Below are 114597 nucleotides of genomic sequence, written 5' to 3'. Positions count from 1 at the left end.
TTGCTATCAAACGACTGAGACATAAGTCATGATAAGGTGCCCCGAGAGTTCAAGACAAAAATCGACCTGCTCTCCCAACTCCGCCACGCCATTTGGTTTCACTCATTGGTTACTTCCGATAATGGCGAGATGATCTTGGTTTACTATTACATGGCACGCCGCATTCTCAGTGACCATCTGTATCGCACCGGTAACCCTAAACCTCTTCCTTGGGAACAACGACTTGAAATTTGCATTGGTGCAGCGCAAGGGTTGCACTACCTTCACAGCGCTGCCAAGAGCTCCATTATTCATCGCGATGTAAGGAGCACAAACATTTTATTGGATGATAAAATGATGGCAAAGGTATGGGATTTCAGGTTGTCAAAAATGGGCACGACCAACACGTCCAAAATGTACATCAACACGATGGTGAAAGGTAGTTTCAGGTATCTAGACCCGGAGTACTACATACGTCAATAGCTGACTGAGAAGTCTGACGTGTACTTATTTGGGGTGGTTTTGTGAGAAGTATTGTGTGCGAGGCCAACTCTGATGCATATAGTGGAGGCTAGGTAAATCAGCCTCACTGAGTGGACCAAGAGTTGTCATCGAGATGGGACACTAGGTCAAATCATTGACCCAAATGTGAAGGGTAAGATTGAAGTCTGAGTGCTTGAACAAGTTCATTGTGATTGCTATAAGTTGCATAAATGACAAAGGAATCGAACGACCATTGATGAATGATGTTGTGAGGAGGGAGGGGGGGTTGAGTTGGTATTGCAGCTTCATCAAAAGAGCATTGGAAGTGAGGGTGACAATGGGGTTGCCTTTATCAATGACACAAGCGACAATGAATATTCCAAACAATGTATATCTGTGACAATCTTCTCTGAGATCAACAATACGGATGGAAGATGATGAGCAACGTTTTACAATGATGTCTCAATAGGATATCATGTATATGTATATGCTTTTCAGTGACACTCAGATGCGACATCAACAACAATGGCACTGAGGAGATCCTCGAAACATATGAGCCGAAAGCTGCAACCACAAGCCAGCAAAGAAAGAAAGTATGAAACTGTAATGTCCATTGATTTTTGAAATGCATACATGAAATATTCCAAAATTTGATGTTTTGAATCACATTTCGAAGACTACAACAGAAAACTTAAACCACCGTATCATACTACAAGAATGAAATACAAAATATTCAGAACAAAGAAAACAAGAGTAAATAAAGCTTGTAATTTTTTAAACTATACATTTTGTTAATAATATTGTGCATTTGATGCTTATTATGCCGGATTAAACCTTTCCCGATCTCCTCCTTCGACGATTGTTCTAGTTGTAATATGAAATGTATAAACAGTGGTCAATTAACCCTCCTCTCCTCTGGCAGTGATTGGCAAATTTGGGAAGCTTGCATACGAAAAGCTCTCCAAGTGAAGCCCTTGTGTCCTGCAAGAAAACTAATAATTCAGAATTTAAAACTAATAATTCAGATTTTAAGTCTAACGTCTGCTTATACGATGATCTGCAAAGTATTTGAACAATATGCAAGCTATGTTTCTTATATTTATTTATTTTTCTTTGTATTTATGTTTGTGCAAATATGAAAGTTAATTTGATGCAAAATATACCTGACTTCGGTTTGAGAGTTGAGAGTGAAATGTCAGAAAACAAAAGTATTTCCGAACAATAGAGCGCTCATATGATCAGGTCGCAGCCTATCCATATCCAAGGAATGCGAGATATCTTGGCTCAATCTTCTCCCATACGTCTTTCTTTTCACAACTTTTCTCCAGGGCAGAACATCGGTGGATTTCAGGAAAGAAACAGATGGCGGTAAACCCTCTTCTGGAAGGCATTGGAGGCCATCAAACCCCCAAATATACAGCTTTTGAAGAGAAGCGCGGTGTTGAAGTAGTCCCTCTCCTGGCAGAAATTCCATAATTGGGCAGCTTTCAATTCGCAGCTCTTGAAGATAAATGAGGTGTCAAAGTCCTTTTCAATTCGTAGCTCTTCTATGTAGCTTGGACAGATCACAAGTGCTTAAATCGTTTCAGGGCTCTTCCTATGTCCTCGCCTGCATAACCGGATGCTCCATTTTATGACCGACTTATGTTGTTGGAATTTGGATAAGTGGAGGATGTGGAAGCAGTACTGCGTTGTAAAAATGTCTGGTCTATGCAGATATGCTACTTCTAGTCACCTTTAGGCAAGCCTTTCTACCCTGTGGTGGACGAAAAGATCACAGTGTCTATTAGTTTTACGGACTTTTAAAAAGAACAAAATGCAGAACATTCAACCATATGAAGTTTGATTCTCACAACTTTTCATTTTTTTCCTTGTTCGCTACCCCTCCCCACCCACCCTCTCTCGTTATATTGATGATGAAGAAAAATAACGAAAGGAAGAGAAACGTCAAAAAGCACACCTCCACATCTTCTGCTAAAAGATCTACTTATGTGCAGCTTTCCATTGTTGCTGTGAATTTATGGCCAGATCTACAAGAGCATATAACGTATCTACGCAAGCTTTAAGATGGTCCTGGGATAAAGAAAATGAGACAACCTGCCAACGCGGAAGGAGGGAAGTACAGATGCGAGTTTGTGCCACCCATGTTAGGCTTCTGTAGTTCAAAATAAGCAATACAGTAACAATAAACTGCAGTTCCAACTGGAAAAATCAACATTTAGAGTCCTCCAGAAATTAGAGGCAGGGGAAAAGGATACAAAGAGGTTTACCACCATCTGTTTTCTCCCACTCCTACTACATATGAAATTTTGAAATGCCTGCTTCTTGTGATAGCTATTCAACATGAATGTCATCTCGGATGCTTTTGATTTACTTACGTATCAGCTCAACAAACTCCTAAATACAGAGATGAAAGTAAGATTCCATGGACAGATTGATGATAAAGAATGAACAAAACTAACTATCACGGTTTTAAATAGATCCGATTATTGTTGCTTCGTAAATTAATTCTCTCTAAGAAGTACAAGATTCGTAAATTATTTTAACATGAATTTTTTTTTTTAAATGATGCAAACTACATAAAACAGGATATTGTGAGGGACAAAACTGAAACATATATTCAGTTAACATTTGTTAAAACGAAGCATCATATCCTCTGCATAAGAAGTTCCATGGTAAGAGAGAATGTAAATTAAAGCTCATCTGCAGTATCCAACTAAAGATCTATTACCGGTTCACATTCGTAAAGAAAAGCATAGATACACCAACTTGAAGCTAAAATGAGATAGCAGGCCACTGTATTCAAACCACGCCAGTATGACAAAGAAATATATCATCCGGGGGTTCCATCCTCTTCCTTTAGAGGTGCATCATCTTCATGTCAAAAATGCTTAGGAAATTGATGTGAGCTAACATCTGTTGCCTCAGACAATTGCCTCCTAAGTTTCACAATAAGGACTCTGCAGCAATGACGCCACCATATTCAAACCAAATAAGTCAGTGCAGCACGTATATAAGTGAATTACACATTTGTGTTTGTAAAGAAACTCATCCGCACCAACATAAAAGCCACCATATTCAAACGAAATCAAAATGATAAAAAAAAAAACATCGTCCACGTGTTACCTACATGATATATCTCTTGCACCAGCGTGAAGATCACTAGGACATCGGAAGAAAACTAGAAAAGCATGCCACAGCTGTTTACTCTTGCCAGACAGGCCCAGTAATTGATGCAAGCCAGCATCTGTTCCCTTGGGTAATTCTACTTTACAGTTCCACACCACAATTAGCTCGCTGCTGCATCCACAAGGGCCATAAATGAGTCTGTCCTGGCACATTGTATTAACATATACTTAGGATTAATTTTACCCAAGTCTTGATAACCAATGCTCATTCACGCAACCAAGAAATGGTAAAAAGAATACAGAACAGTTGAATAATGCATCAATAATACACATGAGCTACTTGGTCTGCAACTTTGATTCTCATAACTTTTAAAAACATTTCTTCTTTTTCTCTGCCCCTCCCTCCCCACTCACTTTCTCTCTCTCATCAACAAGTTTATGTTGGAGATAAATAAAAAGAATGGAACGAAAAGAAACATCAGAAAACACACCTCAAAAGCTTTAACTGCACACATCTTTCCATTTGTCAGCTACGATTATATGATCAGAACCACAAGAGCATAAAGTATCTACGCAAGCATCAAGCTGGTATCTGAATAAAGAAAACGAGACAGCCTGCCAATGAAGAAGGAGGAAAGTGTGGATGTAAGTTGGTGCCCCCATGTCGTAAGTAGGCTTCTGCAGACCAAAATGAGCAGTATTGATGGTTTTTATAATTTTTTTTTATGTAAGAAACATGCATGCTTTCACTAAGAAATGAATGAAATCCGAAACCGGAAAGCGGATGCAGAGACATTAACATATAACATATTCCAAAAGTTCTTGGTAAAAAAATTGTGGGTTTTCCAGGTACCTTTACTTTAGTCTAAAGTAGGAGGGGAAATTGCACTATTCATATAAACAGTGTTTTGGACCACTTTTCATGCTTCTAGCTTTTTACGAAGATGCCATCGGTTCGAATGACGGGAATCCCTGTCTAGGGTTAACATCGCACGGTTGGGGGTAAAAGTTGGGTGGGCATTGTTGTCAGTTAGGGTTGCATTCGGTGGGATCGATGGCTCAGTGTGGGATTTGGTGGGAAGGCATGCTGCTTGCAGAGAGGAGGAGAGGGAAGGAGGGAGGGGGAGGGAGAGAGAGAGGGGTTTGGTGAGGGGAAGGCATGCGACTTGCAGAGATGAGAGAAGCTTAAAAGCAACTGCAGCAAGTTCAATGGACAGGGTAGCAGCAATGGAGACACCTCGCTCTAAACCATTTCCCCTCTCCTCAGGCGAATGCTGAACAAAGTTTTGAAGGAACCCACGACCACCAGGTTCACTTTTAATAGAATCCGATTCGCAAGGAAAAGAAGAAAGCCAGCTTTTCAACGAAAAAGCTAAAATCAATCCCTTCGACCTCCTCATCGGCGGCGGCACCCACGACCACCAGGTTCACTTTTAATTTTATTTTAATTTTTTGCTTTTTTAGTGGCTTAAAGAATATGAAACGAATTATAATTTAAAATGGTGAAATTTTGTTGATTTTTGCGTTCAGTGAGTGATCATCGAGCTGTGACGGGTTGGTGTTGGATTTGATTCGATTGAGGTGAAGGCTCTGCATGATTGTGACATGGAGAAAATGCTAGAATCTTACCTTCGATCCAAATATCTGATTTTTGTTACAATTGTTATTTTCATTGCAGGAAAATGTGGCGGAGACAATGATTCCCAAATCCTCCAGCTTTCGGATCAGACAATCGTCCCACCGAAAAAATGATTGCGATCCCTTATTTAACCGCGTCAACCACGTGCATCAGCTATGGATTGCTCTTCGTTTTCGGCCAAGTCAGAGATTTCTTCCGCAAAATCATTGACTGGTGGAGTGCTAGCAATTTGCAGGTTCCGTAATCATTGTACGTAATTTTGTTTCTATTGTTTAGTTTTTCCTGTGATTTTAAGTAAAAAAAAGCATTGCTTTGTTGCAAAAATCTGGGTTATGCTCCAATCTGTTTAGGACTTTGAAGATTTCTATATTTGCCGGCTTTATCTTCGAATTCAGGTAGTTTGTTATTGATTTGATTGTGTTATATTTCTTGAGCTGTATGAAATGGATGTAGCTGGCCCTGCAATTAAGCTTGAATTCCATGGAGTCCCATAAACATAATTATTGATAACTCTGGTTAATTTTTTAAAGTTTTGACTGGTCAGGATGTTTCAATAGGCTTATTGCAAGTGCTCCTGATGCTTGGTTTGATGTGGTTGAACGCTACTCCAATGACTACAACATAACACTCAAGCAACGATTACAAATTTCCTCCGATTTCGCAATTTCATGTATATTTTACTCCTTTTGTTATGTTTTCTTGATTTGTATTCTCATTGTGTAACTCGGCTGATGCAAGCTAACCAAAAAAACCAGTAGATGCCTTAACTTGGGATCTTACAATTACCTTGGCTTTGCTGCATTTGATGAGTACTGCACACCTCGCGCTGTTGAGATGTTGAAAAAATATTATCCCAGTACCCGTAGTAGCCGAGTTAATGGGGGTTGGTATACTAATACTACTTAGCATGAAAAATTTGTTTGAACTATTTTTCTAAATGAATTTACCATGATACGCTTCTATCACCAGGCACCACGGATTTGCATAATGAGCTGGAAGAGTGTGTTGCAAATTTTGTTGGGAAACCTGCTGCTATAGTTTTCGGAATGGGTTATGTCGCAAACTCTGCTACCCTTCCTGTTCTAATGGGGAAGGTTTGCATCTTTTCTCAAATGTATGACTTCTAATTTTGTGTTTACATTCCTTATCTGAATATGTGCCATTTGACTTTACAGGGAGGCTTGATTGTTAGTGATTCTTTGAACCACAACTCCATTGTCAATGGCGCAAGAGGATCTGGAGCTAGAGTTTGTGTTTTCCAACACAATAGTAAGTTCATTAGTTACTATATTGTATAGCGTGGATGCTGAGGATTTGTTCTTGGCATCAAATTCTACATTTCAGGTTTTAAATGATAGCGTATATTTTTATACAAAGAGAGCACACCGAGGAAGTGTTGGTTTATATTTAATTGCAAAGACTGGGGTTAGGCAGGAGTTTTGCAAGTAAATGACAGGTTTTTTGGTTATTTGCCCGTTTTTCTAATCCGTGTTATGGATTGATTTAATTACTCGAATGAAAGGGCTGTTAATTGGATACGCATTTCCAATGTGTTGCTTCGCTCTGTGAGATGTTGATGATAACATGAATAAATATAGAAACATACTGCTTATAGGATATTAAGGTTGAAGTCATTTAGTTCCAAAGATTCCATAACTAATGTATAATTGAGTGAAATGCCAGTTTACATAGATATTGTGCTTATTTGTTTAGGTGGATTACCAAAAGGAGCTCATCAAGTATTTTGCGAGCAAGATCGACCTTGATCATTTGGATATTTAAAGGAGCCATTGATAAAGGGAAGATGACGAATTGTGAACCTGTGTGCCAATTTTGCTAATTTTGCAGACAAGCAGAAACTCTGGCAGTGTGATCAAACAGGCTTTCATGTTGCGTATTTTAATTAATAGCTGTGAAACCCACTGTGTGTCGCACCACAGACGGTCTCGTTGCTATCCTCCTCGCGCCGCCGTCTCCCTTCTCTTGCCTCCATCGTCTTACTCCTCCTTTCTCTGTCTCTGGAATCCTATCGTCATCTTCCTCGCATGCAAGGGACTGGCCCTCTCAATTGAAACCAAAACGTGTTTCAGGTGCCTACCACAACCTCTCACTACTCACTAACATCAGTTGGTTTTTGTAATTTGAACTTTTCTTTCTGATAAATTTGTATGCTTTCTGGATTTTTTATGGTAGTTTTGGACCTTTTCTTTTCTGAATTTGTGCGCTTCTGTGGGTTTTTTTTATGGCAGTTCTGAGGAAGAGCAAGAAAAAGGAAGAACCAGTATTAGAAGATCTTCCCAAAGAGTACTATGATGATGTGAGTGCCTTTATCCTTTTACTTGACCAAATGGGTGCTCAAATTTCATGTTTTTCTGTGATTATATGAGTAAATTTTTGTATTTCGTTTTTGGGTTTTGCCAAATTCAATGTTGGTATTTATGGGTTTGGTATTGATTTCAGTTAACAATGACTTTGGGGCAATTGATTGAGTCTGCATTCAATGTCTTCATGCAGTTACATACTGATGAAATAGAATTCAATTTTTTCATTCCCTTCTTTTTTTTTTAATGCAGTTACATGTATATGATGATTTACAGCGTATATTCATCTTTTAGTTTCTAATTCTTCATGCAGTCTAAGCCATGAAGGATTTGATAAACCCACAATTGATAACAATGTGCGGCGGCACCAACAGTTTTGGACAAGGAACAAGTAAGTACCATTTTGCTCCATTGTTCCAAAGTATTATGTAGAGATTGCTTTAATATCTTGGCTTCTTTGCTTTATATGGGTTGTCTGAGATAGGATTTAGGAGATCTGGTTTAGGTTTTGCAGAGATAGAGATAGGGGGTGCCCGAGAGAAATGTGGGAGGATTTAGGCAAGGGATTTCAGGGATTTGTTTAGGGTTTCTTTCCTGCGATTAGCAGACAGAGAGATGGGACAAGGGTGAGAGAGAGAGAGATGCGAGGATTTTCTGTGAAGGTAAAGGGAATGGATAAGGGACGTTTGGGTATGGGTAGGGGATTGGAAAAGCATTTCATTTTCCATTTGCTTTCTCAAACCCGAGGGATTTCTGTGATTGCAGAGAGAGAGAGAGAGAGAGATGGGGGTGTCCGTTAGGTGCCCTTTAATTGTCACTTTTGTGATTTGTCCACCCTTGATTGTTGTGTGATTCATTCTCACGAACGTTCTATGCACAAGGTTTCATATTATTCCTTCCCTTTAATTTTGATATTGTTGTGCTTAATTTCTGTTTTATTTTATTGGGGAGTAGATTAACAGACCTTGGATATTTTGGTATAATAATTTCACATCATGTGTTGCCCTTTTGCATCACCTTAATTTTTCATCACATACTAACTTTAACATTTGTCCATCCTTCTGGAGTTGAGCACTATCTTTCTGACAGCATAAATGCTCTGAGAAACTGCTATGGAGACAAACAGTTGTTTACTCCGTTCTAGGTATGTTTTTCTTTAGTATTTTAGAGGGATTCTTAACTATTCCCCATTGTAATCTTTACCTTTGTATCTATCTCTCTCAAAAGATGATGACCGTAGCAACTGTTGCAAAGCAAATTCTCAGATGTATCTAAGCATATACATACATTGGACAAAAACCGAATCTTAAATTGGGGCAGTGAGTTCTGCAACATCCCGGTGCTGCATGTATTCTCACACTTTTAAAAGTTGTATTTCTCAGATTTATTGGGAATTTAATTAGTTTTATGTCATTTTCATAGGGCAATTTAGTAGAGATTTAGCACATAAAGGAAGATGCGTGAATCAATACAATTAACCTAATAGTGATTTGGTTCAGTGTAAAGACCACTGCTAGGGCACTCAAGTCATTTTCTTACTTTATGCGCATATATATTATATGTAACCAGCACATGTTTCCAAAGGATGTTAGTTAGTGTTCATGCTCTGCTGATATTTTATTCTGTTCATTTTGATTTTGTTTTTCAGTTGTGGTTATAGGATTGTTTTGTCTCTTCACTGTTTTTTTTTTTCCTTTTTTATTTTCCCTCTATACAGCTTTTCTAAAATTGAACTATTGTTCTCAATTTGGTTATTTGAACCAAGGCCAGCTAGGCTGTGCCTTTAGAAGGTCTCACTGCTTTTAAAGTTGAATGGTGCTAACTGAATATGATGCGTTCATTCTTCGATGTGTGTGAGTGTATGTGAGTGCATGCAGTGTGGTTAGGTTCATTCCTGCATGGGTTTTCGTCTTTTTTTTCGTTAAATGGTTAGGTTCATTCCCGCATGGGAGAGGTGTGTGTTTTTGCCATCAAACTGGTAGAGACGGATCTTAATCAAATATCATGCCATAGTGTTATTGTGTTTGCATCTATGGAACCATATATTTACTTCGTTGTTGTTAACGGCTTCACATGTTCTTTCCAGATAATGCCGCCTTTTTGGATTTCGTATGAGTGTCCCAGGTCAATTCTGGACCATCAGAAGAGGGATGATCGCTGTCATTCGGATTGCGGGCATCCACTTCAAAATCCCGGTAAACACGTCATTTTCTTGATTTCAGGCCATGCAAAATTCATGGTGAAAAAACTGAGCTCATGCCGTTGGTTTGTGCCTCTGTCCAATTTCTTATGTATTTATTTTATCAATCCTTTTCCTTCTTGGTTCTATTTGTTGCTGCTGGTTCCGATATTTCGTTGTCCTATCTGTGCTTGATATCAGTGCTGCAACTTTTCATATTCTTATCAATGCTTACATCTTCACCTTTTTCCTTTTGTTTCTTTTGCTTAACATGGTTTCGGCTTTTTGAGATTGTGTGTTTGATTAACATTTGATCGTATGGTGTTAGAATTTAAATTTGATTGGCTTTTTAAACCAAGATTGTGCGTCCTTTGATGTGAATAAATTCTGCCGGCGGGGATTTTGGTCTCTGGATTTTTCATGGTGTAATTTTTATGGCATGATCCCTTGGTGTCGTGTGCATTTTTATCAACAATAATAAGCTTTTTCTCAGTATTGCTAACAAGTTTTCTTATAATTAATGGGGTGTGCTATCCACACACCTCATTTTACTTCTCACACATCCTTTGATAATTTCTGTCTGTTGATCTTCTTCAATTCATCCGATCCAACGGCCAAAAATTAAAAAGGTGTGTGAGAAGTAAAATGGGGTGTGTGGATATCACCCCTTGAAATATTTGAAATCCCTGGTCTATAATCCTCTTGATTCATGGTTTACGCCTCCTGATAAAATAACTACAACGTTATCACATCTTTCATCCGATCGATTTAAACATTCTACCCATTATTGACTTTCTTTAACGAGTCTCACCCATTTGTCATAAAATTAGATGAGGGGACTTCATACCATCTCAGAGTATTGTAAGAATATAATATGATATTTGATTCTTTCTCTATTTTTCCCACGAGTCTCAATTTGTATTTGAAACAATGTCTAATAAACTTACCAGATCTTCATCATGTATCATACTATTACAGGTTTTCTTTTAAGGTTCTGATGGATTAAGCAAAAGCTCCTACCAATTTAGCGGAGTGAACCAAGAATTCAGGGCTTTTATTAATGCCAATCGCTATGCAATTTAGTTTTTACTTTTAGCATGTTCGGAGTGACCTTTGAATTTACATGTTTAGTTGTTTTTGTTTTACTATCCTGATAGGTATGTGTGTATTACTATTCTGTTTATCCCCATTCTCTGGTGGTGTTTACTGCATTGTTTCTACACAATCTCTAATGGTCCCATTGCTGAACATAAAAAAAAATTTGACTCTTTTTTTCTTTTCTATTTATCTATCTGCATGTAATTTTGGTTTGTCGAAATTTCGATTATAGTTTGTTTTGTGCTGGATGTAAAAGGTTTTTCTTCAATGATTATATATAGCTTCAGTACCTGGTGGTTAACCATGTTTTTCACGCTGGATCACTTTCGTTGATTGTAGGTTTGACAGAAAGTTGAAAAACACATATGATCACCTACTTTTTACGAGGTCCTGCTCATGCTTAGTTGTTTATTGTAGCATAGATTTTACACTCTAACTTTTAGGGTGGGTGTGTGTGCGTGTGTGTGTGTGTGTGTCGTGTGTGTTGGCACAGATGCTCAGACATTGTGTGTGTGTGTGTGTGTGTGTGTGTGTGTTTGTTGGCACAGATGCTCAGACATTATGTGTGTGTGTGTGTGTGTGAGTTGGCACAGATGCTCAGACATGCTACCCAAGCCTAAGCATTTGAAAATGTTTGTTCTCCTTGGTGATAGAATTTGGCATCTTTCAGTACACGCTGGAGGTATCCAGGTCTCTCTTTTCTCTCTTTTTCTCTTTCACCCTCCCTATATGTAGTTTAATATAATTGAACAACTCTATTTATTTAAGATTTAGTTGCGTTCGTAATTACTGAAATTTGTTGCAAGAAATTGGGGGATGAATTTGGTTTCAGGGGAATGTTATCTGTTTTTTTCTTATATTGCAAAAAAACAATGCATTGGGTGCAAGTATGTGGTTTTTATCATTTATTTCTGTAGTTTGAAAGTCAATTGTGTTTTTGTTGCATTGGACATATTTTACAAGACTTGACAAAGCAAATGGGAGAGATGAGAAACAAATTGCAAAATTTGTAATTTCCGAAACGTTGATACATTATTCAGTTACGAAAGAGTACCTATACATGTTACAATTTTGATGCTTACTATATATGCTGGATTGATCCTCATCATACCATCCGAAAATGTTGAAGATGTGGGGATAATGTGTCTTCTTTGCTGCAAATAAAAAATTGATTAATATGCTATGATTCTTATTTCTATTATGTCTTTTATTTTTCAAACTATTGAAGTTAATTAGAAGCAAGGAATGTGAAATGCCGAAAAGCACAACTTCGTATGAGAGAGACAGAGCTCATATGATGACTTCGTTGTTTATCTGTATGCAAGGAATGTGAGATATCTTGGCCCAATCTTCTCCCGTCTTATCCTCATACCTTTTCTCCAGGGTGGAACAAGAGGAGATCACCAGGTAAGAAAGAGAGGGCGGCAAACCGTTTTCTGGCAGGAATTGGAGCTTTGGACACCTACGAATTCGTAGCTTTTGAAGAGAAGTGAGGTGTAGAAGTCCCTCTGCTGGAAGGAATTCCAGACTTGGGCAAAAAGTAATAGTTAGATTTTGAAGAGAAGTGAGGTGTTGAAGTCCCTCTGCAGGCAGGAATTCCAGACTTCGGCAATTATGTATAGTTAGCCGGTGAAGAGAAGTAGGGAGCAGCTGTTCCTTGAGCAACGGTGCCGAGATCTCGCCAGCAATTGTAAATTCTTGAAGGGAGACAAGTCCTTGTAATCCCCACTCCACTGAAGGCTTCACTTTGTCGCAATCTATTGTAAAATATCGGAGGTTGGAAGGCAAACCCCCTTGGGCAAATGATACAAGATTTGGAAGATCGAATAATTCCAATCGTTCAAGGGCGGTGAGGGTGCGAATTTGTTTGGGGAACGACTTCAAATTCTTGCATCTCCAGACCTTCAATTCTCTCAAGTTGGGAGTGGGCAATCCTCCGTCCGGGAAAGACGCCAGATTTGGACAGTCGTTGATTTCTAGCTGAATGAGATGGCTTAGGTTCTGATCAACTCCTTCAATAGAAAAGGATTCCAGATTCTCACAGCCATGGATTAAAAGAGTTGAAAGTTTGGGGAAAACGCCCAACGGGAAGGACCTCACTGAATGAAAACTATCGTATATCTTCAAATCCTCAAGTGATGTCAATTCGGCCATCATCTCATGAGATAAGAACTCTAATGACCACGCGGTTGGGCAAAAGCTGAAAGTCAATCTTCGAAGATATTTCATTTTGGGCAGGCTCCAAAATTTTGCATCAAAATTAGAAATTCCAAGTGTGGACAACTTCTCTACTCTCTCTATTAATGGTAACAGACCTGGGCATCCATCAATATCTATTTCCAATGAATTCTGTAAGTAGTCCATGTTAAGACTACTACTACTACTGGCCCATTCATCATGCAGATGTAGATATCCACACCCAAACACGCTAAGTGTTTTCAAGCATGGAAGACGATTGGGCAAGTATCCTCTCAGCTTCTTACAATAACTTATTCTCAGCACCTGGAGACAAGGAAAGCCTGAACATTGACCTCCACTTGGACTCGGTAGCCAATCCTCCCACTCCGGCATCTCCTTGAACTCTAGCGTCTTCAGAGACCGAAAGGGCTGAATTACAGAAGCTCCATTAAGATCACCATAGAATTCAACACCAACCGTCCTAACAAATTTCATTCTTTCGACATGTAGCTCTTTAAGAGTGGGCAGCTGCCCAAAACTTGGCAAGGACAAACAATACTTACAATCACTGTTCCACATGAACTGTATGTTATAGAAGGAATTAGAGCTTCCTAACCAGCTTGGGAAGCTGGTTCCTCCATAGAATCTGATAGTCAGTTTCTCCAGATTTATGCAAGGTTGGAGCTTGTCAAGCACATCTCTCTCCTTTTGGGAATCGTCGGCGTCCTCCTTACCCCATTCCAACTCTAAGTCCTTTAGTTCTTTCTTATCCTTCAAATTGGCTTCCAATGCATCCACAACGTGAACTACATTGTGCAGATTTGAAATATGAAGTCTTCCTTGAAGATACTGCAACTCCCTTAATTCTCCAATGCTAGACCCGGTAGATTTCCCCACAATAAAAGCAGTTAATGTTCTCAAACTTTTTAGTCTTCCAATTTCCACTGGCATCCCTTGTATGTTTGTTTTACTGACATCGAGATATTGCAAACTACTCAATTCCCTCATATCTACAGGTAATTTAGTAAGGGAGCTGCAACCTGCCAACGTTAATGTCCATAAATTTATCAATCTTCTCGTGTCTGGTGGCAGTTCAATGAGAGCGTAACAATATGACAGCAATAACGTCTGCAAATTGTAGAGAGTACAAACTGCACCAGGTAAACTTACAATTGCCGTATGGGAGAGATCCAGGTAGCGCAGGTGAATGAGATTGCCCGCAGAATCAGGTACTTCAGCAACATTTTCATAATGGGACAATGATAAAACTCGTAAACGTTTCAGGGATGGCAACAAATCTTGTTGAAACTTTTGACTTATGTAGATCATCCCATTCCCATATGCTTCAAAAGAGGTAGGTAGGAAGGTCCGCAGACACTTAGCCCCATTCAAAGGCTCAAATTTTTTAGCAGCGTCAATTTCTCCCCTAGCATATGACAAATGACGAAGTCTTTTAACTTCTTGTGATTCCCTCTCTTCCAACCTGAGAAAAAATCCCCTAGACATGAACTGACCCAAGTCGTTAAGAAGATCATGCATTGTGAAACCATGCTCCCCTGCTTTTTGAAGTAGTGATCGTGATACCAGCTCATCGAAGTAACTTTTAGCCGTCTCTTCCATTCTTTGCCCGTTAAAATCATGTGGAATTAAACCTTCCGCCATCCAAAGGAGAACTACATCTTCATTCTTGAACAAATAGTCTTTTGGAAATAGTGAACAATAACAAAAGCATCGTTTCAACTGAGCAGGGAGATAATGATAGCTCAATCGTAGGGCTGGAAGGATATCACTTTTTTCATAAGGTAGCTCCCAAAGGCTACTATTTAATAATTTATTCCATTCCTTGAAGTCTTCCTGGCAACGTAATAGACCCCCGAGTGTCTCTGCTGCTAATGGCAAACCATTACACTTGCTTGCAATTTTCTTGCCAATTTCCTCCAAAGTTGGATGTGCATTGTGGTTTTCATTTTCAAACGCATGTTTTGCAAGTAACATCCAACAATCTTCATGTGACAAAGGTTCTAAGTGTTGAATTGGCACATTTTTCATGAGAGATGCGACATTTGCACTTCGTGTTGTCACGATGACTTTACTTCCCCTTGCTCCGGAAGTAAAAGGAGTTTGTAGGCACCTCCAATCAGAATATTTCTCACTCCAAAGGTCATCCAACACAAATAAGAATTTCTTTCCCCTCAGTTGTTCTCTAAGTTCGACTTGAAGCGAATTCAAATTTGTCATTTTAGAAGGTTTTGAAGTGACCGACTCGAGAAGAGTTTTAGTCACCTTAATAGCATCATAATCTTCTGAAACACAAGCCCAAGATCTAAGGGTAAAGTGCTCTTTCACCTTATCATCATTATAAAGCACTCGAGCAAGGGTCGTCTTGCCAACCCCGCCCATACCAACAATGGTGATGATAGATACATCATCCTCGCTTGCATCATCAGAGAACAAGACTTTTGATAAGTTTTCTTTATCTTCGTCTCTTCCATATACAAAGGGTTCATGAATCAAGGAAGTTGTTGGAGTTCTTTGTGAAACCTTCCTCCCAACAACTTCTGTAAGACCAAGGGCAACTTTTTGTTGCACAAAGTCATCCAGCCTTTGTAATAACCCTTGTATCTCAACATTCATGTTTTGATAAAAATGACTAGGAGAAGTGAAGAAGTTCCACACCTTTTTGGTTAATTTCTCGGCTTGACCTTCACCTTCCACCTTGCATCGCAAAGCTTCAGTGTCGATCTCATCAAGTAAGTCCTCCGCGTCGAAGATAGCATGCTTGAGCTCGTCCAACCAGTCTCTCACAGCAGGGTTTGAAATTTGCTTCTCTTCCGCATCGTTGAGCACCGCATAGAGGGTGAGCAACGTCGTCTTCAGTTTCACGAGGAGTGGTTCATCCAGCTTCTTGTGCCAGAACAAGTCAGCGAACTCGGTTGAAGCAATTCTGTCACACAACACCTGGATGGAAGCGGAGATAAAAGCCTCTCCAATAAAAGCGGCAGCCATTTTTTATCTTTGGTTGCTTAGTTTGCTAGTAGCTCAATGTAGAAGTAAACGCTTTTGAGATTGCAATTATTGATGCATCCCAATTCGTAATGAACTTTTGATTGGTCAGTTGACCAAAAAAGCACTTGTGATTGGTTCAAAAGTTGTCCCATGGATCCAGTCTGGATATTTTTATTGGAAGCCTGTGGACTACAATATCGTGGCCAAAAGTATGTCTTATAACAAACAAACAAACAAAAAAAAAAAAAAAAAAATTCCCATTCCCAGCAATATTCAAAGTTTGATTAAATCTGAAGTTGAGTCATGGGCTTGTGGTGTGGGTCTTTTGAATGGTAGTTGGTCAACCTCTGTCCACACAGCTGCTATCTCAATTTGAGCCCATTGTGTACATGTCTTGACAGGGTGTGGCCCATCGGTGACAAAGGTGTTTTTTTCTATGCCATATTTCCACCAACAATAATAATAACAATTTACCAAAAAAAAAAAAAAAAAAAAACTCACTCAAATGTGTCCAAATTTATGTTTTTTTTTCCGTCTTATATATTTAATTAATAGTAGTGATTTTCTATACTATGATGATTTTGTTTAATCTAATTCAATTCAAACAAATCTAATAATAGATGGTATTGTGTGAATATAAAATGGGAGTCCAAAAATCACCTTTTTAAATAAACTAGGCTTATAATTTTATTTTTAATTTTAATAAATAGTCATATTGAATTGAAATTTCTATAATAGATATTGTTTTAATAAGATAATTGAGAGAAAAAATAGAAGTTTTTTTAAAGGAAATGAAATTTCATTACCAACATGAAGGATGTGTTAAAGATACAAAATACATAATTTAAATGCTTTTTCTTTGCACCTTTTTTTCCGTAAAATTAAAGTGTTGGATATCATAATATTTCCTACAAATAGCTTTTATTGTAATGGAAGACAAACAATTAGTCACAAAACAAATTGGTTAATGATTCTAAATAACCGAATTACAATAAATAGTTTTGTTTCTCTTTTGATGGTGATTCATGCATGATTCTTGTAATAACAAAAACATACACAGAATTTAAGTGGCTCACCAAATTAGCTACGTCCACTACCTTGTGTTTGTATTAGTATTTCACTACATAAGAAGATTTACAAAATACATTGGAGATGGATTGAAAGCCTTTACATAATCTAAAAGATATGGATTGTGAAGGAGTGGTCCGAGGAGGAGGGAACTTCTTCCTCTTGCTGGTGTCTTCTTTTCTGCATGTTCTTTCCTGTAAAGGGGATGATTGGAATTGCTTGTGCTTCACGGAGGATCTATCTACGTGTAGCTTGAATGATGTCATGTTCTAGCTTTGCGAGTAAAAGCTTGAACGTAAGCATCCAGATGTTCAAATAGTAAGGCACCAACAAGTCCTATACCAGCCACCTCTATATGAAGACTTCCACCTCCTTATTTTAGAGCGGTGAGTAATCACATATGGCTTGAGGGACAGAGATCCCAGCCGGATCTCACCTCACCAAATCCTAAGGATTTGAAGATCCGGACCGTTGAAATTTAATCCAAATGTTACAAAAAGAGAGGCCCTTCTAAAATGATAATAATTGTAACTATTGGATCAAATTTCAAGAATCTGAATTTCCGGATCCTTAGGATTTGGTGGGGAAGATCTAGCTAGGCTTGAGTCCTAATGATTGCAAATGTGCCACCTATTCTTTGATAGTAAATATCAACCAACTTCAATCAAATTACTCTCATGTTCAAAATAAAAAGCATCTCAAATACTAGTTAATTGCGAGAATATATAAACTTTTGTAGTCAAAATACCTCATAAAGTAACTTACATGCCAAAAATATTAATTCTTCACACCTAGTAACACAATTATATTTGAAAGAAAAATAATAATGCATGTGAATATATACATATTCCGACAATGGGGTTGCCTTTGTCAATGACTGCGGTGATGACAAATATTCCGAACAATGTATATCTGTGACAATCTTCTCTGAGATCAACAATACGGATGAAAGATGATGAGCAACATTTTACAAAGTGCGAGTAATATTCTGGAAACGATATCTCAATAGGATATAATGTATATGTTGTATGCTCTTCGGTGACACTCCAGATTCAACATCAACAACAATGGAACTGAGAAGATCCTCAAAACATATTAACTGAATGCTGCAACCACAAGACAGCAAAGAAAGGAAGTATGAAACTATATTGTCAATTGATTTTTCCCTAAAGTCCAGGAATAAACATATTCCAAAAGTTCTTGGTCAAAAAATTGTGAGTTTTCGAACTAGTATATATTCTATAAGTGACGCCAGGGATAAGGCTAGAGATTAAATAAGAGCAAACAATACTTGGACAAAGAAAATGGGAGAGATGAGAAACAAATTGCAAAATTTTGTAATTTCTGAAATGTTAATACATTATTCGGTTATGAAAGAGCACCTATACATGTTGCACTTTTGCTGCTTACTATGCTGGATTGATCCTCTTCATACCATCCGAAAATGTTAAAGATGTAGCGATAATGTGTCTTCCTTCCTGCAAAGATATATTTGATCAATATGCTATGATTCTTATTTCTGTTATGTCTTTTATTTTTCAAACTATTCAAGTTAATTAGATGCAAAATACCTGAGAGTGAAATGCCACAACTTTGTATGAGAGAGACAGAGCTCATATGATCACTTCGTCGTTTATCCGTATGCAAGGAATGTGAGATATCTTGGCCCAATCTTCTCCTTTCTTATCCTCGTACCTTTTCTCCAGGGTGGAACAAGAGAAGATCTCCAGGTAAGAAAGAGAGGGCGGCAAACCGTTTTCTGGCAGGAATTGGAGTTTTGGACACCCATAAATTCGTAGCTTTTGAAGAGACGTGAGGTGTAGAAGTCCCTCTGCTGGAAGGAATTCCAGACTTGGGCAATAAACAATATTTAGATCTCGAAGAGAAGTGAGGTGTTGAAGTCCCTCTCGGGGCAGGAATTCCAGACTTGGGCAACCTTCAATAGATAGAAATTGAAGAGAAGCAAGGTGTCGAAGTACTTTTACGACCACCACCGATTTCAGACTTGATAGTCCACGGATGTGGAGACCGTTAAGAGTAGTAGGGAGCAGGAGCTGTGCACAGATCTCGCCAACAATTTCAAATTTTTTAAGGGAGACAAGTCCTTGTAATCCCCACTCCACTGAAGGCTTCACTTTGTCGCAACCGACAATATCCAAATATTGCAGGTTGGGAGGCAAACCCCCTTGGGCAAATGATACCAGATTTGGAAGATCGTATAAATACAATCGTTCAAGGGCGGTGAGGGTGCGAATTCGTTCGGGGAACGACTTCAAATTCTCGCATCCCCAGACTTGCAATTGTCTCAAGTTGGGAGTGGGCAATCCTCCGTCCGGGAAAGACGCCAGATTTGGACAGCCCTCGATTCGCAGGGAGTTGAGGTGGCTTAGGTTGTGATCAACTCCTTCAATAGAAAAGGATTCCAGATTCTCACAGCCATGGATATGAAGAGTTGAAAGTTTGGGGAAAACGCCCAACGGGAAGGACCTCACTGAATGAAAACTATTCCAGATCTCCAAATACTCAAGTGATGTCAATTCGGCCATCATCTCATGAGATAAGAACTCTAATGACGACACGGTTGGGCAATAGTAGAGACTCAATCTTCGAAGATATTTCATTTTGGGCAGGCACTGTATTGCATCAAAATTATAAATGTGAAGTGTGGACAAGAACTTCTTCTCTACTCTCTCTATTAATGGTAACAGACCTGGGCATCCTCCAATACCTATTTCCAATGAATTCTGTAAGTAGTCCATGTTAAGACCACTACTACTACTACTGGCCCATTCATCATGCAGACGTAGATATCCACACCCAAACACCCAAAGTGTTTTCAAGCATGGAAGACGATTGGGCAAGTATCCTCTCAGCTTCGGACAATTGCTTATGCTCAGCACCTGGAGACAAGGAAAGGGCTGAAGTACAGAAGCTCCACTTGGACTCGGTCGCCAATTCTCCCACTCTTCCCACTCTGGCATCTCCTCAAACTCCAGCGTCTTCAGAGACCGAAAGGGCTGAATTACAGAAGCTCCATTAAGATCACCATAGAATTCAACACCAACCGTCCTAACAAATTTCATTCTTTTGACACGAAGCTCTTTAAGAGTGGGCAGCTGCCCAAAACTTGGCAAGGACAAACAATACTTACAATTACTGATACACATGAACTGTATGTTCGAGAAGGAATTAGAGCTTCCTAACCAGTTTGGGAAGCTGGTTCCTCCATAGAATCTGATAGTCAGTTTCTCCAAATTTGCAGAAGGTTGGAGCTTGTCAAGCACATCTCTCTCCTTTTGGGAATCATCGGCTTCCTCATCACCCCATGCCAACTCTAAGTCATTGAGTTCTTTCTTATTCTTCAAATTGGCTTCCAAAGCATCCACAACATCAACTACATTTTGCAGATTTGAAATACGAAGTCTTCCTTGAAGATGCTGCAACTCCCTTAATTCTCCAATGCTAGATCCGGTAGATTTCCCCACAACAAAGGCAGTTAATGTTCTCAAACTCTTTAGTCTTCCAATTTCCACTGGCATCCCTTCTATCTCTGTTCCACTGACATCGAGGTAATGCAAACTACTCAATTCCCTCATATCTGCTGGTAATTTAGTAAGGCGACGGCAACCTGTCAACGTTAACGTCCGTAAATTTATCAATTTTCTCATGTCTGCTGGCAGTTCAATGAGATTATGACAATCTGACAGCAGTAACGTCTGCAAATTGTAGAGAGTGCAAACTGCACCAGGTAACTTTACAATTTCCGTCTTGGAGAGATCCAGGTAGCGCAGGTGAATGAGATTGCCCACAGAATCAGGTACTTCAGCAACATTTTTATAACGGGACAATGATAAAACCCGTAAACGTTTCATGGATGACAACAAATCATGTAGAAACTTTTTACTTATGTAGAAACGTTCAAACCAGTCATGTATTGAGATAGGTAGGAAGGTCCGCAGACACTTAGCCCCATTTAATGGCTCAAATTTTTTAGCAGCATCAAATTCTCCCCTAGCATATGACAAATGACGAAGTCTTTTAACTTCTTGTGATTCCCTCTCTTCCAACCTGAGAAAAAATCCCCTAGACATGAACTGACCCAAGTCGTTAAGAAGATCATGCATTGTAAAACCATCCTCCCCTGATTTTTGAAGTAGTGATCGTGATACTAGTTCATCAAAGTAACTTCTAGCCGTGTCTTCCATTCTTTGTCCGTTAAAACCTTGCGGAATTAAACCTTCTGCCATCCAAAGTAGAACCATATCTTCCTTCTTGAACTGATAGTCTTTTGGAAATAGTGAACAATACACAAAGCATCGTTTCAACTGAGCAGGGAGATAATGATAGCTCAACCGTAGGGCTGGAAGGATACCACTTTCATCACAAGGTAGCTCCCAAAGACTACTATTTAATAATATGTTCCATTCCTTGAAGTCTCTCTGACGTAATAGACCCCCGAGTGTTTCTGCTGCTAAAGGCAACCCATTGCACTTGCGTGCAATTTTCTTGCCAATTTCTTCCAAAGTTGGATGTGCATTGTGGTTTTTGTTTCCAAATGCATGGTTTGCAAGTAACATCCAACAATCTTCGTGCGACAAAGGCTCCAATTGTTGAATGGGAACATTATTCATGTGAGATGCCACCTTTCCGCTTCGTGTTGTCACGATGACTTTACTTCCCCTTGCCCCGGAAGTAAAAGGAGCTTGCAAGCGCTTCAATTCACAATAGTTGTCATTCCAAAGGTCATCCAACACAAATAAGAATTTCTTTCCTCTCAGTTGTTCTCTAAGTTCAACTTGAAGCAAATTCAAATCTGTCATGTTACAAGGTTTTGAAGTGACCGACTCGAGAAGAGTTTTAGTCACCCTAATAGCATCATAATCTTCTGAAACACATGCCCAAGATCTAAGGGTAAAGTGCTCGTTCACCTTATCATCGTTGTAAAGGGCTCGAGCAAGGGTCGTCTTGCCAACCCCGCCCATACCAACAATGGTGAGGATAGATACATCATCCTCGCTCGCATCATCAGAGAACAAGACTTTTGATAAATTTTCTTTATCTTCGTCTCTTCCATATACAAAAGGTTCATGAATCAAGGAAGTTGTTGGAGTTCTTTGTGAAAACTTCCTCGCAACATCTCCCGTCAGACCAAGGGCAACCTTCTGTTGCACAAAGCCATCCAGCCTTTGCAATAACTTTTGTATCTCAACATTCATGCTTTGAGTAGGAGAAGTAGAGAAGAAGTTCCACACCTTGTCGGTTAATTTCTCGGTTTGACCTTCACCTTCCACCTTGCGTCGCAGAGCTTCAGTGTCGATCTCATCCAGCAAGTCCTCCGCGTCCAAGACAGCATGCTTGAGCTCGTCAAGCCATTTTCTCACAGCACGGTTTGAAATTTGCTTCTCTTCTGCATCATTGAGGACTGCAGAAAGGGCGGGCAGCGTCACCTTCAGTTTCTCGAGTAGGGTTTCGTCCAGCTTATTCTGCCGGAACAAGTCAACAAACTCGGTTGAAGCAATTCTGTCACACAGCACCTCGATGGAAGCGGAGAGAAAAGCCTCTCCAATCAAAGCGCCAGCCATTTTTCTCTTGGTTTTCTCTTGGTTGCTAAGTCCGCTAATAGCTCAATGTACTATGAAAGGCTTTTGAGACTGTTATTATGATGCATCCCCCAGTTTGCATTGACCTTGTGATTGCTCAATTGACCAAGAATGAACTTGCCATCCAGAACTTTCTGTGTGGAGCCTGCGGCCCACAACATCCTTGTCGTTGATTCACAGCGGAAGCAAATCGTGCGGCCAATAATTTTTTTTAATTTATTTCACAAAAAAAACGAGACCCTCTCTTTTCTGGGGAAATTGCCTACGAAGCTTCCCTCTCCTCGTCGTTTACTGGAAAATGACGTGACAATCCCACCTCTTCTTTTAAAATTGCAATTATACATGCACGTAATGAACCTATGATTGGTCACTTAACAGAAAATGAAGCTTGTGATGGGCGTGTAATGAGTCCTCTGCTTTCACTGCAAAAGCTCGTTTGGGGACAAACTTTTGAAAATTTCTACGTGCTCACATGGGGACGCCGTCCAGCGACAGCGACACATAACTTGTACAGTGCACATGGACAACAACTGATTTTTATTTTATTTTGTATCAAGAGACAAATTTAGAGCATCTTAAGTAGAAATAAGCACAATATAGAATAAGAATAAATAAACACAAAGATAAAATGAATATTTAATGGATTGGAAACTGAATTCCTAAATATATAAACTGTATAAAGACAAAACCTTGAGTAGAAAACGTAAACTCGTAACCTTGAATTTGTTGCTTTTTACCTGATTGCTGCTTTTAATGTTCTGATCAACACCATTGAATTTGTCACTTATTACTAGATCTAATGGTATTTTTCTTCACTTGTAAGTAAAACGTCTTAGGTTCAATTCTCCAGGAATGCGAATTTGAACCATATTATTGCTAACCCATTGTGATGCTAAGCTAATCCCTCTCCTTAGTGTAAATAATATCGTTTGATAAAAAAAATATTGGATTTAAATTTGTTAAATAAACATTTTTTTCTACTATAATTGATAACAGTTTTTTAAATAAGTATTTTTTTTCTTTATCAAACACGTTTCATGTTTCTAATTTTAGCTTTTTATAAAAGTTGAAGTTAAAATTGTGTTTGATAAATGAAAAAATAAATTTCCAAACGACACAATGTTATGTTATTGATATAAACCTAATTAATGGAAGTTCTCAAGGTTTGAGCTTAAGACGACATAATGTTATATTATTGATCTGCTCTTGGAAAAAATGAACAGACGGAATACTTGCTATAGAAAGAAGGACCCGGCTTTCTCCCGTTTCTTATACATTCTCATTCTTTTTTATTTTATACGATGGAGATTAGGTCACGTTAATATTTTATATTAATATTTTTATAAAAGTAATAAAATAAAAAATTATAATAATATAAAATATTAATGTGATTTAATCGTGACCGTACAAATAGAAATGAATGAAAGTGTATAAAAAATGGAAGGGTAGAGAAGCCAGATCCCTGTACAAGATATGTGTCGCTGTCGCTGGACGGCATGGCCATGTGAGCACATAGAAAGTTTCAAAAGTTGTCCCCAAACGAGCTTTGAAGTGAAAGCAGAGGACTATTTACAGGCCAATCACAAGCTTCTTTTTCTGTTATGTGACCAATCACAGGTTCATTACGTGCATATATAATTACAATTTTCAAAGAAGAGGTGGGATTGTCACGTCATTTTCCAGTAAACGCAGAGGAGAGAGAAGCTTCGTATTTATCAATAGTTAATGAAATATTAATAAAAAAAAATATTGATTAGTGTTATTTGTCACGTGATACTACAGTGCCACTTTTCTATAAAATAAAGGACCACAGTACGTTTTCGTGCTAATGACAGTCTCTAAGTCTCCTAATTCTTCTTCGGACCTGTCTTTTCTGTCCTTTAACTTCTCATACACACATACTTCTTTTTAGTTGTATAGTTACCATTAAGTTATATCAATATTTTTTATTATTATTATTTTTTATTTTATTGTTTTTATAAAAAAAATCAATATAAAATATTAACGTAGTTTAATCGGAATGAAAATGTATAAAAAATGGAAGGGCAGAGAAACCGGGTTCGTTACGGTGCACATGGACAACAACTGTTTTTCATTTTATTTTGTATCAAAAGACAAATTTAGAACGTGGAGTACTTTCGTAATGAACTTGTGATTGGTCTGTTGACCAAAAGAGAACTGTGATTGGTCTGTTGACCATAAAAGAACTTGTGATTGGTCGGTAATTAGTCTTTTGGTTCAAAAGTTGTCCCATGGATCCAGATCTGGATCTTTTTATGGGTAACCTGCGGACAACAACATCGTGGCTGTTGATTCAAAATGGATGCAAATCGTGCGGCCATTAAATTTTTTAATTTACACAAACAGCGAGGCGCTGCTTAATGGTTTCCAGCTGGTGCTTCTCGTGAAAAACGAGGTGCTCTCTTTTCTGCGAGAGTGGCACTGTAGTATCACATGGCAATGGTAAATGGTGGTACTCACTAGTCAAATCAGAATATATGAAATTGTGAGATAATAAAAAGAGAAGGTAAGGGCATATTTGGTATTTCATATGAATTTTTCTTGAATTTTTTTTTTAAATTAAAAAACTTGATTGGTTTGTGATTTAAAAATTTTAAATCTTACGACTTACGACTTAAAGTAGACAAAAAAATCTAAAAATAGAGGGTCGCATGAGAGGAAGAAAGAGGAAAGAAAGCAAAAGAGGATCGGACGAGATAAAGAGAAGTGAAAAAAATAACCGAATGAATGAAGATAGCATATTGGAACAGAAACAAAAAATGTTATATAAAATAGGAGAGAGAAAGAAGAAAAAAAAGAGAGATTTGGAGTGAGTGGCGAGGAGGAAGATAAAAGAAATTAATGAGTTTAAGTTTAAAAACTCTAAAAATTCATTTTTTATGTTTTTAAATAATAGACTCTATTTTTGAGTTAGTTTTACTTCAGTTTTTTAAAATAATCCTACCAAATAAGTTTTCAAAAACTAAACTTAAAAATTCTTTTTTAATTAAACAAGTTGGATTGAAATAGAGTATTAAACAGATTCTAAATGTTTAAAAGATTCTTTAAAATTGAAACTTTCAAAGAACTTTCTATCATCTTACAATTTAATATTAATTTTGTGTTATTACAAATAATTAATGAAATTGATCCACTCTATCAAGATGATTCTTAAAATTAAAATTCATCATAAAAAACTTGTGATTGGTCTGTTGACCAAAAAAGAACTTGCGTCTGTAATTAGTCTTTTGGTTCAAAAGTTGTCCCATGGATCCAGATCCGGATCTTTCTATGGATTAGCCTGCGGAAGACAACATCGTGGCCGTTGTTTCAAAGTAGATGCAAATCGTGCGGTTAAATATTATTATAAATTTTTTTATTTAAAATAAAATATAAATAATACCTAACGAAAACTAAATACATAATATACAATAAACAAGTATAATTAAAAAATTCTTAAAATCCTCGTAAAAAGAATTCGATGCATCCCAATTCGTAATCAACTTTTTACTTGTCAGTTGACCAAAAAAGAACTTGTGATTGGTCTGTAATTAGTCTTTTGGTCCAAAAGTCATCCCATGGATCCAGATCTGGATCTTTGTATGGGTAGCCTGTACCACAACATCGTGGCCGTTGATTCAAATCATGCGGCCATTAATTTTTTTTAATTTACACAAACAGCAAGGCGCTGCTTAATGGTTTCCAGCTGGTGCTTGTCATGAAAAACATGGCGCTCTCTTTTTTGGGTGAGTGGCTGTGGCACTATAGTATCACATGACAATGCTAAATGGTGGTAGTGACACTCACTTGTTAAATCAGAACATGTGAAATTATCAGATAATAAAAAGAGAAGATAAATGTTTAGAAGATTTTTAAAATTGAAAATTTTTCATGGATTTAATATCATATTACAATTTAATGTTAATTTTCATTCTATTATAAATAATCTATGAAATTAACTAACTTCATCAAGATGATTTCTAAAATTGAAAATCAATCAATGTAAATCCTTGAAAATGGTTGTTGTGAATTAATGTGGTTATTCCGTTACAATTTCGTTAAAAATTATGTTATATACTGATGTGTCACACATAAATGGATCATATAAGTCTAATTAAATATTATTATATAATTATAATTTTATAATAAAAATAAGTTTTTAACTTCAAAATTAAAATTAAAATAAATTTTCTCCTATCGTCTTCGTCGAGCAGGCTTGGCTGCCATGGCAGCCCCTACCCTACCCACCCCACCATGGCTCGATTTTGGCACTCAACCCATTCAAACATAATCGGCGCCACCTTACAACCCAATCGAATTACCACGATAAAATACCCAGTCGAACCAAAACATCTTCTCCATTTCCGCTGAAACCCACCGTATCCTCCGATCAACTCTGCACCCGAGGCCTAGATTGACGGCCCCACACCAATATTTCCGACGAGTAGCAGAAGTTTTCGGCAAAACCCTTCACACCTATGGGATTTTTTTGCTTCTGCTTGGAGTGGGCAGGGCTGCCATGGCAGCCAAGGTTGCGGGAGGAAGACAACGGGAGAATAAAAAATTATTTTTTTATTATTTATATATTTTTAATTTATATGCTAATTTTTAATTAGTTTTGCTGACTCACTTATGTGACACATTAACACATAATAAAATTTTTAACGATATTATAACAGAAAGATGACATTAATTTGCAATAACCATTTTCAAGAACTACAATTCTCGATTTTCAGAAACCACTTAAAGAATGGGTCAATTTCAAAGACTATTGTTATAAAAACTCTTGTATTGGTACGGATGCATCCCAATTTGTAATGAACTTGTGATTGGTCAATTGACCAAAAGAAAACTTGGGATTGGTCCGTAAAAAGTGGAATCGATTCCCATATCTCATTGATCGGCAATATCCCAAACAATACCGAAATCTTTATTATCCTTTAAGGCTTTCGGTTCCCACTTTCCAGCTCAAGACTGTAATTAGTCTTTGATCAATATCTTTTAATCAACCTTTGAATATTCCTTAGCTAGTGCGTTTATTGCACCGAACTATTTCGAACTGGACCAGCTTTAGGGACTAAGTTGGACTGGTTTAGACAAGACTAAGCTAGACTAACTTAGTAAGCGTTTGGTGCAGTGTCGGACTAACAAGTAGGATAATTAATACATTCTAATATTATATTAATTTCTCTACATCTCTAATAATATTTTATTCTTAATTCTCTCATTTTTTTTATCTTTTTTTTTTCTTCCTGAAAACTCTTCCTCTTCTTCGAAACCCAATTCCACGCTTTGAGATCAAATCAAAACCAACTTCCTACAATTGCATATCAGATCAAAACCAACTCCCCGCAATTACAGATCAAATCGAAATCAACTCCCGACAATTTTAAATTCCACAATTTGAGATTAAATCAAAACCAATTCCACAATTTGGTGTCTTAGGTTGCTTACCCCATCTTTATCACCCGCGATCCCAAGCTGATGTCGTCCCAATCCAAGACCTTTGCCGTTTTTGTCGCCATCGCGGGCGCTGACGTTTTGGCCTCCAATATTCCTTCATCGTTGTCATGTTCCTCACCCACCACTAGGTTCACAACGATTCTGTGATTTGGGTTTCAACGGCCATTGTGTTCCTCACCCACCACTGGGTTCACAAAAATCCCATGATCGGGTTAGCACAGAGACCATCGGCGGCGATCTGTGCCCACGACGATCGGAGGTGGTGCAATTATATAGGTCTTGTTGGAGGAGGAAGAGACGGAAGAGAGTAGAGAAGGAAGAGGTCATAGCTAGTCCCCTCCTTTTCGAGGGCTCTCGCTAAGAACTTCTAGCGAGCCTGTTAGTCCACACAAGTCCCCTTTAGCCTCATTAAACATAATCCCAATATCTAACAAACACTGGGCTATAGTCCAATCTAATCCAGTGAGAGTTAAGGAAGCCAAACAAACTCACCCTAAAGGTTTTTGGGGACAACTTTTGAAATTTTCTTTGTGCTTACATGGGGTCCAGTGACACATAACTTGTACAATACACATGAACAACAATTGTTTTTTATTTTATTTTATTTTTTATCATGAAACCAACTTAATTAAGATACAAGCTGTGATGGTTACGAAAGAGTGACTTCGTTAAAACCTTGCTTAACGAGAATAGGGATTAAATCCCGAACGAAAAAAAAGTACCACAACTCAGTGCCAATATCGTAGTTACTCAATAATGTGTTATTGCATGTTACCAAAAAAATAATGTGTTATTGGAAATCTAGTCAAAAACAAAACAAAAAGTAACAGATATTAATGGCAGTTCTCAAGGCTTTAAGCTAAACAACACAATGTTATCATTCACAAAATGGAGAATGAGTAAGTTGCCGATAACTAATTAATTCAGCAATTAATCCCTTCTATTCGGTATCTTTCTAGTGTTTGTTTTCATATTTTTGATACCTTATATAGAGCAAACAATTACATTCAATTTGAGACATAATCAACTTTTTTGAGATTTGGAATTATCATCCAAGATGTGGTCAAGAATGTTGTATACAAGGCACTATTCTTCATACTGGAAAAAAAAATGTCACCACATAATTCCTCCGGTCATATACTAAACCAACATACTGCTATTCAAAATCGGGCATCACTTTCCACAAAATATCACGAACTAAGCAAGTATGCAAGATCCATTGCATCCAAGTAACTTGGGGAGCTCACCAGTGCTTCAACTGTTTCATGGCTCTTCCAATGCATCGTTCGAGTACTCCTCCCCAGCAACACCCGATGCTTAATTTGATAACCGGCTTCTGCTGTTAGAACATGAATATGTAGAGTATGTGGAAGCAGGGTTTCCTCGAGAATTCCGAGTTTGTGCAGCAGTGCTACTTCTTGTCACCTTAAGGCGAGCCTTTCTACCCTGTGGTCGAGGAACAAATCACAATGTCTATTAGTCTCTCGTTTAAGGACTTCACAAATAAAAGCTGGGGAAATGTCTACTATATGAAAAGATGACGGATAATTACCTTTCCCATACACTTCTCCAGATGAGGAGCAAACCTCCCAGCCACGATAGACCGACCACAATTCATGCACTCAAACACTTCGCTGGTTACAGAAGGATGATTCTACCCAAATATGTCAACCACGTACTTGCTATTTGCTTCACCACTATTACTAGGATCAGCTACCCTCACCCGTGCTTGGGCTGACAACCTTAGTTCTTCTTCCTCTTCTTCAAAATTACGATCAAGACCCTTCGCTATTCGATGACACTCAGATGCAACATCAACAATGATCGAATCGAGGAGATCCCTAAAACATGAGATGAAAGCTGCAACCACAAGCCGACAAGTTATGACAAAGCAAGATGTCTACAACTTACTAGTACAGAATCACTTACCGTTAAAGTCATTAGACCTGGTAATGTGTGATTCCAAAAGGTCAAGAACAGATAAATGTGAAATCATATCCATATGGACAAAATGCATCTCCTTGCAATTTTTTATTTTAATTTTCTATTGACAAGACATTATTCTAAACTACTTTAATTTACAAAGTGGAGGATACGAACTAGGTTGCAAAGAGGAGGCACAATGTTGTAAGTTTGTAACCAACTAGCTTAACCCACGTCTCCATCTCAATGGATCTAAACCCATAGCATCTCAAAACCCACAAAAATTTTCCAACCCATTTCTCAAACAAATTCAAACCAAAAGTTCAAAATCCTTCAACTTATTCCAGGTCCGAAACCGAGCGAAACCCAAACGCAAAAAGAAGCAAAAGGGAGTTGCCTTAAATGTGAAAGTGGAAATACCCCGAGCATCGGAAGAAGAGGACATATCATTTCTTCAATTGGAAGCGACTTGGCGGAGCTAAATTGGTTTTATGAACCTATCCAAAATACAGAAAACTTATCAAAATTCTCATCACCAACCAAAAGAAGAAACCGTATTTGCAAAACCAAATCTTGATATAAATCCATGGAATTGGGATTGATTGAACCACGTAGTAAAACGCTGTGTTTGAGAGAGAGAAAGAGAGAGAGGGACTTACTGATTGTTAAGGAGGGAGAGAGGGAAGTGATCGAAAGCTGCTCTGAGACTGAAGGTAGGGAGGAGGGAGTGATACCAAATCGATGGAATTGGGATTTTGGGAAGAACGGAGAGTGATCCACTGCGCCGTGTTTATTTCTGTTTATTGACTTCAACCTGTCATAGCATGCCGTCTGGTCCCGAAGAAATAACTTGCACCTATCGTATGTATGAATATATATTTCCGAAGTTATATTCAAATTCGAATCATCAATTATCTAAGGTATATATTCTCAATTCTTGTGCGAAGAATGATGATAAGAGAGAATGTAATATGCAGTAATCCACTAAAGATCTATTACCAGTTCGCACTCGTAAATAAAAACATAGATAGACCAACTTGAAGATGATAATGGCATTGAAAGAAGACGAGATAACATGCCACCGTATTCAAACCATGCCCGCTTGACAAAGAACTATATCATCCCGGGGTTCCATCATCTTCCTTTAGAGGATCATCATCATGCCAAATATGCTTCTGCAGACCAAAATAAGCAGTATGGATGGTTTTTATCATTTTTGATATAAGAAACATGCATGCTTTCAATAAGAAATTAATGAATCCGAAACCGGAGTACGGATGCAGAGACGTTAATATATAACAGCATCATTTTTCCCTTAAGTCCAGGAATAAAACATATTCCAAAACTTCTTGATCAAAAAATGTCAGTTGCCAAAGTAATATATGTTCTATAAGTGATGCCAGGGATAAGGCTAAAGAATAATTCAGAGCAAACAAGATTCAACAAAGAAAATGGGAGAGATGAGAAACAAATTGCAAAATTTGTTATTTCTGAAACGTTAATACATTATTCGGTTACGAAAGAGTACCTATAAATGTTGCACCTTTGATGCTTACTATGTTGGATTGATCCTCTCCATACCATCCGAAAATGTTGAAGATGTAGGGATGATGTGTCTTCCATGCTGCAACGAAACATTTGATCAATATGCTATGATTCTTATTTCTATTACGTCTTTTATTTTTAAAACTATTGAAGTTAATTAGATGCAAAATACCTGAGAGTGAAATGCTGAAAAGCACAACTTTGTATGAGAGAGCTCATATGATGACTTCGTCATTTATCTGTATGCAAGGAATGTGAGATATCTTGGCCCAATGTTCTCCGGTCCTTTTCTCATACCTTTTCTCCAGGGTGGAACAAGAGTAGATCTCCAGGAAAGAAAGAGATGGTGGCAAACTGTCTTCTGGCAGGAACTGAAGATTTGGACACCGAGAAATGGATACCTGTTGAAGAGAAGTGAGGTGTTGAAGTCCCTCTGCTGGAAGGAATTCCAGACTTGGGCACCCATAAATAGATAGCTTTTGAAGAGAAGTGAGGTGTCGAAGTCCTTTTCCGTCCAACGATTTCAGACTTGATAGTCCAGCGATGCGGACAGAGTTAAGAGTAGTAGGGAGCAGCTGTTCCTTGAGCAACATTGCCCAGATCTCGCCACCGATGCTAACTTCTCTAAGCGAGACAAGTCCTTGCAATCCCCACTCCACTGAAGGCCTCACTCTGTCGCAGTTTCTAACATACAAATATTGCAGGTTGGGAGGCAAACCCCCTTGGGCAAATGACACAAGATTTGGAAGATTGTATAAGGCCAACGTTCCAAGGGCGGTGAGGGTGCGAATTCGTTCGGGGAATGACTTCAAATTCTTGCATCCATTGACTTGCAAGTGTCTCAAGTTGGGAGTGGGCAGTCCTCCGTTGGGAAAAGACTCCAGATTTGGACAGTCGTAGATTCGCAGGTGGTTGAGATGGCTTAGGTTTTGATCAACTCCTTCAATAGAAAAGGATTCCAGATTCTCACAACCATTGATTACAAGAGTTGAAAGTTTGGGGAAAACGCCCAACGGGAACGACCTCACTGAATGAAAACTCTTTTCTATATCCAAATACTCAAGTGATGTCAATTCGGCCATCACCTCATGTGATAGGAACTCCAATGAAGACACGGTTGGGCAATTGCTGAGAGTCAAGCGTTCAAGATATTGCATTTTGGGCAAGCACTGTATTGCAACAAAATTAAAAATGCCGAGTGTGGACAAGAACTTCTTCTCTACTCTCTCTATTAACGGTAACAGACCGGGGCATCCATTAATATGTATTTCCAATGAATTCTGTAAGTAGTCCATGTTAAGACTACTGCTGCTGCTGCTGCTGGTAGTGGCCCATTCATCATGCAGCTGTAGAAATTCACACCCAGACACCCTAAGTGTTTTCAAGCAGGGAAGACGATTAGGCAAGTATCCTCTCAGCTTCGGACAATTCCTTATTCTCATCTCCTGGAGACACGGAAAGTCTGAACATTGACCTCCACTTGGACTCGGCAGCCAATCCTCCCACTCTGGCATCTCCTCAAACTTTAGCGTCTTCAGAGACTGAAAGGGCTGAATTACAGAAGCTCCATTACAATCACCATAGAACTCATAACCAATCGTCCTAACGAATTCCACCCTTATGATACATAGCTCTTTAAGAGTGGGTAGCTGCCCAAAACTTGGCAAGGACAAACAATACCTACAATCACTGATACACATGAACTGTATGTTCGAGAATGAATTAGAGTTTCCTAACCAGTTTGGGAAGCTGGTTCCTCCATAGAATCTGATAGTCAGTTTCTCCAAATTTATGCAAGGTTGGAGCTTGTCAAGCACATCTCTCGCCTTTTGGGAATCATCGGCGTCCCCATCACCCCATGCCAACTCTAAGCCCTTGAGTTCTTTCTTAACCTTCAAATTGGCTTCCAAGGCATGCATGACATCAACTACATTTTGCAGATTCAAAATTGAAAGTTTTCCCCGGAGATGCGGCAACTCCTTTAGTTCTGCAATACTTGACCCGGTAGATTTCCCCACAACGAAAGCAGTTAATGTTCTCAAACTTTTTAGTCTTCCAATTTCCACTGGCATCTCTTCTATCTTTGTCCCATTGACATCGAGGTAATGCAAACTAGTAAGTTCCCTCATGTCTACAGGTAATTTGGCAAGGGAGCAACAATCTGCCAACGTTAATGTCCGTAAATTTATCAATTTTCTCATGTCTGCCGGCAGTTCAATGAGAGCGTAACAATTTGACAATAGTAGTGTCTGCAAATTGTAGAGAGTGCAAACTGCACTAGGTAAGCTTTCAATTGCAGTATGAGAGAGATCTAGAAAGCGCAAGTGAATGAGATTACCAATAGAATCAGGTAATTCATTGACATTTCTATAACGCGACAATGATAAAACCCATAAACATTTCAGTGCTGGCAACAAATCATGTAGAAACTTTTTACTTATGTAGAACTTTTTAGACCAGCGATCTGTTTCAAAGGAGGTCGGTAGGAAGGTCCGCAGACACTTGGCCCCATTTAATGGCTCAAATTTTTTAGCAGCATCAATTTCTCCCCTAGCATATGACAAATGACGGAGTCTTTTAACTTCTTGCGATTCCATCTCTTCCAGCTTGAGAAAAAATCCCCTAGACATGAACTGACCCAAGTCGTTAAGAAGATCATGCATTGTGAAACCACGCCCTCCTGATTTTTGAAGCAGTGATCGTGATACTAGTTCATCGAAGTACTTTCTAGCCATCTCTTCCATTCTTTTCCCATTCAAACCTTGTAGAATTAAACCTTCTGCCATCCAAAGTAGAACCATATCTTCCTTCTTGAGTTGATAACCTTCTGGAAAAAATGAACAATAAACAAAGCATCGTTTCAACTGAGAAGGGAGATAATGATAGCTCAACCGCAGGGCTGGAAGGATATCACTTTTATCATAAGGTAGCTCCCAAAGACTACTATTTAATAATATATTCCATTCCTCAAAGTCTCTCTGGTAACGTAATAAACCCCCAAGTGTTTCTGCTGCTAAAGGCAAACCTTTGCACTTGCGTGCAATTTTCTTGCCAAGTTCTTCCAAAGTTGGATGTGCATTGTGGTTTTCATTTCCAAATGCATGTTTTGCAAGTAACATCCAACAATCTTCATGCGACAAAGGTTCCAAGTATTGAATGGGAACATTTTTCATGAGAGATGCGACATTTTCGCTTCGTGTTGTCACGATGACTTTACTTCCTCTTGCCCCGGAAGTAAAAGGAGTTTGCAGACACTTCCAATCAAAATATTTCTCATTCCAAAGATCATCCAACACAAATAAGAATTTCTTTCCCCTCAGTTGTTCTCTAAGTTCAACTTGAAGCAAATTCAAATCTGTCATATTACAAGGTGTTGAAGTGACTGACTCGAGAAGAGTTTTAGTCACCCTAATAGCATCATAATCTTCTGAAACACATGCCCAAGATTTAAGGGTAAAGTGCTTTTTCACCTTGTCATCATTGTAAAGGACTCTAGCAAGGGTCGTCTTGCCAACCCCACCCATACCAACAATGGTGATGATAGATACATTATCCTCGGTTGCATCATCAGAGAACAAGACTTTTGATAAATTTTCTTTATCCTTGTCTCTTCCATATACAAAAGGTTCATGAATCAAGGAAGTTGTTGGAGTTCTTTGTGAAACCTTCCTCCCAACAACTTCTGTAAGACCAAGGGCAACTTTCTGTTGCACAAAGTCATCCAGCCTTTGTAATAACCCTTGTATCTCAACATTCATGCTTTGATAAAAATGACTACGAGAAGTAGAGAAGAAGTTCCACACCTTTTTGGTGAATATCTCGGTTTGACCTTCACCTTCCACCTTGCATCGCAAAGCTTCAGTATCGATCTCATCCAGTAAGTCCTCCGCGTCAAAGACAGCGTGCTTGAGCTCGTCAAGCCATTCTCTCACAGCAGGGTTTGAAATTTGCTTCTCTTCCGCATCATTGAGGACTGCACAAAGGGTGAGCAGCGTCATCTTCAGTTTCATGAGGAGTGGTTCATCCAGCTTCTTCTGCCGGAACAAGTCACCGAAGTCGGTTGAAGCAATGCGCTCACACAGCACCTGGATGGAAGCGGAGATAAAAGCCTGTCCAATCAAAGCGGCAGCCATTTTTTTCTTGGTTGCCAAGTTTGCTAATCGCTCAATGAAGAATGAAAGGCTTTTGAGATTGTAAATATATATGCATCCCAATTTGTAATCTCTTGTAATCAACCTTCGAATAGTCATGAACAACAATAACTTTTGAAAGTTTAAAAGGTCAACGGGGGACAACTGGGGAGGACAACTTTTGAAACTTTAAAAAGTCAACTGGGGACAACTGTAACTGGGGACAACTGTTGAAACTTTCTTTGTGCTCACATGGGGATGCCATCCAGTGACACATAACTTGTACAATACACATGAACAACAATTGTTTTTTATTTTATTTTTTTACCAAGAGACAAACTTAATTAAGATACAAGCTGCAGCGGTTGAGAAAGAGTGACCTCGTTAAAATCTTTCTCGAGAAGAACACGCGGGATTAAACCCAGAACAAAGAAAAAAAAAGTACCACAGCTCAGTGCCAGTTTCATAGTTACTCAACGTGTTTTTGGAAGTTCTCGCGGCTTTGAGCTAAACGACACAATGTTATATTATTGATCTGCTCTTAAAAAATTGAACAGACTGAATACTTGCTAGAGAAGGAAATAGGAGACTATTAATGTAGAAACTGTAGTTAAAACGAAAACGTACTGTGGCTGGTCCTAATGGAAAAGCTGTGGTTGGAGACTGAGAGCTTGATGTTGTATTGCACCACGCATTCCACTCCCGAGTCTAAACATGAGTCATTAACGGAATGGAAAATCAGTAAGTTTTCGGTACCTCCTGAATTCAGCAATTAATCCCTTCAATTCAGGATTGTTCTCGTGTTTGTATACATGATTTGATAGCTTATATTGAGCAAACAATTAGATTTAATTTGAAGACAGAATTAACTTCTATGAGATTTAGAATTATCATTCAAGATGCGGTTAAGAACGTTTTATACAAGGCACTATTCTTTGTACTGGGAAAAAGAATGTCATCACATAATTCCTCCAGTCATATAGTAAACCAACAGACTGCTATTCAAAATCGGGCATCACTTTCCACAAACATCACGAACTAAGCAAGTATGCAAGATCCATTGCATCCAAGTAACTTGGGGAGCTCACCGGTGCTTAAACTGTTTCATGGCTCTTCCAATGCACCATTTGAGTACTCCTCACCAGCAACACCGGATGCTCCATTTGATAACCGGCTTGTGCTGTTGGAATTTGAATATGTGGAGTATGTGGAAGCAGAGTTTCCCCGAGAATTCCGAGTCTGCGCAGCCGTGCTACTTCTTGTCACCTTGAGGCGAGCCTTTCTACCCTGTGGTGGAGCAACAAATCCACAATATCTATTAGTCTCTCGTTCAAGGATGTCACAGATAAAAACTGGGGAAATGTCTACTATCTGAAAAGATGACGGACAATTACCTTTCCCATACACTTCTCCAGATGAGGAGCAAACCTCCCAGCCACGATAGACCGACCACAGTTCATGCACTCAAACACTTCGCTGGCTACGGAAGGATGATTCTGCCCAAATATGTCAACCACGTACTTGCTATTTGCTTCACCACTATTACTAGGATCAGCTACCCTCACCCGTGCTTGGGCTGACAACCTTAGTTCTTCTTCCTCTTCTTCAAAATTACGATCAAGACCCAACTTCGCTATTCGATGACACTCAGATGCAACATCAACAATGATCGAATCGAGGAGATCCCCAAAAACATGAGATGACAGCTGCAACCACAACCATCAAACTATGAAATTATATTGTCAACTGATTTCTATATGCGCATGTGAAATCCTTCAAACTTTAAGACCAAGAAAAAATTTAAGAATCTTTATTCTAGGCATTCCCTACACAAGAACATTCGTCAACAAAAAGAAAAGCCCTATACTGCTTTGAAGTAGAAAATTATGACAACACTAGAGGGATTGGCCTTCAAACATCCCGTATCTAAATACTTATTGAAAACGTAAAATTCACCATTTTCTTCCACTATGATAACCAAACTCATATCCTTAGTTCCATGAATTTGCTGCAATTTGACAAAGAATTTGGTAACCGGCAGAAGACAACCCTTGAATCATGGGCATTTTCTCTTTCTCAAAAAGATGTGATCACCAAACCAAAGCAAGAGATCAACAACTTACTAGTGCAGAACCAATTAGCCATTAAAATCCTTAGTCCTAGTAATGTGTGATTCTAAAAGGTCAAGAACAGATAACTGTGAAATCATCTACACATGGACAAAATGCATCGCATTGCATTTTTTTATTTTCATTTTTCTATTAACAAGACACTATTCTAAACTACTCTAATTTACGACCCCGAGGATACGAACTAGGCTGCAAAGGGGAGACACAATGCCGTAACCAACTGGCCTAACCCACGTCTCCGTCTCAATTCATCTAAACCCTTAACAACTCAAAACCCACAAAAATTTTCCAACCCATTTCTCAAACAAATTCAAGCCAAATGTTCAAAAGCCTTCAACTTCTTCCGGGTCCGAAACCGCGAAACCCAAACACAAAAAGAAGCAAAAGGGAGTTGCTTTAAATGCTAAAGGGGAAATACCTGAGCATCGGAAGAAGAGGACATATCATTTCCTTCGTTTGGAACCGACATGGCGGAGCTAAATTGGTTTTATAAGCCTACCCAAAATACAGAAAATTTATCAAAAATCATCACCAACCAAAACAATAAATCGTTTTTGCAAAAGCAAATCTTGATATAACTCCATGGAATTGGAATTGATAGAACTAAGTAGTAATACGCTGCGTTTGAGAGAGAGAGAGAGAGAGAGAGACTTACTGATTGTTAAGGAGCGAGAGAGGGAAGTGATCGGAAGCTGCTCTGACACTGAAGGGGAAGGGAGTGACTGATACCAAATTCGATGGAATTGAGTTTTGGGAAGGAGATCGGGGAGTTATCCACTGCGACGTATTTATTTCTCTTATTGACTCCATCGTATAATACCATGCCATCTGGTCCCGAAGAAATTAACTTTCACCAATCACTGCGTGCCATCTGGCCAAAAGAGAAAAAATAATACGAAAATGCAAAAAGTTCCGTTGCCGGGAATCGAACCCGGGTCTCCTGGGTGAAAGCCAGATATCCTAACCGCTGGACGACAACGGATTATTGTTTATAGCCTGACAAAATAATGCACAAATTTACGTGCCTGACCTAACTTCTAACAAAACATAACCTTTTAGGGTTCGTCTTAAAGAGTTTTTAAAATGACTAAAAGTAATTTTAGAAAAATGCATTTCTGTGATTCACTTACATTTTTGATAAGAATTAGTATCAAAAATATTTTCAGCCAATTTAAAAATATTTCCAAATTAGTCATTAGTTATTCACAATACTAGCTAACAAACTCAAGCCATGATGATTATCCACCCAACTGCCAATTAATTTCGTTTCATAAATTTCATTGTCTACCCAATTCAATTTTTTTGGATTAAGATTTTCTTGTTCAACAAGCCACATTAAGGGAGGCGAGGTATGAAAAATAAAATCTCAAATGCAAAAACTTATTTTTAACTACATCAGCTACAAACTTGACATGTTTTGTGAGTTAAACTTTATGTCAAATCAAAATCCGTCGAGAAAACAAAAAAATTAGCTAGAGTGTGAATTGATTGCCCAATCATAAAAGTAAGCTTGCATATGTCACATTGACAACTAATAAAGGCCTAGAATGTTAAAATGAGAGTAACTTGAATTTCCAAGGTTTAATTTTTTAAGTAGTAATGTGAAAAATTAGATTGGAGTGTGAATTGCTTCTATTAATAATTTTAACTAAATTCCATCCAAAAAAATCCAAAGTATAAGAATAGGAAAAGTGGTTTTTCTAATTACAATTTCCTTATATATTCAAAAACCTGCAAACAAGTATTCTGGTATTAGTTCGATTTTCATGATTTTTCTCATTCCTAACAATTAACTATTTAATTAACTCACTACTGCTATCATTCTACTGAAAAAATAGAAAACGAGTATCCAGGAGATTTAATTGGTATCATTTATTTAGATATCACAATAAAAGTGTAAATTTAAGATTCGTAACATACATTGGATACCCCTTTGCCATATACCGCAATCATAAGATTGATAACTACCAATTTCCGACATCAGGGCCTTATTTTGATATATAGTTGTATTAAGTTTTGCTCACCCGCACCGATTTTTTTTTCATAGATGAACGGTTGAGATTTAATTACATTAACTAAATCACTGGTGAAGAAAAAAGACATGACAAAGTAGATCGAGTCCGACAGAGTAAACGCCAACTAGAAGAAAGTTATTGGGCTAAGAATTGGTGGACCCACTAACCCATAAAATCCAACATAAAAAACAACTGTTGGGAATAAGAAATCCTGGCCCACCTGGGCCGAATGTCCCGGAATGGTTGTTACACTTCCTCAAGGTTTTCGTTCTAATGTGCAATCGTCAAACACTACACACTTCCAAACAAAAAACCAAGGCCGCAAGCCGCTTCAAAACTTTCTAATAAGATGTTTTCAACATTCCCCTTTGCTTATGGAGGAGCTTTATTTTTAGTTACCCTCTCTTTTATTCCGTTATTTGAAATTTAAAAGTTGTCATTTTATTTTTTTAGACTCAAAATTTGTTTCTTATTGTTTTATTTATGTTAGGATTAATCTCAGTTTACTACTCTTAAGTTTTGTGGTTTTCAACATTTGGTACATAAAATTTTTTTGGTCCTAGAGTCATACCTAAAGTGTTAATTTTGGGACAATTTTATACATCTGTTAGTCTGACTATTAAGTCTCCCGTCAATTGATGACGTTGTGCCTATGTGAACAATGACTGGACGGCACGTGTCACTAAGGGGTCCACGTAAAAATTTAAAATTCAAAAAAAATTTAAAAATAAAAGAATATTAAAAAAAAATCCCAAACCCTAATATTACAAAATTTGAAAAAAAATTCCAAACACTATTGCCTTCCTCACCACCATCGCCCAAATCCGGACCCTCCAAATCCAAGCCCCTCCCCCTCCTCACTTGGCCCCGGTCTCACCCCTCCTTCCCCAGTGCTCCTTCCTCCTCAACTCCCACCTCGACTCCGTCTACGTCGAGCCCGACAAGTGGACCTATTCCTCGACCTCTTCATCTTCTTCGTTGATCAACGGTCAGATGATTTCGCGCTCTTGCCCTCAGCCTCCTCGTTCTACAACTTGGGAGGTGGACCCGAGTCCCGATCCATGACTCCAAGTCATGGGCACTCCAATTCAATGTCGTACGGTTCGGGGGTTACAATGCTCACTCGTCGGTCATGTTCAAAATTCTTGGCACTAAGAAAAAATTAGAAAAAAAAAACAAAAAAAAAAACCTTTTTTCTCCATTTGAAGATTAAGAAAAAAAAAACCTTGTTTTTTTGTCCCTTTTGTGATTTTCTCTTTTGGTATTGAAAATCGTTGAATTTTCCATCTGGGTTTTGGAGAAAAATCATTTTTTTTCTCCATCTGTGCTTCATTGATGCTTCCTCCTTTAAGGTTCTTTTGGAGAGGGGAAAGGCCTGGGTTTTCGGGATGGGGAATAAGCTTGGTGGCGGGATGGGTATCAGGGAAGGGGGAGGTTAGGGTGGGTAAGTGGCGGGATAGATAGTCCCAAAATTTGGGCGAGATTTTTTTTTTTTTTTTTTTTGAATTTTTAATTTCCACATGGACCCCTTAATGACTTATGGCGTCCAGTTATTGTCCACGTGGACATCATGTCATCAGCTAATCGGAGACTTAACAGCCAGACTAACAGATGTATGAGACTGTCTCAAAATTAACATTTTAGTTATGCCTCTCGGACGAAAAAAACTTCATGTACCAAATGTTGAAAACCACGAAACTTAAGGATAGTAAACTGAGATTAACCCTTTATGTTATTTCCATCCAAAAGTAGTCAAATATATTGATATGAATTAAAAAATACATTTTTAGAATGCTTATTCTTAGCTACGCTCCTGAAACTGTATTTTGATCCCACTTGCTTCTTAAAACTCAAAAAGCATCACTTTACTCTCTGAAACTCAATATTCACTCCATTTTAGTTTGTTTCTGTGTATTTAGTTAAATAACCATTAAGTTTAATTATGTCGCATAATCAGAGCCACTTATGGCTGATGTGGCATAAGTATAAAGCTTACATATCCGACTAAATGTTGCCACATAGATTAAAACAAAAAATACAATAGAAAATTTAATTTTCAAACGTTATATAACATATTTATAAAAAATAAAAATAAAAATAAAAAAGGAAAAGAAAAATAGCAAACACAATTCTTGGGTTCCATCTCTTCCCGACCCCTCTTTGTCCAAACATTCATCCTTTTTCCCTCCATCTCCAGCCACCTTGTCATTAGTTCAATTGATTTCAGCGTTCTTATGTTCTTAATGATTGTGACTGGTGAAGAGAGATTGTGGGTCTTTTTTTTTCTCTTTTACTATTCATTTTTTCAGAGGGAAATTTGGCATTTTACTAATTACAAATTTTTAATGGATGAACTTGTTCTAAAAAACATAAACAAGGTAATGTGGAGCGAATTTTGGGTTTCAAAGAGTAACGTAACGACTTTTGAGTTTAAGAGGGCAAGATGAGATCAAAATCAAGTTCTAATGAGCATTGCTAGAAAATAAGCCTAAACTTAATGGTAATTTAACGGAATACACAAAAACAAGCAAAAGTACGGCGACTATTGAGTTTCAAGGAGTAAAGTGGCAACTTTTGAATTTCATGGGGCAATTGCGATCGAAATTGAGTTCCAGGGAGCATAACTAAAAATAAGCCAAAAAATAATTTACAATTGTTTTCTTAGTACTACGGTCTAATAATATTCTTTACTAAATAAAATCTTTAGATTGACTATGAATATGGTAGATTCAATAAAAAAATTATAGTTGATTTATTGTGCATCTCAGTCTATCATTTAGTGTAAATATATATCGTTGTATTCAACAAGAAGAAAATAGTTCCCACTAAATGTAACTAGAAATTTTTATGTACAAGTGCAACCATAAAATTGTCAAATAATTACCGAGAGGGATAAAATAAATAAATAGTTCACTCTAATTATGATTAGAAATTTGTTAATTATGGCCATAAATTGTCAGAGAATTCTCGAAAAATTCCAACGTGTGACTGTAATATTGTCAAATATTTTCCTTATATTATATGTGAATTGGTAACAGCATACGCATGACCGTACAGTTATGCTCCAATTTATTTCGTTACAGTCGCAATAACTTAGCAAGAGAGATTAGACATTCAGAGATGAGGACGGTGACAGAAGCAGCAGCATGGGCACCTGCCGTGGCTCCTACGGCTTCTTCTCCACAAGACCAAGACGGGATTCGCTTCTTGCTCGACAGGCACTACGCCTTGCATGGAGAGGTCATGATGGTGGTTGTGATTCTTCTGTTTGCTGCCTTCATTTTCTGCCTTCTCGTGTTTCCCTGTCTCCGGCGAGCGAAGAATCGTCATCTGCGATCTTCACCCGATGAAGACTCCGACGCCGTTGGGAAGCCGAGTGGTTGTTTTTCATCATGGTTTATGAAAAGGAGGACAGATGGAGATGGTGCAAGCTCAACAGAGTTGCCATTGAGGAGGTATATTAGCAGTGAAGTTACAAGAAACCCTAGTTCATAACATTACTGTGATTTCAACGCACCTTTTTTTTCCCTCTTGCACGTTCTTGTTTTGGATTGAATATATTGAACCACAATAAACGGATGGAAATAAACAAAAAGTTGCAGAAGGAGAAAAATGGCGTGTGACTATCATAGGGAAATTTGTACGGGAGATTGAGTGTCTGGGCTTTGTATGGCTAACATGAAATCTGGGATGTGGTTGTAATGAGAGCCTTCCATATCGGTATTACTGTCAAATGTCTTTTTCATCCCTACAGCTAGTCTAAATTAGGTTTATATTTCTGTGTATTTACATGGTTTGAATTGTCAATCACACACCTAATATGTTTCTATTTTCATTCATTATTTCCCTCGAGTTAGTAATATGATTGACATCGAAAAATTAGCTAGAGTGTAAATTGATTGCTTAATAATAAAATTAAGCCTGCATTTGTCGCATTGACAACTAATAAAGGCCTAGAATGTCAAAACAAGAATAGCTAAAATTTCCAAGGTTTAATATTTTAATTAGTGATGTGAAAAATTAAGATTGGAGTGTGAATTGCTTCTATTAATAATTTTAACCAAATTCGATCCAAAAAAACACAAGTATGGGAATAGGAATAGTGGTTTTTTAAATTACGATATCCCTACATATTCAAAAACCTGCAAACAAGCACTCTGGTATTAGTTCTATCTTCACGATTTTTCTCATTCCTAACAATTAACTATTTAATTAACTTACCATTGTTATCATTCTACTAAAATAATAAAAAATAAGTATCCAAGAAACGTAACGGATATCATTTATTTTGATATGACGATAACAAAGTGTAAATTTAAGATTTCGTAACTACATTGGATACCCTTTTGCCAAATACCGCAATCATAAGATCCATAATTAACAATTTCCGACATCACCGCCTTATTTTGATATACTCATTATTAAGTTTTCCCGCCTGAACAGTTTTTTTTTATTTTTTCCTTTCCCTTTCATGGATGAATGGTTGAGACTTTATTAAATTTTTTAAGTAAATCACTGGTGAAGAAGAAAGACATGACACAAGTCGGTTAGTCCGCAGAGTAAAAGCCAACTAAAAGGCTCAAAAAGTTATTGGGCTAAGAATGATGGACCCACTAACCCAAAAAATCAAACACAAAAAACAAGAGTTGGAATAAGAAATCCTCACCCACCCGGCCCGAATAATATCCCGGGATGTCTGTCACACTTCGTCGAAGTTTTTGTTCTTTATCTGCAATCGTCAAACGCTTCACATTTCCCAACAAAAGAATAATATTTATTTTTAGCTACGCTATCCTTTACCATGTCATTCGAAATTTAAAAATCGTCATTTTATTTTTTGGAGTACAAAATTCACGTTGCATTACTTTGCTTTGGTTATTTCCGTTAAAAAACAATCAAATATGCTAATGTGGATTAACAACTATATTTATAGAAGGCTTTTTATATACGTTTTTCGGAACTCGGTTTCAATCTCATTTTGCTCATTGAAATTTAAAAATCGTCATTTTACTCTCTAAAACTCAATATTCGTTTCACTTTGGTATGTTCATGTGTATTTGTTAAACGTAAATTTGACTTATGTGGCATAAGTAGGGCTCACTTATAATTAACGTGGCACAAATATAAAATTCAACTATTCAATCAAATGATGCCACGTAGATTGAAACAAAAACAAAACAAGTGAGAAACGTAAGCACATCTCCGACCCCTCTCCCTAATCCTTGTCTGTACATAATGCTCAAATATCCAATCAAGTGTTTATAAGTTTCACATCTCTGACCCCACCCCCCACCCCCTCTAATCGTTGTCGTACATTCATCCCCCGTCCTTCTATCTCCAGCCACCTTGTCATTAGCTTCATCTTTAATTATTTCTTATATTCTTATGTGGTGCTGGTGAAGAGGGACAATGGTTCTTTTTGTTTTTGTTTTTTTTTTTTTACTATTCATTTATTTCAGGGGGGAAATGTGGCATGTTATCAATTATAAATTTTTAATGAATGAACTTATTCTAAAAATACCATAAACAAGGCAATGTGGAGCGAAATTTGAGTTTCAATGAATAAAATGATGACTTTTAAGTTTCAGGGTGCAAAATGGGAGTCGAAATTAAGTTCTAATGAGCATAGCTAAAATATAATCCTAAACTTTACGGTTATTTAATGGAATACATAGAAACAAGACAAAGCATAGCGAATATTGAGTTTTAATGAGTAAAATGACGACTTTTGAGTTCCAAAGCACAACTAGGAACAAAACCGAGTTTTAGTGAGCATAGCTTAAATAAGCCAAAAAAACAATTCATAGTTGTTGTTCGCCTAATATTACAGTATAATAATATTCTTCTTCATTAAGTAAAAGTCTTTAGATTATATAGCAAATTCAATACAAAATATTATAGTTAATTTATTGTGTATCTTAGTCAATTAATCTAGCATTTAGTGTAAATAAATTGTTGTATTCAACAATAAGAAAATAGTTCCCACTAGTTATATCGTCAAACAATTGCCAAGAGTTAAAATTTAATAAATAGTTCACGCTAAACATGGCTGGAAATTTGTTAATTATGGCCATAAATTGTCAAAGAATTCGCTAAAAATTCCTACACATTGTCAAATATTTTCCTCACATTGTATGTAAATTAGCAATAGCGTACACATTACCCTACAGTTATGGTCCAGCTTATTTCGTTACTGTCAGGCATAAAAATTAAACCACCAGCACAACTGTCAGTCGCAATAACTTAGCAAGAGAGAAGAAGTTCAGAGATGAGGATGGTGACAGAAGCAGCAGCATGGGCACCTGCCATGGCTCCTACGGCTTCTTCCCCACAAGACCAAGACGGGATTCGCTTCTTGCTCGACAGGCACTACGCCTTGCATGGAGAAGTCATGATGGTGGTTGTGATTCTGCTGTTTGCTGCCTTCATTTTCTGCCTTCTCGTGTTTCCCTGTCTCCGGCGAGCGAAGAATCGTCACCTGCAATCTTCAAACGATGAAGACTCCGACGTCGTCGGGAAGCCGAGTAGTTGTTTTTCATCATGGTTTATGAAGAGGAGGACAGATGGAGATGGTGCAAGCTCAACAGAGTTGCCATTGAGGAGGTATATTAGCAGTGAAGTTACAAGAAACCCTAGTTCATAACATTGCGATTTCAACGCACCTTTTTTTTCCCTCTTGCACGCTCTTGTTTTGGATTGATTATAATGAACCACAATAAACGGATAGAAATAAACAAGAACTTGCAGAAGGAGAAAAATGGTGTGTGAATATCATAGGGAAATTTGCATGGGAGATTGAGTGTCTGGGCTTTGTATGGGTATGACATGTAATCTGGGATGTGGTTGTAATGAGAGCCTTCCATATCGGTATTACTGTTAAATGTCTTTTTCATCCCTACAGCTATTCTAAATTAGGCTTATATTTCTGTGTAATTACATGGTTTGAATTGTTAATCACACACCTAATACGTTTCTATTTTCATTCATTATTTTCTGCTAAATTCAGTTGCCTCCTTTGAGTTAGTAAAATGATTGACATCGATGACCTTCGCCTCGAGGAACAAGGAACAACTCTTCATATCGATGACCTTTGTTTCGGTTTTTTGTGCTCCTGTTACATGTATCTGTGATCTAAGCATTTTCTGGAACTCAAACATGCTTAAGTCATAGTGGAAGATTGTGCAGCAAACATTTTCCGCCGGTTTGTGGGGTAAATTAAGACTGTAAATAGAACAATATATAGAAAATGCATTGAATGCTTCAGATTACAGGAACAAACACAGTTTTCTTATTCATGCAGGAATGGTAAGTGATTTGCATTGCCATGAATATTCACGAAAGAGAATCGCGATTTGATCGTTTATTGATACATCATTGGTGTTACATATTGTCAAGCTAATAGACAATGCTAGAGTACACATACAAACCAATCAAGTTGGCCAACGGCAACTGATGATTGTTCCGCGAACTTGGCTTCAGCGATTTTCCTTAATTTGGCTGCTATTTCGAAGGGGTCCCCAAATCAGAAAACCAAACTGCCAATTAATGCAGAAGTAAGTGAAACTGTAAGGTTGTCATCAAGCTTGGTGCTTATGGGGAGCGATTCTACCAGTGCCGAGGCAAGAGACACAACCAAGAAACCCAAAGCCATACCCCAACTTTCCTGAACATATCCAAAGCTGGAGAAATAGTACATGTACCTGTCACAGCAGTACCAATACCAACTGTTAAGAAACATGCTAGATTCTGATATTCAATCCAGGTCTAAAAGAGCAGAAAAGTAAGCCAGCAAAAGCTACCCGATAGATGTTAAAAAACCAGCAGATGCCATTGCAACACTACCGGCTATAGATTTGTTTCTGTTGTATGGAAGTTTCAGGGTACCAAACTGCCTACCAACAATATCAGCTAAACCTGAAGCAATCACGCATTAGAAGTTTGAGAGAAGTCCTGAGAGCTCTGCTGTGAGATCTAGTGTTTTATTAGAAAAGATAAAAGTCAACCTAAATCAAGACAACTGAATGGACAAACTGATTCAATTAGATGTACCATCTCCAGCACACAAATTGCATATAAGAGCAATTGCAATAGGGGAAGTTCTCCAATAGACTAGACAAGCCAAAGTTATTGTTGTGGCATAGTACAGTGGTCCCTTAAGAAGTTCCCTGATGCACAAGGCAAAGTAAAACATCATATTAATTTAGGTAATAAAAAAAATGGAAAGAACCAGAACAACAAAGTTTGATTTTAGTCTTGCTCAAGCATAGCCAGCTGCCTGCTTGTACAAAATTGTTTCCCACAAATGATATTGGAAAAACTAATGAGAGATTTCTTTTGGGATTGTTCTGGAGAAGGGAAAATACGTCATTTGGTAAGGTGGGTTGCATCAAACCATTGCATTTGTACTCATTTTTCTATTGTAATAACAGAAATTACTTTGTTTCTCTTAAAATGTCAAGCAGCTCGGTAACTTTACTGAAACTTAGCAATGAACTCTATAGGTGAGACCAAGTCCAAGAACAGACAGTCAAATGTGGGTTTATGGCAGGCATATTCAATATCGACATCTTTGAAGTAATAGGTCTTGCAAAATAACTACCTGTGGTCTCCATATCTGCTCATTGATTTCACTGTTGCCTCATCTTTCCATATTCCTAGTCCCAATAGAAGCATTCGGAAGATATTGAGGCCTGGGGTAAGAGATGCAAAAAATGCTCCTTGAAGGCCAGAACTGCAATTGTTCTTAGTAGCTATTATCGAGCAGATGCATGAAAAAGGTATCAAAACGACTTCTTTAGTCAAGAGAGTACCTGAATAGTGGCCAGCAAAGCATGAAAACTAGGCCAATGCTCACGTGGACAAGCTTTCTATTGAGTTTCTACAAAAGAAAAGTAACAGAATTTAGATGGGCAGGCTTCTAAGACAAGTTACGTTGAGAAGGTTATGATCACCCACTTTGAATTATAGTAAAACGAACTTATAATGATTAAATTGAATCCATGTAAAGATGTTGCCCATCACAATACATATACTGAAGCAGAACCCACATTAGGATCACATTACCCTTCTCCTCTATTTGAACTGAAGAAGGCAAAAAAGCCAAGCAAAAGTTGTAAAGTAATAAATTTGCAAGAGCAAATCATAATTAGGTTCCAACATGATAATTTGAAAACATTGCAAGATATGTAGTATTATGTGCACATTTATGCTTAGAGGTCCCTAATAAAGCTGAGAAGTTGATCAATGACGTACTGCATCAGACAAAACTTAAAGCCCGATACAACTCCTGGATTGTATGACGATCTAGTACATCCCATTTCTAAACAGATCACTCCCTTGTTTGGGGTATAATGATCCATAGCAGAAAAACAATATTTCAAAACTAGTTGCAATCATGTTACCAAAAGATGGTAAAAGATAAGAAATCTGAAAGCATTTTCAGCATGGATACATACCACAGAGGTACGGAACCCCAAACGCTAACTGATCACGTTTTTACAAGGTCATTCTTTAGTCTCAACTGTTAGAATGTGAGGAACGTCCCAAAACCAATTGGCAATAGGCAGAGAGGCTCAAGATAATTTAAACTATCATCCAAGACAACAATCCCCGGCCGCGGGATCCACACTTTCAACATTAGCTATTGCTTATACTAAATACATTCTCTTTTGCTGCATGAGGCATCCTTTTGATACCTTTGTGATTGAAAGGTCACAACGCGCAACGAAAAGGTTGCTCCTTTGTGACCGAAAAGTTACGGATTCGAGTCGTGAAAACAGCATCTCTGCAAAGCAAGGATAAGGCTGCGTCTGTATACGTTCCCCAACCCTTGCAAAGTGAGGAGCCTTATTTGCCTCCACAACCTCTTTGCAAAGCAAGGGTAAGGTTGTGTAAGATAGACGTTCCTCCAACCCTCGCACAGCGGGGAGCCTTCTTGGCTTGGGTCGCTCTATTTTTGGGCATGCTGTTGATCCACACTCTTCGCATCAATGGCGGCTTTAGTGGAACAGCCAAGTACACTTCTTTGATACTCAAACAGCCTCATTTGGAAGTGATTAATCATTAGTGCACTAATTCAAAAGAGTTTTACAAATGTCAACCGTTAACCAATTTGCATAATCTCTTAGTTATAGTTCTTAATTGTCAGCAAAAAGATCAGTACTTTCCTACAAATCAATCAAAACCCACCAAAGCTAAGACCAAAAATTGCGTTCCCAAATATGAACCGTACAAACTACACATTATACGATAAAAGATGGGATTTTGACCTGGTCGAAGATCCCACGCTTGGCGGTTTCTTGCCACAACAGCAGGAAGAAAAGAGCAACGCCGCCGGCAATGAAGGCGGCGCAAGTGTCAGCAACCACCGGGTTTTCTGGAAGCATAGTGGCGGGAGTTGACGTCAGTTGGCGGCGGCGACTCCGAGGCTTGAAGATTGTTGTTGTTGTGAGTGGGAATCTGAGTGAGGGAGCGAGGAGAGATAGGGTGAAAGTGTCCGCAATTGAATTGGAAGGGAGAAGAAGAAGACCGAGTCTAGAGGTAGAAGACGATCTTGGTAGGTGGCCTAACTGGTAGAGGAAGGAACATGGTTTGCCCGTGCCTTGTATGGCTGCTGGAACAAAGGCAAGGCAAGAGTGCATTTCTGCTCCTATGAAATGCTCTGAGCTTTCCCTTCCCTCTTTGGCACTTGCTTTATTTTAAGGTTTTTTTTTTTGTCCAAATGGTTGTTGTGATTGAGTGATGTTATTCATACCATATTTTTGTATTATATTTTCATATAATTTTAAGTGGTATTTGATGTGGACAACCACATCATTTGAATTAATCATATTTTTAAATTTAGTTCATTATTTAATAAACTAATAATTAAGAAAAACTAGTTAATTAAACGATGATTATGGTATACGAGGAGTCTTTCTCCTTCATTTCTTTGGTTTTTGCAAATTTTTCAAATAATGTGGCTGTCCACATCAGATGACACCTAATATGGTATAGAAATGTGGTATAAAAACATGGTATGAATAGCGTTACTCGTTGTGATTACCATAGCGTCTCACTTGGATCATTAAGATTTAATATTAATATAAGTGGTTCCTAAATTTGTCAACCATTAATTATTTTGGTCATTCCATCAGGGAACAACCTAAATTTGTCAACCATTAATTATTTTGGTCATTCTATCAGGGAACAAAGTAAAGAGTTATGATAATCTCAAATACCATTTTGACTTAAAAACCTTCTTTTAATAATAAATTTGTCTTTTGAAACATTAGTAGTTGTAAGATTATACAATCAACTCCTACAAACTAGTTAATTGATTTGTTATATTACATGATAGGAAAGTAATCAATAAAAATACTTACCCTATAATACTAATTGATATGAATATCTTCATACAATCTTTAACTTTCTCGGTTGAAAGTTTCACACAATCTTTGACTTTCTCAACGTTGTCCCTCAAGTTGGTGAGTGAATGTTGTGAACACCCAGCTTGCCCAGCAAAGAATGAAATCCCTTCTTTCAAAGAGCCTTAGTGAACAAGTCGGCTAGTTGAGCAATAGATGGAACAAATCATGTTACAATCTTTCCTTCCATAATCTTATCATGAACAAAGTGGCAATCAATCGCAATTCTCAATGTCTTATACATTCATAAAATACTGGATTTGTTGCAATATGAAGACTGAAGAGCGACTTGATTATTGCAAAATAAGGTGGCTGGCCTTTTGTCTTGGATGTGTAGATCGTGAAAGATTTTGTAACCATGTGAGTTCACAACAAGCTTTGACAAAGGGTAAAGATACTATCTTCTGACGTTTTTCTTTTCCATGAGAAGCGAGTTTCCAAAGAAAACACAATAGTCAGTTATTGAGCGTCATGTAATAGGACAACCCACCCAATCTGAATCACATACATACCTTCAATTGTAAAGATTTTTGAGATGGAAATATAATACCTTGACCTGAAGTACCTTTCAAATACTTTAAAATATGTAAGGCTATTTCGTAGGGAGGCTTTCGAGGAGATTGCATGAATCTACTTAATAAATGAACTGAACAAGGTAATATCCGGTCGTGTAATGGTAAGATAAATTAAGGGGCCAACCAATCTTCAATACTTGGTTGGATCATCTAGTGCATCACCATCATCAGATGGTGATAGTATAAAGCCTTCCACAGTGTGCCAGAAAATTGAGTTTGATTTCATTTTTATAGGAATACAAATCTTACACATGTTCAAAAGATTTGAGTTTATGAGAGTGATTCTAATTCTTGAGTTCAAAATTTTGAATTTGTAGTTTGATTCATGTATAAATAGATGACCAATCGTTTGAGAGAGGAAAGAGACCACTCAATCATAATTTCGGGAAAAAGAAAAGGGAATTCACATCTACCAAACTCATACCGCTGTCGCAACATTGTTATAGGAATCAAGCTCAAGTTGTTTGGTTTCTATATATAATAATAAAATTCACCTAAATTATTGTGAAAGGCTTAAATACTTGTAAGTGTTTTAGCTAAATTCTAAAATTTCACCATGTGTTCGATTATATGGTAGAATAATACTTATCTACTCAATAACGAGTAGGAACCTACTCAAATTCTTTGTAACCAATTCACATAATTTTGTGTTTACGATCGGAAAATGGCATATTATAAAACACTTCGTAAAGATTATCTTTATAAAAAAATCAATTAAAACTAAAATTATTTAGTCAATCGACTGTAGCAAATAGATCAATTTCCTTTAGTTAATCTATTTTGAACCGTCTATGTATTTACTCCAATTGATTGACTAAAAAACTTTAGTTTTGATTGATTTTTTTTCGAGAATTTTTATGTAGTGATTATAACACAAATTATTTTTATGATAAGCACGAAACTTTATAATAGCTCGTTTGGAAGTATTTTAAAAATGATTGAAGATATTTTTGGTAAACATATTTTTGAAACTAATTCTTAGTAAAATACAAATGAATTCTGAAAAAGTACTTCAAATACTTTATGCGAAAGTACCATACAGTAAGCATTTTAAATGCTTTTAAACTTCAAAAATATTATCACTTAAAACGAGTTTAGTTATTTTAAAAATAAGAATTTATAATGATTGAGAAGCCAAAGCTTTAAAAAGGTACCGAGTTTTCTTAATTCACACGTGGGAGTTGCGCACCAGATTCCGCCGAGTAGACTGTCTTGGGACACGTCAGCAGGCGCAACGGTGAAAAATCAGAGGAGGTTTGGTTGTCAGTGTCACCCAGGACAGTGGTGACAAAGGTTCGGCCATTGCAGGAGCACCTCACAAATCACAATCAATCCACAAATTCCCAAATTTTTATTAGGGTTTTCAATTGGATGATACCACTTAAAGCGCATGTCTTTCATATTCTTTACATTCCTCAGGAAATCGCTCTTGGAGTTCAGCTTTTCCAGCTGAAAATCCCCAAATCCTGTTTGGCTCCCGAGAAAATTTAGGGATGAGAGAAAGAAAGGTGAGGACTTCGAATCTCTGTTCTGGGTTTTCTCGAAACTTCAATTCCAGACAAGGGTAGGTTCTACTTCGCGGATATTTGACGTGGGTTGTACTTCACAGAAATTTTCTTTTCTTTTCTTTTCCGCTTTCCTTGATTTTCTCGGCATCCAAACGGAGTGGAAACTGGGTTTTCTTAGTTGAGAAGTTTTGGGATTCGACTGAAGAAAATGGCCTCTGCCCAGGGGATTGTTTCGCTGACTCGGTTGTGTTTTGCGGCTAAACGGCAGCGTTTTATCGGTCGCCAGGGGTTCTCGGCTCAATCTTGCGCTAGGGTTTTTCCCATAATCTGCAAACATCAAAAACCCAACTTGGGCGTTGCGAAATCAAGCAAACTTCGAGACTTTAGGGTTTTCAATTCGGTTCAATTGGACCAGTTCCTGACCAGCGACGACGAGGACGAAATGGGTGAAGGTTTCTTCGAGGCAATTGAGGAATTGGAGCGAATGGCAAGAGAGCCGTCCGATGTTCTTGGGGAAATGAACGACCGGTTGTCGGCCAGAGAGTTGCAGCTTGTGTTGGTGTATTTTTCCCAGGAGGGGAGGGACTCGTGGTGTGCCCTTGAGGTGTTTGAGTGGCTCCGAAAGGAGAATCGGGTCGATAAGGAGACGATGGAGCTCATGGTTTCCATAATGTGTAGTTGGGTCAAGAAATTGATTGAGGGGGAACATGACATTGGGGATGTGGTGGACCTCCTTGTAGAATCGGACTGCGTGGGCTTGAAGCCGAGTTTTAGCATGATGGAGAAAGTCATTTCTTTGTATTGGGAGATGGGTGAGAAGGAAAAGGCGGTTTTGTTTGTGAAAGAGGTGTTGAAGCGTGGAATTATGTATTTGGAGGAAGATGATACGGATGGGCATAAGGGAGGGCCAACTGGCTATCTTGCTTGGAAGATGATGGTAAGTGTTTGTTTACTATTGTCCTCAATAATATGCTATTCAATTGCGAAATGCACCTGTGAATTTAGAAGCTTTTTCAATTTGAACTGCTCACATGCCGTTGGTAGTGATAGAATTTTTGGGTTGTGGCTTTGGCTTTGACTTGAGTTTACATTGTCATGCTGAATTATTAGGATGGTGTGGCCATTTTTGATGAATTAAGTGGGTTCTCCAGTCATATAGCTAATTCTAATACTAGAGTATACACATTTTTTAATAATTATTGTTAGACTGGTTAGGTGGCAAAACATAAATCAGTGGAAGGCAAAACTGTTAGCATTGGTTTGGGTTTGTATTCATCTGTCTTAACATATATATTAAAAAAACTTTTAAGACTTTCCGAAGTATATGATAATGAAACTATTGGATGTGTTTCTGCAGGTCGAGGGTAACTATAGGGACTCTGTGACATTTGTGATTCATCTAAGAGAATCAGGGTTGAAGCCAGAGGTCTACAGCTACCTCATTGCAATGACGGCTGTGGTTAAGGAGCTAAATGAACTTGCGAAAGCTTTACGCAAGTTGAAAGGTTTTGCAAGGGCCGGGCTGGTAGCTGAATTTGATACAGAAAATATTGGGCTTATTGAGAAGTATCAGTCGGATCTTATAGCTGATGGAGTACAACTGTCCAATTGGGTGATTGAGGAGGGAAGTTCGGCACTCCATGGGGTGGTTCACGAGAGGCTTCTGGCTATGTATATCTGCTCTGGACATGGACTTGAGGCTGAGAGGCAGTTGTGGGAAATGAAACTTGTTGGTAAAGAGGCGGATGCTGACCTTTATGACATTGTTTTAGCTATCTGTGCTTCCCAAAAGGAGGCTAATGCCATAGGACGGTTGCTTACTAGAACAGATGTTTCCAGCTCTCCGCGTAAAAAGAAAAGCCTATCGTGGTTGCTAAGAGGTTACATTAAAGGGGGACATTTTGACGATGCTGCAGAAACAGTAATAAAAATGCTTGATTTGGGTTTGCACCCGGAGTTTTTGGACAGGGCGGCTGTGCTGCAGGGACTACAGAAAAGGATCCAACAATCTGGCGGTGTAGATACTTACCTCAAACTTTGCAAGCGCCTCTCAGATAGCAATTTGATTGGGCCGTGCCTTCTATATCTGTTTATAAAGAAATATAAGCTCTGGATCATAAAAACGCTTTAAAGGTCATTGGCAACAACTTACGAGAATTCAAAATATAGTTTTGTTGGTAAATATTTTGTAGCACCGAAACCTAAATTCCGGGTGCTTTTTACGTGTTAATTTTGTATAGTTATGGGTTGGTATGAGATTTGGCCGTGATTTGGGATGGCCGAATCGCAGAGGCAGGTTAACTGTGATGTCCGAAAGTTTCTATCGGGGATCTTTCACTCGTGTATATGGTCGCTGCTGTAAACATAATTATGAAGCTACAACTCTATGTAATTAAGTAGCCGTCGTATAAATCCTACAGGTATGTTTCACCGGTTTCTCGTCTTGTTCTGCTTTTAGAATTTCAAATTTCTCATGCAGATGCATCTCTGCATCTTACTTACAGTAGCATCATGAAATTAAGTTATCGAATGTGCGTTTCACACCTGTTTTGTAATTCGGATAGATACCAGTAAATGGAAGAGAAGTGTGTTTCAGTTAGAATTATATTCCTTTTGTTGCATTTGATCATCACCAAGTCGGTAGTATTTCATATATCTGTGCATATCCTGCCAGGATGATCCTCGCCGGATCCTCCAATCACATCCGTTCATCGTATATCGTGCGGTCAGAAATCATTGTAAATTTTTTTATTTAAAATTGAATATAAACAGTACCTTATAAAAACTGATCGCACAATGTACGATGAACGGATATAATTAGAGGATCTCCGGAATCCTTACAAAAAGGATCCAGCGAGGATCCTCTCTCCATATCTTGGGCCCAAAGTTCTCACTAAGACCATTTAAACTCCCCCAACAACTACTAATGTTGTTTGTAGCTATTCTGATTTCAACTAATCCTTTTGTTTTTGTTTTCGTTTTATTTAATGAAAGATTCCAACTCCTCGAACTTTATTATGCTTTGCTATTCAATCAATTGTTGGATTAGGGGAGGCCTTTTCTTTTGTTGTGTGGTGGGGTGGGTTTGGAGGGTGGGATTCTTAAGTTACATGTAACCGAGGAAATATAATCCTATCTCTACTCACCGATCACGTGATGACTGAGATACACGTAGGAATATATATTCTTGGCTGCACCAAAGTTTTCTTCCGTTGGCTATATATATAATTCAGAGTTTTCTGTCATTGGAGCCGGCATTTTTTTAATATTATTTCCTTTTTTTTTTTTCTTGGCCTTTCTCTAATTATTGACTTTGATTATATATTAAGAAATTGCAAGAAGTCATATTAGTGAGTGGGTGCAATTTCTTCACGTGTAAATTATGTGGTGTGATGGATTATGAAATTTATAATTGTATCTGCTTTTTGTGATGGTGCTGAATGCTGATGTGGGCTTCTCTGTTCATACTGTCTGAAAGATGTCTGCTGCATTTGTCCCCTTCTTTTTTCTTTGAGCCACACATCTGCTTCTTAAGCTAATCTGAATTCATCTATAGGAGATTGGAGGAGCCATCTTGTTTGACCTTTTCTTGCATAATTTGCATTGAACCTGTGAAAAAACATGACCCCAAAAGTACTGTTGAATACAGACCACGTATCTTGTCGATTTGCACTCACAATCATATAGACAAGTCAACTATGCAATCGAAGCATACGAAGTACTAATAATATGAAAATGTTGATAGTCGATAACTTCTCATCATAGGGTGGTCGGATAAATCAATTTGATTAGGCGGCTCTCTCATGTTATACGCGTAAGCTATGAGGATTTTATAAACATTTACCTAAAAGAGTTGTGCTAAAGCGCTTTCCTTCTGATAAAGGATCCTTTTTTTGGAATTCTAGTAATTCTGTAATCGTGATCGTTCATCGTACATCATACGGTCATAAATCATTTCAAAATTTAAAATTTAATATAAATAGTATCTAATAAAAACTAACCGCACGATGTACGATGAACAGTCACGATCATGGAATCTTTAGGATCCTCAGAAAAAGAATCCAACGAGGATCCTTTTCCCAAGAAATGGTATCCATGAAACCGTTTCATATAATATGGGCAAGCATCCTTGCTTGTTTGCACACTTGAATCACTTGCAGAAGATGGTGCAAAATTAGTCTGCTCTGTAAAGAACCAGTGAGAAACAAAGGGTTTCAGAACACTCACATGGTCTTTTAGACCAACTTCACAGGCACGTGGTCCTTTTTTGGCTCTTTTGTATACACTGTTTGTGATCTGATTGGTCTATTATTATTCACTTTTTGAACTTTTTGAGGTATGCAGTAGCATGGAAGTAATGATCATGACATAACTTCTTCAGTTTGATCTTGACAATGAAAATGATACAAATAGTTTCTGAGTTTGTACATATCATTTTAATCTTACCGTGAAAATCTGTCAATATATTTATTAAGTGGAGCGGTTAATTTGATAAAAATACTCTTAAAAAGGTAATCAAGTGACAATTTAATGAAAGTAGTGGCAGATTTATCACGAAAATACCAAAATGTTTTACGGTAGACAAACTCATGGACCATTTATATTGATTTTCATTGTTAATAATTAAAGTGAGGACTTATGTCAATCTCAGACAATATTTTGACAAGAACCAATCTGAAATAATAGTAATGTTATTATTAATATGCTCTTTTGCTTTGTTATTTTTTGATCAAGATAAGCATGCAAGTTGTAGAGATGTGCTAGACAGAGATGCTCACCAACTACCAATAATTTTTTGCAATTCAATATTTAAAGGTATATAAGCTAGTGGTGGCAGGAGAAATACCACATAGATGTAACCCTAAGTTTAAATTATGATTTTTATCAAAAGCGGGAAAATGAGTTGTGACATCCCACATCGACCAGAGGGTGATCCTTAAATGTATATTCCCATCCCTACCTAGCACGAGGCCTTTTGGGAGCTCACTGGCTTCGGGTTCCATGGGAACTCCGAAGTTAAGCGAGTAGCGCGCGAGAGCATTCCAAGGATGGGTGACCCATCGGGAAGTTCTCGTGTGAGTTCCCAGAAACAAAACCGTGAGGGCGTGGTCGGGGCCCAAAGCGGACAATATCGTGCTACAGTGGTGGAGCGGGCCCGAGAAGTGGTCGCCCCGAGCTGGGATGTGACAATTTGGTATCAGAGCCTAACCCTGGTCGCGTGTGTGCCGACGAGGACGTCGGGCCCCTAAGGGGGGTGGATTGTGACATCCCACATCGCTCAGGGGGTGATCCTTAAATGTATATTCTCATCTCTACCTAGCACGAGGCCTTTTGGGAGCTCACTGGCTTCGGGTTCCATGGGAACTCCGAAGTTAAGCGAGTAGCGCGCAAGTGCATTCCCAGGATGGGTGACCCATCGGGAAGTTCTCGTGTGAGTTCCCAGAAACAAAACCGTGAGGGCGTGGTCGGGGCCCAAAGCGGACAATATCGTGCTACGGTGGTGGAGCGGGCCCGGGAAGTGATCCGTCCCGGGCCGGGATGTGACATGAGTGTTCTTAGATCTAATCTCCTAATCCCATTATTAATTTGGTCTTTGAGTTTCCTGTATTATTTATTTATTTATAATGATAGTTAATTGATAATTAGCTCCTTATTTTGATTATTCATGCATATTTTGGTACTTAAAAATGGCAATGCAAAATCTAGAGTTGAGATATTTGATTGGGTGGTGCCTAATGTATGGTCATTAAAAACCAATTGGTTGGACCATGCATGACCATGATGTACACATTTTAACCACTAATTGAAACAACCACAAGATTAAAGCTCAACTTGTACGATTTTTTTTTTCAGCATTAACTACTTCTTTGTCTAGTGTAGTTGATGTCTCGACATTAAAAGTGTAACATCCCACATCGTCTAGGGGAGTGAATCTTGTAAGCCTTATATGTATATTCCTATCTTTACCTAACACGAGGCCTTTTGGGAGCTCAATGGCTTCGGATTCCGTAGGAACTCCGAAGTTAAGTGAGTTCGCAGGAGAGCAATCCTAAGATGGGTGACCCACTGGAAAGTTTTCGTGTGAGTTCCCAGAAACAAACTGTGAGGGCGTGGTTGGGGTCCAAAGTGGACAATATCATGTAACGGTAGAGTCGAACCCCAGATGTTGTGGGGGCCCAGACGGGGATGTGACAAAACAAGGTTCAAATTTTGAATAATTCTAGCTGGCTAATTGATCAGAAGAAAAGAACGTCGGATGATAGAACGATAGTACTTAACGTAATCAAGTTTAGTAAGGTAACTAATGTTTTGGTTACATGTAAGGTGACTAATTTAGTTCACATGGTAGTGGAAAAAAGAAGTTGCCTATCCTTAAGCTGATAAGGAAAATAAAAGAGGTTGTATTCAATTGGGGCTTTGAGGGATTTTAGTGGATTTTATAAATCTATGAATTTTGATTGAGTTTAATTGGTTTGTAGAGATTTTAGGTAAGGAGGAAGGGTGTATTTAGTTGAGATCTTGAGAGATTTAAATTTCTTAATAAATTTAGGGGTGCCAAATTAGGATTTTAAGTGATTATCTGAAATTCAAAGTGTATTCAATCAAGATTTTAAGACAGTTTATTAAAATCCTTAGAAATTCAGGTTTTTCAATTATCATTTTAAATAAGTTTATAATATTTCAGGTCTATTAAGAATTGAATTTAAAGAATTTTAAAAAGTTTGAGGAATTCAAGAGAATTAGAGAAATTTCATAGTGTATTTTAAACATTTACAAATCTCAATTCTCTCTGAGATTTCGACGGAATTGAATCAAATTTTTTTACATAGAATCTCTACAAATCAATTAAACTTCATCAAATCCATGGATTTATGAAGAGAGCAAAAATGCTCCCTCCCTAAATCTTGGTGTATGCTTACTATGCATCTAATCATCTGTCATGTGTCTTTTCACTTAACCTTGATTTTTTTTTTTAAATTGAAAAGGTAACATATTTATGTGAAAGTTAATTAGAGTTAGTTGAAATGACACATGACAAATGATTATGTGTATAGTGAGTATACACTATAGTTATGGTAGTGAGTAAAAATGCTCCCTTTTATGAATCCTGTAAAATTCCTCAAAATCCCAATTGAATACACCATTTTGATTCAATTCTTTTGAAATATTAGGAAAATATGTGAGATTTGTAAATACTTAAAATGCATTATGAAATCTCTCAAATTCGCTTATAAATAACTTACAATTTTGATTGAATACATTTTAAATTTCAAAAAATAACTTACAATTCTAATTAAATACCACTAAATTTATTAAAAAAAATTAAAATATCTCAAAATGCGATTGAATACACTTCATAAATGTTGTCTATTAAAAGGATCCATTTGGTGTGATGTGACTCATCAACTTTTCTTCTCTAAGTCACATTTGTTTAACAAGCTCACTCCATGCCAAATGACCTTTACTTAGAATTCATTTTCTCCTTAATCAACATTTTATAGTTAATTAATTACTAATTAAGCTTACAATAAGCTAATGTAGAAAATTAACCAGTTGACCAACTTCATCACTTCGGAAAGGCTAATTTTCCCACTTGAAAAGCCACATGTCACTATTCTAGTGGTTGACAATGGTGGGTGCTGCTGAACTGACTCTGATGTGCAGAAAAAAACTCCTTCGCTTCGAAGTTAGCCACCTAAACAACAAAAACTTTCCGGTTAACCAAAACCCCTTCGAGAGCAGTGCGAGAAAGACAGAGTCTTTAGAGAGAGAAACAGGGGAGAGAGCACATAAAGAGCACAACCCATGAAAGAAAAGAGAAAACCCAGAAGCAGAAACCATTTTCCTCCATTTATTTTCTTGGGAAACAAACACCACCTTGGCCTATAGCCTGCTTCACCACCTCTCTCTCTCCGGAGCTAAAAACCCAAAACTCAAATATTATCCTCTGTTGGTGCAAAAGCTCAGAACTTTACAAGTCTTATTCTCTGTTTGTTTTTGTTCATATATATGCAGAAGATTTATTGCCATTTAGATATGCGAGGTCTGAAATTTTTAGACCGGTTCACAAGCACACAAGTCCATGCTGTAAATCCCATAGAACCCTCCAATGGAAAATCTTATGGCGGTGTTTCGAGAGCTAAGTTTAATTCCCATCTGATTAAGTCTTTTGGGTCGAACTCAAAGCCCAAAAAGTCGAGCTCAATCTCTGTGGCTGAAGCTCTTCTGCTTCCCTATGGAGTCCCAGCTACTGACCTCCTTGAGCCCTCCATAGACCCCCACCTTAAGCCATCTGATTTCGTCGAAAACTTGGCTGACTTGTATCGCCGGTTGGAGGGGTGTTCCTCTCATTCTGAGAGGTCATTGTTGTGTGTTCAGCAGTACTCTCTGTTGGGTGGGCTTGGTGATCCCAAGCTGCTTCGCCGGTGTCTCCGAGCTGCTCGACAGAATGCTGCTGATGTAAATGATAAGGTTGTGCTCTCGGCGTGGTTGAGGTTCGAGAGGAGGGAGGATGAGCTTGTGGGAATGGCTCCTTTGGATTGTGGTGGGCAAGTTCTTGAGTGTCCTAAGGTTGCGTTGGTAAGTGGGGTTGATCCGAATTTGGTTTCGGGTCATTGTCAATGTGGGGAAGACGCTGCAAAAGCTGTTAGCGTGCCATTTTTTGAGGGCAGTGAGTGGGTGGGTTTAGATGAGGAGGAAGGTGATGTTTCATTTTGTATAGGAGATGAAGAAATTTATTGTAGAAGGTGTAAAATTGCGTCACTTTCTAGCCCTTTTGAGGCTATGTTGTATGGATGTTTTAAAGAATCGAAAAAGGGTAGGATTGATCTTTCGGAAAATGGGATATCTGTAAAGGGAATGAGAGCTGTGGAAGTGTATAGTAGGACCAGGAGGTTAGACTTGTTCAGTCCCGAGATTGTTGTTGAGTTACTTTCGTTTGCGAATGGGTTCTGTTGTGAGGAGATGAAGTCTGCTTGTGATGCTTATTTAGCTTCACTGGTTGATAATGTCGATGATGCGTTACTTCTTCTTGAATACGGTTTGGAGGAGATGGCATATCTTCTTGTAGCTGCCTGCTTGCAGGTGCTGCTGAGAGAGCTCCCAAATTCTCTGCATAATCCAAAGGCGATGAAATTTCTTTGTAGCTCCAAGGTTAGGGAGAGATTGGCCATGGCAGGGTATGGTTTCTTATTGTATTATTTTTTAAGCCATGTGGCAATGGAGGAAAGTATGGTGTCAAACACAACTGTAATGTTATTAGAGAGGTTGGAAGAATGTGCAACACAGCGGTGGCAGAAGGCGCTTGTGTTGCATCAGTTGGGTTGTGTTCTGCTCGAAAGAAGACAGTACAAGGATGCACAGTTTCGCTTTCTGGCTGCGGCTGAGGCAGGTCATGTTTATTCTGTGGCTGGTGTTGCAAGGACGAAGTACAAACAGGGGCAACGGTATTCGGCGTACAAGTTGGTGAGCTCTATTATCAATGAGTATAAACCAGCGGGGTGGATGTACCAGGAGCGTGCCCTCTACAATATTGGGAAAGAGAAGATTTTGGATTTGAGCACTGCAACTGAATTAGATCCCACTCTTTCTTTTCCATATAAATATAGAGCCGTTGCAAATTTTGAGGAGAAGCAAATTAGAGCAGCTATTTTGGAGATTGACAAAGTTGTTAGGTTCAAGTTGTCGCCCGACTGCATTGAATTGCGGGCTTGGTTCTTCATTGCACTTGAAGATTATGAAAGTGCTCTTAGAGATATTCGTGTTTTATTAACTTTAGAACCCAATTACATGATGTTTCATGGAAAAGTTAGCGGGGATTACTTGGTGGGGCTTCTCAGCCTTCGGATTAAGCAATTGAGTGAAGCTGAGTGCTGGATGCAACTATATGATCAATGGTCGTCTGTTGATGACATTGGATCTCTGGCTATCATACATCAGATGTTGGGACATAACCCTCGAAAAAGCCTCCTGCAGTTTCGTCAATCTTTACTCCTTTTACGGTATGTTTTTCTGATCGTAGCTATGATCTTCTGTGTTATCCAGCTATAATCTTTGTGTATTATACTTCCTCTTATATTGTGCTTATAAAATGTCATCACATTCACATAGTCATGATGTTTGGATTATTTGAGGGCCGAATTTGATTGAAATGTTCGATATCTGTAGACTTAGCAATTTTTTATAAAACCTACCGCAGATTTGAATCACTTCACATCAAAATGCAGTTGGATTAATGAAATCATACATGCTGATTTATCAATATTCAATAATAAGCGAATGTGCAGGCAGTGTAGGACTTTGACTTCACCCATGAAAGCTTCCTAACTTATGAACTTTATTAGGTTAAATTGTCAGAAGGCTGCAATGCGCAGTTTGCGGTTGGCAAGAAATAATTCTGGCTCTGAGCACGAGAGGCTGGTTTATGAAGGGTGGATTTTATATGACACCGGGAATCGTGAAGAAGCTCTCGCAAAGGCTGAAAAGTCCATACACATTCAGGGATCATTTGAAGCTTTTTTCCTTAAAGCGTATGCACTGGCAGATGCTAGCTTGGACTCTGAAGCATCATCTCATGTTATTCAACTGCTGGAGGAAGCTCTCAGGTGTCGTTCAGATGGCCTTCGTAAAGGACAAGTGAGCATTGTTTCATTATGCTTGCATTGTTCATCATTCTACATTCACATTCTTGTTTGATAGTGTATTCTGATAGAATGTTAGGCTTGCATTCTTTGTTGTTGTACCGTCACATTCTTGTTTGATAAGTTATTCTGAATATTTTCAGGCCCTAAATAACTTGGGGAGTATATATGTGGATTGTGGTAAGCTGGACAAGGCTGCGGACTGCTACAAGAGTGCTCTTGACATCAAGCATACAAGAGCTCATCAGGGGTTGGCGCGTGTTTATCATCTTAAGAATCAAAGGAAAGCTGCATATGATGAGATAACCAAGCTCATAGAGAAGGCACAAAGTAATGCATCAGCATACGAGAAACGGTCAGAGTACAGTGATCCCGAGATGGCAAAGAATGATCTCAATATGGTATCACAATTGGATCCATTAAGGACATACCCGTACAGATACAGGGCAGCAGGTAACCATTCTGACCCCTTTTATTTCCCAATTTTCCACACTTTGTTGTCAAAGAAGTGGTTAAGAATCCAAATTCCAATTGTAAAACACACATCTATCACTCATCTAGCACTCACATTCCCAAGAACACAAACTTTTCATTTTGTTTTAGGCTTGCTAATGGTCCCCAACTAGTAGGAAGAGTTTTTCACTTGTGAAACTGAAAAACATTGTCTAATATATGGAATCCCATGTCAACAGTGCTGATGGATGAACAAAGAGAGACCGAAGCTATAGAAGAGCTTACAAGGGCCATATCTTTCAAGCCTGACTTGCAAATGCTTCATCTTCGAGCTGCATTTTATGAGTCCATCGGAGATTTAAGCTCCGCTCTCCGAGATTGTCAAGCAGCTCTCTGCATGAACCCCAACCACACAGACACTATCGAATTGTATAATCGAGCCAGGGACTGAGATGCTATTTAGCGTGTTTATATGCTGCTCATGACTCCAGTGTGTGGGAGACTTCATCTTTAGTGTTGAAGAGGGAAAATTACGGGGGCTTCATTGTTCGAAAAGTCTCCCAGAAACCATAATCTCGAAGCTGTTCAGCTGGAAACCGGCCCAGCCACAAGAAGGTATTGGTTCAATGGAAAAAGATCGCCAGTGTAATGCTTTGTATATATGGCATTTTCGATAGATTGCGATGAAACTTGAACTGCAAGCCGCAAGCAGCCTTCTTGACCACTCTAGTTGGAGATGGTTATGCAAGAAAGAATCACATAGGAGCACAGGTTGAAGATTAGCATTTCATTGTCCAACTTTTAATTTTATTTTTAAAATTCTCAATCATATTACCTTGAGAATTGTTTGATGTCAATCGATGAGAAAACGGATTTCCGATACAATCCCATTGTACATTAGCAAAGTTGAGGACATCTATTTATCTCAATTCTTGAAACATATTTGAGATTTTCCTTTCTTTTGTATCTGTTTAATTTCACCAGAAAAACAATGCAGAGAATCTGCCAAACGATGGTTGCCCTCGGAAGGTTTATGGGTAACTTTCAGGCTCTTGAAGATGAAACTAGAACACTAAATCCGGAGACCGCCCAACGGAGGCCTTTCTACTCAGAAAGTAGAATTTTAATGATCTCAGACGTATATTTTCGGGTATACAAGCTTAAAAATCTCACTTTCTCAGTTATATACAACACAATATCTCTAACTTAGTTAGATACAATACAACACAATCATATATATCCTATTTGCATCCTGCTGCTATAAATCAATAGCAAAATCAGGTAAAAGAATAAAACTCATACAAAATTAAATAGATTTCATGATCAACTTCCTTCTGTTGACATAATTTCAAGCTCTGCCCACCAAAGTGGTGATAGTTTCGGTGTGGCACCGTCAGGTCCCATGGCTGTGATTTCCCTTAACCTGCCCGTGATCTCTGTCATTGTCGGTCTCTGTTTAGGGTCAGGATGGACGCAATCCTTTATCACTTGAAATAATTCGCTTAGCTCTTCTTCTTGGTAAGAGTTTAGGGTAGGATCCATTATTTCTCTTAAGGATTTATCTCCTTTTAGATAGTGTGACGCCCAGTCTTCAAGAGAACCGTTTTCCACGGAGTATGGAATCCTACCTGTGATCATTTCAAACAATATTACCCCAAAGCTGTAGACATTGCTTTCTGGATCTGTGGACATGGAATCACAAAGCTTCTTGTTAGCGGGTCCCATCTTCGCTGCTGTCACTTCATTCAAGAAGGTGAAATCGGATATTTTGGCTGCGTAGTCTTCGGTCAGGTAGACAGAAGATGATTGCAAGTTCTTCTGTACTAAAGGTGGAGTCAGCTGGTGCATATACTCTAGACAATATGCCATCCCCATGGCTATTCGTAGTCTCATTCCCCAGTCCAGGTGCTCAGCTTCTTTTACTGCAAGACACAAAAAATCGGCATATCAAAACTCTGTATCCTAGCTACATAAGCATTCCTTTTGAGCTAACGTAAGTTGGTCCGTGTCAAAGCATTTTGATTACGAAAATGCTATTGAAGTACAGATTGACTACTTTTCATTACTTTCTTCACAACATGGAGAGAAAGTACTCACTGTGTAGATGCTCAAAAAGTGTTCCATTTGGAGCATACTCGAAAACCATCATTCTTGTGAATGGTTTCTCTTCTTCACAAAACCCGATAAGGTTTACAAAGTTCTTGTGGTTCACTTTGGACAATGTTTCTATCTGTAAAAGCAGGAAAAACACATGTTTATATTAAATATACATCAAAAGAAGTGGCAATTCGGGACTCTTGGACTAAATGGTGCATAAAATTTGATAGATTGTTTGCTGTTTACCTTCTTTCTAAACTGAGCCTCCAAATTTTTAGTCCAGTCTGCAGAAGATTCCATTGTGATTGATGTCACAGCTATTTCAACCCCACTTGAAAGAGTTCCCTTGTAAACCTTGCCATCTGAGAGGGATCCAATTACATTACTGAAATCTTCACAAGCTGCCTCAAGTTCTGATCGGTTCAGCTTTGGTACACCTGAAACACAGTTCATCAAGCTGAGCACTCGAACATTGTCGGAGTTTAAGCGAAGATTTGACCGCACCAAATTTAAAGGAATCAGATGTGAATATAAACATACAAATATACATGCATAAGTGTTTAAGTTTGTGTGTGCAGGCTGCAGGGGCCTGAATATTCTCACAAATCTGACCTGTTACAAATGCTTTCTGCAGCTGCCCACTTAAGCCGGTGGCCCAGGGCTTGACGGTAACAACTTTAGTGCTTCGGGCCACAATAATGCCAACAACTGAAAGGAAAATCAATAACGAACCTCCAACAATGCCTGCGCATATCATAACTACACGATGCCTTGAATTGGAGCTGCTTTGAGCCACCTGACTTGGACTTAAAGAAGGGGAAGGAATTGGTTCTGGACTGGACTCTGATGGTGGAATAGTAGTTGTTGGGGGATTTGTTGGGACTGGAGAGGCAGGAGTCGGTGCTACTGAAGGCGAAGGTGAAGGAGCAAGAAAACTACTTGGGGGAGATGCCAAAGGAGAATTTGTTGATGGTGATGGTAAAGGGGAATCTAATGATGGTGATGGTGATGGTGAAGGTGAAAATATTGAGGGTGGCAATGAGACTGAAAATGGCTGTGGAGATGGTGAAGAAGGCTGATGAAGTGGTGGTGAGGAAGGTGAAGAAGCTGATGTTGATAATGAATTGCGTTTATTTTCTTTAGCCCTTCCAAATCTGGATGGCACTTTTTCATCTTCTACCTGCTGCAGCCTACGGTAAGCTACATCTTCAGGTTTGGCAGTGCTCCTACCAAACAAACAAAAAAAAAGGTCATGATGGACTGAATGAAGGAAATTATATGTTACAACGTACAAAATTGTTTGTAAATTGTAATGCTTCCCATATTTTTTACAATGCCGAAACATAAAGAACTTTTTGAGAATGAACTGGTTTTTGGTAAATTAGGTCGAAGTTTAAATTTCTTACCAGCTGATAGATCTGCTCATACATAAAGCAGCATCTGTTAGCTGATCCTGATCTACCTGGCATTCCGAAAGCATCTCCAAATGGTGGAGTTCGGCAGGTATGGAACCAAGAAATCTGTTATTGTCAAGTAAACTGCAAGAAGAGGTACAAGATGAGTTTAGTGAAACTGTAAAATCCAAGAAGCAGTAAGACTCGTGAGTGGAAACATCTTGAAAAAGATCTACATACAGAGTAGTAAGAGATGGATTCTTGCTGAAATCAGATGGGAAAGGTCCAGGTAAAGTTGTTATATCCCAAGTCCAAAACTTCCAGCTCCATTAACTCTGCAATCTCTTTCGGTATGTTTCCAGTAAACGAATTATTGCGCAAAATACTGCAGTAAAGAAATAACAGATTCAGAGTAATGCCTTGAAGCAAAACGTTGAAAATAAATAGATTTTGAAGAAAAATCATTGGATATGGAACCAGTTATATTCGTACATGGATTTTATGTAAGCTAGCTTCCCTAATTCAGGGGCCAACGTTCCTCCAAGACAAAGATCTTTCAAATTCCTGCAAGTTGATCAATCTTATTTTATTAGGCTAACAAAAACATGAATTAATATAGGAGATGAAAGAGTCTCCTAAATATATATGATTTCAAAATATAATTGGTAGAAACTCATAGTTTCCATTGATAGATCTTTAAAGATTCGTGCTTTTCCAATCACTTTGAAGCTTCAAGCTAGAACATGGTGAAATGATTTATTCGATCATATACGAAACCCCTCTTCAAATCAAGTTATAATCAGTGCAGAAGTACTTCTTCACATTGCAGATTGAGAAGTAAATTATTACTCTAAACACTTGACAAATTCACAAAAATCATTTCCTATTTTGGCATGGTAGAACTTCAAATGATTTGAGCCGTGTTCCAGTACTCGAAAACAAAGATGTCGAAGCAAAATATGATAAACAAAATAAATATTTATCAGCAAGTGCCACTCACAAGATGATAACTTTTCCATCCGAGCATTCGACCCCGAACCACGAGCAAGGATCGTCATCTTCTCCACCATTGTTGTTCCAATTCGACAAAGCCCCAAAAGGGTCTGTTACCACCCTGTCCCTGAACCTCAACAACACCACACCTGCATCCAAGCACCACGCATTTATCAGAAACCAAAACCCATTAAGCAGCTGGTTAACAAAGCCAAATCCCATGAAGCAGCTGATTGAAAACTGTATGGAAATGCAGAAGAACAAGTACTACTAGCTCGTATACCTTCAATGTTGAGAGACCAACACGGGCTCAGATTCTGATGAAACAGTAAAAGAAATACCACCGTCGCCACCGCCATCCGCCGGTGCTCCAAAAGCCCAGAAAATCTCGACCGTTGATTCATCCCCACGTCAAACAGAATCAAATATTCCCAAGCTGTAACCTTTATACACACAGAAAGAGAAGAAATGTTTTTGAGGGAGTCTGAAGAACGGCAAGAGAAAAGTTGGACAGAGGTGGAAGAAAGCGCGTGCAATCAGAGACTTGTTAAAAATCATTTACCAGTTGGAAAGTTCCATTTTTTTAATGCTTGACCGAAAACTTACCAAAATGGGAACCCGAAAAGGGAATCGAAATATCGGGGAAAGACGACGGAAAGTTGAATGTTTCGGTTCCGCGGCAATTCAGCAACGTTTTGTTTTGCTTGCTTTGTCTTGTAGCCAGCAACCAGCGACTGGTCTCGGGGACATATTTATAGCGCCGTCCTATCGCAGCCACGTGCTGGCCACGTGATATTTTCGGTGAGGCTTCCTTTTCTTTCTTTGTACTTCTTGTAGGATTGAAGATATTTTTCAGCGTGACCGAAATAAAGGTTGGTATACCATGTATTGCGATATATGTGTTAAAAAATTAATAACATATAAAAATTTGTAATGTATCATCTGTGTTCTGATTACAATAAAAAATTTTCCTAGAGTTGCCACTTTCTGCTAGGATCAATTTGTAGTATTTTCCTAGAAATATCATGACCGCCCGTTTGATTTAATCAAAGAGTCCATTTTTCTTCCTTCTGGTATATAATATTCGAAGGGATTTGTTCTTCTTTTTTGATGGTGAGGGTAAAATAAAAGATTAGCTCATAATTTAATCACTTAATTAATATGTATAATGTTTAGTTATCATATCTCTCACCTAAATGAAATTTCATAAGCTCGTATTTATTTTGAAAATCAGTTTAACGCAAAGATATATCATATGAAGATCTAGATTAATATATGTTTTTAATTATTGTGAATGAAGATGAAATAGTTATAATCATTATCTACATCCTCGTTTGGTGTCTCTGGTTGGCTTGACTTGAAGTGATGAAGAAAATTTATCACTCTTAATCTTACCATTTTTGTAGAGACTATAAGGAATAAGTTTTCTTCATGAGTTCTCCATCTTCTAACTTCACTTCAACAATACATACATTGTACATATTTTCATTCAACATTCACAGAATATATTGAGTTGTCTAACCCAAACTAATCCTAGACAACGATGGATATTACCATGAAACTTATCTCATACATAAGCATTCTGTTACATAATAAATTAAATAAAAAACCCTTCATTTTCGAGATCATTCCTCTTGTAGTTATCTAAGTTCATACCTTTCTAGGAACCCACCCTGCATTTTACTTAATTGGATACACGTTCGTGTCCCTTTTTTATCTTTTTATTAAATCCCTTTGGAATTAATATAGTGAAAATTCTACGTAATTTCCTTTCTTTTGGTCTCTTCCATTCTGCATAGTGCGAGCCATATTTTTTTCTGTAAGACCGAGCAACCTTCATTGACTATTTACACAAGACTCATACCCCAGCTGGTACGTACGTAGGGGGCCTCAATTTTATAAATTAAAATCGATCATCTGGCATCATGCAATTGGTCACAAGGTGGAAATTACATGTTCTCTGCATTTTTTATGTTTTTGGGGCAAGGGTTTGGGGGAGAATCAGTAACCTGAACAAGTCCACATTCCAGTTTCCATCACACGTATTTCACGAACCAGCTTGAGTTCTGGCCCGCACAAGACAACCATTTAACAATTAGTAGCTCATAACGGTTGTATTATTTTGTCTCCACACAGAATGATTCAGACCAATTTGTCAAGTTTCGGAAAAAGTGGGCTCTCAATGATCACAACAATAATAATAGTAATAAAATAAAAAAAAATTAATATCTTGATTCCTACTTGGATATGCTTCATGTGGATCTACATTATATATATATATTTGAACATGAAAAAAAAATATAAAAAATAGAACTATATATCGTAGAAAATATCAGATAATTAGTGCCCTAATTATGAAAAGAGTTAAACTGTACAGCTCAAGCAGATACAGTGGTGTTTGGTCAGTAATTAACAGATTTTTTTACAGGTAGGGGAAAGAAGATAGTGAAATATAATCTTTCTGAAAAACTAAGTGGCTGATCTGTAGTGGTTTTCAAGTATCCAAGTTTTTAGTGGATTATTCTTCTTCACCCAGCAACATCTTCTGCAAGTTACAATGACCTTAATGGGGTCCGTTACGTCTTACTCTCTTTTGAGTGTGTAGCTACGCTGGAAAAGATAATCGCGGCAGTTTGATGTTTGCGTTCTCGTGAGCGACTAATTATAGCATTCTTCGTATTCAAAATACGCAAATATAATTAATTTGACATACTTTATGCATATTAATAAGAGAGTTGAGAGTTTCAGGTTGGGTTTATAGTGCACAAGCCATTTGGAGGACAATCCATAACACATACGAAAAAGTGCTACCAAGGGCCTGCCCTCTTATTTGATCAACTTAGATTAGGGTTTCCTCGATCGGGTCTTTTTCCTCTTGAACTAATTTTTATTTCGTATAACAAACTCACGGAAAAGAAAGGGAAATTAATGCAATATTTATACACATAAAATATAAAATTTTGTTGTACTGATAGAGGCTTTAGGGTTTTCGACCCCATAGCCGGACCACATTAACTTGCTGCTAAATTTTTCTAGGGTTTGTGCATGATTGAGTACTTAGTGGAATTAGACCCATCACCATATGTGGGCCTTTTCTGGTCTCCTTCCTTTAAAAATAGACAACACAACCACCTGTTTTTAATGGACAATGTTGGAGGACCTATATTTCCAATGACGTTGGATCAAAATGCAGGACTTTTAAGCCTCTTAGATGAGCTTTGGAGAAGCCAGTTGGTGCGGTCTGGACAATATATCAGTATTCAGTACCATCTTAATTTAAATTACTCTTTAAAAATCAACTTAATTTGAAATCGTTTAATCAATAAACTTGGATGCAATCATGCAAGGGAGTTGGAAGACCAATAACCCTTGGCTACTCAAGGATGAGTAGAAATTCCTTCTCAAAACTCTTCATGTTCGAATCACAAAGTTTTGTGCTTATGATTAGAACCATTCATATTATAAATCACTATGTAAATATCATCTCTGCAAGAAAGGAATTAAAACTAAGGTCATTTAGTCAATCTATTGTAGCAAATACATAAATGGTTTGTAATGCTTTTACCAATTAATTTAGTTAATCTGTTTTTATACATTTCGTGGACTAAAGGACATTCGTTTTAATTAATTTTTTTGCAGAGGCAATCTTTATAGAGTGATTTATAATATGAACAGTTCTAATCATAAACACGACAACAAATAATTTTGAGTAGAAACTCCTACTCAAGCTTTGAATTGCAAAGTATTATTCTAATTAGACGATGGATTATCTAGGAGTCTATCCTTTTGATATAGACTTATAAGAATACATAGTGGAGTTGTTGGCACTTGGTTTGCGACACTATCATCTATGACGATGGATTATATGGAAGTACAATCTTTTTGATATAGACTTAACACCGAAAACTTTTGTGGAATAAAGTAAAGATTGAGTATCATGAAACTAAATGATCTTTAAACACGTCGTCTTTACTTGAAGAACAACACCAAAACACTTATAATACTTTAAAATCATTTATAAAAAAGAAAAAAAGAGAGAAGAATAATGCTATTTTAACATGGGAATTGCACATCATCCGGCGTGTACAGCTCCACTTTGATATCAATGGCAAGCCCTTCCTTCTCAAAAGTAAGACCTTTGCCCCCATGATTGAAGTGGTATAAGGTACTATATCACATACATGTGATGTGAGGTGGACCTAAATTTATGCCTGTTTCCCGAAGCTTACGTTTGTTTGTTCAAAATGGCAACCATGTCACATGTGCATTGGTCAGCCTACCCAAACTCATGGGCATATTTGTAAACTGATAAGGTTCGTGTTGGATATTTAATATTATAATATTTAATATTAGTTTGAATGAAAAAAATAGTTTGTAAAGTGTTTCATGCAGAGAATGCAACACTTGCCGTATAGTATTCAAAACACATTAGTTGTAACCTTTTCCTAATTTACTTACGGTTATGTCATAGCTAATTGGTTGTCATGGTTAATGAAGTGGTGCAAACTGCAAAGCATCTGTATAGAGTTAGTCATGCTGTTTAGAAAAAGGCACTTGGGTTCTATATAAACCCAATAACACTAAGCCATGAGAGAAGTAGAAAATAACAGAATTAATTACTCTTGAGAAATAGGGTTTCCCCACTCTATTTCTTTCATTCTTCGTTTGTCTTCCGAGTCCTGTCTTGAGAGTACGGAATATATAAAGTTCGCCAGAGTCCGAAGATTAGGTACTTTGACTTCGGATTATAGATTGTTGAATCCTAGGAGATATGCCTACCGAACCACAAGCACAAAAGTAGGGGCGAAATTCTGTCTTTAGGACATTGCATTTATGCAAGCCTCAATCTCTAAGTTTGTTAGTATTTCTAACTTTCTCTCTAGTTGTTTATATTAATCTTATATATAATTGATGTTGTGAATTTCTTTATGATTAATATTATTGAAATTCTTGTGTTATTTTCATATTTTTTTATTATTGCTCCAACCATCTAAAGACAGAAACTTTATGGAACAATTAGAAGATATGGATGTGAGAAATCTCATAATGTAGCTAGAAAAACTGACATCATAAGATATTGAACGAGTCTAGCCATCAATTGGAAGAAAGAAACACTTCTCTAATATATTTGTAGGTCCCTAAGATCGATGTGCATATATATATATATGTATGTATGTATGCTGTGCTATAAATACATTTCGAGAAAAGGTAGTTATGATTCTATGTGGCTTCCTTTTATTGATCTGGTTTGAGACACACGGTTAGATAAACATATATGATACTCGTTGTGTCAATTTTGTCTACGTTAAAATCAAGATTAAATACTTGAGTTTCAAAATGAGTGGAAATTGTCTAGAATTAAACTCTAAAATTATAATTACGTAGTTAAAACTTTTCAAATTGAAAAGTTGGTTACTCAATGAAACTGTATGCGACTCTCCTACTATGCTTTGATCAGTTTACAGTTTGTATCTCTGGCCAGATAAGAAAACAAAATGAGAATCCATGTATGATTTGAACTAAGTTCGTACGGAAAGGCACGATCATTTCCATTGTAGGGTCATGGATTTGGTTCATTCAAACTGTAACAATTCGGTTACTAGTTATGGAGATGATAGTTCTTTCGCATACTGTAACCTTCGGTAATTGTGATGGTGCCCTTTGAATATCATCATTTTGGCTTCGTTACTTGAGTAGATGCACGTATCTTTGGGTGAAAAGCCATCATATGATGTTTGTTGCCAAAACCGAAAAGACTTCCACAAATGCTTGAAGCGGTGCTTCATGCATACAGTTGTTCTGATGTAACAGAAAGGCAAGTAGAAATATGACAATAGTCAGGATGTCTTGTCCTTGTATATAGTCATGGGAAGTTCTTGATCTTCGATATGCGAAGATAAGTACGCTTGTGGGCACTGCATGTATATATAAGTATGCATTTTCCCTTTTTGAGTTTGCCTTTAAGGCGCTCTTTTGATAGGATTTGCCTACGGATGCGAGTTTGATATTTAATTTTTGTTTACTAAACACAATTTCATGAAAAGGCATTTGGTGCTTTTGACCAATATAATCATTTTTTATTGGTGTAGTTGGTGGTTCTAGCAAGTTCATAAGCATTGTTTGGTGTGATGAAATGAATTGATTTGCATATACCAAATGTCTATTAGGCCATTTCATATGAGTGTGAATATGGGCGTTGCAACATCAAGTAATTCAACAAAAGTTTTGTCATGAATTACCACATGACATTGTATCAAGAAGCTTTCATACATGCGGCATCAGAAGTGATGTTCCATTAGTCAAGGCATAAAGCTTCATTATTTGGGATGGAGTTGCTCTCTCTCAGTAACATGACTATTAAATTGTGGGGGTCAAGACCTATGTTGAAGGAAATAAAGAGACTTCGAAGGTATTAGAATACTTTGCATAGTCACTCTGATAGGCCAAAGCCTAAACTCAAACAGGGATGACATTCCCTTTATGAGGGTTCCAAATCCGTCATCCATGGCAATTTGAAAGTAGGCTTAGGATGAAAACCAAGAAGTGATTTGCCTAGAACTGAGTGGTGAGACATATTAAGGCCTAAAATGATAGATAGAGTCTAATATAAGAAGATAGAGTCTATATCTTAATCATTTCCTACTTCTTAAACTACAAAATGTGATCAATTCAACGATAAAGTTAAGAATTAACCACAATTATGAATGAATTATGGGGGTTCACTTATTTATCTTTGAAATATGAGATTTGCATAAGAAGAATGGAAATGTAATTTGCTAATTGAGCGAGACAATCAAAATGTCATCTCTTGTACTGAGTAATTGTTTAAGGTATGACAAGGTTAGAGACCATCTTACAAATACCTTAAATGTGGGGAAAGTACTTCCTCGTATTAGCAAATTACTTACAAAAGTCCCAACATATATATACTTTTGAGGACTTAAAATTAAGAAACAACTACTCTCATATGAAATATAATTTCATAAGATAGATTGTGCACATCATTAAAGATAGTCAACCTTAGTGGTACCAATTATTAAAGGTTTGACTAGAGAGTAAGTTGATTATCGAGGGGAATGAGGCTAAAGCCAACATAACTAATGAATCAGCTGGGCAGAAACCTAACTTAATAGATTGGAGATCCCATGGTCTAAGTTCAATAGGCAAACTGGTTAGGCATGATTCAAAGAAGTTAACACACTATATACCTCATTCCTATGGTGGAAGAAGTGTGTTGTCTGCAGAAGTTTTAGTGTGTATATTTTTACTTAATGACATGATATCTTATAAGTAAAAGGAATATAGCAAACTATTCTTAATCAGTGGTCACCTACGTGAAAGTAGAAGTGGGTCGCTTATATGAGAATTAGATGGCTAAATTCACTAAAGCTTTCATGAATCCGGGATTTGTTTAGGACCAAAATGAACACAACTGTATAAACCGTAATAAATTAGGATTAGTGATGTGTGTTGCTTATTGTCTCGGTTTACTGCTGTGGTGAACAGTTCAAGATCTTCCACATCCATTGCGTCACCAAGTAAACCCAATAAGTATTCACTAGGGTAGGTTCAAGTCCAAAGAACACCTCTCCCGATGCATCTTTTGTCTGCCTGTACTCTCTAATTCTTCCCAAATTTTCATTCATGTGGGGGATTGTTGGATATTTAATATTATAATTTTCAATTAGTTTGAATGAAAAAATTAGTTTGCAAAGTGTTTCATGCAGAGAATGCAACACTTGCCATGTAGTATTTAAAACATAATAGTTGTAACTTTTCCCTAATTTACTTACGGTTATGTAATTTACTTACGGTTATGTCATAGCTAATTGGTTGTCATGGTTATAGAAGTGGTGCCAACCGCAAAGCATTTGTAGAGTTAGTCATGCTGTTTAGAAAAAGGCACTTGGGTTCTATATAAACCTAGTAACACTAAGCCATGAGAGAAGTAGAAAATAACAAAATTAATTACTCTTGAGAAATAGAGTTTTCCCACTCTGTTTCTTTCATTCTTCGTTTGTCTTTCGAGTCGTGTCTTGAGAGTACGGAATATATAAAGTTGGTCAGAGTTCGAAGATTAAAGTGCTTTGACTTCGGATTATAGATTGTTGAATCCTGGAAGACGGACGCCTACCGAACTACAAACATAAGAGTAGGGGCAAAATTCTGTATTTAGGACATTGCATTTATGCAAGCCTCAATATCTAAGTTTGTTAGTATTTCTAACTTTCTCTCTAATTGTTTATATTAATCTTATATATAATTGATGTTGTGAATTTCTTTATGATTATTATTATTGAAATTCTTGTGTTATTTTCATATTTTTTATTATTGCTCTTCAGTTTTGTTTTCGGCTAGCTCGAAACGAGGAGAAAAGAACCGAGCTTGAGCTTTGGTACGTAGGATCACAAAGTTCAATTCTTGAACATAAGGGATGCATTGGACTGAACTATACCACATACCTCATCTTCTACCTCAGTTTTCCCTAAAACTTAAGCATACGCTATCAAAATTAATGGAGGTTCATTATACAATTTGTATACATTTTTTTTCTATGTTAACTCCCTAATCACAACGTATACCGTATATGTACGTTCAAAGATTTCTAAGGTAAGAAACAAAGATGGGTATATTCCTAAAACGATTTACCCATTCTCTCATAGTCCTTTATTAAACTAGTAATATTTGACCTAATAATTTTCAAGAGAGAGAATAAGGGGTGAGCATCAAATGTGCAACTTCTCCAACATACATCTTGTACTAGTACTTGTTCCAACCTCATGTTAATACAAGCAAAATGCGCCTTGGGCTTTGTATTTTTGGGCTTTGACTTTTGATTTTAATGAAATTCCAAATGCATGATCATCTATTGTTAATTCGCAATTTCTAGTGCGGACAACACTTTGCAGACCGCACGTGCGGACGAAACGTAGTTCACTGGATGAACATTGAATAGCTGAAAACGAATTCATCATAATGAGCTTAGGATAAACCACAATTAATTGTATTTTCTTGTGAGAAATCAGATCATGTAACCAAGATTCTATTAGCGTAACTATCCAACGAGTGCATATCACTTGTCCAAGTATCCAAAGTGAGATAAAAAAAATCATTTAATATGGTGATGGGCACTATGTGGCCCTAAAAAGAGCAATAAGTCGGTAATAAGCAGATACTAGAGGCCACTATGGAACGGTGATGCCACTACGATGGTGTCTTCATCAGAAGATAGATTTAGACTCCATTTTGAGCCTTGTTCTTGAGCCAAAATCTAGGATAGTTGGCATAAGAAAAGGGCGCATGCTATGCCTGAAGTTTGGAACTGTTGTGATAGAACCCTAATACGTAAAAGGAAGAAAGTGCAGAAAAAGGAAATAAAAGCAAAGAAATTAAAATTCATTCATTTCATTCATGCCTTTCAGTGAAGGTTCATAGTCTTATATCATATTTGGTAGAAGCCTAGAAGCATCTAATTCTCAAACCAAATGTCATTAGATTCAAAGATTGTCTAACATGATATCGGAGCTCTAATTACATTCAATCTTCTCCACATCTAAAATCTAAATGTCCCTTCACGCACAAAACGAGATATGGACATAGGAAGGAGGATGTTGGCTTTGGTTTAGGGTCATTTCAATTCTACCAATCACATGCTTGAATCACGCAGCGAAGTTTTAGTCATTGATGCATTTCGTCCAACACGCGGTTTGGTTTTTTTTTTTTTTTTAAGTTTCATGGTGGTATACTTATGGAAATGGTGTACCTAATTTCCAAAGGATGGATTTACTACAAGTTCATCCAATTGTGAAATGAATTGGAGCACTTTTGAGGGGATACATACAAAGAAAAAAAATAAATTAGATACAACAAGGCTAAACAATTTAGTCTATATCCAATCCAATGCAAGGATCATGAACAAGAAAAATATAGTTTATCATCCAAGAATACTTCTCGTTATGATTATATGCTTACTGTTTTTTAAATATTGAACTTGTTGGATGGATGTACTTGGTGTATTCTTCTACTTCTATTTTTTCATTTTATCATTCTTTTATTATCTATACAAGTATGGTTTTTTTAAATGTAAATATGCACTTATTCACAAGATATATAATAAATTTACATAAATCCGCCTAAACGCCTGCCTAGACCCCGCCTAGCTGCCTAGGCCCCTTGCCTGCCATCCAACTAGCTAGCGTCTAGCGGTTTTTAGGACCTTGTCGCCAGCTAAAATGTGTGGCATATATGTCAACAAATATTAACATATGTCGAAGTATGATGATGGGTGTTATCAAGAGAATTTATCTAGTACTCTTGAAGCAACATGCCGAGTGCTACCAATATATACCTAGCATGCATTACACCAAACACTCAGTGGGCACAAAAAACTCATACCAACATTTGAAGGGTTCTCGAAAGATCTTCCCATGTATGTGCATCCACCACTACGTACATACATATACAAAAATGAAAAATATAACATCGGACTCACTTATCTGTCTAAGGTTTTTATGGTTTTGATAGGATGTTGGTTTATTATTTATGGTTTGGGTAAACATATTGAACTTGTGCATGCAAACCCTAAAAGATCATCCCTTTTAGGCAAATAATAATTCCACATTCAAAAACAACAACAATTTTTTGGCCACCGAAGATAATTTTGCGCGCCAAAAGTTCATAATCCATGCACCTCAAAATTTCTTAAAAATTAAAAGAGAGTAAATAATAAAATTCAGGAAGTAAAAAATGTACTTCAACTAAGCTCAAATATCATAATCAAAGTTAGCTGACATTAACCTTCATAATCCATAATTAGGGTGGCAACTTAGCCACACCCCCACATGCGCCGGGCCTACACATTCTTACAGGCCCAACAACATTTTTTAATAAAAAAACTACAAAAACTCCTCTCACCAACAAAAAAAAAAACGAAAATTAAATTCCAAATGGGGCTTTTTGCCCTTCTCTTTTTTTTTTCACATTTTCTCTCCGATTTTTGTTATTTCTAATTTAGATGTAAAATTACTAAATTAGAGTGGCGCACACGAACAAGAAGGGCACCTGATGAGACCGTTTTCGTTGCACGACGTACAACTCTTGAAGGCGTTCTTCCCAGAGTACAACTTGTGACTGCCGCTACACACGTCGCACAGAATAAATCTGTACCCGCCGCACGTGTCGCATAAGCCCGGTTCCTGTGCGGGCAAGCCTTCCACGAACTTCTTGAGCTCGCCGGCCTCGTGCAAATTTCTCACCTCGTCGGCCCCACCTACGTACCTCCCGCCAATGAAAACCCTCGGCAATGTCAACTTAGTTTGTTGACCGAGAATCTGCTGCAGCTCGGTTAAGAACCGGTGGTCCATCGCTAGATCTCGTTCGTCCAATGATACGCGAAGCCCTCGGAGAATCGATCGGACGGTCTTACAGTCCTCGAACGTAGGCCGCACGACACGTAGGCTCGTGAAGTAAACGACAATGCGCTTCTCCGCCCCCGGGATGGAGCTGATGGACGGCTCAGATTGTTTTGTGGAGATTCCATCGTCGGGTTGGGGTTTGGGCTGGGGCTGGGCGGGTGGGCGAGTTGACCAGGCGCGGAGGAGGGAGTTGGCGACCCGGACGCGGTGGAAAATAGCGGAGGCTTTTTTGGTGGCGGCGGCGGTTGTCGGTTGTAGAGAGTGGTCGTTGGTTTCGTCGGCGCAGAGGTTTTGGATGTCTTTGAAGGAGGAGAAGGAGAAGGGGGAGGATGGGGATTGCGTGTCGTGAATCTGAACCGTTGATTTGCTCCACGACCGCCACATTTGAGGGTTGGGATCAGAAGTTGGACTTTGGCTAGCAAAAACCCAGATGAAGAACTGATAAAAGATAGAAACTTTACGAATCGGGTTGAAAAACAGAAGAAATATGAATTGGGTTTGCTCTGTCTTTTGATTTTATGGAATTTTTTGGGGGGTTTGATGTTGGTTTCTGGGTTTTGCTTTGCTTAAAGCAAAGGCCTTGGTGATTGAAATTTGAAAGGGAGATCTGCAAAGTTGTGGAGAGCTTTCTATAGAGAGAGAGAGAGAGAGAGAGAGAGAGAGAGAGAGAGAGAGAGGAGGGAAGGGAGGGATTGGATTGCATAGATAGGTAAAATGATGGGGTTGTAGGGTTGGGGGGTTAGGCAGTTGGTTAAGTTAGTTGAGAGAGGTGGTGTGTTTTGTTTATTGCCTTAATGGGGGTTTAGGGGGGAAGGGGAGGGATGAGAGGTTGTAATTAGTGAGATGGGTAATTGGGATTTAGAGCCTAATTATAGATGAGAGGTCCTGTGTTTAGGAGATGGGTAACTTTTGCCTAATTTTCCATAGAAAAATTTTGTATGTGGACCTGGTCAAGATTGTTCCTTGTATGTTTTGTGTCACACAACTATGGCCTATATTTGGGGACCTTTATTTATCTTGGGTGGATTCAGAATGGGGTTTAGAGGGAGAAAATTGCTTGAGCAGACAAGAGTTGGTAATGACTGATGACTGATGCTAAGACATTTTTAAGCTTGAGTTGCGCTTAACATGACTGAAAACGCTTCAAAAATATTCTGAGATTTGTTTTGGAGTTTACTATTTAATCAAGCTTGTGCATTTATTCTTATTCATTTATCAAATTTGATGTTTATCGATTCATTTACTTTTACCATGGTAGACATGCGTGAATTTTACAAATTTATAGTGAATTTTACATTGAGAAGTACACAAGTTGAAGATAAATTATGGTTCGTTTGGAAGTACTTTTTAAAATGACTGAAAACGTTTTTAGAGAAGATGTTTTTAAGTTTTAAAAGCACTTAAAGTGTTTCCTGTAAAAAACATTAGTTTTTCGAGTATTTTTCTAAGATTCACTTGCACTTTTGCTTAGAATTGATATCAAAGACATTTTCACTAAAAAAGATTTCAATCATTTTAAAATACTTTCAAACCAGCATTTAGTATAGATGTGTGTGAATGTTAATGTGAGATTTAAGGTACATGCCTATGCCTTTAAAGCTACATGCCTATGCCTTTAAAGCTTTGTATCAAAAGCATGTGCTTATTTATCTAAATGACCAGCACAAGATCCTGCTAAGCAACAGCTTATTTAGATTATTCTGGAACCATATATTTAGGTAGGGTGGTGGTGGATCACGCTTACTCGTAAGCTTAAATTATTCAATCACAGGAGCGTGCTGATTTTCTTGCCAGCCCATTAATAGCAAGCAAAGCACATTTGACATTATCTGCTTGCCAAAATCTTCACCTGTTCACATTAGCACAACTAAAGCAATTGTGTTGCAGGTGGTGGATTCATTGGATTGCTGAATAGAGTTTTTTTCTTTAATTCATTGTAGTTTGGATTTAAATTCTTTTTTTTCTATTTATAATTTAAATGAATTTAGTGTAAGTTATTTATTGTTTGTCCAAAGAAAAAACTAAGAACAATTACGTTGTACACTCTTACATTTACGTTTTTGTTTCTATTTTCATTACATATCCACATACAAATATATTTTTTCTCAAAACACAACGTCTGTTATACTTTGAAGGCTTGTCGAATTGAGAAAATGTCATTTGTAGTCAATTTTTTTTTTTTTTTTTTTTCACTTTGATCCATTTTATTGCCATGTAGGGTACCCTAAAGTCTCTAAACTTTACATGGTGAGACTAACCCTAAATATCAACTGTGTCAATAAATAAGATCAATGTTGTAGAAATTTAATTATGAGTGAGATTGTCTCAGCGCATCCATCCGACATCGAGAATAATAATCTTTGTCTATATAAACGATTTGAAAGGAAATCGAATGAAGGACATCAGATACAAGGTTAAATATAGTTTGACACTAAGCTTGAAGTTATAGGAGAATAATAATAAGAGAGGAGAGGGTGAATGAGTAGCAATGATACATCCAACATGTGTAATGAGGGACCATATATGCATAATTAACTGCAGACTGTAGTGGAGACATTACATGTTTGGTAGTTCTGAAAGGCTGAATAAATCTGGTGTTTCCTAAAGCAAAAGTTAGAAAAGTAGAAAAGCCACCAACTTGGTGGATTCTGAAAAGTTCACATGGGGGTAGAAGAAGTGAGTAACAAAGCTATGGACTTCACATGCTTGATTTGATTGAACATTGAAGAAGTTATAGAACAGCCTAGAGATCCTCTTTCATGTGAAACCAAAACTCTGAGTTTTTAGGGTTTTTGTGCACCCAAATTCAGGTATGTATTTCATTTCTTCTGTCTGGGAGTCTGAGAGCTGGAAAAATTCCTTGCATGGTTTTGGTCCAAGTTCTACAGCAACAAATGACCGGATCTGGTTGACCTCAACCTGTCAAAACACTGTCATATATGGTACTTTTTTTATATTATTGTTAATACAACTGATTTAATTAATGTATTTTTATTAGTTTAGTTTCGTAAATTAAAAAAGAGGGTTACCTTTTTTTCCTAGACAATTTAGTAACGAGTTTGTTGATTGCATGTTCTTATAGTCAGTGTAATCCTTAATTTATTGTAGAAAAATGTGTTGGAATATACCCGTGTCCGTGGATGAAACAAGAATATCATCAAACGACAGAAAAACCCTCAACTGTTACTGATGGTGGGTTTTTATTGATCAAGTGAAGATTATATCCTTGGCACAATTAAACTTCATAAAAGTAAGGCTTTCTTTAGGCACACATAGTAAAGATTAGTGTTTGAAATTTTTTCGATATAGTTGATATTTTCAGCTAAAATTAACAGACTTCATCGATATTATCCAACATATCAATTAAATATCGATAAACTGTTATACGACATTCCTTAAAGTTTCATTTTAAATTTTCATATTTTTGAACAAATTTTCATCATTTCTATTTAAGACAATCGATATCGATATTAATAAGCCCATCGGTATTTTCATAAATTTGCATATCGATATTTATACTAATACCGTTATTTTAAACAATGGTAAAGACTAAACCCACATATGGTGATATAGCCAAGCTCGATTAACAGAAAACAATAAAAAACAAAAACAAAAGCAAACTTAAAACTACAAAACTCTCGTAGAAAGAATCCACAAACTCCGCAATACAATCTCAAATAGAGTGCATGCAATTTATATGAGTCGAACTACAAGTACAAAATGCATAGATTCGGTCTTATCAAAACACAACGGTCTTTCCTCTTTTGGCTCACACTAGTCAAATTTGTATTACGTGTGGAAAATCCGTAAATTACTTTTGTACCCTTCCTAAAAGGAATTAATCTCAACCTCTCTGTATAATCCAATTCGTTTACCTTATTTGCTTCACTCACTCTCATCGGTTATATAATTGTGTACTCATCGTCCTATCCATTCACCCATATTTTCTTAGTTATCTCAATTTTCTTTCATCCCAGCTCAAGTTTTTCAATCCAATCTTATCCCATCACAACTTTGCTCATCACGATGATAGCATCGATGTGATTCGACTTCGTGGCAGAAATCCAGTTCTGCCGCTAGTTTGAATCTTAACCATGTAAGTCGTGAGGGCGGTGAGTTGATGAGCTCATCCTTTTGTCATCAATGTCACTCGTCACCTCACTGCCCCTTGGTTCACACACAAGCCCTTAACCCTAGCGGCATGAGTCTTCTTCATTGTCATCATCATCACCACGGCGCCTCATGCCTAGTTCTGCTCCCGGCGGCTAGTTTAGCCCAAGCCGGAGGCTAGCGGTTTCTGCGAGGCAGTTGCATATAGGGTATGCATCCATACCATGATTTGACATTGATCCGGTCCAGTGATGCCTAACTTATCTCTTGCAGAAGCAGCAAGCCTCCTCTTCTTGGTGATCTTGGTCATGAGGTTTTGAGAACCTACATATCAAAATGTTGTAAGAACTGATTATCTTCTGAGAGGAACCACAAAAGTTGATTTTTGGGTCTTTTTTCCCGAAATTTATTTTATCATTTTTTGTTGTAGGTTTAAGTTTAACTGGATAAAAATGGCGTTGGCTCTTGGCTGGTAATTTGGAGTCACAATAATTAAAGCATTCAACGTTTGTGGTTTATTTCATTACGTGGATCACCAAAAGAGAAGGGCCTGCTGAGGCTGCTGGTGATCTGTTTGGAATAACTGGATTAATGTCAAACAGGGCGTGGATGCGGACTCTACGTGATAAGAGCCCCATCGGATTCGATAACCTCTGGCTTAGACATTAGACCAAGCTGGCTGTTTGAAGCGGAACTAGGCATGCAAGAGAGGTCACGGTGATGGTTATGGCAATGAGAGGAAGACTCTTGCTGCTAGTGCTAGGTTAACAATGTGTTGTGTGTGTTTCCTAACGGGCAGTACGGTGGGAAGGTGCAATGATGACAAAGGGTTGAGTCCATCAACCCAGTGCCCGCATCATGACTTATCTGATCGATTAAGATCCAAAGAAGAGAAGAACTGGAATTTCTCACAGGAAGTGGAGTCACATCAATGCTGTCATTGTGGTGATGGGTGGCAAAGAAACAAATTAGTGATGGGATGACTAGATTAAGAAACTTAAGAAGTTGGTTGATGAGAGAAAATTGAGCAAATTGAGGAAGTATGGGTGCATCGGGAGGAAAATGAGTACTCAATTATGTTTGGATTTTGTGATTTTAATTAAAAAGTAGTTATACTTATTGAGTATTACTATTGTGTTTGTTCTTTTTATTTATGTTTTTTTTTTTTTTTATCGCAATGGTGTTTGAATTTGATCGAATTAACTTCTCATTTTTGGTCCTTCACTTTTGAAAACGATTAATCTTATCCTTGAGTTTCAATGCCACACATCAAACTTTGGATTGCAGTAACTGTGGAGATTTACATACATTTTTAAGTGTTCTTTCGGAACTGTTGAGTTAGTACAAATGAGTTATTAATAATGTGGTATTTCGGAATCCATTCGGATTGCAATGTTGATATTTATATAATTTGTTGCCAACTAATATTTTAGAGGACCTAAGTTCTTTCAATGCTGACATCTTCTTGTTGGTCGAATTTGAAAAGGCCGTGCCGGATGAAGTGTGGGCTTCTGGAACTTCCGCAAGAGTTATTGAACTCAGCAATAATTCTATTCGAAATGTACCTGCAAAGATTGGTTGTCTAAGCTCCTTGCAGGTACATAACCCTCTGTTTCCTTCTCGTATTTCGCTCTATCGCCATCAAATTTGTGCCACAACTTTTACTTAGTTTCAATTCATTCTCAATATTTTGTCGAAATTGTTGCTCGCTGCAAATGATATAGTGGACGATTCTATTAGCTTGGAAGGACTAACCGTTCTGTCTCTGGAGCAAAACCAGTGAGTGTCTTTTGTGCTTTACAAATGTAGCTAACTAATCACGAGTGGCTTTCATTTTCTATCTCTGCACATTGTGTTGGATACTTGATGAATTGCATGATACATGCAGTTTAACGACGTTGCCATCTTCACTGGGCTTGTTGACATCACTGAGGCAACTCAATGTTGCCAAAAACAAATTATCTAGCCTTTGAAGTTCTGAAAGCCAACAACAACAGGTAATTTTGGAAGTAATATGAGCCAGGATGCCGAGGGCATGTGTCTTTCCTATTGAGTACTAGAGGATCAAATTCGGGTACCACTTGTTTTTCCTTGTATGTCTTTTCATCTGAATGTGATACGATTAATAAATTTTGAATGCGAATGCTTTTGTGTTACGAAAGTTGTTTCCTCTTCACGCGTCGATGATATGTTGATGAAGTCACTGTTGCTTAAAGATATCTGTGTTATGTTGATAAATGATAACATATATTGATTAAACACGCGTGTCTATGTTGCAGGATAAGCACCATCCATACATGTATAGGCGACTGCAATGCTCTTACTGAGGTACTACTTCGGCGTTTTCCTATTTTTTCTTTTCTTTTGGGTTATCTGTGGTGGGTGGAGGGGCGACTAGACTGTTGGCTCGTTCCCTCACTAGGTAGTTTAGTTATACATCTGACTTACTTTCCGCGTGGTGCAGGTTGATGTTTCGTCAAATCTTCTGTCCAAGTTGCCAGAGACAATGGGAAGTTTGCAAAATCTGAAGGTCCCTACTTAATCTACTGTTTTGAACTTCTTATCCGTCTCTCTTCTGTTTTACCCCCTTCAAAGTTGAGCAGTTCAGTTAATTAGTTAATGTTCCGTATCACACTAATTCACTGTTATAAAAATCCCCGTCTAGGCGCTAGGTGGCTAGTCATCATCCCGATTAATGTTTAGGTGTTTGAAAATTAAGAAATAGCACCTAGATCAGCTGAGGCATCCACCTAGCCCGCCTAGACCTACCTAGGCACTTACCTAGGTTGCGACTCACTTAGACAGAAAATAAATAATTTTCAATTTGCATTTAATTTTTTCAATAAATTGTAAGAGACTTGTTGAATACTTAAATGAACACACACTATATGCTTGTTTCCCATGTTTTCATTATGTTCAATACTTCATAATACATATGTCATTCTATTTTGTCTTTTATAATGAAATTATATATGTTTTAAGTATAAACAGACACTTATTTACACGAAATATAATAGATTTACTTAAATTCGCCTAGGCGCCCACCTAAACCCAGCTCGCCGCCTGACTAGCGCCTAGTGTCTTTTAGAACCTGGTGACTGATTACGTTTTTGCTGTAGTAGAATTTATTTAGTTATTCGTACGGCAGAAACCTCATTCGTCTTGTGCATTGTTGAGCTGATATTCACCCGAAGTTTCTACTTTAGTGCAGTCTTTGTATCTCAGCAACAACGGGTTGAGAGCCCTTCCCTCTGCGTTATTCAAAATGTGGCTACAGCTCACAACGCTTGATCTGCACAATACAGAAATAACCGCGGATGTCCTTCGTCAGGTACGTACTAGCAGCAAATGTCATTCTGTAAAGTAGTCTAATTTTTCACTTTTAACGGTGTGATACCGACAACGGTGTCTTCGCAGTTTGAAGGCTGGGAAGGCTTTGATGAACGCCGCCGGTTGAAGCATCAGAAGCAACTGGATTTCCGAGCTGTAAACTCCGGTGCGTTTAATGAAGGTGCCGATAAGAGCTGATGCCGCTAATTTCGGGATTACATGTCGCAATTGTGCAAAGTTGTTGTCCATACTCGGTGACATTTGTATCTAGATTTACAAAAGCAAGCTCCGATCTGATGTCTATGGTACTTGAATTGTTATAGAATCTAACAACGTCAGTATCTTGTTATCAAAAGTCGAGCACGAGAATTTACATGCATTTTTTCTGTCTATAAGCTTGAGTGTGTTCAATGTGCAAATATAAACAAGGGCCAAATCCTAAAAATGTAGTGTTCGCATCCGAGAATCACACACCGACGATCACCGGTGGACTCAAGAACACAACCTAACGGAAGTAGATGGATACCAGAGGGATGTCAACTTCGTTCCCCTCATCGTCCTCACAAGCCACAACAACATCGAAGTGGGAGCGGTTTGGAGACAGTTCCAAACCCCCCACTTCCCTAGCCAGATCCACCATCTTCTTGTCCATTCGGTCTTGGTGTCGTGCAAACATGGTATTATAAAGCAGGGAACTGGCATATGAGATGCTATAAGCATCCAGTCCTCTGTCCTTGAGCCACTGAATAAATTCTCTCAGAGTGGGATTGCCCCTCACGATCCACCTATCCCAAATGGTCCAGCTCATGTTACGGTGCTTGATGACCTTCACCGGAACTGGCTCTGCCATTGCGAACAAAGGTAGAGCTAGATTTGCAAACGTGTTTCTATAGTCTTCTAGTTTGTGGCCTCCGTCCAAAACTTTGTAAAGCTCCAGGCACACCAGTCCTGTGGCCATTGCCGTGGTGGTAGCAATTGCGGGGATAATCTTGCCGGCAATAAACTTGGCTTTCAGCTTGTCAACCTCAGGAATGCCGTAATTTCTAGCCCTCATATTGGCAAGCCCAGCTATCAGATCCATATGGTAATTTGTATCATCGTCCTTCTCGAACTGAATTGGTTTCATCCTGAACCCTGGTGAGAGTTTCTCTCGACAATGCTCTAACTTGATGATCAAGTCATCAATGACCTGTGCATCATCTGTAGATTGAGAAGTTAAATTGGTAGCATTATCGTCGGTCACTATGTTTGCATCTCTCCGGGGCTGAAATTCTGGGACCATCACTTTCTCAACAGCTTCAGCAAACTTCTTAGAGTTTCTAACCCAGTGGGGGATTGGGATCCCAAATGTTTCTGCCCTTAGTATGGATGCTGCCATAACAAAATTAAGGTGACCAGGATCAGCAGTTGAGAACTGTAGAGGATGGGGGAATCGCTTAGGGGCAGACCAGAATGGAGTCCCACTACTGGTTGTAGCATCTTCAGGAAAAGTATAGATCAGCTGTTTGATGCGGTTGTAAAAATAATCTTCAAACCTGTGTAAACAAAAATCAGGTGGGAATTAATGAACCACACCATCATTATAATTCAGGATTACAAAAGATGGGAGGAGCAAATGGAAAAGCGTATAATTTATTTATGTCAAGTAGCTAATGACTTACTTCAGGCGTGCCCATGCAATGCAATCTTGAAATGTTTCGCATCTTTCTCTATCAAGGCACTCAAGAATGCGCTCCAAGGTATCCCTGGCCTGTGCGTCACCAGCATTCCTCTTCGAAGCAGCATACTCACTTGGCTTGGCTAAATATGCATTCACTTCAGCTGGAGTTTTGCCAAGCAAGCCCTCAAACTCAGATCGAGCCCAAGTCAAGCAGTGGTCAATGTTGTGTGGAAATGAGTGCAAAGTGCACATGGGTGCTTGCTTCTCCGGTGGGTCTCTTGAGGCACCATAGTTTTCTGTTAGGAGAGGAATAACCATCTGAGTGTTGCATTTTGTGCCCAGTGTACCTGACTCGAGAAGTGGCTTCTGGAAATATAAGCACCTCTGATCAACATAGAGCCTAGCATTGACATTATCGAGTGCATTGATAACAACACTTAAATTCTCCCAGAAGGCATCATCAAACACATCCTCAGTTTCCGAGCTAACTCTATTCTGCAAGGCTTCGACATTGAGATAAGGATTTATAGATGCAGCAGCGGAGGCAGCAGCCGTGGATTTGGGCTGCCCAATGTTCCAATCACGGAAGAGGAACTGCCTACTAAGGTTACTCTTCTCAATTACATCATCATCAGTGACTGTTAGCTTCCCTTGCTTGCCACATGAAACTCCCATCAGGGCCAAATTTTTTAAGAACTCACATCCTAGTGCCCCAGATCCAACTAGAAATATTTTCGCATCCTCCAATTTCTTCTGTAGCTTGGACCCAAAAACTGAAATTTGTGCATCATAACGGCTATTTAATGGTTTCAAATCACTGGATTCCAGTGGCTCCGTAGGAAGTGATTCTACTGAGTCGAAGTAGAAGAACTGGTGGGAACAAGTTAAACATCAAGTTACTACGAGCAGTGAAAATAACTTACGGGGCAAAAAACTTTTTGGCTCTCAAATAATAGTCAACTCCAAGGGAAAGTATGAATGAACTCTTAAAACAATGGAGAGAGAGAAGAATGTGTAATGACCTGAAAGAGTGGATGGAACTTTCCAGAGCAAGCTTTTACAACCTCTTGACCCACAATACCACCAAACATGGCAGCCATGGGATTCAGTACCGCCTTTGCACCAAAGGCAAAGTGCCGCAAAAGTTTTGGATTAATATCTTCCATCTTACCACCTCCCAATTTTTCATTGATGTTACTAGCAATAGATATAAGCTTCTGTGCATCCTCTTCTGAACCAGCAACAGGGAATCGCCCAAGCTCAGACACAACTTTGTCCAGTGCTTGAAATGCCAAGTGTAGGAGTGGTGGCCGATCAAACTTGGAGAAATCACTAGGAAGAAATTCACCAGGATCATTGAGTGCTTCTCTCAATGACTTAAATTTCAAGACTTTTGGCTGCTTCACCTGTGTGACAATACCACCTTTCTCATAGGCACCAAACCTCGTGGTATCCTCCTCAAGAGTGAATGAGTAAGCCCTAGCATTTTTTATCCTTCTTGGTTTTCCATCATTTAGGTCTGTCATTCCATGAACCTCTGAGAACACAACAAGATCCCCATCCTGAAATTCAAGTCTCTCGTCGTCAACACATGACACTATAGCAGGGTTGTCATTGCTGATGGATGCAATTATACCCGTGTGTGGTTCCTCCCCATCAACATCAAAAACAGTGAACTCAGGTCCAAAGTCACAAAAGACAGAACCAAAAAGGCCTCTAGCTTCAGTTTTAATGAAGGCGATTGGGGGCTGATGATCATGTGTATAATCATCGAATTCAATGGCTTTTTCGAGACTGATGTCAGTGAATACAACAACCTACAAAAGAGTTTACAAACACACGATTTTTACATCCTCAAGCAAAGTACACGATCACTACAATATGAACTGCAAGCTAAATACCTTGAATAACTTCGATAATTGGCATACTAATCAAACAGTAATAATTAAATGAAAATGTACCTGGAAATTAGAAAGCTGCTCTTTGGTCAATTCAGTTGTCAAGGTATTAACAACCACAGCATTGTTGAGTTCCTGCAACTTTTGAACCGAAGCAAGTGCTCTGTTCTTACCCACATCGTCCTCGGAAAAAACAAAGTTACTAGACAAATCCCATAGCTCCACATTCCCTTCATCGTGCAAAGTCACAGACTTGACCCCAGCCAGAATGAGGTTCTTTGCTGCAGAAAGCAAAAGCCCGCATTAAAAAAACACCAGCAAAAGCAAAGACACACAAAAACTTGAAACAGGACAATCTAAACAGAATACATATTGCATTTACAATAGATAAGCGCCTCCAGAATACGAGAACAACTTCCATGCAACAGAAATGCCGCTATGGTGATTCTCAAGCCAATCACTACCGTGTGAGAAAGCTAAAAAAGGCATTGGCTTCGGAACCACCACAGTGGCATCCGTCCCGGTGTAGGTAAGTTTCTCTTCAAGAATACAACAGGATTCTAAATATGGTAAATTAAACCTACAGCCAGATAATAGATAAACACCTCCAGAATTCAGCATTTGTAACTCGCTAATTAAAAAACCGATTGAAAACGATAAATGTGAGGGTTTCCGAATTCCGTACCAATTTCAGCACCTAGACCTTGAATCCCTGAGATGAGAACATTCGACGCGAAGAGCCGCCGCATCGTCTCGCGGCCATAGACCGCGAGCTGCCGGCTGTGAAGGTCCTCGTCGATATCGGACTGGTTCGAATGGCCCAAAGCCATGATCGGCACGTCCTTCTCAACCACGCTACCGTGGTTGCTGCTTGCGAGGCTGCTGTTGTTGCTGACAGTAGATTCGGCAACGAAGTTGCCGATGCGATGCTTATTGATCGACGATAACGGGGCGGAGCTGCCGGTGTCTCCTCCTACTTCTACTTCTACAACGACTCCGTCCCCGGGTCTCTTTTTAGGAAGCATACAGTGCAGCAATCTGCTGAAAACGCCAGAAAAGGCGACCATCACCGAAACTAGCAAGCTCCAAACGAGAAAACGAGTGGTGAAAATTGAATTGGAAGCGTCGTCGGCGCCGGAGTAGGTTCGGAGAGCCAGTCCGAGAAGGATTGGGGCCGCCGAAGCCACTATGAGAAAGCGTAATTTGGGCATGATTCGATTCCAAAGCAAAGCAACAAAAGCGAGAGAGATGAATTAAAAAATTGGAGAGATATTAAACGTAGCGATTACTACTGTAAAAGGAAAAAGATTGGAATTTGGAATCAGAGAGAGAGAGAAGGTTGTGGGTTTATGCTTTGCTTGAGATTTTGGGTTTGAAACTTGAAAGTACTGGTTTTTTCTGGAACGATGAATATGTTAATTTCACGGTTTTTGGTGAAATGAAGGGTGTACAGTAAAAGCCGACGAAAAATCAACGGTCGGATTTTGTCCGTAGAAATAAGATCATTTTTAAGTTGCGTTAATGTTCGCCGGTTTACTCATTATCAATATTTAAAATTATCAATATTATCGAACGAGATTAAGATTTGAAATTTGTGCATATTCATTATATATATCTTAAAATTTATAAATAAAATGGTGAGTAAAAATATTCCTAATAATAAGCACCGTTGCAGGCTATATGTTCTAATAGAGTGAAACAATGGATGGTAAAACAAGGGATTTAAAAATAAATAAAACAATGCATTGGGAAGAAAAATAAAATAATGCAATGGATAATTGGACTTTGACACGTTGAATGCAAGAAGACGCAAAATTGTCACATAAGTCATCAAGTTCAAATTTGATGCTTGCGTTTGATATCTAACTTGAAATTTGGGAGATGTTATATTGGTTTAAATTTTCACATAGGTAATCTTTGTCATTTGTTGATACGTAATAAGTATATAACAATAAAATTATAGTTAAATTTAATAATATGTGTCAATCAATAATAATAATACAGGCATATAAAATGGGTGGAGAATATCTAAACTTGTGTTTGAGGCATTTGTTGTAAGATTTTGATTGATTGATGGTTAAATGTCGGTTGCTTTGGTTTAATTTTGTGTTTTTATTGTCGAAATTATGATTCTTTGTTAATGAGACCCAAAAATAACATGATTAAATTATGGGAGTTTTAACGAAAAATCTGTGGTACTATTCACTTTAATAAAAAATCACATTTTTACACTAAAAAATCAATCCTGATACTATTCACTTTACCTTTTATTTTGTCCTTATCATTAAAACTCAAAGTTTTCAAGCATTTTTCATTAGCTTCCTTTAAGAGGTATTCATCAATTTTCCCCCTAAACTTGTGACCATTAGCCAATTTCCCTCATCAACTTTAATTTTGGCCAATTTGCCCCCTCAACTTTCATAATTAGTCAATTTTCCCCCTCAACTTTAATTTAGCCAATTTCTCCCTTCAACTCTAATAACTAGTCAATTTGCACCCTATTGTGAATTTTTTAATTTGATAATAATTAAACAAGTATGTGTAAGAAACTAAATAAGATGTATGTTAATCATGTTCCTATATCTTTATCCTATTGCTAATAGATTAAAATTTAGAATTTTACAATTTATCATAAATAGTGTTATTAGTCATAATAAATCAGTATGGAGTAATTTTATTTGATTTTTGACTATACAAAATTGATAACGAAAAGGATTGATGTGTAAATTTTTGTATGTGAATACAATTTTCTTTATAAAAGTGAAAGCTAAGTTCAAGTAAATTGCGGAGAATCGAGCTTTAGTGAAAAAATGGCTAGTCTATTCATAATTTTCGACTCCTTATTAAGAATAACCCATTTTATTGAAATATGTTTGATCCATGAGTTTAGGATTATTATTTCTTTTTGTTATTATTTCTTCTTCTACATGCTTTAAACCCGATTCATAACTTTTTCTTATAATCAACCCATATCACATACTAATTGTATTATGTTTTTGTACATTTTACCCTATATTATGCAAGTGAGTTTATATTAATTTTAGTACTTTGTTGGAAGTTATTAGAAAGATTGAAAATTAAAAAAATATATATATATGGAAAATTATAAATAAATAAAAAATAACAGTATGGTGCAAATTGACTAATTATGAGAGTTGAGGCGGGAAATTGGCCAAATTAAAGTTGAGGGGGGAAATTGACTAATTATGAGAGTTGATGGAGGAAATTGGCCAATGCTCACAAGTTCAAGGGGGAAATTGAAGAATACCTCTTCCTTTAAATTATACATACACTCCAATCCTGATTCAAACTGCGGGATTCTAGAGATCCTCACATCATAACCATCTATCATACATTATGCGATCAAAAATCAGTTTGAATTTTTTTATTTAAAATTAAACATAAATAGTACTTAACAAAAATTAACCGCACAATACACAAATAAACGATCATGATGTGAAAATTCCTAAAATACCATAATGAGAATCGGGGGGATCCTCATCCCTCCGTTTTGGTCCCTCCCATAAACATACCAAAGGAAAACAAACAAAAACAAATTCCATCACTCTCACAGCTTGTAGACCCACCACCAGACAATTCCTTTCCCCTTATATTTTTGGGAGTTTTAACGAAAAACCCACGATATTGTTCATTTTAACAAAAAAATCATATTTTTACACTAAAAAGTCAAACCTGGTACTATTTACTTTACCCTTTATTTTGTCATTATCATTAAAACTCAAAGTTTTCTAATTCTTTTCATTAGTTTTCATTATATTTTTTTGTCAAAACCACAATTTTCCTTCCAGTTCTGTCTAAAAGTTGCAAGAGAGTCTCACACGCAAGAAAAAAAGCTTTTGCTTGACTGGCCATATACCATATACATCTTAGCAGCAATTCGGTGCGACTGTACAACCATGTGATCTAATAAGTAGATTTTAGAATTTATCCACATACAGGGATAAAACGTACCTGAGCCTGTGGAATTAACAAATTTTACCATTCCTTTGAAACCCATATGCTACTTTTAGACCGAAACTAGGACGCAAATTGCAATTTTAACTGCGATTGGTGACAGACTTCACGACATGGATAGTGTTAGTACTTGATTTACCGCGTGGGTCACCTTGAGACATGCCTATAACCCACCTACATGATTTGACCAATTTCCAGCCTAATCTATTATGTTACCTCATAAACATACAATAATCTTAATCTTTAATTAAATAATCTGAATTGCCTAATCAATCATCATGACACTGTTGAGAGTTGTCTCACATGGATGAAGGACAATGTTTATTATGTGTTTATATGATCTTGAGATGCTCTTTATATTGCCAATTGGATTTATGGTGAAACCTCAATTTCATCATGATATTAGAGTGGGTTGTCCTTGTATGAAGCCAAACGGCCACACGTGCTCCACGTCATCCAGTTGTTGTCCACATCTAGGCTTGAAAGTCCGCCACACATGCAGGAGTGTGTTGAGAGTTATCCCACATCAATAAGAGATAAAGTTTACTATAATGCTTATATGATCTTGGGCTATTATGTTACCTCATAAACATACAATAATCTTAATCTTTAATTAAATAATCTGAATTGCCTAATCAAACATGATGACACAAGGAAGGCAAATGATTTGAATATTCTCATTTCCCACCGCTAAAATCATAACAACATTGAATCATAGTGCGTTTGGTAAAGTAAAATTCTAAAGTGACCGAATAAAATATCCAGTTTTTCTTTCGAGATAATTGAAGCATTCATCATTTAGCACAATTGGAGCTTTGGACCCTTAAGTAAAAATTCACGAATATTGATCCCTGAACTAATAATTTGGAGCAATGGTTCTTTTGACTAACTCTGTTAGAACTTTTATCCATTTTTTGCCCCTTTAAACCCTTTATTTTGGAAGGAAGTTCTAACAACGTTCGCGAAAATGATTACTGCCCCACATTATAACAAGTTAAATGCTCAATACTCACGGATCTTTGGTTGAGGAACCAAAGCTCGAATTGAGTCAAAATTGAGAGACCATAGCTCCAATTTTTTGTTTTCTTTCTCTTTTTGCCCTTTTGTAGAGAGAGAGTTGAAAGAAGATATTTTTTTTTCATTTCAGTTACATAAGCTTTTCTTTGCATCTAATAATAAGTACCGTTGTAGTCTATATGTTCTACTAGAGTGAAACAAGGGATTTGAAAGGAAATAGAACAAGGGATGGTAAAACAAGGGATTTGAAAGAAATAAAACAATGCATTGGGAAGAAAAATAAAATAAAACAATGGTAACAGTGGATAATTTGGACTTTGACACATTGAATGCAAGAAGACGCAAAATTGTCACATAAGTCATCAAGTTCAAATTTGATGCTTGCATTTGATATCTAACTTAGAGTTTGGGGAATGTTGTATTGGTTTAAATTGTTACATAAATAATCTTTATCATTTGTTGATATGTATTAAGTTCATGATAATATTAAATTTGATAACACGTGTCGGTCATCGTAGGGAGACCGCGGGTACATAATATCTAAACTTGTATTTGACGCATTTGTTGTATGATTTTGATTGATTGATGGTTAAATGTCAGTTGCTTTGATTTGATTTTCTGTTTTTATTGTCGAAATTATGATTCTTTGTTAGTGGGACCCAAAATAACATGATTACATTATACATACACTCCAATCCCGATTCAAACTATAACATCTCATATCGTCCAAAGTAGATCCTGTAAGCTTTATATATATATATATATATATATATATATTCCCTCCCTACTTAGGACGAGGTCTTTTGGGAGTTTATTGGCTTCGGGTTCCATGGGAACTCCGAAGTTAAGCCAATAGCGCGCGAGAGCACTCCCATGATGGGTGACCCACTGGGAAGTTCTCGTGTGAGTTCCTAGAAACAAAATCGTGAGGGCATGGTTGGGGCTCAAAGCGGACAATATTGTGCTACGGTGGTGGAGTGGCACTCCCATGATGGGTGACCCATTGGGAAGTTCTCGTGCGGCACTCCCATGATGGGTGACCCATTGTGAAGTTCTCGTGTGAGTTCCTAAAAACAAAACCGTGATGGCGTGGTCGGGGCCCAAAGCGGAAAATATCGTGCTACGGTGTTGGAGCGGGCCCGGGATGTGATGGACCCCGGGCGGGGATGTGACACAAACTGTGAGATTCTAAAGGTCCTCACATCTTAATCATTTATCATACATTGTGTGACCAGAAATCAGTTTAAATTTATTATTTAAAATCAAACATAAATAGTACTTAACGAAAACTGATCGCACGATGTACAAAATTCCTAAGACCCCGCAAAGAGGATCAGGGGGATCCTCATCCCTCCGTTTTGGTCTCTCCCATAAACATACCAAAGGAAAATAAACAAAAACAAATAGGAAAACTAATGAAAAGGGCTTGAAAACTTTAAATTTTAATGATAAGGACAAAATAAAGGGTAAAATGAATAGTCAGGATTGACTTTTTAGTGTAAAAATATGATTTTTCGTTAAAATGAACAGTACTGTGATTTTTTCGTTAAAACTCCCAAAAACATATTCCATCACTCTCACAGATTGTAGACCCACCAGACAATTCCGTTCCCCTTATATTTTTAGTCAAAACCACAATTTTCCTTCCAGTTCTGTCTAAAAGTTCCACAATTTTCCTTCCAGTTCTGTCTAAAAGTTGCAAGAGAGTCTCACACGCAAGGAAAAAACTTTTGCTTGACCGGCCATATGCCATATACATCTTAGCAGCAATTCGGTGTGGTCGTACAACCATGTGATCCAATAAGTAGATTTTAGAATTTATCCACGTACAGGGGCAAAAAGTACCCCAGCATGTGGAATTAATCAATTTTACCATTCCTTTGAAACCCATATGCTATTTTTAGACGGAAACTTGGACGAAAGTTGCAATTTTAAGTGCGATTGTTAACAGACTTCACATAGTATTAATACATGATTTACCGCGTGGGTCACCTTGAGACATACCTATAACCCACCTACATGATTTGACCAATTTCCAGCCTAATCTATTATGTTACCTCATAAACATATAATAATCTTAATCTTTAATTAAATAATCTGAATTGCCTAATCAATCATGATGACACTGTTGAGAGTTATCCCATCGATGAGAGATAATGTTTGCTATGTGCTTATATGATCTTTGACTACTTTTCATATTGCCAATTGGTTTTACTGTGGAATTCCAATTTCATCATGGTATCAAAGTGGATTGTCCTTGTATTAAGCCAAACGGCACACGCGCTTCACGTCATCCAGTTGTTGTCCACGTGCAGGCTTGAAAATCCGCCACACGTGTGAAAGCGTGTTGAGAGTTATCGTACATCGATAAGGGATAAAGTTTATTGTAATACTTATATAGTCTTGGGCTATTATGTTACCTCGTAAACATACAATAATCTTAATCTTTAATTAAATAATCTGAATTGCCTAATCAATCATGATGAGACAGGGAAGGCAAATGATTTGAATATTCTCATTTCCCACCGCCAAAATCATAACCACATTGAATCATAGTGCGTTTGGTAAAGTAAAATTCTAAAGTGACCGAATAAAATAAGAAAAATTAATGAAAATGATTTAAAAACTTTGAGTTTTAATGATAATAACAAAATAAAAAGTAAAATGAATAGTACTAGAATTGACTTTTTAGTGTAAAAATATGATTTTTTGTTAAAATGAACAGTACCGTGAGCTTTTCGTTAAAACTCTCAATAAAATATCCAGTTTTTCTTTTAAGTTTTGAAGCATCGATCGTTTAGCTCAATTGGAGCTTTGGACCCTTAACTAAAAATTCACGAATATTGACACGTGAACTAATAATATGGAACAATGGTTCTTTTGACTAATTTCGTTAGAACTTCCATTCATTTTTTGCCCTTTTAAACCCTTTATTTTGGAAAGAAGTTCTAACAAAGTTCGCGAAAATGATTACTGCCCCACATTATAGCAAGTTAAATGCCCAATACTCGTGGATCTTTGGTTGAGGGACCAAAGCTCGAATTGAGCCAAAATTGAGAGACCATAAATCCAATTTTCTCTTTTCTTTCTCTTTTTGCCCTTTTGTAGAGAGAGAGTTGAAAGAAGATTTTTTTTCATTTCAGCTGCATAAGCTTTTCTTTGCATCTACATTAAGCATGGATTACTCCGTAATTACGGGTAGTTTTACATTAGCGGTATTAAATATAAATATACTAGAAACATATCACTCAGACTAGCTTAAGGATGTTCACCTATTACCGTTGTTGTTTGACCGCAGCAAAGTTGATAGAATTTCCGAGAATTGAGGGCGCTTTGACGGTGAATTGTTCCAGCACTTGGTCATCAAGGACTTCAGCATTTGTGGGCAGTCCTTTGGAATCTCGGGTCTAAGGCCACAGGCAGCTATCCCCACTGCTGCTTGTACCGGTGAACACGCAGCATATGCTGCCTCACCAGTAACCATCTCCCAAATTACCATCCCGAAACTGTACACATTACTCATCCATGTCTCGCTAACACACTCTGGATCACCGGCAATGATCTGTCGGCAACCAGAAACGCGAACAAAGCAATGAATACCATATCTGTTACTTCAAGTATTCAGATCATAAATATGAGATATACAAAGCAGAAAGATGTGGAAGAACGTCGGTGAATAAAATATGTAACCTAACTAGTATGCTGGATGGCTTCGATACGATTAATTCATATGAGATATGAGGTGTAATTCGTTAGACGGAATAACAACTTCAGGTTTTTGTTTACTTCTGTACTTCCAAAAATGTGAACAAGTTCTTTGTTACTCAGATTGACAGATGGTATACAAAAGTGAAAGTGACAAAAGGTGGTCCCAAAAGAGCAAACTTGAGTAAAGAAAGAAAATTATTCTGTTCTAAGTGATTTGTATCCGCATTTCCCGGGACCCAAATCAAAAGCAAATCCAAATAAACGACATTAAAATAGTTCTTTTCATCATCAAGCAATTTATACCTAGAGTTTGTATCAGCATCCAATTATTATCACAAGCTAATAAAAGGTGGATGAAACATGGGTTTATAGAGCGGCATCAAACACTGCTCCGGAAAGGATATAATTCTTGACCAGTGATCATTGCTAAAAACTTAAAATTTTCATTTTGGGGGATCCGCACAATAATACCTGTATTTCGGAAAGTAGCACTACTATAACGTTGCGGCTAAGTTGATATGTTTAGTGGCATGCATAAATGTAGTTGGGCAAAGTTTCACGGAATATAGAGGAGTGCTTAGATAAAGATAAATAGTACACCGAGATGTAAAGTACCACCAATTAGGAAAACATGTTAGGCATGCTCAAACAAATATGTCGGGTTAAGTGACATAAAGTGTCTTTAGTGAAAATAGATTGATCCTGAATAGGTGAATTGATACATTGAATCCACTATGACTGCCAGCGAAATGATGAAATCTAACAAAAAATCCATACAAAAGAAATCAAATTTTGTATGCTGAGGAGGACTGTGCAGGTAAAGTTTTTGTAGCGAAATAATGACTAGATTATCTGCAATACGATCATGTGAGTAAGTTCTTGGAATGACAGACACATTTGGGTTCGCAATGTCTATGGAAATGGAACGTCAATTTTTTCCCACAGCTTTTGGTTACGCAGATTGACAAGATAAAAGGTTTATAGACATGTAAGAACTCAGTTTAACTGGTTCAAAGCAGAAAATGCACGGAATAATAACTGACGCAACAATGAACTAACCTCGGGAGCTAACCACCGGTATCCATCTGTCTCGTACTCCATTGCATCACCAACACTTTTACAAGCAGCAACTATACCCATGTCCCCTAAGCAAGCATTCCCATGTCGATCTAATAATATACGCTGTGTGTTGAGGTCCCTATATGCAACGCCGTGGTCATTCATGAACTTGACCCCCTCTGCCACATCAACGGCAATCCTTAATACGTCCTTAATCTGAAGCTTCTTGTTCTTAAGCATCAAGTCATATACTGATCCACCTTCCATCAGCTTCGTAACAACGCACAACCCATGATTGTCATCAATGCAAACACCATAAAATTGCAGAATGTTCTTGTTCCCACACGTCATGAGCTCCAAAAGATCTCTTCGGAGTTCAAAGTCATAGGAATTTCCCTTGTCACACCCTTTAAGCTTCTCAATTCCAACCTTTTTCCCCTTGTACACTCCCTTATATGAATTGGGTCCAATCTGATCAACAAAGTCGAGATTATCAGAGTTCAACAGCCACTTCCCAATTTCATCGCCCCCCGATTGGATTGTCTGCCATTCATCTACGGATACAACAAATGACGAAGTGGGTAGAGGATCGGGAAGCTGAATCATTTGGCTAGAAATCTCAATCCCATTCCTATAATTTTGTTCACCAATGTCGTCCTCAATATCTCCCACCTCCCTCCCCATCGTATTCTCTTCTTGGCACCCACATAGTCCAAACGGGAGCTTCACCGTGCTCGATTTGGGCTTCCTTATAGCCAACTTCAAAGCATTTTCAACCCGGTTTCTGAACAATTTATCTTGCCCAACGTCAACCATAAGAAGAACAACGCCAATAGTACACCCTTTCTTCTCAAAGATCTGTACCTTCTTGTAGCAAATCGACTCGTTATCGAGTGCACCGGACATCAATGGCCATGAAATCGAACAGTTACACGCAAAGGTGAGCTTGAACACAGACCCCTGAGCCTCCTCCTCAGACACCTCTTGAATCAACATTGCAGGATGCCCATCCAATGATGCCTGCTCTATCAATTTTATATGAAGAAACACTTCTTTCATTTCGAATCCCGCCTGTGCATAACTACACACCACATACACAAAAACCCAAATCACTAAACAAGCAAAATCAATCACAACACAATCCAAATCCTCTGTTTGGCTGCTCAACAAATTGCACAAAGTCGCAATCCATCAATCCAAACAAGCATAAACTAAACTCAGTAACCAAACAGAGCGAAAGATTCAGCCTTCAAACCTGAGGGGAAGAGAATCGTAATGCTTGCGAATGTTGGAGACGAGCTTCTCCGGCAGCTGACTGCCAGGGTAGAGCTGCGTGAGATTACGCACCACACTCCCCCACACCAACTTCCTCGAGCTCTCGATCTTGCCAAACGACGCCGTAGCCGAGTCACTCGCCGAGTCGAGATTCAGCGAGTTCTTGAGCGACGCGATGGCCTCTGACACGTTCCGGCTCAGCCTCTGCAGCTTCTTCTGCACCACGGACGACTCCTTAACTCCGGCGCCGTTAGAACTCTCCGGCGCCGCGGTCGCGCCCTCCGATCTGTCATGCGTCCTCATCAGCACCTGCTCCACCATGTCCTCGTCAGTGCTCGCTCGGCCCGACCAGCACTCCAGAGCTGCAGCCATGGGTAGAGTAAGCTAGAGAAGCTCAATGCGGGTCGGCTCGGATGACTCAGTGAGTCAGTGACTCGCCCGTCGTCTCCGTATATAGTTCAGCGACACAGAGAGTACAGAGAGAGTGGCCTCGTCACGTTCAGATTTCTGAGTTTCTTCATTTTTTGACAAATAAAAGGAGGAGAGAGAGAGAGAGAGAGAGAAGAGAGAGGGAGGGTGGTGGGCTTGTTTTATTGTATGGGAGCGTGAATAAATTAGTTAATGATTGTGTTAATAAATCACAACTGCCTGTGTGTTAGGAGTGATGATGATGATGCTTTCCGATTTGAACCAACGGTGGGGATCGCTGTACGTAAATGGGTGTGGGGCCCTTGTTGGCCCACTGCGAGTGCTTATGTTTTCAGAAAACAGGGAAACCACGTTGTAAGACCTACTTCGAAGTTGTAATTGTGGAAAAATTTTCGAGTGTGATTGGAAAACAAAAAGTTATTTTCCATGTTATTATATAATTAATTTTTTTTTTCAAACGCCTCTTTAATTATACAATGATATGTGATGTATTATATTTTGATTATGTTGAAAAATCTTTTATATTTGTGAGTTATACATTTATTAGAGAAATGTGGTAAAATGAGAACTCTTAAAATATCGTCCCACTCTCATTTATCCAATTGAAATTTTTTGGATCTTTTGGAAGCGATTTCAAACAAATCCTTACTCCCATTATCTTGTACGGTTGCCATTTTGTAATGCGAAGTAATGTAAGATTGGTGTTTCATGAATGGAGTTCGAATTTGGTTTATGGGAAATCACTTTACATTCCACAATTTTATTTTATGATAGAAGATTAAATTGTCTTTTCACTTTTTTTTAGTTGGCAATGAGAATTTTGTTAATAAATAGTTTAAATTATTAGATATCGAGCTTGAATGATCGAGTTGACCTCAAATTTACCTTGAACTGTTTTGTTAAAAAATTCAAGTTGCTCAAGAATTTACGAGTTGAACATACTTACAAGTTTTGCTTGTTTCCTAATCGAGCCGAATTAAATTTGACTTGGTTCTTTCACGAGCCAAACTTAGACGAGCCAAAAGACAGACCGAACCCAATGCAAACTCGAATGGTGTCGAAAGGATCTACTTAGAAGGTGCCGAATACAAATATCATAAACCTCGGTGACGAAACTGCAATTTGCATAAGACGTACAACACGGAGAAGCGCGAGGAGAAGTCATCTGCAATTCCCGCACTCTACAGATCTTAACAGTAATCCTTCGTCTGCAGATCTCAACCCAGTCGATCATCGATTACGTGAACCCAAAGAAAATCAGACGACGTCGTAAATTCAATCCGAAAAACACATTTCTGCTGCGTTCCGTACATGGCGTCATCCAGCAGGTTGGAATCTGTCGGAGACGATGAAGCTGAAGAGGAGGAGGTTCGCCATTATCCATTGCTTTGAATTCATCGATTTTTAATTTTTAATTGTTATTTTTTATTCATGCTTAATTGAATTTCACGTCGTAATTTTCCAGAAATTTTTAACTTTAATTTTACTCCGACGCCACTAATAAGAGCTAATCAAGCAAAAAGCTATGAACTTACTCTGAAGGAAAATAATATTGGTTGCAGGTTGAGCATTTTGATGATTTCACTCTTGCCTCTTCATGGGAAAGGTAATTCATATGTGTGTGTATGTATATAATTATATATACTCAGCTAATTTTTGTAAAGTTTTCGACTTTGTATATGTTGGGAACTAATTTGGATTGTAATTGTCATGTTTTCAGGTTTATTTCCGATATTGAAGCGGTTTGTAGGCAATGGTTGGCAGACGGTCCGAAAAATCTGCTGGTATGCTTGAAGAAGCTTGTTCTGTTACTCAAATTGTTATGCGAATGAGTTATTCACGTCAGTTTGTGCATTTTGATTGCTACTTATATTTTTGCATTGCTGAGTTTGATTTTTATTGCCATCGTGATGAAAATTGTAATACGATCTTGTTGAGAGGAAAAGTTTTTAGTTTTTGTTGTCCTTTGTCATGTTTGTCACTGCCAATATGGATTTTGTGTATTTTTTGGCTGTAGAAAAAGGATGCAAGGGAGGTTTCGGAGGATTTATACAAGGTCAAGTCTGAGTTGAAGTTTTCAGCAAAAACTTATTGCATGGAATACTATTTTGGAACAAAATATGACGGTAATGAGGAATTTCAATCGTCATTTTTCTTTAATTATATTTTTGTCGTAAATTTGAATCAAAATGTTAATATTGGAGGCTAATGTTTTATTGTATTGCGGTGGTACAGGCAAAGTTATTGATTGGAATTCCACATTGCATGACTTGCAGTTGTGTTTTGGGGTGAAAGAATTTTTGGTATGCCATAGCTTGACACCTTTCGTTCTTTAGTGCTTTATTTATTTGTATTTTGGTTTCAAACTTGTTGATCATATTTCGTCAGGTAATTGCTCCTCAAAGTGCCAGCGGTGTGGTTCTTGATGCACCTGAGGCTAGCAAGCTTTTAAGTGCAGTTGCAATTGCCTTATCAAATTGTTCGAGGTGGGAGGGATACCAACTTGAAACTTTTTCTTTGTAACTTTTGGTTCTTCTTAGACATGTGCCTAGGTCAATTGAAATTTCTGATATTAGATCAACATCCATGTAGTGTTTGTTGACAATCAGTGGCCTGCAGTTTATTAACTTTTTGTCATGGTGTTACATACTTTATCTAGTTCATTATTTGAGTTAAGTTATATCAACCATATGATATTATTCAAAATTTGGCTATGCAGTTTGTGGCCTGCATTTGTTCCAGTACATGTTCCTGCTAGGAAAGCTTACATCGGTATCCAAAATATGGGAACAGTTTTTACAAGAAGATTTGAGGCTGATCATATTGGTAGCCAGGTTCCGGTAAAACTCATGCATTTGGAAGGATTGTATGAGTTGTTTGTTTCCAAATTTGTAAGTTTCTACCAAAAATTAAATGTCCTTTTTTCTTTTTGATATAATCTTGCAGTCTTGCTGTCACAAGTTGGTTATTCACTTACCTTTTGAGCTTACAGTTACTACTATAATAGTATGATTTGAGGCTTATAAGATCTTTAGGCTGTACTCTATGTCCCTGCTGTTTCCTTTTATTTTGTGTACCTCCTTTTCATTTCATAATGCTATAGGTAGGCTGAATAGTATAGTTTTGGTCAGTCCGATTCATGCTATCATCATCCCAAAAGTCTGTTTTTTCTCAAACAATATCAGCAGGATTTTTATTTTTTGAATTATATGTTCTTTGCTAACTATTCTTGTTCTGTATATTTCGCTATCCATTGAATTTGAAGTTCCTTAAAGTAGTATTGTTTTTAAAATTATATTTTGGTTTCCTGTTTCTCCAAAATCTAATTATTTTTCTTTTGATGGTGAAGGCCTACTCCACATTGGACTTTTCTACTCACAGTTTCAAAGTCCATTTCACAATGAAGCTAACCTACAGATCCCTTCCCCATGATGATGAGGTTCAAGGAGATGATCCAGATGTTACTGAATCTGAAATAGATCTTGGTGGTGAAACTCACAATACAACACAATGGGATGATGATTGTCCATGGAGTGAGTGGTATTCTGCCGAAGACCCTGTAAAAGGTAGTTTTATCCTGAATTGTTTCATTGTGTAATGCTTCCTCTTATAGGTTTTGTCCATAGCCGTGCTCGTTCTTTTAGGTATGACTGTGTGGGATAATGTCTTAGGTTTTACTTCAAACAACATGCATGTTGTTTACCACAATGATCCTTGGCATGCTTGATAACTCACTATGGACTAAACATTTAATTTGATGTATGTATTGACTGCCCACAGGATTTGAATTGGTTGCCATGTGGTCAGAGAATTTGGTTGAGAGCTCTATGGAAATGGCTGAGCTGGAAAATTCTTCGCCCCACGAAGCTCAAAAATGGATACTATCTCCAAATATGTCTTCAACTTTGTGAGATACTTCTTTATTTAGACGACATTATCAATTTTTATCAAATAAACGCTATGCCTGTGATAGCTTTGTCCATGCGTAATTGCGTATTGAAGATTTTGGTCATTTTTCATTTATTCTTCCACAGTATATGTCACAAGAGGATTTGCCCATAATTTTTAGCTTATCCAAATTGTAGGGTTTTGGTGCTATATTATTCTGAATTCTAATTTCCTCAACGAAAAAAACTAACACTGAACTTTATTTTTTAAAGCAATGTCCATTGATCTGCATCTTCAAAGTGTTATTATGTCGTTTTTTATTAACTGGTGCACATGATGGGTATTGTTGTATAGTGTGCTTATTTTATAAGCTATCTGATGACTACTTTTCTTCAGAACTGATTCTTCCAAAGGAAACAGAATTGGATTTGCTTCTCAACTGTGCCTATTACTTGACACATTGAATATGTCCTTTGAGGCTCAATTTATGGAAGATTTTGTGTCAGGTTTGAATTTGACCTCTTATGCAACTTAGATTCATCAGCTATTTTTCGATAAATTGCTTGTTTTTGTTTCATGAGGTGGAGATGTCATTTTGGTTTTTTATTGAGCTGGCCACTTTCTTTTTTTTTTTTTTCTTCTCTTTCTTTGGGTAGTTGAAAATCCAGGTTCAGATAATTTGAAGTCCTCAATGGTTATACCTCCACCTACAGTTATTGATCGTATGCTTAAGGAACTCTTTCATGATGGTATTGCTCCCTTCCTGCAAGACATTTTCATGTAGCTAACTGAAACAGACACTTTACACTATATTGCGGTGGTTACTAATCATAAGCACCAATGATCTATGTAGGTGCACGATTCCCAGATGTTGCTGCTGCGGAGCATAAGACTTCTCGAGCTATTAAGGGCGCACCTCTTAAATCCCTTTTTGCACAGTTTTGTTTGCATTCTCTATGGTTTGGAAACTGCAACATACGTGGTATGCATAGGAACCAAATTTCTAATATTTTCACAATCTTTTAAAAGAATTTATTGAGTGTGTACGCCATTCAGATGGTTGGATTCATTTCCTTAGTAGTGTTATTTTCTAAATTATGACCGGCCATTTGTTTTTGTATATGTTTGATCAGCTATTGCTGTTATTTGGATAGAGTTTGTTCGTGAAGTTCGGTGGTGTTGGGAAGAGTCACAGCCACTGCCCCTAATGCCAGCCACTGGTTCAATTGACCTCTCCACGTGTTTGATTAATCAGAAACTTCACATGGTAATTATCTGTACAAATCTTCAAAGAGTTTGATGGAATTCGTTTCTGAAAAGAAAAAAAAAAAATTATTATCGTTAAACAGATGTTTCTACAGATGTTAACAATTTGGTTTTGAAAACTTTAACACCCTTGCACCTATTTTCTTTTATAAGAACACATGTCTAAGCTTATGACTGTTGCTGTATGGCACCATGGTTGCTTGACAATGTCCAGGATAGTAATGAACACACACATTATACAATTTTGTTGATCAAATTGAGATTAAACTAATATGCCGAACATGTTGATTTTATTTTTAAGATATGATGTGAAAATGTTGTCATTGGACCTTTATCCTGTGATGATTCCTTTGATGCACATGAAACCAAGCCAAAAAACATTTTATCTTACTGCTTTTTGTTCAGCTTGCAACATGCATTGAGATGAAGCGTCAATTGAATGAAGACTTTCAAGATTGTGTTGGAAGCCAGGAGAATTCATCTCCTCAGACTGAGGTCAAACTGATTTTTTTTGTGTGCTTTATTTTGTTTGTGGTGATCTTACTGCTTATGTTCTAATCCTATGTACATCATAGTTCCTCCTCATGTCAGCATGACTCTAGTTTACTGAAAATGCAGGAAGATAGTCAAGATGAGTATTCCTGTATAATGCAAACACCTGGTGAAAACTTTGATGGGAAACATGACAGGTGAACTAAGCAAGTGAGATCTCCTTGGTTTTCTTCATTAACAAATTCTTTGGGATTATCTCTTTTTTTTGTTTGAATTTGGATAAAAAACTTGTTTAATTTTGCCGTTGGCAGTTTAATTACTTATAATTCATGTGTGTGTGTGTGTGCGCGCTTATGCACCAAGACTGCATTCTTCACTTTCTTTGCTTAGTTGAAAGCATGAGGTGAGTTGTAATGTTAACATTGAGAAGCAAGGTTGTGGGTTCCCTCTTGTTTCACCATTAAGTCCTGTGGTGCAGATACATTCATGTAAAGAGTACTGTTATTGGTTAGCTTATGCTTTTCACATGCTTAGAGTGGGGTAGATACTTATAGATGCAAGATTGCTGGTCTGTTGTAAATTACTTTTGTGTGGCAATTCAACAGAATTAAGAATTTGAACGGTTAATCTTAATTATGCACAAATTAACATGTCCTAGGTTTGGGTACCCTATTAGGTGAATTTGGTCAGGTACCCAAAGTTCTGGCAATGATGGAAAAAATCTATTCTACCTTTTTGAGTACCTTTGTTAGCCTAGAAACATGTTTTAGTTTACTGGGCTGGCTTGTCTGTTGCTTTGGAGTTTGAGGTCAGTTGTTTAAAATTAAGATCTATATTTTGAAGCAAAGGGAAATTATGGTGTATACCTTGAAGTCGATAAAGAGTCAGGGACTAGGGTAGATAATTTTCAATTTGCATAAAGTTAAGTTTTCATTTGATTAATGCACTTTACCTTGGATGCTGCAGCCCTGCAACACCAGATAATTTACAACACCCTGAAAAAAGTTTATCGAGTGGCAGCACTAAGCCGGAAGCTGTGGTATCTGCAAATCTGAAATCTTCAGATTCTACCAGGAGGGGTTCGGCTGGTGTGGCAGGATCTATGAAACTGGAAGATGTGGTATCTGCTAATCTGAAATCTTCAGATTCTATCAGGAGGGGTTCAGCTGGTGTGGCAGGATCTATGATGCTTCTGAAGTCGTATCAGAGCATGCATGCGCCATACACTCAGGTTGATGTAACATATAAAACCATTTAACAATCTCATCATAGTTTGTGCTCTTGCAAAGTCTGAAGAAATGGAAGTTGAACTTTTTACACATTTTTGTAGGAATCACCACTTATGACAGAAGACATGCACGAAGAACGGCTTCATGCTGTTGAAGCCTTTGGCAACTCATTTGTAAGATTAAGACCTCCTTGTATTAATTTGGCATCTCTGGCCATAAGTTTTCATACGATAATTAGCTCTAGTCATACCAATCTATTGCATGCAGAAAGATTTTCATGTTTGGGTTAAGAAAACATTAGGTACTTATTTTTCAATGGAATTAAAAAAGTTGGAAGTTCTCAAGGATTTTCTTTTTCCAGCCTCCCTCATCAGTCGCACATTAATATGGACCACGGAATGCCCACTCTATACATTACTCCACAATATGGAAATTACAATTCATTCTTCATTACTTGATAGATAATGTTCTTTAGATGGTTTTCATGTGTTGTTAAGTATAACATACTGCAATAATTTTTATCAAATATTCTATTGCAGGACTTTTCTGCTCAGTTGGAGAGAGAGATCTTAACTTCAGGTGAAAACCTTTAAAAGATTGTTCTAAATATCTTTTGTAGCTACATTTGCACATTGAGAATAACTTTTAGTGGATTTGTGATGCTTTTTATAAATGTCACTTATGAGTTGAATTTTGATTAGACATGTCAGCATTTAAAGCTGCAAATCCAGATGCTGTTTTTGAAGATTTTATTCGCTGGCATTCTCCTGGAGATTGGGAGAGCGATGACAAAAAAGATACTGGATCATCTAACACTCCGGCAATAGAGGGTTCAAAGGATAACTGGCCTCCTCAAGGACGACTTTCAAAGAGAATGTCTGAGCATGGAAATTTATGGCGAAAGATTTGGAATGATGCACCTGCTTTGCCAGCTTATGAGCAGAAGCCACTTCTGGATCCAAATAGAGAAGGAGAAAAGGTAAACTAACTTACCAGCAGTTATTTTGTTAAACATCACTGCTGCATAAGCCTATTCTCTAAAAGTTCCACAAAAATCAGGATGTAGATGAATAGCGCGGGGTCAGTTTTGGGGTTTTGTGCCTCCTGACCTAAACTGGTTGGTTTCTATTTGCCACCAGAAAGTTGAAACTGACTGATCTTAGGCATGAAATAGAACCTACCCAACCCAATCCAGCAAAAAAAGTACGGAACAAGGGCAGATTTTCTATTGTTAATAGAATAGATTGAATAATTTCTATTTTAGACATAAACAATCTTTAATTAAAGGGAAATAAATGTAATGTAATAAAATTGACTGCATTTTGTTGGTCAGGTGATCCGTTGGACACCTAGGCATTAACCAATTAAGTTTCTTGCTCAGTAGTCAGTTGCCAAGAGAAATGGGATAAGCCCACTTACATGAAAATGGATGCAACCTTAAGAATTCCCAAAGGCCTCGTGTCAAGGGCAGAACCTCCTTATAAATAAAGGGAAGGGGGTTCTCTTTCTTCTAGGTGTGAAACTCATGGCACTAATTATTCACTTTGAAATATGATGAAGTAAAAATTCTTATAGTTCCCTGGAGCCACAGTTTAAACAGCATGGGATGGGTTAGGCGAGATCGTAGGTTTTAAATCTGTGTAGGCAAACTAATTTATCTTTTGATGGTTCATGTGTTTTACAGTGTATTTTGGAATCTCCTTAATGTTTTTCTAACATTGCGTTTCATAGATCCTTCATTACCTGGAAACGTTACGACCGCATCAGTTGCTCGAGCAAATGATTTGTACTGCCTTCAGAGCATCAGCAGATACTTTGAACCAGACTAGCTACGGAGGCTTGAAGCAGATGGAAACCAAAATGGATCAACTTTACATTACTTTGGCGTCTGCATTGAGGCCTCTGCAAGGTTTACTAATCTGTTTCTTATTTAAAGAGAAAAGCTGAATAGTACTTGCACTAATTTGCAGTGAGTAAATACAATTTCGGTTTCTATTCCAGCAAATCGTCTATCTGCTGGCAGTGAGACTATTGAAGATATAAGACGGCTCTGTGGTGTTTTTGAACATGTCGAGAAGCTACTCACTATTGCAGCTTCCCTTCATCGCAAGTTCTTGCAAGCCCCACGCCTCTCTGAAGCCATTTTCTCCGACTGCTGCAGCTTTTATTTTCCTAGAATGGCAACGAGCTCATCAGGAGACAATGCTCCAAAGGTAAACTGCCTTTATTCTTGAAAGCATTCCTAATATAGCAGTCCAGCAGATAACGTCCCCGATGTCTTGAGGGATTGAAACATTCTGTTTTCATTCTTCGAGCAGCTGCACCACAGCGGCAGAGTTTATAATTAGCACTGACCGTTACCCCAACAATTGTTATATCGTGTGCCCCCCTTATCTTTGCAGGAGTTTGACAAGAAGCAACAAGTAAGGATGCACGAAAGACCCATCGTGTCGAATATGTTTACGCCTCCAACTGCTAATCAGTCGTGGAGGAAAGTTTTAAGCCTGGGTAATCTTCTCAACGGCCACGAACCAATCTTGAGGGAGATAATATTTTCCAAGCGGGATAGAGTGAGCGGAAATCACTACGCTGCCCACACATCCAAAATTACTCGAGAAGAAGTAGAAACATATAGAATGTATTCATGTGGAACCTCGAACGATCTTCGCGTAGCTCTTTCCGTCGTTTCGTGTGACTAGTAATATTCTCAGGATATTGTACAGAATTTAATAACAATCATTCTTTATGAAATTCTTTTTCCAGTAATTTCTTCATGTGGATCGAAATTGGATATCGAATGGAAATGGAACTATTCGTCTTTTAATCTTTTTGCTTTGGAACTGGAAATGGATTCTTGTTGCCAACTGGCATATCATGAGATAATGATTTGCTGAGAATCAATGCTGGATGGTTGATTCAAAACTTTACGAACTATTTTCAGGCTTAAAGCTTCGAAAAATTAACGGGTAGCGATTTTCACACTCTTTCAAACGGACTCTTTACAAGTTTCTTTTTCTTTCACTCAATAGTATGAGTGCAAGAAGCTAAATAAAGGAGAGTGAAAATCAATGGCCAAACTAAATCCAAATCGAATTATTTTTCTAATTCTTAATTTCGACGTTTTATTTTTTGTCACACACACTCCAAACTGAATATTTACCATTTATTAAGCCCTTGTTATTTTAATATATATTATGAACTTATAGGAAGATTGCAACAAGCTAAAAATAAACGAGTGAAAAAAACTAGCCAAACTAATTCCAAATCAGAATCTGCTGTATTTTATATTGGTTTAAAGTAAAACAGAAACGCATCAAGGGCATTTGGTCTAGTGGTATGATTCTCGCTTAGGGTGCGAGAGGTCCCGAGTTCAATTCTCGGAATGCCCCTTTCTAACAATTTTTTCATTTCTTCTGGATTTGCAGAGCATGTTAGGGGAAGTCAATGCTCAATTGCTCATGTTTCCATGAGGCATTGGATAATCTTTTATGGACATCATGAGTGTTGGGTTTTATGGACCAGATAATTTGTACCACTCCAATTGAATTTGACAATTCCTATTAACTTATTTTGCTAGCTCATTTCACACAATTCAATAACTCTGATCTTACTTTTCACACAAACCAAAATACTGAATTTTCTGGTTCTTAAACTTCGAACAATAAGGTCCGAAAATGATCTAAAATTTTTGATAAGTCCAAAAATTGGACTGGGATTCTCTCATTTCCTCTTTCCATCCCCTTCTCTCACATTCTCTAATTTGTCTCTCTTTCTATAAAAAAAATAAAATTAATATAAGATGTTAACGTAATTTAATCATGACCGTTCAAATAGAAGGAAAGAAAAAAAAAGATGAGAGATAATCATAATCCCCAAAAACTACCTTAAAGTCCCCCGTTGGTACAATATGTGGGGTCAGCATCTCGATGACGATTAGACTACTTTTTAGAGTCAAGAAATGGACAAATGAAAGTAAGGCCTATACATCCATGAAAAAGCTTAGATAAGTTTTGATTCTACAAGTCTATCTAACTTAGGAATAAACAACTAATGAAAACACAATTGGATAAAGGAGGATAAGCGAAAGAAACCCATCATTTTCCTAATAAATCTTTCTAATTAAAAAACTAATTAAAGGCCTTTCATCGAAAAATGCCTAATTATTGATCGGAGTAGGATTATCTCCTCTCCTATTACTATCTCATTTCATCCACTCCTTTTACACTCTTTCTTTTGTCTTATTCTCTATATAAAAAATTCAAAAAAAGATATAAATATAGCGTAATCGCAACTGTTTAAATAAGAGGGGATGTCAGGAGAGAAATATTAGAAGAGGTGATAATCGTACTCCTTATTGATCTATGGGACTAGTAACTAGTTGTGGGGCCATGGTAACAATCGTTGACATGGTGAGAGTTTAATAGGGTTGGACATGGCCTAGTTTCGAACTGTTTCACCATAAATTGTATACAATCACCGATGCGCTCCGTTCTTTTGATATTATTTTTTAGCATAACTACTAGGTCACAAAGATATTTAATAAAATGTCTCAAAGAGACTGAGACACGAAAGGAAGTCAAGGTGAACTAGGCAATGTGGTGTGCCGACACCAACTAGGATGCCGAAAGAATTTTTGTTTAATCCGCCATAGGCTAATTGCTAATGTGATAACCTTCTAAATAAAAACACTTCAAACTTAATAATTTAAAGAAAGAGGGAAAAAAAAAAGAAGACTTTATAAGAGTATTTAGAACAAAGAATCAATTAGAATGTGAAACGTGAATAAATAAAGAATTTTTTTTCTTTTATATAAGCTCTTAAAATGTTTTGTGTAAACTTATAATTATCGAAATGTTTTTTCTAAATTAGTATTTTCTGTCCCAATTCTTTTCTCCTTT

The 114597-nt window shown here is 37.7% G+C and overlaps 15 protein-coding genes, 2 long non-coding RNA genes and 2 other non-coding genes across 55 annotated transcripts; 7 read left to right on the top strand and 12 right to left on the bottom strand.

The window, feature by feature from the left end:
* Positions 1 to 1079: 1079 nt before the first annotated feature.
* On the bottom strand, positions 1080 to 3225 carry LOC125468491. The gene is made up of 3 exons (XR_007250908.1): positions 2423 to 3225; positions 1626 to 2218; positions 1080 to 1443 (listed from the first exon to the last, which is right to left on the bottom strand). It is a non-coding gene; the product is annotated as an uncharacterized LOC125468491 (long non-coding RNA).
* A 39-nt stretch (positions 3226 to 3264) lies between these two features.
* On the bottom strand, positions 3265 to 22971 carry LOC103958989 (putative disease resistance protein RGA3). Of its 7 annotated transcripts, none has more exons than XR_007250873.1 (4): positions 18651 to 22968; positions 18462 to 18557; positions 3593 to 3794; positions 3265 to 3422 (listed from the first exon to the last, which is right to left on the bottom strand). XR_007250873.1 is itself a non-coding variant. In XM_048564302.1 (2 exons), exon 1 carries the CDS (start codon positions 22659 to 22661, stop codon positions 18693 to 18695), a length of 3969 nt encoding a protein of 1322 aa, XP_048420259.1. In that variant the 5' UTR covers positions 22662 to 22971; the 3' UTR covers positions 12291 to 12355; positions 18651 to 18692. The 7 variants fall into 7 exon arrangements, 2 of the variants coding, with proteins under 2 accessions (XP_048420259.1, XP_048420257.1); XR_007250874.1 differs by having other exon boundaries at positions 3593 to 3789; XR_007250876.1 differs by lacking the exons at positions 3265 to 3422; positions 3593 to 3794 and adding an exon at positions 16998 to 17714.
* Positions 4522 to 10954, top strand: LOC103959025. 26 transcript variants are annotated; one of them, XR_007250904.1, is made up of 13 exons: positions 4522 to 5015; positions 5121 to 5171; positions 5269 to 5464; positions 5580 to 5624; positions 5787 to 5899; positions 5985 to 6112; positions 6199 to 6323; positions 6405 to 6498; positions 6943 to 7319; positions 7479 to 7546; positions 7864 to 8694; positions 9637 to 9815; positions 10708 to 10954. It is a non-coding gene; the product is annotated as an uncharacterized LOC103959025 (long non-coding RNA). The 26 variants fall into 26 exon arrangements; XR_007250901.1 differs by having other exon boundaries at positions 5774 to 5899; positions 5988 to 6112; XR_007250900.1 differs by having other exon boundaries at positions 5774 to 5899.
* LOC103958985 (putative disease resistance RPP13-like protein 1) lies at positions 11176 to 16471 on the bottom strand. Its single transcript, XM_009371309.3, has one exon. It carries the CDS (start codon positions 16009 to 16011, stop codon positions 12118 to 12120), a length of 3894 nt encoding a protein of 1297 aa, XP_009369584.3. The 5' UTR covers positions 16012 to 16471; the 3' UTR covers positions 11176 to 12117.
* On the bottom strand, positions 18796 to 35356 carry LOC103958987 (putative disease resistance protein At3g14460). 3 transcript variants are annotated; one of them, XR_007250877.1, is made up of 7 exons: positions 31783 to 35356; positions 31594 to 31689; positions 31065 to 31240; positions 30725 to 30921; positions 30486 to 30562; positions 29695 to 30002; positions 29132 to 29588 (listed from the first exon to the last, which is right to left on the bottom strand). XR_007250877.1 is itself a non-coding variant. In XM_048564303.1 (2 exons), the coding sequence occupies exon 1, from the start codon at positions 35132 to 35134 to the stop codon at positions 31826 to 31828; it is 3309 nt and encodes a 1102-aa protein (XP_048420260.1). In that variant the 5' UTR covers positions 35135 to 35356; the 3' UTR covers positions 18796 to 18930; positions 31783 to 31825. The 3 variants fall into 3 exon arrangements, 1 of the variants encoding a protein (XP_048420260.1); XR_007250878.1 differs by lacking the exon at positions 30486 to 30562; XM_048564303.1 differs by lacking the exons at positions 29132 to 29588; positions 29695 to 30002; positions 30486 to 30562; ... (1 more) ...; positions 31065 to 31240; positions 31594 to 31689 and adding an exon at positions 18796 to 18930.
* LOC125468124 (putative disease resistance RPP13-like protein 1) lies at positions 35208 to 35743 on the bottom strand. The gene is made up of 2 exons (XM_048564333.1): positions 35276 to 35743; positions 35208 to 35219 (listed from the first exon to the last, which is right to left on the bottom strand). Exons 1-2 carry the CDS (start codon positions 35741 to 35743, stop codon positions 35208 to 35210), a joined length of 480 nt encoding a protein of 159 aa, XP_048420290.1.
* LOC103958988 (SAGA-associated factor 11-like) lies at positions 35559 to 38663 on the bottom strand. Of its 4 annotated transcripts, none has more exons than XR_007250880.1 (6): positions 38525 to 38663; positions 38288 to 38364; positions 37135 to 37446; positions 36829 to 37027; positions 36368 to 36448; positions 35559 to 35695 (listed from the first exon to the last, which is right to left on the bottom strand). XR_007250880.1 is itself a non-coding variant. In XM_048564304.1 (5 exons), the coding sequence occupies exons 2-4, from the start codon at positions 38336 to 38338 to the stop codon at positions 36845 to 36847; spliced, it is 546 nt and encodes a 181-aa protein (XP_048420261.1). In that variant the 5' UTR covers positions 38339 to 38364; positions 38525 to 38663; the 3' UTR covers positions 36035 to 36448; positions 36829 to 36844. The 4 variants fall into 4 exon arrangements, 2 of the variants coding, with proteins under 2 accessions (XP_048420261.1, XP_009369587.2); XR_007250879.1 differs by having other exon boundaries at positions 35593 to 35719; XM_048564304.1 differs by lacking the exon at positions 35559 to 35695 and having other exon boundaries at positions 36035 to 36448.
* Positions 38664 to 38779: 116 nt separating this feature from the next.
* On the bottom strand, positions 38780 to 38851 carry TRNAE-UUC. Its single transcript has one exon. It is a non-coding gene; the product is annotated as a tRNA-Glu (tRNA).
* A 7107-nt stretch (positions 38852 to 45958) lies between these two features.
* On the top strand, positions 45959 to 46885 carry LOC108868056. The gene has a single exon (XM_018650323.2). The coding sequence runs from the start codon at positions 46153 to 46155 to the stop codon at positions 46525 to 46527; it is 375 nt and encodes a 124-aa protein (XP_018505839.2). The 5' UTR covers positions 45959 to 46152; the 3' UTR covers positions 46528 to 46885.
* A 264-nt stretch (positions 46886 to 47149) lies between these two features.
* LOC103958984 (farnesol kinase, chloroplastic) lies at positions 47150 to 50539 on the bottom strand. The gene is given in 8 exon segments (XM_009371308.3): positions 47150 to 47584; positions 47684 to 47798; positions 47934 to 48049; positions 48484 to 48615; positions 48695 to 48762; positions 50153 to 50308; positions 50310 to 50470; positions 50473 to 50539. Coding segments are annotated over 8 exon segments (978 nt in total). The 5' UTR covers positions 50525 to 50539; the 3' UTR covers positions 47150 to 47406.
* A 2539-nt stretch (positions 50540 to 53078) lies between these two features.
* On the top strand, positions 53079 to 55808 carry LOC103958983 (pentatricopeptide repeat-containing protein At2g30100, chloroplastic). Its single transcript, XM_009371307.3, has 2 exons — positions 53079 to 54309; positions 54730 to 55808. Exons 1-2 carry the CDS (start codon positions 53581 to 53583, stop codon positions 55501 to 55503), a joined length of 1503 nt encoding a protein of 500 aa, XP_009369582.2. The 5' UTR covers positions 53079 to 53580; the 3' UTR covers positions 55504 to 55808.
* A 5206-nt stretch (positions 55809 to 61014) lies between these two features.
* On the top strand, positions 61015 to 65405 carry LOC103958982 (ethylene-overproduction protein 1). The gene is made up of 4 exons (XM_009371306.3): positions 61015 to 63373; positions 63716 to 64007; positions 64156 to 64465; positions 64705 to 65405. Exons 1-4 carry the CDS (start codon positions 61383 to 61385, stop codon positions 64914 to 64916), a joined length of 2805 nt encoding a protein of 934 aa, XP_009369581.2. The 5' UTR covers positions 61015 to 61382; the 3' UTR covers positions 64917 to 65405.
* A 125-nt stretch (positions 65406 to 65530) lies between these two features.
* On the bottom strand, positions 65531 to 69692 carry LOC103958981 (probable inactive receptor-like protein kinase At3g56050). Its single transcript, XM_009371305.3, is given in 11 exon segments — positions 65531 to 66387; positions 66563 to 66695; positions 66809 to 66999; positions 67175 to 67788; positions 67969 to 68100; positions 68197 to 68243; positions 68245 to 68341; positions 68449 to 68520; positions 68957 to 69098; positions 69233 to 69392; positions 69556 to 69692. Coding segments are annotated over 10 exon segments (2148 nt in total). The 5' UTR covers positions 69354 to 69392; positions 69556 to 69692; the 3' UTR covers positions 65531 to 65788.
* A 9997-nt stretch (positions 69693 to 79689) lies between these two features.
* Positions 79690 to 80803, bottom strand: LOC103958980 (uncharacterized protein At5g39865). The gene has a single exon (XM_009371302.3). The coding sequence runs from the start codon at positions 80745 to 80747 to the stop codon at positions 79980 to 79982; it is 768 nt and encodes a 255-aa protein (XP_009369577.2). The 5' UTR covers positions 80748 to 80803; the 3' UTR covers positions 79690 to 79979.
* A 3921-nt stretch (positions 80804 to 84724) lies between these two features.
* On the top strand, positions 84725 to 88158 carry LOC103958976 (LRR repeats and ubiquitin-like domain-containing protein At2g30105). The gene is given in 10 exon segments (XM_048564332.1): positions 84725 to 84786; positions 84904 to 84945; positions 85881 to 86070; positions 86170 to 86252; positions 86362 to 86442; positions 86444 to 86470; positions 86753 to 86801; positions 86938 to 87003; positions 87685 to 87804; positions 87891 to 88158. Coding segments are annotated over 10 exon segments (831 nt in total). The 3' UTR covers positions 88002 to 88158.
* On the bottom strand, positions 88098 to 92779 carry LOC103958978 (ubiquitin-activating enzyme E1 1). The gene is made up of 5 exons (XM_009371301.3): positions 92047 to 92779; positions 91425 to 91642; positions 90486 to 91280; positions 89465 to 90333; positions 88098 to 89338 (listed from the first exon to the last, which is right to left on the bottom strand). Exons 1-5 carry the CDS (start codon positions 92570 to 92572, stop codon positions 88309 to 88311), a joined length of 3438 nt encoding a protein of 1145 aa, XP_009369576.2. The 5' UTR covers positions 92573 to 92779; the 3' UTR covers positions 88098 to 88308.
* A 6690-nt stretch (positions 92780 to 99469) lies between these two features.
* Positions 99470 to 103008, bottom strand: LOC103958975 (probable serine/threonine-protein kinase DDB_G0278521). Its single transcript, XM_009371299.3, has 3 exons — positions 102376 to 103008; positions 101121 to 102201; positions 99470 to 99915 (listed from the first exon to the last, which is right to left on the bottom strand). Exons 1-3 carry the CDS (start codon positions 102765 to 102767, stop codon positions 99622 to 99624), a joined length of 1767 nt encoding a protein of 588 aa, XP_009369574.2. The 5' UTR covers positions 102768 to 103008; the 3' UTR covers positions 99470 to 99621.
* Positions 103009 to 103898: 890 nt separating this feature from the next.
* Positions 103899 to 112523, top strand: LOC103958974 (rab3 GTPase-activating protein catalytic subunit). Its single transcript, XM_009371298.3, has 22 exons — positions 103899 to 104192; positions 104387 to 104430; positions 104545 to 104608; positions 104842 to 104950; positions 105060 to 105127; positions 105213 to 105310; positions 105544 to 105715; positions 106174 to 106390; positions 106605 to 106731; positions 107109 to 107218; positions 107369 to 107461; positions 107566 to 107694; positions 107846 to 107979; positions 108384 to 108473; positions 108597 to 108667; positions 109437 to 109701; positions 109801 to 109872; positions 110239 to 110278; positions 110401 to 110678; positions 111431 to 111608; positions 111701 to 111912; positions 112102 to 112523. The coding sequence occupies exons 1-22, from the start codon at positions 104136 to 104138 to the stop codon at positions 112396 to 112398; spliced, it is 2925 nt and encodes a 974-aa protein (XP_009369573.2). The 5' UTR covers positions 103899 to 104135; the 3' UTR covers positions 112399 to 112523.
* Positions 112524 to 113016: 493 nt separating this feature from the next.
* Positions 113017 to 113088, top strand: TRNAP-AGG. Its single transcript has one exon. It is a non-coding gene; the product is annotated as a tRNA-Pro (tRNA).
* The last annotated feature ends 1509 nt before the right edge of the window (positions 113089 to 114597 follow it).

The sequence above is a fragment of a genome, unplaced genomic scaffold (assembly GCF_019419815.1).
Source record: "Pyrus x bretschneideri cultivar Hongxiangsu unplaced genomic scaffold, Pyrus_bretschneideri_v1 Contig39, whole genome shotgun sequence".
Taxonomy (NCBI): domain Eukaryota; kingdom Viridiplantae; phylum Streptophyta; class Magnoliopsida; order Rosales; family Rosaceae; genus Pyrus; species Pyrus x bretschneideri.
Note: the sequence above shows the minus strand (reverse complement) of the source record. Positions and strands in the feature narration are given on the sequence as shown.

What these genes read in the sequence shown, in the direction of transcription:
- LOC103958985 (XM_009371309.3), bottom strand. Translation starts at nt 16,011, where the DNA reads ATGGCTGCCGCTTTTATTGGAGAGGCTTTTATCTCCGCTTCCATCCAG.
- LOC103958989 (XM_048564302.1), bottom strand. Translation starts at nt 22,661, where the DNA reads ATGGCTGGCGCTTTGATTGGAGAGGCTTTTCTCTCCGCTTCCATCGAG.
- LOC103958987 (XM_048564303.1), bottom strand. Translation starts at nt 35,134, where the DNA reads ATGGGTGGGGTTGGCAAGACGACCCTTGCTAGAGTCCTTTACAATGAT.
- LOC125468124 (XM_048564333.1), bottom strand. Translation starts at nt 35,743, where the DNA reads ATGGCTGCCGCTTTGATTGGACAGGCTTTTATCTCCGCTTCCATCCAG.
- LOC103958988 (XM_048564304.1), bottom strand. Translation starts at nt 38,338, where the DNA reads ATGTCGGTTCCAAACGAAGGAAATGATATGTCCTCTTCTTCCGATGCT. An exon ending in CCTCTTCTTCCGATGCTCAG is followed by an intron (nt 37,447 to 38,287) that starts GTATTTCCCCTT and finishes TTGTGGTTGCAG; the next exon opens with CTGTCATCTCATGTTTTTGG. An exon ending in TGGAGAAGTGTATGGGAAAG is followed by an intron (nt 37,028 to 37,134) that starts GTAATTGTCCGT and finishes GCTCCACCACAG; the next exon opens with GGTAGAAAGGCTCGCCTCAA.
- LOC108868056 (XM_018650323.2), top strand. Translation starts at nt 46,153, where the DNA reads ATGAGGATGGTGACAGAAGCAGCAGCATGGGCACCTGCCATGGCTCCT.
- LOC103958983 (XM_009371307.3), top strand. Translation starts at nt 53,581, where the DNA reads ATGGCCTCTGCCCAGGGGATTGTTTCGCTGACTCGGTTGTGTTTTGCG. An exon ending in ATCTTGCTTGGAAGATGATG is followed by an intron (nt 54,310 to 54,729) that starts GTAAGTGTTTGT and finishes GTGTTTCTGCAG; the next exon opens with GTCGAGGGTAACTATAGGGA.
- LOC103958982 (XM_009371306.3), top strand. Translation starts at nt 61,383, where the DNA reads ATGCAGAAGATTTATTGCCATTTAGATATGCGAGGTCTGAAATTTTTA. An exon ending in CAATCTTTACTCCTTTTACG is followed by an intron (nt 63,374 to 63,715) that starts GTATGTTTTTCT and finishes GAACTTTATTAG; the next exon opens with GTTAAATTGTCAGAAGGCTG. An exon ending in ATGGCCTTCGTAAAGGACAA is followed by an intron (nt 64,008 to 64,155) that starts GTGAGCATTGTT and finishes GAATATTTTCAG; the next exon opens with GCCCTAAATAACTTGGGGAG.
- LOC103958980 (XM_009371302.3), bottom strand. Translation starts at nt 80,747, where the DNA reads ATGTGGCGGTCGTGGAGCAAATCAACGGTTCAGATTCACGACACGCAA.
- LOC103958978 (XM_009371301.3), bottom strand. Translation starts at nt 92,572, where the DNA reads ATGCCCAAATTACGCTTTCTCATAGTGGCTTCGGCGGCCCCAATCCTT. An exon ending in AGGTCTAGGTGCTGAAATTG is followed by an intron (nt 91,643 to 92,046) that starts GTACGGAATTCG and finishes TGCTTTCTGCAG; the next exon opens with CAAAGAACCTCATTCTGGCT. An exon ending in AGTTCCATCCACTCTTTCAG is followed by an intron (nt 90,334 to 90,485) that starts GTCATTACACAT and finishes TGTTCCCACCAG; the next exon opens with TTCTTCTACTTCGACTCAGT.
- LOC103958975 (XM_009371299.3), bottom strand. Translation starts at nt 102,767, where the DNA reads ATGGCTGCAGCTCTGGAGTGCTGGTCGGGCCGAGCGAGCACTGACGAG. An exon ending in TACGATTCTCTTCCCCTCAG is followed by an intron (nt 102,202 to 102,375) that starts GTTTGAAGGCTG and finishes TGTGGTGTGTAG; the next exon opens with TTATGCACAGGCGGGATTCG. An exon ending in ACCGGTGGTTAGCTCCCGAG is followed by an intron (nt 99,916 to 101,120) that starts GTTAGTTCATTG and finishes GGTTGCCGACAG; the next exon opens with ATCATTGCCGGTGATCCAGA.
- LOC103958974 (XM_009371298.3), top strand. Translation starts at nt 104,136, where the DNA reads ATGGCGTCATCCAGCAGGTTGGAATCTGTCGGAGACGATGAAGCTGAA. An exon ending in TGGAAACTGCAACATACGTG is followed by an intron (nt 107,695 to 107,845) that starts GTATGCATAGGA and finishes ATGTTTGATCAG; the next exon opens with CTATTGCTGTTATTTGGATA. An exon ending in CAGGAGACAATGCTCCAAAG is followed by an intron (nt 111,913 to 112,101) that starts GTAAACTGCCTT and finishes TTATCTTTGCAG; the next exon opens with GAGTTTGACAAGAAGCAACA.